Consider the following 144,179-nt stretch of genomic DNA (forward strand, 5'->3'; position numbering starts at 1 on the left):
TTTTTGATTTTTATATATGATACTATTATACATTACCAATAATTAGGGTTATTTAAGTAAATAATTATTCTATATAATCACCTAGTGAGGAATCTTCGGCACTATTACATACATAATAAAATAAATTAATATCACAGGTGTATTTCTATTTTTCATCTTGAAATTTTTATAAGGTTGTAGTGATATAATAAGTGACATTATCTCACAAAAAATAAAGTGTTCCATTTATAAAAAAAGTCAGGATTTAAATTAATTTCGTCTTGAGTGATACCTTTCCTGAATATAAAACACTGTTGCCGTCTTGTATCTTAATAACAGTTGCGTTAGGTATGTGACTCGCAAGGAGTATGGTAATGCTGCTATCCGTCACATTGCGAGTGTTCAAGAGGACGTGACCATAATAATTTCGTTCCCAGAATGGCCAAAACATTTTCAGTACAGTGGAGCAAAACACATTGTCTCGTGCTTCGCTATTTTCCCGTCGGCTGCTCACGGAGCGGCCCGCTGAGGACGGTGGGGGAAAGGGAAGTCAACGTAGCTTCTGGTGCCCCGTTTACTTTTCATAAGTTTACCCAAACGTTCTGATAACACGCAAATTTTAAATATCGAATTAGTGACGTTATGTCAAATATAATTATTTACTATAGTGGAATCACTTAACCTTGAAATAGTGCAGATCGCAATTTATTGTTCTGCTCTTATACGAGTATGAAGCATTTTGCATCGTTTTATTTCTTCTGGTGTCGCTATATTACGTCATATTTTCTGTCAAAATGCGGTATCACATCCCGTATTGGATATACAGAAATCTCATACAATACCTCAAAAGTGAGCATATTAACCAGACAGGGTTAAATACATAATAATATATTATGACAAAAATTAATAAAAAAATTGCACTTATTTCAATAATTATTTAGAGCTCATTATGTACCTTACGTGTTTTTACAGTAAATATCTGGCAATATAGCTGTAAACTTTAAAGCTATAAATACATTAGCGGAATATGGAAATAATTAAGTAAGTAACTGTAAAAATTAATGCAAATTTGTAAATTGACCTTTATAACAATAAATGTTTCAACCAATTTAACTAGTATTGTCTGTATATGAAAAATTTGTAAGATCAGACCTTATGACAAATGTATGCCTTGGTTATTATGAAGGCCCTTATATTTTTCACACTTCATCCATTTAATACTTTTATAAATCCATTACTATAACCTTCAATAATGTCCATAGTAGGCGGCTCTTGTGGTGCAGTACGTTAGGCTCTTGCCTTCCACCCTGGAGTTCTGGGTTCGATCCCGGTCAGGATACAATATTTATGTGTATTTCTCAAAGCCTGGGTGTTTGTGATTGTTCAAAATTACTAACAACTACCTTGCACGAAAAAGCAAGGACACGGTTATTAATAATTCTAAAAAAAGTGTCTATAGTAGAAAGTAAATGACTACACAATTTTAATATGCTAGTTATATAAAAATATTTTTATTTTTGGTACCATTCAACCAATGTGAAAATTTCATAGGACGTCCTACGTAAATGTGAAAAGTATGTAGGTATATTTTTTCCCGAACCAGTTATAATAAAAATTATTAATATTTATTGTCCTCAGTACATTTCATATTATTGGTAAGGTTTTTTGTTTAATTATTATTTAATAAATTAAAACATTGATAACTCTGAAATTCTAGCGATTTACTCAATTCATATTACCTCGCATACGCTCGGAGCAAACTACGAAAAGTAAAATGTCGTTATTTCCCGAAGGTAGCGAGCTTTCGAACTCGATAAGCTCTGGGCCAGAGTTCGCGTTGTCTAGTCTTCTTGGAAAGAGAGCTTTTGTTTTCGCTTTTTTTCTCCCATTTAGCCCGCATTTCCAGTCGTCTCCACTTTTGATCTGATATCGGACAACCTGACTGCAGTCGCGACTCGTTCTCGGGCAATTCTTGGCAAACCAACAATATTGCATTTGGTTTTATTTACTTTTCAACACTCGCTCGTTTCGGTATTTCATTACTGCATAAGAATTTATTAGATGTGAACAACTTGTGGAGACATTTTGACTGTTTTTATCGAAATAATATACTTCAAAAAATATAAGTTATTTTGATACGCAAAGAGCAATATTTCCTTAACATATTGTAAGATATAAAATATTTACCTACAAGTATATATTCACAAATTCACATAAATATTCAAATCAAAAACAAAAATAGAATACACCTACCTGTTAATATAACCCCCTTTTTGTTGGATTTATTTATCGGATGTTGAATATTCCACCTACGTGAGGATGAGTATTGGTAAATGTTGTTTTATAAATTCTTAAAATAGGGTTGCTTAGCTCATTTAGTGTACTTCCTTGTACATATCTAATTTATGTATTTTTTTGTATTTATACTTTTGTACTGTTCAATATCTTAATACTGATCTATTTCTTTTTTATATACAATACTGTTTTAATAATATTTCTTTGTTTCTAAATGTCATGTTGTGAACGTCTTAAATTAATAATTTGTAATTGTCACTATATGTAAAAAAAAAAAAAAAGTTTTAAGTAAAAATTTTAATAGGGTAAGAGGTACAATCATGGGCAACCCTCCAGTGATGGGCCATTTAGCAGTAAAACACAAAACATAGGTATTTAAAAACCTAAGTTGTGGGTATTTGTTCCTATATGTGACTCACAACATCATATACTTCGGTTCTAGCACATTATTTCCTGTATAGGTAGCAGGACTGACCATATAAGTGACCATTTTGTATACCAAGTCACACGTTTTGCATTTTGTCTGACAATTGCTTAACTTTTTGTTAAGGAAATAACATACTTTGGAAGGTAAGATCTCTTTAACTATATTACTAATTATACTTTTTATTTAATAATCGTTATGCTGGATATTCAAACATATAATTATGTTAAGTCTACGAATATTTTAAATTAAGATGACACATCTATCTCGGTGGCCATTTACTGCACTAAATATATGTAGCAGTTGTATGATGGGCCGGGCTGGCCCATGACTGAAAAAATGGTTTTTTACTTTTAATTAACTTTTTTATGCTAAATACAATATTTATGATGCACTATGGTACCTACCGTTTTTATTTTTATGTTTTTTAAATTTTAAACAGTCGTTGGCCACGTGGCCGATCACTGAATTTGTACTGGCCCATCACTGTATTTAGAAACATTTAATTTCCCATTTCTTTCAAAATCAAAATATTGAATAATTTAAGTTTAAAATATGATGTTAAAACTATAGATGATGCTGTTGCATACTTTTATAAAAATGGGGAATCACTATGTGAAGTTGCAAAATAAATCAGAGTGCCACGATCGATATCAATACATTGGAAATATTTTCTATCCGAATCTGGTTACTGTGGGTATAGAGTTTCCTATATTATTTTTTGAAAGGCATAAACCACATCTTATCTACCTAAGTTAGTGAGCTTCGTCTAAAATTTTATTTGAAATACACCTTATAGCACTATAATCCTAATGCACCTAGGATTCTTCAGCCTATAGATATAACTGTATTCCCTCCAGTTAAAGCTGCAAAATATCGCAAAATGCTGTTTTCATCCTTAAAGATTTTACGATGTAGTGGGCAATTAAACAGAAGAAAACCTTGAAAATATTCGAAATACTAGCGGAGGTAAATAGATAAAACATTTTTTATACCATACTTATCGATTGCGGAAAAATTTAATCAAAATAAGTTATTATCTGATAACAGCTAGAGCAGAGTTCTATTCGCCATCACTTTGCAAAAATATAGAGATATTTAAGACCAAAAAATGGAAAACAAGAAAAGTGCAGAGGAAGATAAAAAAATAAAGGCAAAAACATCACATTTTAATGAGGAAATTGAAATTAAAGGCTATCAAAAATAATAATGTTTAAAAAATGGCGACTAAAATCATTGTGCGATTTGTGAAATAATAATAAAACATCCTAATAAATTAGAATCTTCAGTGTATAAAGATAGCTTCCATTCAAATTGCGTTCCAAAATCTCAGCAGGTCCATGTCCTAATTGAGATTGATGTTTTATTTAGTGACTCAGGTAATGAAGTATTCAACAGACAGGTCAATAATTTTCTTAGACCGTAGAATCCACTCTCTGTCACTCTATCCTCTTTTATTACATCAATGGTGAAATAAAGGAGCATGTTTGTTGATTATATCATAAGATTAGACACTTTGATTCAATATTTTATTGAAACGTAAGCCTTAGTTGTTTAATTTATTCGGAAAAAGGCGGGTGGCCCATCACTGTCTGGAAAGTGGCCGATCACTATCTGAGTGTGGCCCATCACTGTACTTTTTGCGATTTTTTTTTCTTTTATTTTTTTTGTAATAACCATGTTTGGTGTTATAAAATATGTACACATATATTATATCAATATACATGCTTTGTAAACACGATAAAAATTGCATTTTAATAAAACCGCATTAATAAGCTTGTTCTGACCGATTAAAGCAAGCCATTCGCTTAACTGGCCCATCATTGTACCTCTTACCCTATCTGAATTAATAATTATATAAAAAATTTAAATTCCATTTAATAAACTATTTTTTTATTCAAAAAATAATTTACAAGATTCGACAATTTATGTATAATATTATATTCTATTTTATTCCTTAATTGCACAAAATATCAATACTGATGGACTACCAAAATCTAGAATTTTGATGTATATCATGTATATATATATCATGTATATATGTATATTTTGATGTAACAATGATGTATATTTATGTATAATATTATATTCTATTTTATTCCTTAATTGCACAAAATATCAATACTGATGGACTACCAAAATCTAGAATTTATTCATGAATAATAAATGTTTGCTCTGTTTACTCGATTATTGGTTCACTTTTTTTCAATACAATCTGGAATATTTTTTGTCACTCATTATATTTGTGACACGGCGTATTTGAAAGCGTGGAATGACTGCAATAATCGAGATTTTCTATTAAGTACCCAATTTTTGTAGTTGAATAATTTCTATACAGATCAAGGTAAATCAGGGAACTCATAAATAATGGGGAACTGGAATACATAACGGGTGTGTAGTAACATGCAACCGATTTCGAGTGTGGAAGAATATGGGATAAGCTACGTATCAAAAATACGCTTGTCCTTCGTTCTGACAACTTACTGCTCTTAGTTTATGCACTGACGCTCATTCAATATTGGTGTATTTGAAGATTGCAACACATACTATTGCACGTCTTTAATGTGTGGCTAATTATTTTCGTAGGACACACATTCAAAACCCTGCGTAAAAATGTTCTGAGAGGTAAATATAAAATTGTATATAAGCTCAAGTCATGCCATTTAGGGAATCCAATCCCGAGCCAGAATTCTGATCCCAGGATCCCCGGACTGGTCCCGGGTTTCGCATTTTTCCATTGTTATCATAAAAATTTTATATTTACAAATAACATTAATAAAATCGGTCAAAAATAAATCTAGTAAAATTTATACTATTTAAGACATTTATTGTTAATATTATATATCGACGTTCAATCTTGAAAATACATAAGTTTAATGGAGTAAATAATAATGTGAATTTAATATGAGATTTCTGTTTCTGATAGTAAATACTTAATGAATGGATTAGCGAGGCTTAAAATAGTAAAGCAAACAATCATGGTATACTTATGGCCTTTCCGCTTCATAAATCTAATTAGTCAGCCAAATATGAAACCGCCGTAAAACATACGAGATCATAGTGGAATTACTTTGTTAAAAATGCGAAGCATTGTTTTTTCCATTCTTTTTCATTTTTATTAATAATTTATGTAAAAAAAATAAAATGAATCGGCTACTTACACATGGGTATAAATCAAACTTCATTCAAACTCAGTTTATTTCCAATGTAGTGATTTGTTATTAAAGTTATTTTTTCTGTTATATTTTCGTTTTTATTTAATTTTACATAAAAAATGATAAAAAATCAATCCTGAAAGTTTCGGGATTATGCTTATCAATACCGGGATTCATAGGTATCGAAAATAGCTCGGGATCCCGGGATTCAGGTTCCGGGATTGGAATCCCTAATACCATTATATTATACTAATAAGTTTGATTTATTTTGATCAAAGTACTCGTATATAGGCTTTATAATCGCGTACTAGAAGTCTTCGCCGCTGTAATGAGGTTGAAGGAGATATTATTAAAAATTTTAATGATTTCACGATAAATTGAAGCATATAAAATTATCAAAGCAGTATATTGTATGCCTCACATCACAAAAAGAATGCACTATAGGGATGTGTGTTCAAAGTATTGTCGAAACTGAGTTGCATGTAACGCTGGGGAGATCCCCTTCGATTTCCTTGGAAAGCAGACAACTACTAATACTCGTAACTACACAAGTGCAAATCCCATGAGCCGATTTAGTTCAATACCATGGCGTACAAATCTCTCTGCTAACCTAAACACTCAAGATAACACAATAAACACTATACCTCCAGTAAGTTCTTGCAAACTTCGCTTGAATCAACCTTGTGATCACGTTTCAAATGATTTTAGAAATTACAATATATATGTCTTATTATGTTATATTGTGTCGCTACATTTCAAAATCAGCCAAGTCCACCTTTAGGTATTTTTGACTTTTTTGTGAATTGCTGAAGAACTACTGCTTTCTAACATTTCTGCATTATCAAAACGTGGAATTTATTAATTGTAAATATTCTATACTCGAAATAATATAAACTATCACCCTTGTGACCGTGTAGGGAATGGGACGACTGGCCTCTGGACAATTGGACGCCGCACTGTCGTAGACACGTGTAGACGAGGTATTTTAATCAGTTTCTATCTACTACTTAGTAGTTTGAATTCATTTTACTCTTAACATAATGTATTCTTTATCGCGGATTGAGAATTACCATGCCTAAGGCTTTATATTAAATAAAAAACTCTTTTTTCATTGGAACTTAAACATATGCACGATTAAATCATTGTTTACGTCTGCATATTTACATTCTTACCAACTATTAAATCATAATATAATCATTAAAGTATAAATAATAATATTGAATATTTTTTTTAAACTTACCTATAAGTACCTAATCTCTATTTATTTTAAAATTCCGTGGCGTCCAGTTGTCCGGTGCCAAATCGTCCTAGACACGGTCTTTAGGAAAACAAAAAGCTGTTTTCCTCCTATTGATCTATTATAGACTTGGCTGATTTTGAAATCTAGCGACACATATGTGGCGTATATTATCAAAACCTGCTTAACTCCACGAACACAATTGTTGGCAAAAGCGAAAAAACTGCTGTGGGCTTAATTATTGCAAAATATAAGAAAAGATAAAATTAATGAATAAAGAAGTAGATAATAACAAGTCACCTGCCGGGTTTTAATTGGACGAAAAATCAAAATGGCGGTTTTTATCTCTGATGTCATTGGTTGTATAGATATGAGTCTATTTTGAAACTAAACCATTAAGGATTTGAGCACGATTTGATACTGAACATGATTTTCATCATGAATTATCTCTGTATTTAAAGCAGTTACGCAAGCGAATGAATATTTATTCTATAGGTATTGCCATAGAGAACAGTTTGGCATCAAAATTTGAAAAAACTCGAAAATGGTCGTTAGGTATCTTTTGATAATAAGGTGCTCATATGTCCTATTACAATATACTGTCATTGCGGTAAGAAATGAAGGGGCTATGTTACTTTATTTTTTAATTAGACCATGGTTGAAGGTCTCATGGACTAGGTATTAAAGTTGAAAAAAAAATTAATTAGTAAAACTGTAGTATTCTTAGTTACCACTTAAACATATCACTAGAAAATCGTTATCAATCAATTTAAAAAAAAATACACTAAAAAACTTTAACCATAATTTACTCAAATTTGATTTCGTACCCTAATTACTTCGTATACGTGTGCCTTCATTTATATTTGGTAGTTAAACCCATAGCCTATTTGTATTTTATTGCATTATTGTAGAAAAGATGTTTCATTGTCAGTTTTTAATTAATAAAATAACAAATTATAATCGTGATCAAAATGATTAAAATCCGTCAGCATATGAGTAAGATTATATTATAACATTTTCCCATAAAATCATCTTTTATGTATCACAGTTTGTCAGTGTTGCTACTTTTTTAACTATTTTTGGGTCATAAATAAAGAGTAAATACTCCACTAGCATTTTTATCCCCGTTCTTGACACAAAAGATAAACCATTTGAACACGCATTTTATATTTTTTGCCAACAGGCAAAAGAGACTGGGAATATACTCAAATGACGTGTACTTTTTTTTTGAAACATTCACCCTTTCGCTACTAACTTTAAGATAAAAGCATTATTTATTATAGGCCTACTGCTCATTTTCAGTTTATTTAAAATATAATCATTCATTTATTTAAAATACATATTATATTTAAAAATACATAACGAAAAAAATCGAAGCACTTTTTTGATAATAGCAGACATTTAATGAATTAAACAAAATTTGATTCTTTCGAAAGACAAACATACTACCACATATTACATGTTACATATTATTACGGTGAATAGTGTCGAAATATTTTTGTTTACTTTTCAGAGGTTTTTTACAAGTCATATAAAACGAAATATCGAATATTTCCTTAAAATATCAAAGAAATTTAATAAAACGCCAATCGTATGTTTTACCATACCGTAGTAAGTACCGTCTATGAAACTATTTATTCCATAATAAATTTATTACCAAAAAAAATACAGTGGGGAACAGTGCCATATGTCAACATTTTTGTCAATACACTCAATAATACTACTTATATTACAATAATAATTATGTACTATTTTCTAATATCATATGCAAAGTAATGTAGGGTAACTATATACATGGCTAAAGAACTCGTCTATTTGAATACCAATGCGTGTGAGCAAAATGTACGTAGGTACGTAATTAAGCGATTAGCTGCAGCCCGCATGAAATGGAACCAACATGGGCATTTTATTTTTGCGATCGCGCAACAAAGACGCGTGATTGCGTCAGAGAGGGGCATATTATGCTTTTACAAACAGAGTGACAGACAGAGTATATCGATACAATTATATATTATATTATATTTGCAATTTTCGCGGGCGTATCATCATGACGTTAGATTATAATATTCCTACGCGAGAATTTTATCAGAAATCTCAGCAAAGCTGGGTGCAAACTACGTGTCGATTTGTTTAATGCATTTGACTATCAATAAGTATAATAGTAAAATTACAAAACCATGACTGAAAAACTCAAGGATTGTAAATAAAACATATTTTGTTCTAGGACAAAAATAGGGATAAGAAACTGCGATTCGTTTAGATTTAGTAGATTGAGAATCATTGTTTAACATTAGATGTTATTTATTATGCATATTTATAATAATTGTCTATTTATAACGCGTTATACAACAAAAACTGTAAAAATCTATGCAAATACCATTCATATCATAACTTTAATTTGGGAATCGGAAATGGTGAACGTTTATAAAATGTTGAACAAGGGTAATCTTCAATCAATGTTTCCGTATTTTTACATGAAGATTATAATATAATTAATGCGTAAAAAAATATAGTCTTTCTGAAAAACTATAGTACCAAAATGATCTTTTTTCGTCTTAAAAATCCTTCAAAATTATAAGACTGTGCATACTTTAAATATTTTACGGTTAACTGTACTGTTATGAATCAAGAAAGTGTGACTTAATGTAAGGATTGTAGAATGTTTTTTTTGTTAATATAAACTCATATGGTAATGGCACCAGACACAAAAATAAAAAAATAAAAGTATACATATACCTAATCCCTGAATACAAGGATTAAAAAATCTGTCCGAGGTTATAATCCCTAGTTAGTGTAGTGAGGATTGTATTATATTTTTACAGCGTATTATTTTAAGAGTACTCATTTATTTAACAATAAATGAACCTAAAATTTTACTTAATTTTGATTAAAAAAATATCCGTATACCTAATACGATACTTAGTAGTGTTTTAAAGTAGACTTTTTAAGTAATTACGAAATAAAATATTTAAAATAAAACACCTTTTTAATAATTTGATTTTTTTTTGACTTCATGGTGTTTTTAAAGGGCTCCATAAATAACAAAACAAACATAGTCCGCATTTCCAACAGACGAGAGAAAAATCTGTCGCAAATATTTCACAACGTGCTTCGCAAATAAAATAGTTTTCATGTTAAGCATGTCCCAGAGGCGACGCGACATTTTCTACAAGACAAACCTCAATCTCGAGACAAAACAGAACTTATCGGAGCATAGCTGTAAGTGAACATTTCTTGAGGGAGGTTTATTCCAGCGAATTTAACCGCGTATGAACGGCTGTTTATAATACTGACCGTATTCAAACGTATCCATATGTATTCCTTCACCATGTGTAACCTTAACTTCATATAAATTATTTTTTTATAATACCTATAGTCCATATTTAAACGTATTGGCATACATATTTATTCAACTGACCGGATTCAAAAGTATTTATTTTACTATGCTCTGAATATTTTTACATCTTTTTTCTCAGTTTCTGTTGATACACACCTGGAAGATGGTCTCCCCTATCTGTATCCAGTTTTGTTTCTGTGAAACTCGTCTTGATTGCAACTTTATCGCTCCGATTTTGTAATCATTCAGAAAACATAATTATAACTTGTTTGTCACTTGTAACGAATTTCACTCGACATTGGCCACATGTACATTCGCAGTATGTTGCATCGACGCATATACAGAAGCTGCTTTTTCATTCGTTTCGCCTATCCGCACGACGTCACTATTCTGGCATGATCTCGCTATACGCGTAGAATAGATTTACAATATTGTCTGTGGTTTTGATTTATGACCGTGTCACAGTCGAGATCATTTTTTATGTGTGACCGGTCTAACAGTAAACAAAATATTTTTTTTAAATAATGTATATAAACAAACACTATTTTAATCCAGTCAAAATAATCACTCTATAGCTAATTAAAATTTTGCTTCTGGTCAAAAGTGGTTAGAAAACCAAAAGTTTCGGAAAACTCATTAAAACTATTTTTCTAACGAGTTTAGCACCAATCCTTTCACAGAAAATGTTAATAGTGTGATTATCAAGTTTAAATTAAGATTTTTTTTACTATACTAATTATTTTTTTAAATAATATTTTTCAGATGTCTTTCTGATTTATTAACGCAATGCCTTGCGCATAGCAGAAAGAGAATGCAGATCTGGTCACCAATCTTACAATCAAAAACAAATATCTATATTATTAATGTTTTTTGTTTAATAATTGGCACTAAATATAATTTTAAATAATTACAAGATAAAAAGAACTTTTTATATACCACGTTTTCAAATTTTCTGTTGAATCATATAAACTTGACAATTCTATGTATTAATAAAAACTTTTTATTATACTTGATAGAAATACTGAATAAATAGAGAATACTGAAATGTCATTTTGACATTTCATATTTATTTCCATAATAACGAACGTATATATTATAAATTTAATTGCTAGGACTTCCTTAACAACCAACAATAATAACTTTCCATACAGAACAGAATTAACTGAAAATGAATTCAATTCTGTTTAAAAATGGCTAAAAGTATTAAAATAATGTATTGTCGTCGTGTTCTGATATATTCTAAAAGTTTTAAATATCTAGTTAGTCGGGAAGTTAGTTAAAAATTTTCAATCGTCCAATACAAATCTTGGAAAAACAAGAAAAAAATTATACTGGACACACAAGAAAAAATCTGTACCGGACAAACAAGAATACGAGCTAATAAAAACGTGGTAATAATGGTAATAAAATATAAAGGATTCAAGATTATTAATAAATTATAGCAGTAAATAACTCTACAGTTTCTGCACTCCGTTGTACATGTCTAACGGTCATTAAAAAATGAAAGACTACGCAATATTTTCAGCTTATGGTAATAATATTGTTCTCATTTAAAGTACTAAGTTTTTTATAGTAGTACAAGTATTGGTCCCTCACTTTGTATAAATGTATGTCACAAGATTTTTTTATGTGTAAAGTACATTCACTTAATCGCAGTATTACCAATAATGGACCCACGTATACATGAACAAAGCATTTAATAGTTAAATTCACTCACTTATAGATTTCTCTATTTAAGAACATACGGGTTCTTTCCTTATGATAATGATAATAAAATGAATTTCCCGACTCGTTTTCTTCTGGGTATGCTATCAATGCAATCCCTGTCTACCCGAAAAGTGATTGTTCTTTTAAAGCATTTCTTTTTACTTCTTCGTGGGTTCATTTACAATCCGTATATACTGGAAAATATTAATTTTCATGTTCCCACCAATATCACTCGAAACTCTACGGTCTTCAAGATACCACGTCGCAGGACAGATGTTATGTTTCATGATGCTGTGTATCGTGCAATTAACTTATTTGATGGTACCATAAAGGTGGATTTATTTTTTATTAACTATACAATGTTTGTGGACGTGTTAATTATGTTAAATTTATAATTGTATATATTATCATGTTTCTTTAATATTTACACATGCTGTCTTTTCTACTTTCTTGTGATATTAGTTGTTATTTTTAATTAAGATATATTTATATATTTGTATTTATTATGTATTATGGCGCATTGGCCAATCGCTGTAATGAATAATAATAAATAAATAAAAATAAAATAAAATAATCAGAATATATAAACACAATCAACAGATACGATTTCAAGAGGCTAGTAGGAAGTTATATTTACAAAGTACCACTCACTTGAAAGTTATCTTTTTCGATTTCGGATACGCATTATTATATTCCACAAGAAAATCGAAAAACTCACAAATATTCACAAATAGCCAATCAATAAGAGCCGGTTTAGGAATGAACAAAAAGGTTTATTCAGCACAAATTGTTGAAAGCACTTTAGTAATGCAAAAATCCCCTTTCAACATTGTAAAGAATACATGACGACATCAAAGAAATTTTTCAGACATATCTCCGAAATGTATGCAATAAATATATAAAATGTACAAAAGCATATTGATTTCGCAGAGATTTGGTATTGGGTTTCTTTTCAAATTGAAGTGATTCTTCAAATAATCGGCATATCAAAAATCTGTATTCTTTTTGTAAAACTCACTTTTTTATACAATAATTTTAAGCAATTTATTATCATATTACACAATCAGATCAGTTATTAGTTTAGCGCGTCTATTCTATACACAAGACTGCGTTTCGGCCTCTGTGGCAGCTATCTAGGGTAGGTTTGTATCGAAATATTAGCACTTATTGTAACAATTACAATAAATTAGTTGTAATTGTTACAATAAGTGCTATGTTTTAACAGCACCTCTCTTGGCTGTGTTAAATTTAGAGCGAGATAGACAGTTTTGACTGTTTAAACGGCTAACTTATTGTAACAATTATAATACCTCAATGCATAAATATGATAAAGTGATAATATTTATCACTTTATCACTTTAACGGTCGATAAGTATAGAAAAGACCCGTAGGAATTTAGTTATAGTTTAGTTATAGTAGTATTATATTAGTAAACTGTCAATTCTTGGTGGAAATTTTATTGTATTAATCAACTGGATAATATCAACAGGACCATTTAACAATGTCCCTTTGAATTGGACGAAAACGGTCTTGACTAATATTTAGTGTGAAACTAATTATTTATTTAGTTATATTACTAAAGAAATTAAAGTGGAACTAGTACTACATTATTATTTATTATATTGTGTTGTTTTTTAATCAATATAATAATCATTAATTAAATATTAAAATAATAATTTTACTATTCATAAGTACAAGAACGCCGAAAATCAAATTTGACTAGCGTCAGACATCTGTTACGATGAAATTAGTAATGTCTGGTATGATTGGTATAATTTGATGCACCTCAGGTTACCAAATAAAAAAGTCGCATCATAGACGTATCGATAGTTTAGAGACGAAAGCACACACCCGGAAAGTGAAAGACGTGAGTTCGAGTCCCACTCGGCCTAACTTTTTTTTATTAATATGTATATTTCCAAAATTTACGAAATTGTGCTTTTGTCTAAATATTAATGTTGATTATTTGCTTATTCAATATCATCATCAACTGGGGTTAATACACTCTTGGATGAAGGCTATATTATGTTTATCTATCTTTTTCTATTTTTTTAAATTTAAAAACTTTTATGTGAATAATAAAAATAATTACAAGATAAAAAGAACTTTTTATATACAACGTTTTTAAATTTTCTGTTGAATTATTATGCTCAATATTGATATGAAGTAAATAAAAAACAATCACACAAACAAACAAACAAATGTAGATTATTGAAATGTCATTTTGACATTTCATTTTGATTTCCATAGTAACGCACGTATATATTAATAATTTAGTTGCTTGGACCACCCCCTTAGCAACCAATAATATTCTTTTACTTTTTAGTGATTTTAGTGAAGTTAGTTAAAAATCGATTGCAAGATTTGTACTGAACAAACAAGATTTTTTTTTTTGACCATGTCCGATCCTGATCATATGGGCCTCCACAGAGTGGAGGTTTGTATTGACAGATTTTGTTTTTTACGAGAAATGGATGTCAGCCACTTGCTCAACCTATTAGGCCCATACCCTGACACACACAAATTGAAAAACAATATGTGTACTTGCCAGACCCAGGATTCGAACCTGGGACCTACGGCTTTATAGTCCAACGCTTATGCCGCGCGGCCACCAATAAGATTACGAGCTAATAAAAACGTTGTAATGAATACCGACATTCTGGACGTTGGGATGTCTGCTTTGCAAACCAAGTACAAATAAAATAGAATATAATATATACCTATTTTATAATATACGTTTGTATCAATATTAATATACGATAGTATTTAATATTGTTATTACAGTGTGCATCAATTATAGTGACGACTGTCGACACAATATAGTAGACAATAATGAATTAGCAGCGCTTGTCGCCAGTACTTGCGCTCATATCAGATTATGCTGATAATGCAAATGTACAACCACTAAGCCGACACTAATACCCATTGCACATGTAAATATTACATACTATGTACGTTACAATATATTATATATCTTACCCCTAGACTCGATTTAGAAAAGCTTGCATGCGATCTATAATATTTTTTTATTATATTAATTATATTTTGTGAATAAATCCTTAGATAAACCACATCATTAAACTGATACTTATAATATAATATAGTTTCTATCAAGTTTTGATAAACTGCATACATCAGTCATATTTTCCACAATGAGAACAATAATTCAGCAGGGAAATGTAAAAGGCAGAAGGAGATTCTTTTGACTATGCAACCACCGTAAGTTACTGAATGACCAAGGCGTTTAGGATATTAAACGACTAGTCCAGGACAAGGAGGTGTACTACAATTGGCTTGCCAATCTTTAATAGACATTACAAAAGATTCTAATAGATTCAAGCTCTGTACTATTCCATTTAAGTCATTTTTTGCGACCCTGGTTTCGCCTTTCGGCATCTTCAGACGTCGTGTACACTCACCAAAGGTAAACACACACTGACAACGAAAACTCTTAACTTTAGCTTATATAATAAATCAATACAATAAAGTAGGTAAAAACTCCATTACCTACCTATCAAGTCAAAGGTCACAAAAAAATACAATAAACAAATTATGAATATTTGAAGTGTCAGAAAAACCCTAATTAGTAAAAACTCTATCTTATCAATAACAATACACTCGATAGCATATTATAATAAATCATCAAAACCTAATAATAGAATATTATTCTTTATAAACAATAAAAATACTACATAGCAATATATATTATGTATAATATATATATATATATATATGCGATCTCTGTTTTCAAATCAGAGACTAACTTAAATATCTGCATGCAAATCACTGAGAATAAGTGAATATGCGAGACGGCGAGATGCAATATTACGCGTTCCGGTGTGGCTGCAGATCGCAACCAGAATTGCATCGCGGAAGCAGTGTTGCTATTGCATGGCGTTTGTAAACTTTGTTTATGCAAATTAAATGGCACACTTACTTAGATCCCGGCCCCAAGGAAACTAGAATACATGTTTGCGCAATCGAGTCTCGCCGAAGAAACATCTATTCCAATCAAGCTTTAAGCTCACGATCATAATCAATAGGCGACGTAGAGCTTTGCTTGGTGTTGTGTTTCACCGCAAAGCATTATGTTTCAGAAATCTCCATTACTAATACAAATTTCTATAATACTTTTTGCTTTCTACTTTATTTTAATGCAAGTGTCAATTTTTGTTTACGCTTTTCTCTATTTTCTTTGTGTAATATAAAAACGATACTGAATTAACATTCTAATTATCCTTTTTTATTTTAAATGTATTTGAATTAAATCTATTATTTTTTCAAAAGATTCAAGATTAAATTATTGTGTAATTTGTGATATTTTGTATTCTGATAGGCTCTAATAATTAATAAATTTCACCAATTAACAAATTATAATATAGTGAATACTAAATAATAAACTCATTTCATTTTAAAAAAAAATAACTATCTATTTTCTTACTTGAAAATACATAATAAAAATTGTAACGCATGGCGGGACTTGAAACCGTATCCACTGAATTTGCGACAATGTGCTTTACTAATTGAGACACGTCCACAATATCTAATTTAGACAAAATTAACTAGTAGTATTTACAGCTTAAATCTGTTAACAAATTGCATTAATTTTGGCAATTGGCTTTTATGATAATATACTAAAATATTGTGTTTAGTTGATTAATTTTCTATTTAGCATTTTCAAATATTCTTTATTCAATCAATATATTATTTTATTTTTTTAATTGAGCATTTACGTGGTAGAATTCCATTCTAATTTATATTGACTTTGTTTCAAACATACCAACATGCGAGTAGTTTTTTTATGCTGTGACTTCGGTATATTATGTTACATAAATGTATTTATATAATAATATGTTACGTTATATATTTAGATACTTACATAAAAAAATACGTTATATATACGTATGTGCGATTCATTGTTGTTTGATTTATCAACATTTTTTTTTAAATATTACCATTATTGATACTCAAATTATAATATATAATTTAATCTAACTTAAACTATCAATATTTTCTTAGTATAGATATTTAATTAACATTTTAGTTCGTAGATTTCACTTTTATTCCCTTTTGTAAATATGTCCCTAGTAAATATTTTCCTCGTAGACCCATCTCCGCTAGAATTTTCTCAGAATTGACGTACTATCTCTCGTCTACCTGGAACTGTGATTTACTGATACTGCGAACCATTACCCCAGTTGTAGATTGTACAACATGCTCGTGTAGTACCTTTCTTTAGAATAATCTACCCTATTTACGAGCGGACAATCCATGACTCACTTCAGTTTCCCAAGAACAATGTCCCGCCCGTTTTCCTTGTCGAATATTTATTCATATCTCTCTGGTATCACTGCGAGTCTATGGTCTCTCCACAAAAGCTAACTGCCAAATTCAGTTTGCTCTTGTTTAATTTATGAGGCCGTAAAGACATTATATTGTTGAGACACCATACAAGGGAGAGATTTTCTCATCATCTGAAACATGATTCGGTACATTTGAATTTTCTCCAACTCGACTTGTATTTAAGGATGCTAAATAGTTTAATAGTCACTTTTTCCATATTTTAATTATATTTTGAAAAGTTAATAGATAAATTCTAATGGATTTAAGTATTGTACTATTCCATTTGAGTCGTTTTTTGCGACCCAGGTTTCGCCTTTCGGCATCTTCAGGCACTGTGTACACTCACCAAAATGCAAATAAATACTGACAACGACTACTATTAACTCTAACTTATATAACCAATCAATACAATAAAGTAGGTAAAAACTCCATTACCTACCTGTCAAGTCAACGGTCACAATAAAAAATATAACAAACACAAATTATGAACAGTTGAAGTGTTTGTAAAAAAATCCATATCTTATTAATAATAATACACTCGATAAGCATATAATAAATCGTCAAAACCTAATAATATATCACTAGTAATTATAAACAACAAAAATACTACACTCGGAGGTGTAAAATCGTCCATTCTAGGAACAATGGTAACATATTGGGAATTTATGGAGTTAAAAATGAGATATATCTATGATATCAGTCTTTAAAAGTTATTAGTCAAACAATTTAAATTCAAATTCCATCAAGTACCTTCGGTCGATAGTATTAAGTTAGTAGATGTTAAATTGTAAGAAAAGGTAAAATAATAATACATAAACAAAATGTACACTATTAGAGATTATTATTGATATAATAATATTATAAAAGTGCTTTAAATGACTGATTTTATTAATTTTTCAACTACGTAACTATTTAATTTTATTTAATAATTATTAACATCATACATAGTAAATAAATGCTTGGATAGAGAGATTTACAGAGTAAAGGTAAATGACTTTGCAATAACAAAGACCTTCAATAATTATGTATACATCCTAAGAAATTGATTTATTTTGTACATTATTGTGTATAATTTCTTTCTTATACATGTTTGGGCCAAATATGCTAGCCCGAATCCTTTCTTCCCACCTACTTCCAAATTCCTTGTTTATTATTGTCACAACACCAGAGCAATTACGGGTCATAAAGCGACCGTGAGTGAATAACATTCAGTTAGCTTGAGTGACATCAAGAAAGCGGTCGTGTGCGGGCTTGTTATATAGCTTAGCCATCGTTGACTACCGAGTGACTCAAAACGCATATTATGTTCGATTTTCGTTGCACTTAATCTGTTAAGGTTTGAGTGAACGTCGCGTCCATATCATCCATCTTGAACTTACCATCATCATTTATGAACGTCATATATCATCCATCAAAAGTATACCGTCCGTTTACCAGTGCGTGAGTACGTGAACACCGAACCGGGCCCAGCGCGCACCAGCCCTCTCAACTTAAATCTCAGCGTCCCCCCCCCCTCTAGACCAGTAATCCATTGATCTAGCATCACCTTCAAATTCTATATAGTCCACTGCCAAAAAGCGCCACCAATACGTCTATATTTATTATATTATACATAGCCATACTTAAAGCTCACAAAAATAAATCGAACTAAGTTAAAAATTAAACTAAAGTAATATTCGCAAAATCGATATTTATCTCATTTAGATTCAATCGTATAAGGAATAATTTGATACACAGTGATAATATGTAAATAATAAGCTAACAAATCAATAAAAATATAAAATAAAAATCTACATAAACCTGTCACAATTTATATTTTATAAAATATAAATATATACGCTTATACGTGCGTCTAATATAATTTGATAATGGGTATAATTTAATCATACATTCATGATTATACTCTAGCAATTTTAGGTAATTACCTCAAATTTGATGGAATATTTTCTTTTAATTTCACATTGTCAACATCATACGCCGGGAATATATTTTCCATCATTATTAACTGAGACACCGCTCAAACAATCGAGTACATTACCAGCTCGTTGACTATTTAGAGAAGATTGTATAGACAAACCTGGGAAAGCCTATCTATGCTAATTTTTCTTAAGTTATATTATCAACATCTCAACTAAAGCTTTCGTGAACATAAATAACTTGAAAACATCTCAAATATATATATACAAACTCTGCGGGTTTGAACCCGTATAACCACCGGTATCGCGCCAACTGCTGCATTAACGAATTATGCTATGAGCGTCCTGTCCAATTGCAACAATTTAAACTAGTAGGTCAAACATGAAATGCTTATCAAATTGCGTTATTATTGACTATCGGTTTTTGTGTATTAAATCAAGGCATATTAATCACTAACCGACGCCCGGCTCTCGCCAATTATTGTCCCGTCGAGCTTCGTATTTTTTTCAAATATGATTTTTTCTAGTGAGTATACCTGACATATTTTCAAGTTATGTATGTTCAATATATCGAATGTTATCATCAAATACTTACGCCATGCTATATAAAGAGACACTATATGGATGCTATTCCTGTTATGTTTTTCTTGCCCACTCTAAAAACCATTTCGCCCATTCTACGTATAATATTCGGTACACATAAACTAATTTGTTTATGTTTGGGAGCACTTCCATACTCCAAACATATTATAGCAACTTTCATAATGAAACAAACTATTTATTAATAATCATATCGATCTGAAATCTCTATTCGTAGATTGTAGGCAGTTATAGTCATAGGTATCGTCGATTTACTTGTTGAGATAATTTAACTTAAACATTACATTAATTGACGTCGACATTTTGAACGTATTTCAAAGGGATGTCAAAGGGGGGAACCTTACTAGTTATAAATAATATAATATGTTTGTGTATTCGTATCAAATCTAAGCTCACAGTGTTGTATTTAATGCTCTACTTATCATGGCAACCATAAATTTAATAAATAAGATTGCACCTTGAGCTTTAAGATAGCCATGCGGCAATGGCAAAGGATGATGGAGGTAGCCTGTGGAGCTCCGCAAATAGTGCAAACTAAACTTTGTCATTCGGGCTTATTTGTTTTCATTAAACTAAGAATACAAATTACAGATAAACATATTGTTATATTTAGTAGTAATTGTGTTCTTCTTCTTCTTATTGTGCCATCCCCTAGCGGAGGTCAGCCACCATCAAGGCGATCTTATCTTTGTCATCTGCTACCCGGAACAGTTCAGTGGAGCTGCACTCGTACCAATCACGGAGGTTCTTAAGCCACGAAATGCGGCGCCGTCCTCTGCTACGCTTCCCCTACGTAATTGTGTTAACATATTATATTGTGTTTATGGGTAAATAATAAAATTCAATATTCTCGATATAATTCAACTTTCATTAATTTCCCTATACGAAGCGACATCGTTTCCACGCCAGTGACGCGCGTAGACAACGCTTTGATTGTTCAGAATCCATTCACGGCGAGACATTGTTTATGTTAAATCTTACTCAAACAATCTTCCCGATTCTGCCAACACGCAACGCTACTGTCAAATAATATATGACGTATACACATACGATGAGTGGCGTACAATCACGGGCCCCATCAGGCACTTTCATTTTCCTAATAATCAAAAACCAATAAGTATAATTAAATGAAATTATACAATATTGATTGTTTCATCTTTAATCACTAATTAGTATTCAGCCGCATTCGATGCAAAAAAAACTATTAGGTTTGTATGTTTGTGGTATTACAAAATATATGTTCCTGTAAATCTTGTGTCATTTCAAAAACTATATGAGCATGAAATTTTAAATGATATTAAAATTTGAAAAAAAAATTTGGCACTATATATGAATGAAGGTTAGTACTAGGGATTCCAATCCCGAGCCAAATTTCTGATTCCGGGATTTCGGGATTACAATCTGACAATGGATCCCGGGACTGATCCCGGGATTGGCATTTTTTTCCATTGTTAATATAATTTTTTTATATTTACAAATAAAATAATTTAAGACATTTATTGTTCAATACGTTATACGTTCAATCTTGGAAATACATAAGTTTAATGGAGTAAATAATATTTTAATATAAATAATAATGTGAATTTAATATGAGATTGCTGTTTCTGATAGTAAATACTTAATGAATGGGTATTTAAAATAGTAAAGCAAATCTTGGTGTACTTATGGCCTTTCCGCTGCATAAATCTAATTAGTCAGCCAAATATGAAACTCCTGTAAAACGTATGAGATCATGGTGGAATTACTTTGTTAAGAGTGCGAAGGATTGTTTTTTCCAATCTTTTTCATTTTCAATAATTTACGTGAAAAAATAAAATGCCGATTCATTTGCTTACGATCAACTTGCACATGGGTATAAATCACACTTCATTCAAACTCAGTTTATTTCTAATGTAGTTATTTGTTAATAAAAGTATTTTTTCTGTTATATTTTCGTTTTTATTTTATTTTCCATAAAAATTGATAAAAATCAATCCCGAAAGATTCGGGATTATGTTTATCAATCCCGGGATTCATAGGTATCGAAAATAGCTCGGGATCCCGGGATCCCGGGATTAGAATCCCTAGTAAAAATGCTCTTAACTATTGGTTTTTACAATGCACACTGAAGCTTTTTCTAATTTGTGTTACTTTTTGTCAATATTCGTTGAATAAAATGAATAGTTCCCCTCTTATCATGTTCATAATTTAGTAAATTCTATTGTAGATAATATTGTGAATAGTTTATTAGTAGCGAAGTTTCTTCTACGACTATAAATCAAATTAAATTTTAAATACCTACACGTGAGCGATATGATAGTTTAAAAAATTCGCGCCACTTCAAAACCTTAGTTAACTTAGAGCTTTACACGTATATCAGTGTAATTCTTGTGAAGTCAGCTGTGCATGAGGCGTAGAATGTAGATAGAACACTGTTCGATTCATTTAACATCATATTAACTCAAGCCTTTTTAAAGAATATTTACATGCGATGTCATCGATGAATCTATTAGTTCTTCTAAACTTTAACGTATCATTTAGCAGTGGCGAAAAGTGGAGGTAGGCTGTTAAGATCCGACATAAATAGTTCACAATAAACTTTGTCACTCATACGTATTTGTTTTCATTGAACTAGTCTACAATTTACGTTAATACAATTATGGTTATTTTATTAAAATTCAATTAAACACTACGAAAACCAACCTATAGTTGATAAAAGTCAAAAAATAATCATATATTTATAAAATATCGAAAATTATGTCATTAAGCCATACATCATTAAATTTTGGATATTTATAGATATAATATTTTTTATCTAATATGGTTTGGTTAGGCGGGGCTAATGAATTTAGAAATAAAACTAACCAACAACATGTGTAATATGTATTCTTAATTCAACGAAAACACATCAGTGTGAATGAAAAATTGTGCACTAATTTGTCGAATCCCCCATAACACACCACAATTATTATGGTTTGGTTTAGGCAGGGTTTAATTGTTTTTTTGAAAACTAACCAACACCATCTGTAAATTGTAGTCTAAGTTCAATAAAAAACAAATAGAATGACTGTTAAAGTTTAATGTGCCGTATTTATGTCGGATCTTAACAGCCTACCTCAACCCTTCGCCACTGTCATTTAGAGCCGGTTTCAGCTTTTAAATAATAATATAGGTATTGGATGCGGTGACGTAGTTGAAGTTTCATGGAAAATGGCCTTGAAATAAAGTACGGAAAATACGCTGATTTCAATATATATTCGTCAACCCTGTAAGATGTAAAACTCTACACTGCGTGATATAACCAATATATAGAAACGTATGGCCGCCTTTTATGCCAGTATGTGTCTACATAATATATATATATATATAATAGAAATAGAATCAAACATTAAAGCACGTCTCGATATTCACCAAATGGCGTCTAAGTCAATTAATAAGGGATCTATAATGTTAACTGTGTATTTCACGGGTGCTTAGACATATTGTATCATGTTAATGTTTATTTAATACACGTTTTGTCTTTACTGAAATATCATTGATGTGAAACAGAACATTTCATTATTAATAAACAATTTAACACACTTGGTATAACATCTCATAGTAGTTTCGTTATCCTGAGTGGTTAAAGATATACTACCAATATTTTACGATTAAACTTTGAATGAATGTAGAGCCCCAAACATGGGATTCCAGATAAACAAAAATAAAATGAAATACACAGTACAACATATGATAATAACAGCCTTATCATTGGCGGCGATGCTTTTCAAACTGTGGATTCATTTATTTAAGATCCCTTGTCCCAAATACTAATAACACAAGCGATGAAATAATTCCCAGAATCTCCCTCGCATTGCAATATCGGTATTTCGAAACCGGTATTACAGTATTTATCAATACCGAAATACTGGTTTTAAAAATTCAAAATACCGGAATTTTCGGTATTAAGAAAGCACACTCGTTCACGTTTTTGAAAATGAATTATAAGTTATGTGCTGCTAAAATGCAAATATATTGAGTGAATCCAACAGAGGTGAAAAAAATAATAAAACAAATTTCATTAAATATATTTATATAAGTAATTGTTGCGATGAATTATCATAACATTATTTCAAAATAGAAAAAATCCGTGACAAAAATGTTCAATTATTCTATAATTATTGATGACTGACTGTACAAGCGTTGCATTTAAGAAGCTTTTCCTGCAGCCAGATTTATTTGCACTTGATGAACTTTTGAGAGCTTTAGTTAAAATTATCAATATATATCAAAAACCACTAGTTCCACAATTATGATCAATACATATTTTTAAATGTCAACATAATAAATGTATGTACGTAGGTTTTTGCTATAAAATAATAAAAAAAGCTATATTTATTGATAAGCATCTACTTCTGTTTTTTTTATGTTTAAGAAATACCGGTATTAACACCGGTATTCAATAATAAATACCGATAAACCGGTATTGACATTTTCATTCGGTATTGCAATCCCTACCGTCGCCAACAGGTGCAATTTGGTCTCCAAAGGCTTCTAAAAAAAACATTCTCAAAGAAAACAAAATCAACCATATATAAAACTCTCTTGCGCCCAGAATGCTGGGTACTCATCAAACAGAATGAGAGAAATATGGATATCTTTGGAAACCTGAATGGCCAAAACTGAGAAGGCTTGACTGCGCCACAGGAGATTTAAGAATTCTAGGTCAAAGCTACTGGTGATCATCAGCGCTGGATCGTCCAAGATGAGGGAAGTTTTTGAAGGAGGCCAAGACCCGCCAAGGGTTGTAGTGCCATAAATTATGATGATCATGGCCAGGGGCGGCTCTATCTTAAGGGTTTGTAAGGACCATCCCCATATCGCTATCATGTCAAAAATACACGTCCAATATTTTTATCATTGTCATAATATACCTACTGAATTACGTAAATAACTGAAATATGTAATTTATTTTGTCCTTAGATAGACGTAATTTCCAGTCGTAATTTAAAGAGATATTTATTATCATATACAAATAAATAAAGCAATTATTGTAAATTATGTAATAACATGTCTATTTTTCGCTGATCGGGGTGTTGCTCAGTCCTATCCCGTGGCCGCGGTACAAATCCCGTCCTACAAAGTATGTGAGCGCATTAGCGTTAATACATGCATACTGGGGAGCGAATCAAATAACCCTTATGTGAGTAAAAACGCTCGCTGCATTTCGTTATTCAAAACTGATAATGGTAAGTCTATAATAATTATTATTATTAGTTGTTAATATTTTAAGCACGATTTTTGTATGTGATTAAGTAACGACTCCGATAATCATATTATTATAAGTAGCGTGGTACATACTGTATAATATGAGAAAGTAGGTAGGTATCAATGGCGAAGGGTGGAGGTAGGCTATTAAGATCCGCCATAAATAATGCACAATAAACTTTTTTAGTCATATGTATTTGTTTTTATTGAACTAAGACTGCAATTATTATTTACTGATGGTGTTAGTTACTTTTTAAAAATCAATTAAGCCCTGCCTAAACGAAATCATAATAGTTTTGGTCTAATTTGGGTGATACGACAAAATTGTGCACACTTTTTCATTTTTCATTTCGTTTTCGTTGGATTAAAAATACATAGTACACATATTTCTGGTTGATTTTTTTAATTCATTAAGACCAGCCTTAACCAAACTATAATAAATGAAAAAATATTATTCAATCTTTAAAATATTCAAAGTTATGTATGATTTATTAGCATAATTTTAGATATTTTATAGATAGAAGAGTATTTTTTTACTATTATCTATTATAGCTTGGTTTTCTCCAGGTTTAATTGAAATTTAAAAACTTACCAACACCATCTGTAAATTGTAGTTTTATTTCAATGAAAACAAATGCGTAGATATGTCTGAAAAAGTTTAATGTGCACTATTTATGGCGAATCTTAACAGCCTACCGCCACCCTTTGCCACTGTTAAACATGTATATATAATAATTAATGGCTAAACCCCACTTCCTATAAAGTCGTCGAGCTTCTACTGATGATGGCAATGAAAGACTATATAATATAGATCGAGAAAAGAGTAAGGAGATGTCTTCATCAACCAGTAGATCGAAATTGGCTTAGTTAATGATGATGATAATAATATGTATATTAAATAGAATGCAATACTTTAGGTACTGCACTTATTGGAAGTAAAATCCTACCAGCTATCTAGCCTATGTCGTAGTAAAATCGGTCCCTAGTAAGTTGAAATACATTTGAGGGGTTGCAAATGTGTCCGCAGAATAATTGTCAAGAGTGGTAGACATAGACGAACTGGGTACCGGGTAGGTACCGGGTGCCGGGTACCAATCTCACTAGACATACGAGAGGCTGGACTCGAACAGATAATTCATTTTGTCCCCAGCTTAATTTGTGACAGCCAACTTTGGCTCAGGCGCGTATATTGCTGCGTCCAAAGCTATCTGAGGTGATGTTAATATAGGTAGATTTTAATATTTTAACAATTCAACGATTTTATATTAATATTATATTACATAAATTATATTTATATTTATTATTTTCAAATGGACAATGTTATACATTATTATGGATGGAACTAAAATAATTAGGTTGAAGGTTATAATTATATCGATGTCTTAATGTCAATATCTTTTTGTGACTTTTTACAAATTGTCCAGGTAGCTAAAAAAAACTAAATATCTAATATCCCGTATCTGACTGTTAATAGTTCACACATGTAACTACATAGCATGCCAATAACCTGTAACGTAAAAAGTGGTAAAACAAATCACATAACGCCTAATATAATGATAACTTCCAATAAAATGTGACATATAAAGATAAACATCCAAATTTGTTATATTACTTGTTTTACCTCTAAAATAATTCGAAAGTGACATATTGAAGCTGAATTCAACACACGTCATGCAACACGCTTGACAGCTTAGACGCAAGATACGGGCTATTACAGGGTTATTTCTGCAATGTTTAGATACGGGAAATTACTAAAATGGCTGTATCATTTTTGTTAAAATAATTATAGATATGGGAATTTTGCAGTCGATGGAAAGTATTTTTGTTGTTTTTAATACTTAAAAAGTCATTTTCATCATATAGGCTAGATACGGGGTATTGACATTAGACGATCGATATTATATTACACATTGTTCGATATGTTAATGCAGATCTATGAAAAAATATATCACTTTTAAATACTTCCACATTACCGTAAGGTTTGATAGTTTTGGCACGAAACAAGACATATACGGAGGGACGTCAAGCGAAATAAATTAATGCAATAGGCTTAAAGATATATCAATAATTGCAACCATAACAATAAACGCATTTGCCCTACCTAATTCCTCTGTACGAAAAAGATATGGCAAAATGTGTTCCACTCATCACGAAAAGTTAAATAATTGTATTTATTATTTTATGAAAAATTATTATTCACTAAAATTAGAATGACACAAAATAATTGAAATTATACAAAGTCTTAAAAAAGTATACTTTTATTGGTTAAACATGATATGATTTTCCGTCACACCAACGCATTTATTCTATACACAAGACTGCTTTCAGCCGCTACAGCATCTATCTAGGGTAGGTTTGTATCGAAGTATTAGCACGTATTATAACAATTACAATAGGTTAGTTGTAATTGTTACAATAAGTGATATGTTTTAACAGCACCTCTTTTGGCTGTGATAAATTTTAGAGTGAGATAGACAGTTTTGACAGTTCAGACGGCTAACTTATTGTAATTGTTACAATAAGTGTTAATATTTCGATATTTTCCTACCCTAGTTAGCTGCCGTAAAGGCCGAAAGCAATCTTGTCTATAGAATAGATGCGCTGAACCTCTAAAATACTTTGTTGTTCGTCAGTATTATGTTCAAAAAGATTTTTGATGTAAATGATTTTTGGAAAAAACCGAATAGATTTTTACTATTTAGCGTGTATTTCGAATAATTACAAGAACGATAAACTACAAAAATAGTATAAAATAGTCTACTTTATAAGGTATTTTAAAATAAAATTTGTCAATATGACATGATAATAAATGTTAATATGACATGATAATTAATTTCTTGTTTTGATAATTCTCAGAAGTTACATGTCTTGGAAATCAATGAACGGCCTAAATTAAATACATAATATTATATTTTATCAGAATAATACTATAGCATGTAATTAGCATGACGAAAAATCTAGGCAGCTAAAATATTGAATCCCCTAATGGGAAATATGCCTCCACGATTGAAAGGATTCTAATTTCATTAGTTTCGATATTGTGTGGTCATATGCATTCAATTTTGCCCCGAGCAAATTCAATAAATGCCAAATTAGTTCAGTAGTTCCAAGGGGGCTCGGCAAAACTTGCTTTATCCCTCGCCAGCACTTTTGTTAATCTGAACACATGGATATCCTCTCCCTCTTTGGATGTGGGCTGTAATAAAAATCCACTTGTAAGCGTTCATTGGAGTATATGATTGGACAGGGAAACTTAAAAAAGATTCGTCATAATGCATTTCTCCTTTTAAATTGCATTTCTTATTATCACGTTTTCACTTTGGGTTTTATTCCCCAGCGGATCTATTCTATACATAAGGCGACTATCGACCGCTAAAGTGATAAAGTAATAATATTTGTTACATATTATTACGTATTATAATTGTTACAATAAGCTAACCGTCTAAACAGTCAAAACTGTCTATCTCACTCTAAATATTATCACAGCAAAGAGAGGTGCTATTAAAATATAGAACTTATTGCAACAATTACAAGCAACGTTTTGTAATTGTTTCAATAAGTGCTAATACTTTCATACAAACCTATCCTAGGTTAACCGTCGCAGTGACCGAAAGCAGCCTTGTGTATAGAATAGAGGTGTTAAATCGCTCTTATTAAATCTCTATTTAAAACAATTAAACATTTAAAACAGTTATGTAGCAATACGTTTATAATACTTTAATTTTCAGCATATTATTCCAGCGATTTTTTGAATTGTATAATTATTTTGAATAGTATAATCTTTATATTACTAATATATTACAACATTTTTCCTCTCACAAATAAATACAATACTAAGTATTAATACTATTGACTGAAGGTACTTGATGGAATCTGAATTTAAATTCTAATGGATTCAAGCTCTGTACTATTATATAGTTTACTCTATTTTTGTAACCTTTGACTTGATAGGTAGATAATGGAGTTTTTACCTACGTCATTGTATTGATTTATTATATAAGCTAGAGTAAAGAGAGTTCGTTGTCAATGTGTGACCTTTGGTGAGTGTACACGGCGCCTGAAGATGCCGAAAGGCGAAACCCGGGTCGCAAAAAACGACTTTAATGGAATAGTACAGAGCTTGAATCCATTAGAATTTACAATACTAAGTATTTAAAACGCTTTCTTTCATTTGGATATTTGTATTAACATAATACCTACTTATAATTGTAATACCTTAAAAATAGTCGTGGTCGAAGATTAGTCTTATGTAGGGAATATAATATTCTGATATAGGTACTCGTACGAGGCAATCAGACAAAATAAAAATATTCCTGTTATTTTAGTAGATAACGAAACTCTTATAAATGAGTTTTGAGGGCAATCTAGAAATGTGGCAGTTTGTTCAAGCACCATCATCTAATAAAACAGCACGCAATAAAGTTTGTCAAGAGCTGATTTAATAAAAAAAAAAAACACAATGAGGATTTGATTAAATCGTTCGCTTTTTAGATGCTTTCATATATTATTATTGCCATATATCGACCAGATAATATATCGTCAAGACGTCAATATAAATCAGAGACGCACAACAAAGTCAGTCAACTCATCACTATATAATTATATATATATATATATATATATACACGATTTATTATCCAGCAATTAAGTTAACACTAGTCAAATGATACCAGAAATTAAATCATTTGTAAAATTAAGAAAATTATTTAGGTACTCGTACATTGTTTTTACACGGAGCATATATTTTTTTGCAATGTAATCAGGTTTCATTTTACATTAAGTATTGCTACTTAAATGCATTTGAAATTTAAACTATAAGCATATCACAATATTATTGTGAAGTTTGATAGAAAAAGATGCGGCTTTCGTGGTGCGGTGCGTAAGTCGCTTGCTTTTCGCCTGGGCGGGTTCGATTCCCGGTGAGATCACTATATGTCTATGTGTTTGTGATGGTTTTTTTGGTGATTTTTCAGACGATACTGATCATAAATGTCACAAAGTGAGATAGTTTTTTCTCTTCCATAAGTTATATCTAAACAAACAAAAAACACTCATTGGTTAGGCTTGTTATGGCCACCTCAAATCCCTAGTTATTGCCGCAAGTCCAGGCGACTAGCAGTTACGTTACATCAGTCGACTGTGATTGTATAACATGCAGTTACCTCAAGACAACAGGAGTGTGTAGACTTGTTACAGCTAAGCCGTCATTTAATGGGTAATTCGATTATACAGACTGATTCAAAAGGTTAAGGCTATACCTCAACTTCGGCACGGTCTAAAAAGATCGTGACTAGGCGATGCGCGGATTGTGTAAATGACGCGTGCCGAACGAAATCTAATTTGTCATAAAAATTCAACATGCGTCCATTTAATTTCTGTTTATTGTTATATTAGTAACAATAATAATATATTCATTGACATGTTTTATTTTTCAAGTAAATGGGTAACGTTTTTTAGTCATCTTTACACGATTAAGGAATTAATACCCCCGTTGCCATCACGAAACAAATTGACGTGTTCACAGCTCAACTTTCGCTCTCCGATTGCCAGCGAGTCCAAAATTTCGTCGCACCTGTAGTTGAAAATTATTTGCCATTTCACTGAAGTATGCTCTTAAGTGCGTACCACGAGCGTCCAGTGCAATCATCGTGGAAACCATAATTCAATCCGAGTCTCCGTGGAAATTTCGTTAATTAAACAACCTGTATCCGTGCTACTGACACAGTGTGTCTCCTCATTTATCATATCATTCATCAAAAGTGTACCGTGCAAATGCGTATTAGGACGTGAGGGCATGTCCCAGGGACCAGCTTCAGCTAGACCGCAGAACATCATAAAAGGTCAGTGCCTGGCATACTACATGGAAAACCTCCCCCTAGCATCCATATCCACTATCACAAAATTACAGTCCACTATGAAAAGCGCAACCACTCATTATTACAAAAGACTTGACGTAAAATATTTTTTATATGTGGTGAATACCGGGTGATAAACTAATATATAAACTCATGGGCAATATGTATTTTATATACTGCGTACTATATCTTGATATTCACGGTTGAATATAATATGCCTTGAAACAGTAAAAAAAACATATTGTATCCAAAAAAACTAAAAAATGCAATAACCAGTCAACACAAAGTTGATGAGCATTGAATAAATAATCGCTCCGAAACTGTGCTCATTTTGGTATCGTCGGTATGAAATATTTGGCTCATTTATCACTCCGGCAATTCAATCAAGCGAAGTAGAAACAAGTCGAGAAAAACCACTCGAGAAAGTTTCTCTCAATATTGAGTTCATTTTCATTTATGGAAGACTTTTGTATTTGTTTTGATTGTTTTTGTTGCAGAAGCCCTATTGTCATATCAGAAATAAAACTGAAGTAGAAAAGTTTCTTCTTTCAGTATCTGGTAGTATGAAAATTGAAATTGGTATATTAAAACAAATATTTATGTTAGGATTAAAAGTTTAGTTGTATATAAATTGAATACATTTAATTGACTTTGATATATTCCATTAATTTAACGTAATCAATTTATTATACTTTTAGTTTAATTAATGCTTGCGATATGCATAGTAAATAAGAATAGTATATCTGAAAAATAAAAACCGAAATAAAGACATTAAATATCACAAAAATTAAATCTTTGTTAAGACTTTACAAGGTTAATTTTTGTTTTCAAATATATGTATTTTGACGTATATGATTATACAAGATATAAATGTACATAACCTGGGGAAAAATTAAGAAATGTGTGATTAGTACCTATCAACAATATTTATACAAAAAATAAAATACAAACATCACAAAAAATTACATGGAAGTACACGGAATGAGCTATAAATATATAATACAACGTCCACATAAACTCTTTAGTGGAATATATCAATATCCAATATATCCGATGAACGAAAATATTATTCTCTCAATTGACATTTTTTTTTTTTTTTTAGAATTATTAATAACCATATCCTTGCTTTTTCGTACAATGTGGTTGTTAGTAATTTAGAACAATCACAAATACCCAGGCTTTGAGAAAAACACATAAATGTTTTTGTCATGACCGGGAATCGAACCCAGAACTCTCGGGTGGAAGACCAGCGCCTTACCCACTGCACCACGAGAGCCGCCCTCAATTGACATTACTAATGACAGGTTAATTCTGTTCGTTTTTAATAAACAACTGATTGTCCCGATTTTTAAGATAGTTATCAGGGGGCACAGGTCAATACTACCAAGAATAACAGAGTTCTCATTTAAACTGCGTATCAGCCGGAAAAGATAAATGACCAAATTATTATCTTCTAACGTTTTTATTACAAAATATAAGGATACGTAATTCTCTCGTGGTCCAGTACGTTAGGCGCTGGCCTTTCATCTGGTAGCTCCTAGTTCCATTCCGTTGAGATCACAATATTATGTATGTGATTTTCTCAACGCCTGAGTGTTTGTCATGGTTTTATTTATATTACCCACTAAATACATTACTGTTTCACTGCACTGTTGTCATTGGGTTTCTTAGCCTGTTGAAATGTTATAAGCCACCTCAACCTTGCACCTCAATACTAAAACTAGATGATGCTTGTCCAACCACATTGCACCTCAATACTACAACTATATGATGCATGTATTGCTTACTTAGCAATACTACAACTACATGATACTTGATTTTCACTGTTTTTGAGATAGCTATTGAATATGATTCTACATTTTCCTTCTCTACAAAATGACAAAACTAGGTAAGTCAGAAATGGTACAGTTCGGCTATAAGGAATACAGTGGAAAACACATTTTGAACATACCCGATATACCTACTGGATTATTTGTTAAATTAACCTAACCAAACCTAACCTAACCTAACCTAACCTAACCTAACCCAACCCAACCTAACTTAACCTAAACTAACCCAAACTAGCAAATAATCTAGTATATCGGGTATTTTCAAAATGTGTTTTCCGCTGTATTCTTCATAACCGAACTGTACCCAGAAATTAATGGGAACTGTATTAATTTTGTGTTTGAAAATATTAGATAACTTTAAAACCATAAATGCATTAAATAAATAAAATAATATATATCTACAATATTTTTTCCATACAATTTAACATTATTTGATTGTTCCCCATTAAACAATCACAATTTTCCAATTTTATTTTAAATAATAATTATAGCCCTAGATTTATGTTAATCAAGTAATTTTTGTAAGTATTTCAGTTTCTAAATAATGACCAAATCAGAGTTATCTAGTTGTAGTATTGAGATAGATTATGTATATATGTATTTATTCAATAAAAATTTTATAACGTCTTTAAAAGAGGCAAGAAATCAAAATATCATCACTAGTTCACCAGCCTATAGCACTCAAGTCTGGTTTTGTAAGTGTTACCATGACAATAAGAATAATTTCCCACTACTATTAGTAAATCGTCGATCATCCCGTAAAATCCTAATAGCTCGGCGATTTCAATCAAAAGCTATGCACAAATAAGTATTAGGCGTAACCAACTGGAAAATTCTCGGCGGGGAAAAATTAGGGGACTTTACAAATCCTCAGAAAGAGGCCCGCGCTGTGACAGCACACGGGGACAGATGACTCACAGTGATCACAACACAGTCATACAGAGGGGGTTAATTGCAATGCGTGAGTCTCTCCTATAGAACTACAATGCCAAAGTTGTACTTCTCTTTTACGGGTTAAGGGTACAAAAGAAGAACAAAGCGCCAGTACGGATAGTAGTAAAAAAGGGAGTGACATTGTCAGTCTGTTTGTTTTTTTTTGTTACTAGTCACATTATAATGAGTACATAATAATGTAGAGTTGTCTTTAACATTTTTTTCTCCAACCCGAAGTATGGTTTGTTATTTTTTATGTTGGTAATAAGCACATTTTATTATTGACTTATAGATGTATTGCCACCAATTTCTACGTTTAATAATATGATGCAAACAATTTTTAACTCGATGGAACAATATATTTAATTTACATGTTTTTTTTTAATTATCCCTATGCTTCTTTGTCGCAATTTTACAATAAACATTGTTTTTGTAGCAGAAGCCCTATTGTCGGTAACTGGAAAAAACAGAACAGCCAGGGGAAAAATGAAACATTAATTTTTGTGGAATCTATTTAGGTTAGGTTAGGTCACTATTTCGCTGTACCAAGTCACCCAATAATTTTGAACATATTGTATTATATTGATTAAGATGAGATATCCTAGCTTGCCGGCAACACTATATATACTGTACGGCAACACTGTATGTAATTTCATTTATTATGGCGTATTGAAAATCTGTGCTATTAAAAATCTATCAACATAATAGAGATAGGACAATTTCAATATTAAATTTATATTTTTCCTGAAAGGTCATAGTTATATTTATCGTTGTTCTGTTTTGTCACTGTTCTGTTTTTTTCATGGAACCCCTATTATTATATCTGAAATTATACTGAAGTAGAAAAGTTTCTTCTTTCAGTATCTGGTAGTATGAAAATTGAAATTGGTATATTATATATATTTATATCGAAAATATGATACATATTATCCAATTTTTATTAGCCATTATTATCAAACCGTCTTCTTAACAAAAATATCTTATAAATGATAATTTTAATCCATCTATGAAATCTTTTTTTACAACGCAAAAATATTAAGTATCATAATAATATAGAGTTTATAACATTTATAAAAGACTAATATCTCATTAGTTAACTCCATTAAATATTTTCCAATATATGACCGTTTTTCTTAGAAATATTGACGATTTACACCTTTTGAGTGTAGTATTTTTATTGTTTATAAAGAATAATGATCTATTAGGCTTTGACGATTTTTTTTATAATATGCTATGGAGTGTATTGTTATTAATAAGATAGGGTTTTTACTAATTAGGTTTTTTACTGACACTTCAACTATTCATAATTTGTTTCTTGTATTTTTTGTGAACTTTGACTTGATAGGTAGGTAATGAAGTTTTTACCTACTTTATTGTATTGATTTATTATATAAGATTGAGTTAATAGTGTTCGTTGTCAGTGTGTGTTTGCCTTTGGTGAGTGTAGATGACGCCTGAAGATGCCGAAAGGCGAAACCCGGATCGCAAAAAAATTACTTAAATGGAATATTACAAAACTTAAATCCATTAGAATTTATAACATTTAATTGAAAAAAATACAGCTCTGGTGTCAATTATTGTATATGTATAAAAAAAATATAAAATGATTTGTTTGCGTACTGCTTTTCTCGCCTTCAGAAAACTACTTCGAAATTTACTTCGAACATTTGTTTTCGCGAAGTGTGTTTATAGAACTAACTATTTTTGTATCTTTCTCAAACTTCGCAAGTAAGTAGATATAGTTGAGAAGGGGAGAAAGAGCTTCCAGCCCTTTCGTCAGGTTTCTCTTTCAGAGAGATAAAATCTAAGAATATAGCCTGCAGTGCAGAATAAGCCGGATTCGGCCCGATATCCTTAGCCTGGGCTCGGGTCATAATTGCAACCTAGTCGCGATAAGTGTGACAGGGAATCCGGGCGGTGTGATGGCATTGTATGTATGTAATGTAATGAAACAGACGGGCGAAGATTTTGCTCTGTACTTATATACAGTTTGGACGCCGTTATTAGCCACATCGTGAAGTTTATTAGCGTCAAGCCCAATAATATATTTTATTCTATAATTTTGATAACAAATGTTTTTTCGCATAATTTTAAAACCATATCTATTCTCATCCTCGTTTTCACTCACATAACTGAAGATGGTGATTATTCAAGAATACTCTGAAATTCTTTACCACGTTTTTTCATAATGACAATGAACTCTCCTATTTTTTATCAAATCAAATAAGGTAAATTTTATAAATAGTAATTTTATAACACTAATGAGAAATATATGAGTAGCTTAGTATCAAAGTGGGACATAAGCCATTTACAAAATTTTACAGGAGACTCACAAAAATGTGTGAAAAGTGTCCGTTTTTCATATAACATACTAACTTTAAACTCAAAAATCTCTATGAAAACTCCCGTTTTTGATAATTTTTGTGGATTTTTTGAAAAGAGCATCACTTGCACTACCATAATCAATTAAAACATGAATTCAGTGGGAGGTGGATTTGTCCCACTTTGATACCAAGGTACTCATATAACTACTTACTAAAAAAATCTTTTTGAAAATAATACGACACACAGTAGGATTTGAACTTACACCCCTCGGGATTCGCGCCCATGTGCACTGGACCATTATGATATGCGTGTCCTATCTAATTGCGATAAATTTAAATAATGATTTTTTTACAATAATCTCTGAAGCGCTTTCTAAATTTAGTTACTTTTGGCAATCGGATTTTTGTATTTTAAGTGAAAGTATTAAATTACCTTAATTACTAACTGGTATCAGGATTACTCTAAAAATTTTGTTATAACGTACTTGCACTTGCTAATAATATAATATGATTAACTGGTTTTTTTATTCAACGAATAAGACACAAGATTTGAGAATATAACAATACTTATATAATATATTTAACATAGGTGCATATACCTATATATAGTAGATATTTGCATAGTATTACAATGTTAGTGTAACAATAAAACATAATCTAAAAAAAATCAACAATGAATTAATTACTGATATATATCTCTGAAACCGCATTTGCGGATTTGAATTACATAAAATAAAACATAATATTTTTTAATGTGTAGATATATCAAGAGAAAAAACCAAAGGTGTTTGACGTATTAATAACTATCAATAATTATTCTTCGTTAAAGTTCGTTAATATAACGTTTATCACTCTCCTTCAGTGGGTCTATTCTATACTTATCGAACACTAAATTGATAAATAGTATCAAACTTAGGGTAGGTTTGTATCAAAATATTAGCACTTATTGTAACAATTACACGAAGCCGGTTTTTATTGTTGCAATAAGTGCGATATTTTAACAGCAGCAAGATAGGTGCTGTTAAAATATAGCACTTATTGCAACAATAAAAACCGGCTTCGTGTAATTGTTACAATAAGTGCTAATATTTTGATACAAACCTACCCTAAGTTTGATAATATTTTTCACTTTATCACTTTAGCGGTCGATAAGCATAGAATAGATCCACAGGTAGTGCTGAAAATTGTGGTATACTGATTTAAAAAAATACATTATAATATATGTGGGCGAAAGGAAACGATCGATAAGTCAAAGAAAGTAATTCTAAGTGAACCATAATGATTATAGATATAACTCCTATTTTTTTAGCACACAATAATGTGGTACTAAATCTTACGTGGACCGGTGATGCTTACTATATTAATCTTTAATATTACCTTTCTTGGCTTATGTTAAATAAAAAATATGAATACGTACTAATTATGCAAGTGTAAATTAATGCTTTAATATTAACAAATGCAAATGTATTTTATTAAATAACATTATTGATAATTTTAAATATGCACAGCATTCTGTATATTTACACAGATTTTGGCATTCAATATCTATACAGACGTTGGCAAAACTCATCCGGGCAGCTCTCTGGATTTTTTTTCCAACAAATTGGGGACAAGTTAGAACCGGGGGGAGATAAAGCTCAACTTTGGATTTTCCTGAAAATTTTCCCCCCCATGCAACTAAATTTCACAGCACTGGAAAAAGAAATCACACCCCGCCATGTGTAAAGATAAAAAAAATGTTGTCCGAAAATACGCCCCGAATCATTATATCTTTTCCAACTCACTGCACTAATATACTGCGATGAAAAATGTTTTAGGAAAATACTAGACTAGTCTTTAAATGTTTTTTGAATTATTTTTTACTGAAAGACTTTAGAAATAGTTGGTAAAATTGAAGATCATCATCATGGGTACTACAACTTAACGTGGATATTAATCTTCTATAGGAAATGTCTCAACTCTATTTCGCACAATATGCTCTGTGCGTTGCTTTGGCCTCGGAGATATTGTGTCTGTTGCTATACAATCTAAATACTGCAGACAGAGTTTCTCCTTCCACCTTAATCCTTCTGCTGTCACACTAATTGCTTGCCCAGCAAGTCATACAGAGAGGAGTGATGACTTTTGATGAATGTGACTAAGATCTACAACGCTTTTTAGTATTGATTACGAATAAACTATTTGATTTAATATACTCGATCGTTTAGATGACGTACGTCTTAGGTACAAAAAAATACTCCTAAATTGAAAAGAGATTCAAAAAATTTCAAATAAGATAAATATATTGATGATTTATGATAAGCGTAATACCCAGATAGCGAAAGCGAAAAACATGAGTGTAGGGTAATGATTAATAGGATCACGTCGGGGTCACCACTGTGGGGATGATGGGGTGTGTGGTAATGGTAATGGGATGGTGGGTGTGTGGTATGAAGTTGTCGTTGCTTGGAAGTTTCGAGGAAAGAGTTTATTTATCGATACAAGAATAAATAAATACAATGATATTATTAAGAAATAATTTGGACCACGAGTCTGGACTTGAGTGGAGTGACGGTTGACTGTGTCGAGTGACCGGACTCATCATGAGTGACGAGTTCTGGATCGTTTTTGCTATTTATACAAATGCAGTCCATACATTTCAAGAAAATTTGTCGCAATTAAATAAATCATAATAGTCACTATGTTTATAATTGAGAAAATGCTGACGATCGCTTCCGCTACTTTATTTTGTTTTGACAAAAAAAAACATACTCACACTTGTAATGCTGAGTGGTATGATTGATACATGAGTATACTGATTATGATAATCGTCGCCCACGATAGCCACGTGGCTTAAGCGTCGGCCTATAACGTCGTAGGTTCCAGATTCGAATCCTGGGTCTGACCAGTACACATATTAATTTTCAATTTGTGTATGAGTATGGACCTAATAGGTTGAGCAAGTGGTCAACATCCATTTCACGTAAAAACAAAGTCTGCTAATATAAAACCACTCCGTGGAGGCCCATATTATTATGATCTTAGTAGAATCGGACATGGTATAAAAAATGACAATCGTACATTGTAGCTAAGACATCGTTATTTAAGCTAAATCTAAAAGAATATTTAAATTTATTCTTAACATTTTACCTTTGTGATGAATTTCTCGCAGTGTATTTCATATCAGCGATGGCTATACTGAAATATCACCGCTAATGCCATCGACGGGGCTTTCTTTGTCGACATCTGATCCTCGGATTAGCCAAGAAGTGTCTTTTGTTCGAGCGATACGCTTTCGCCAATCAAAAGAAAAACAAAATAATGTGCCCTCTTGTCAGATAATAAGCGCTGTCACGCACAAATCCATACATAACGAGCACATTATCTTACAAAGCCACCCCATTGTGTAATGTAAATAACTTTCAATATTTCAAAAATATATTCTGATATACGTTACCCATTGTAATGACGAATTGAATAATAAACAAAGAGATTTTTTCAGCTTCACATATATATTTATAAATTTAAATATGGAATACAGCCGACGATGGTAAATAAATCATGTATTATATTTTACAAATATTTTTATGATCTGATCCAAGATCATCTGTCTATGTTATAAAGTCATAAATCTTATTTTTGTAATGAGACTTTTTTATTGAATAAGCTAGTATTTTTTTTCTTGAATAGTATTAACTATCAATTTTAAGAGTAATACATTGTATTAAATAAAATAAAACATAATATACTATATATAGTACATACATAATTCTGAAAACACTCGATAATCTCGCTAATCACTCGCTAATTGAGACATAAATCACTCGCTAATTGAGAAAATATAGCCAATAGAAAAAAGGAAGATACCCGGCAGGAATTGAACCTACGTCTCTTGGGTTTCGCACCCTGTGCATTATCACTATGCTACGACTGCCATGCTTAATTACGACAAATTTTAACTACTATTGGTATTATTAATACCTGCTCATAAGCGCTCTCTAAATAAATTGAGGTATAGTATAAAATTAAAATCTATTAGAATTTAAATTCAAATTCCATCAAGTACCCTCGGCCGATAGTATTAATATTAATATGGTACGAATTTAATGTTATGCAGATAAAGTATCTAACTTATTATGTTTATACCAATGTTTTCACTTCTTCAACACATTTCTTAGAGTTGTATTTAAATATTTTCTTCATATTATATTCAATAAATAACAGTATTTTTTAAATTTCTTAGAAGTGATAGCTATAATAATTTATATTTAAAATGCTGAATGTAGAACTATTCTAATTCACATTTGAAATATTTCAGAAAGGAGTTCTTTGAAATATTCTGCTTCAGTAATGTGTTATGTTTATAGATAAATGTATACAATATATTTCATTAGGACTATAAATGTCTCTTTATAAATAATAAATAACTTAAATATGATGATTCAAAGAACACTTCTTTAAAATATTTCAAATGTGAGTTAGGTTAGCTTAGGCTCTGCATTCAACTGACGTTTTGTGTAGGAATTGCAATACCGGTATTCCAGTATTTATCAATACCGAAATACCGGTTTTAAGAATCCAAAATATCGGAATTTTCTATATTAAGAAAGCACACTCGTTTTCGTTTTTGAAAATGAATTATAAGTTATTTGCTGCTAAAATGCAAATATATTGAGTGAATCTAACAGAGGTGAAAAAATAGTAAAACAAATTATATCATAATATTATTTCGAAATAGAAAACATTCGTGACAAAAATTTTCAATTATTCTATAATTATTGATGACCGTACAAACGTTGAATTTGAGAAGCTTTTCCTGCAGCCGGGACTTATTAATTTGCACTTGATGAAATTTTGAGGGCTTTAGTTAAATATATCAACATATTCAAATTATTCGTAAAAAATCACTAGTTCTACAATTATGATTAATACATATTTTTAAATGTCAACATAATAAATGTAGGTATGTAGTTTTTTGCTATAAAATAATATTTTAAAAAGTTTTTAATAGCTATATTTATTGATAAGCATCGACTTACGTTTTTTTAATGTTTAAGAAATACCGGTATTAATACCGGTATTGATTTTTTCATTCGGTATTGCAATCCCTAGTTTTGTGTCTATTGACAATATATCCATTGAAGCGGGCGAAACCGATCAATTGAAGTAAACTATGTAGAATAAGGAATACATTGTTCAGTTTAACTTATTTTTTATACTAGTATTATCAAATCTCTACGTTTATATAAGAGTCTTGAAACCATAATGTGCCTCATCAAAAAAAAAATCCACAAAAACTCCGAAATTGTGTCCGCACAACGAAAAATTCTGCAAACGTCAAGCTTATAAATGCCAGAAATCGTTGTCATTCTGTATGGAAAGATGTCTTAAATTTATGAGGCTTACAAGATAAAATAACGATATGTTTCCTTAAATAACTATATTATACTATATAGTATAATATATCACTCTTACAAGATGTTTTCATTTTAAATCATAATACCTAATAACCATCAAAGCATAATATGTAGACCCAATACCTCGAAGAACGGTCACGGATATAGGTTTCGTGTCCCGGGATTATGTTTAAAAAATAATTAAGTTATTCGAGCAATTTTGTCTCCCAACTAGATTTTTTTACCCTGTCAGTGAAGCTATTCTATACCGAAGGCGTAGTTTATAATATTTATGTATTCAGGTGGTTAATTGCTACAATACGTTAACTGTCTAAACCAGGGGTTTACAAACTTTTTCGTCAAAGGGATAATTTTGAAATCAAAAATATTTGGCGGGCTGCCCTTTCTTTTATAAATATGTTCTGTTTTCAAAAAACATAAGACAAAATATATCACTATATTGTGTAAACTTATATTTTTTACTAGCCGAACCGGTAATATTTAACAGCTAACAACACAAAAACTATAGCAGTGGCGCGCCCGTAACTGCAACCGACTTGAATGCAATAATTGCAACTAAACCGGACTTAAAGTGTTGATTGGGGGTTATATTTTTCAACAGGACCGGTATAATTTGACAGCTAACAACATAACAACTATGGAAGCTGCGCGCCCGTAACTGCGCTTGCGCCAACCCCCGTCACTTCGCACATCCGTATACACAATTATCGAAGTGTCTGAACCATAGACTATAGATACGTCCGGCCATTCATTCTTGCCATATGATATTTAATTTCAAATGTAATTTTTAATATTCGATATGTAAAATAAAAAATAATACAGATTTAACATAACTCTCGCGGGACATAATTGGCCCGCGGGACACGCTTCATGAATCCCTGGTCTAAACCGTCAAAAGGTGCTATATTTTAACAGCCCCTCTCTTGGCTGTGTTAACTTTTAGAGCAAAATAGACGATTTTGACTGCTTAGATGGTTAACTTATTGTAACAATTAACCGCATCAATATATAAATATGAATAAGTGATAATTGATAATATTTATCACTTCAACCGTCGATAGCCACCTTGCGTATATAATAGACCCACTGTCATAATATAATATGTGTGTTATTGACACTGGTAGTCTACGACAAATACTATTATTTACTTATGTTACTTATGTTACAGTAACGTTTTAGTTTGTACGTACGTACTTTAAAATAAAGATAGGTAACAAATGTTTTATCAAAATATTATGAAACTACTCATAAGTGTATTAAAATATTAATTAAACATTCATAACACCCTTAGAAGCGGGTGAATTATTAAATTTAATAACACACTGAATTTATGAAATACGACATTGTTCGCCACAACAGTTTACTGTTTGTCCCTCGAGAATATCTAAAGTAGACTATTGAGAATGTTAGAGACAAATACGCACATGAATCGTAAAGTTGTCGTCATGTCTCATAAATACGTTAAATTTGTTGGATGAATTTATATCAACCTATACGCAGATATTACTGAATCAATACGTCGTGTACAGTTGGTTATCCATCGTTGCGTTGGTAAAACTGAGTTGTCTTTTTGAATTTCATTGCGCATTCTCTTTCATAGTTGATTTGAGTGAATTTCCACTCAATTTTCATTGTGTAACAACGATATTGATGGTACCGTTTGAGATTTTTTGTGTTCATTGAAATATGACCGATTTCACATATCAACGGTGTTTTGTAAAAAGGGCGAATTAACCAAAAATGCTATTTTACAGGAGGAGGATTTTTAACTTTTGACATTTATTTATTAACTACATTTGGATGATTATAAATGTCTAACAAGTTTATAGTAAACCTTATATAGAATACTGTATTTATAATAGACATTATAATAATAGTTTAAAAGGTCTAATATGTCACATTCGCTTTTTATTCGCAATGCTAAGTGGATATTCGGTCTTACTTAAGGATATAAGTTTGAAATTCAGACATACTTGGGGATTTAACATCGTTTTTATAACTAATCGACATAGAACAAAATAGAGTGTATAAATCTGACAAAGTTTAAAATTTGTTATTGTTAGTGGGTGCTAAATCAAGGGATGTATCGGAGGTTGAGGCTTTCGAGATATTGCTGTATAGACGCATCTTCTAAATTCCTTAGACTGATCAGGTGAAAACTGTGGAAGTTCTTAATCAAACAGCAAAGAACCGAGAAGTTCTACGTTGTATCAAAAGTAGAAAACTACAGTACCTCGGTCACATTATTCGAGGACAAAAGTACAGCATTCCCCAACTTGTCATATAAAAGAAAGACCAATGGTAAGCGTAGCAGAGGACGATGCCACATTTCATAGCTTAAGAACCTCCATGATTGGTAAGAGTGCAGCTCCACTGAACTGTTCCGGGTAGCAGATAATCATCAATCAGGTAAAGATCGCCCTGATGGTGGCCCACATCCTCTAGGGGATAGCCCGATAAGAATAAGACTAAACTGAAGATACGAGCCGCACCTGTGACGTATTATACAATTATTCTTCGAACACGCCGTTCGTCGTAAATCAGCATGCATCAAAAGGCTTATTGTTTAAGGAGGTAGTATGCTGTGTAAGAGGGACTGAGGGCAAACGCCGATAAGGTGGAGTGTTGGTGTAATCCTTCTGATGATGGAAAGGTCGAAGATGTATGCAGGAGCGAGTTTTATTTGCAGCGTAACGATCAGTACAATAGTATAAATACAATGACAGTACATATTACTTATTGAGATAGTTATGAGCCAGGTACTTAGATTCGAGTGACATTTGATAAATCATTATTCGTAATTTATACAGTCGAAAGTCATACATAAACATTATATTCTAGTACATTATTATCTTGAACGAGTCAGCAGTTTAAGTTCGAGTAGCTTGCGAATTGTATTTATTATTACAGTCATAATAATTATAATATAATACTATGGGAAAGGATTATTCGACTAATTTTCCATTGCGATACCGTATTTCATATCGCCAATGAATCTGCTGATCCAGCTAAACAGTAAACTTGTTTACCGTTATATGAGTCGCTAAGAAATTATTATTGCGGTCAAATAATTTGATATATTAAAAATAGATATTTGATCACTAATATACTGACAGCTACAAGAGTAACCAAATAAAAGAATTCACTGGAAAATCTACACCGTCCACCATTGATGGTGAAAGCTAATCTAGAGTTGGTCAGTATCTAGTCTAGAACTATCACGATCGCCAATCATCAACAAACTAATATCGTTTTATTTTAATTGATACCAACCTACGTAACTAATATGTTGTATTAATCCTGAAATGTAATTTGGCCCATCATTTTTATTTTATTTTTATCTACATGTAATATCGGTATTATTAGAAAACGTATTATTGTAAGAAAAAAAATTTTCTGCTGGGTATTGTATGAAATCACATATATACGTTACTTGACGTACTCATTAGTCTTTGTCTCAAGCGTTGATTTGATAAACTAACATGTGTAGGAAGGATATTAAGGTTGCGTACAGTACGTGTAAGCCCTCATGAAAGAGTCTCAGACCTCAATCAACCCTCATTGGCAATAAATCATCTTGCGATTTCCGCAAAGACCCTCTTCCTCCGAGAAATAATACCGCCGCGAATCGAGGTGGTGTGTTGTGAACAAGGCCGGGGTCAAGACCGCGACATGATCGATTGCATCCCTGCGCCATCCATCCATTACAAGGAGAGGGATACTCATTCATCGGTCGCGCAAAAATACCTCCGACATACGAATAGGATGACAGTTAAATGTGCAATAAAACGCGGCGACGGGAAAATGTGCACGTACCGCGAATTCCGGCTATTCCTTTTTCGTGTAACACATGTCACTGCTGTTCGAATTCAAAATAAATAATAGTAGATATCTTCTCACAAATATTCAACCAATATAATATTTATTTTCCGTAGAATAATCTATTTTCATATGTATTAAATTCGTTTAATGTCTGTAAAACATACTAAATTCCAATTTTAACTGAAACTGCTATATTCGGCTCATTATTGATGATTACCAATTTGTTACGATAAAATCATTCTTTCTTCCCCTAAGAGGTAGCATAAATTAATATGTGCCTCCATTGATAGGAAGTTATCGTAATAGACTTTTGCGAGGAACCTTGCTCCACTCATCTAACTTTTCGGGTTATTGCTAATATATTAAACAACATTTTTTTGTGACCCACGGCTCTTCAGAGGCGACTGCTCTACCTTAAAATCTCATATAGAATAAACTGTGGGGTTTCTGCCAAAAGTTGGTAAGTCGATAATTTAGATATTTAGAGTTAGTTAACAACGGATTATTTGGTTTATACTCAATAGTAGCTTATAGAATAATAGATATTTGTTTTAACAAAAAAGTGACACAATATTGTGATAAAATTAAAGAAGTTGCTAAGTGTAAAAAGTGCAATAAAACAATAGATGGAATTACTAGTGGGGCACATACACATCCAAGAACACTTCATAAAATAAATTTATTGAAAGATCATTCGAAGAAGAAAGTGCCAATAGTTACAGGTATTTTACAACGTTTTTATTAGGTCATATTCTTATTTGTCCGGTGGTTGTTTATCCAGTACAGATCTTGCAATCGATTTTAACTAATTTCCCGACTAATTAGACATTTGAAACTTTTAGAATATATCAGAACACGATACCAATGCATTCTTATAATACTTTTAGCCATCTTTAGGTAGAATTGAATTCATTTTCAGTTAATTATGTTTTGTATGAAAAGTTATTTCGGAAGAAATCCGTAATCCAATCCACTGTTATTGGTTGCTAGGCGTCTGGGGTCCTAGCAACTAAATTATTAATATATACGTGCGTTATTATGGAAATCAATATGAAATGTCAGAATGACATTTCAGTATTATTTCTATCAAATACAATTTTTTTTGATCGATAAAGGTAGTCAAGTTAAGTTTATATGATTCAACAGAAAATTTAAAAACATTGTATATAAAAAGTTCTTTTTATCTTGTAATTATTTAAACATCAACATCTAACCTATTTTTAAAGTTTCATACTCGTATTATAATATGTATCTACTTATTTTGACATTTTTTCTTTACAATATTAATATTATTGTAAAGAGATTTCTATATCTATATTTATTGGTTTCTGTTGTTTTTTTATATTTTTCAAGAATATCGATATTCAATTGAAATTACCGAAATACCGGTATTGGTATTTTTATTCGGTATTGCAATCCCTATACGTAGGTATTCAAGAATATTAGTTATTGAGAAAATAAATGTTAATAAAAAGATATTCCGGTCTTACTCTGTTTTGTCAAACCAATTTCATTTGTATTTTAACGCCTTTAAAATTCGTTAAGTCTCCGCTTAAAAAAGTCATTTTTAACCCTTCATTGTTGTGGCAGTACATTAAAAAGCCACGAGAGGGCGAAAATCTTTTGTAGCTTATGAAATAATTCAGATTTACGCAATTTAATAACCGTCAGTTGTTCCAAAAAGAGTTTTCTATGTTAATTTAAGAAGATTTTTTTTGTTGCTTGCAAAAATAAGTGTGGAGAGTTTTTTTTCTAAGCAAGGTCTATTGAAATACAAACGTCTATTCAATTTAATACAGTACAAACTTTTCATTTTCAGTTTTCTTACAGATTTTCTCTAAAATTGTAATTTCACCATGTTTTAATAATATAGCAAACATAATGAAGACGTTTTCATATACACCAATATTTTTAACTTATAACTTTAAATTATATACCCAGTTTTTACCAAAATTGCATTATTAAACACCATCTGTATCACACTTTTAGAGTGTAAAAATCACTGGCGAAGAGTGGAGGTAGGCTGTTAAGATCCACAATAAGCTTTGTGATTCATATGCATTTTGGCTAATTTTTTAAATTCAATTAAACACTGCGCAAACCAAGCTTTAATAGATAGTAGTAAAAAATAATCGTCTATCTATAAAATATCTAAAAAAAAAAATACAATAAACCATACATAATTTTGGATATTTTATAGATAGAATAATATTTTATCTACTATGGTTTGGTTAAGCAGGACTTATTGAATTTAAAAAAAACTATTACTCTATACATAGAAGACTGGAAGAATATCTTTATCGATAATTTATCTTCAAACTATTAACTGGTGTTCACCTATTTCTCTTGCAGATATGCAAAGTCTTGATATTTTGTAAACATCTACGTACAATTAATATACTAATGTGGTAAAAATACATTTTATAATCGATAAATCGATAAAAATGTCGCAAACTTTAGTATACGTTTATTCAGCACTGAAATGCAATAAACATTCTAATCTATGATGATGGCGTATTTATGATGAGGTTTACATTTTAAATGTATCTTAACCATGATTTAACTTAATAGCAATAATATTTGGAACCATCTCAAAAGCATACGCTATAAGAAGACTTTAAAGACATTGTTCGTTCTAAACTGGAGAGAACCGGCTTTAAATATACATTGATGAAGGTTCTGGGGTAGACCAGGACCTATATAGGATTGTATCACCAGGAATAAATGTTTAACAATTAAACTTAGTGTACCTATGTATTTTTACTGAAATAAAAATATCAGGTTTTTAAATAAATAATGCATTTTATTACAAAACACCCGTTAAATTGATTGAAATACTACGCACACAATCAAATTGACTATAAGTAGGTACATTCTACTTCAAATGAGTTCAAATACCACCTCGTCCATTTTTGACTGGTTAAGCGTTCGATAAAACGTTTATGAGACTGTATTTTCTCCAACAATGCGGATACAAATAACTCACTTTGTACTAATCGTAAAGCCAGCTTCAGATCTCACCCTCGCGTATGAAATCTTTTTGAGCCGTCACTCGCGGTTTTCTGGCCTGCAACACAATCGTTAGCTTGCCGACAAACAACCCTGCCCCACCCCCTACAGAACGATTCTCTCTCCACCCTTCATTGTCGCGGTTTTTTTATGTTCTGCCCCTCACCACCCTCCGAGAAAGAGGAGAAACTTCGATAGCCGATTGAATAACGCTTCCATCTATCGCACGTCTGCCCACTTAGCGGTCCGCAAGGCGAGAGTCCGATGCAATAACCATAAACATTCAAACCTGTTGAGAGGCAAACACAACATTAGCTATGTATATATTTTGATCACGTCATCTTCCAATTCAATTCAACATTTTAATTCTGATATTTAGGCCATACTGACTACCTACGTGACTGAAACTCCAGTATCTAGCTAATGTATTTCAATAGCGGCTCGCTGACGGCAAGACTGGAATCTCTCAGTTTCAAAATCTCCGCAACTGAAACCAAGGTGACGCGACATGCTAGTCTCCCAGTCTCTCAGTTGCCAGTCACCTATTAAACAGTGGTACCAACATCAGTAGATTCGATGAAAAATCATATTTTCTTACCAAAATTGGTAGCACTGAACAAGAAATAACAAGCCAATACGTCAAATATTAAAGATGGGATCAGATATTGAGAAATACTCCTGCCTCTATAATTACAGGCTGCCAGAATATTCCCGTAAAGAAATTACGAAAAAAGTTTAGAATGAAGAAGTAGGAAAGACAATGGGTTTGACTGTTTGAGGTTATGAGATTATTAGTTTTCAGTAGCCCCGTGTGCGAATCATCAGTCACTGGCCAGTTTATGAGTTCTATCAGCAACCAGTTTGTTGGATTTTAGTTTCTGCGTGAGAGGATGGCCTTATACTATCGACCGAAGGTACTTGATGGAATTTGAATTTAAATTATTATGGACTTAAGTTTTGTATTATTCCATTTAAGTCGTTTTTTGCGACCCGGGTTTCGCCTCTCGGCATCTTCAGGCGCTGTGTATACCACCAAAGGCAAACACATACTGGCAACGAACACTCTTAACTCTAACTTATATAATAAATCAATACAATAAAGTAGGTAAAAACTCCATTACCTACCTATCAAATCAAGAGTCACAATAAAAAATATTATACAAACAAATTATGAATACCTAGTTGAAGTGTTAGTAAAAAACCCCCTATCTTATTAATAATATTACACTCAATAAACATATTATAATAAATCGTCAAAACCTAACAATAGATCATTAGTTACAGTAGTACTTATGAACAATAAAAATACTACACAGTATAATCGTCCATTATAGGAACAATGGTAACGTTTTGTAAATTAATGGTTTTTAAATTTTGGTAATTTAATTCTGGATTAACACCGACTAGTTTATCGCATACTTTAGGTGGAATTCGTGTTACGCACTACGTCAACTGATCGTAATCCTTGACTTAATAGGTAGGTGATAAATCTTTTACCTACTTTATTGTATTAATTTGTTATATAAGTTAGAGTTAACTGCATTCGTTACCAGTGTGTATTTGCCTTTTGGTGAGTGCACATAATGCCTGAAGATGTTTAAAGGCGAAACCCTGGTCACAAAAAACGACTCAAATGGAATAGTACAAAACTTAAATCCATTAGAATTCGTATCTTTTAAGTTGTCGAAAATTGAAAATTTATTTTGAGATATTGAATAATGACTAGATACCTACTTGAATTTTCAAAAGTAATTAGCAATAGACTAATAAAAGGAGCTGTGGAGTTTAATGTTTAATATAACTTTTTTTTAAGTTTTATCTCAAATCCTTCAGTTTATAGTCACATAATGAAAGGATGTCTTGAATTGACCGGGGCGGAGGAGGCCACAGCCGGAAAAATTATTACAAGGCTTTTTTTATTTCTTCGCCGAGTGTTTGCGTTCGTGTTTGTGGCGCTCACAGTGGATGTTGAGTTGAATGAGGCGTGGAAAATGTTTGTATTGTCACATACCTACCTACTTTCCTGAACCGAGGAGAGAGTGTGACCCAACTATTATTTTGCCACGGCTTTCTCCACAGTCACTGTTTGCGGAGGCTATATGGCCATGCGCCTTTGTTGTCGTTGGGCACTGTTATTTTTGGGGGAAATTGAAAAAATAATTTCTTCAATAAAAATAATAAATACGGGACTTTTTTCGTGGCTATTGCCACTTCAACAACCTGACACACTAATCCATGAAAAGTATATTATATTTTAAACTTAATTCTATATAATAATCTGGGTAGATAATTCCTCAGATGAGTGCAGAACTATTCTAATTCACATTTGAAATATTTTACAGAAGTGTTCTTTGAAACATCCTATTTAAATTTCAGCAGCAGACATAGCAGCCTTTGTTGACTGAGGTTATCACGAAAAGATGCTTTACGTGGCTGGGACACGTATTCCGGATGCCGCCAAAGAGTGCGGCACTTCGTACCCTTGTGGCACAGCATCAACGGTTCCGTCGCCTTGGCTGGCCCTCCCTCACTCTGCAGCGGTGCTACAGGAGCGACCTACGTGCTGCAGGTCTGAAATTGCAGGAGGCGCAAGTGTTGGCGATGGACCGAGGGAAGTGCCGCAAACTTGTGCTTGCCCTGTACCCCAATATTGGGTCGTGACAGGGTGGAAGAAGAAGAGAAGAAGATAAACACATCTATGCAGCATTATTATCATCAACAGTCTTACTTAAATATTATGATGTATACATCTATCAATAAAAATATTAAATAATTTAAGTATCTTGTTTCAAATAACTCCCTTCTAAAATATTTCTATTATATAGGTATATAACATAATTGGTTATTCTAAATAATATTAAAATAAAACTTGACAAGTATTTATTTTAATAACCAGTTTAAAATTACCAGGTGGCAGTACCACCTGTCAAAATTCTCGTCAATTTCATCATAAGTAAAACCATATGGGGTTACAAGTTACAATATTCCTAGCTAAATAATGCGGATGAGCGAAATGCATAGACGTGACAAAGCGATTAAGTTCAACACGCATAAGGGGGATGCACTTGGGTGTTCTATGTATGCAACCGCGCTGCAAAGACACGTTTGTTTGTAAGAGAGGGTTAGCTTACGCGTTACAGATAGAGTAACAAACAGATAGATACATCAAGGCAAATAAATATAAGTAACTACTGAATCTTGTGAGTCCACCGTACAACAACAATCGGGTTCGTGAACAGGCGCGTCAGTTTGTAGTGCCAAATTATGGAATAACTGCTACAAGCACAATCAATGCACTGAAAGTCTGATATAAAGTGTAAACATTTATGTCTTGTACCAAAAAATCTGTTAATAAACCTCTTCGTGAGGCGATTCAGATTATAGGATTGTAGAGCCAATAGAGAAAAAAATGGTGAATCATCAAAAACACGAAGCTTAAAATTTGATAATTGATATGTTAAAGTGTTTTAATTAATAAATACGTACCTATCTAAAAACATCACAATGAAAAATAATTTTTATTTAAAGTCAGAGATAAAATTTATAGAAACGTTACAAAATGTGGATTTTTTAAAAGATCCCATCTTATTATTATTTTATAGTCAAATTTCTTTAGTTTTCTCTATTATGTAAAAAATATTTTTACTAATTCGGGGTTTTAATGTGTTTTTATATTTATTATAAAAAACATTGTGACCACACTTAACATTTTCTTTACGATACTAAAAAATTCCGTCCATTCCGGGGATGTCAACATCGGTTACCGTACTTAATTAACAATATTATAGTATGTAATAGGAAAATGCTTTTTTTAGCAACATACAGGTTGAATAGTCATTATTTGCTGTTTTTTTAATCTATAAAACGATCAAAAAGGCATCAAAGCATAATAATTATTAGCATACGGATTTTTCCATACAATCTTACAGCATACATGAAAGCTGGTCATAATTCCAACTGAAATCTGATGAACATAATTGTACTAATCTATCAATTATATGGATTTACTGGATAATTCCATCGATTTTGAAAATAATAACATTTTAATATATGTAATATTAATGATTCTAGGAATAGCTAAAATATGAAGATGACGAAGTGCATATTGACAAAAATATTTGCAAACAAAAATCGATGATTTTTTTAATGTAAATTGTCAAAAAATATCTCAAATTGCATCCTTGCATGTGTAGTATTTATGCATCATAAATAGTTTTTAAAATTGTATCAAAACCCAAAAAAAAACATCTGGTAAAAGACTAATGTAATTAGTTGTATGGGGTAAGTCAAGAGTCAAAGATTGATTACCTACTCAATTTCTAAATAATAATTAAATGCATTGTAGTTACGTTTCGTTTCTATACCAATCAATAGTTTTCTACTAGAAATACAATTATCTTTCATTTGAAACTATCCACAACATCTGATACCGGTAAAATAGCAAAGACAGTGAAAAGCAAGCCCTTATAAACGAAGTTGAAATAGTTTCTCCGGTTTCAACGATGCAGCTGAAGTGCAGTATCGGTGTTTTAGCGAGTAGTAAGTTCTATCAAGTAAAAGCATGCGCCTGGAATGTTGACCGAGCGGTTCCTGCTACGTGGTTACTCTCGTCGTCTCCGGACAGGCACTAATGGCCGGCCGCAATCATCCTTCAAATTCCTCTGACGTTTCTATTAGCAAAACCAATACACAATTTGGCCGAATTGATTGATTGTATCAATTCACATATCATTGAGTCTAATAATAATAATGGCATCTTTCGCGTTATTACGTTTTTGTTTTGGTTTGAAAACTGTTGAATCATTCCGATTGACGTGGTATTATTAATAGGGAATAATAGTTTTCCTGAAATTGATTTGAAAAGGTTTGATATTCGAATTTTTTTTCGGTTATTCAGCTGACATAAACATTTTAATCAAAATTAAGAATTTTTATACTCATTATAAGATCATTTTTTTCCGACCATGTCCAATCCTAATAGGATCATATGTACACATGTATCACAAAGTAGAGGTTTGTATTACTTATACGAGGTATAAATGAGAACTCTGCCATTCTGGGCAGTGTTGAGCTGTGTGTCCCTGATAACTATCTTAGAAATAGAGACCATCAGTTGTTTATTCTCCCAAGGTGCAGAACCAACCTGCCACTGGTAATGGCAATTGGGAGAGCGGTAACTATGTTCAACGAAATTGCTTCTGGTGTTAATATATTCCACCTACGTGAGAATGAGTTTAGGTGGATGTTGTTTTATAAATTCTTAAAATAGGGTCTGCTTAACTCATCCGGTGTACTTCCTTGTACCTATCTAATTTATCTACTCATTTATCTCTTTTTTTATGTAATACTGTTATATTTATATATCTTTGTTTCTAAATGTCATGTTGTGAACGTCATAAACTTATAATTTGTAATGTCCACTATATGTTAAAAAATAAATAAATTGAAATTTATGTGAGCCACTTGCTGAACCTATAAGGTCCATACCCTGACTCACACACAAATTGAAAAACAATATGCACAAAACATAAGATCATAAGATAAACAAAATATTTCTCTCATAATATGCATTAACTAGCTTACCAATATAAATTCAAGGATCGAATAAATATATTATATATGTGTTAAGTCTAAAACCACTAATCGGAGAAACAAAATAAGATTAAGTTTTTGACAACTTTGTACTGGAACTTCTATGTTTCTCAGGTATCTTCAATCTCGTCATTTTTCTTATTTATATAAACGACGCTCATCATGATTAGTATAACATATATTTTTTGGACCATTTTCGATCCTAAGAAGATCATAATATTATGATCTGCCTACACAGAGTGGAGATTTTTTTTTGTTTTTACGAGAAATAGGTGTAAGGCATTATTATGTCCATATTCCAGACTCCAAATACACATTGAAAAACAATATGTTTATTTTCCAGATCCAGGATTCAAACCTGGAACCCACAACATTATAAGCTGATGCGTAAGCCATCGTGAGCACCATAATGAAGTATTTTCAAACTCATTAAAAAAATACTTACATTATTTTTCCTTTCGCTTTCCTTCATCTTTCCTAAGTATCCTTGGCATAGATACCTATCATCTAATGAAAATGCAAGTACATTATAACTAAAAATTGCAGAGAACCTGACACCAGTTAGTAATTAAGGTAATTGTTACTTTGATTTAAAAACACAAAATCCGACTAGCAGAAATTAACAAAATTTGTGAATGTAAAATGTAAAAATAATAGTTAATTTCGTTGTAATTAGATGCACATAGCTCAATTGGTGAACCACATTGGCGTAAAGCCAATGGATGCCACTATGCGCTAGATTTTTTCAAAAATATTACGTTCTACTAAGTAACTGAGGTATTTTCAAATTACAATAGGAATAGGAATAGCTCAGAGACATTAATTACATCGAAAATCAAATAATACTTTGCCATTAGTATATTTACATAAATATACCTTACGTAGATGAACTAACTCGATTAATCTCTATAAACACTTTAAATCTTCTTCACCCTCTTTTTTCAAGCTGTCGTCTATCTCAAAGCGTCTCGTCAATATACAACGGGGCTTCCCTCCTCCGACACCTTTCTTTCACTTATTAAAGTTCCTCCTGATCTAACAGGACACGTTTCACTACAATTATCATTTTATTGCCGTAAGAGCGAGCACTGGACGAGGCGCCCCATCTGAAACAATTACGGGGATCCCCGAAGAGAAGAAATATCATCAAACGCCATTACCATCCGAACTGTCGCAGCGTTCCTACTTATTTACCCTGCCACGAATCTACCCATTCATAGGCATGTTGCCAGTGACATTACTTCAAATATTATAGAGCAAAAATTTCCAGCCGCCGACAAACACATTGGTGCATTTATAATTTTCTTTTTAAAAACAAAAATATAATTGGGCATTATACTATTTTAAATCGATCGAAATTATTAATCTAATGGTATCTTAAAGGTATAAAAGACCCCAAAATGTCCGCCGATTTCATGAAATGATTAAATTTGAAGGAAACGCGTGGCAGTGTAAATGGATAAATTCTTCTTCTTATTGTGCCATCCCCTAGCGGAGGTCGGCCACCATCAAGGCGATCTTATCTTTGTCGTCTGCTACCCGGAACAGTTCAGTGGAGCTGCACTCTTACCAATCACGGAGGTTCTTAGCCACGAAATGCGGCGCCGTTCTCTGCTACGCTTCCCATTGATCTTTCATTGAATGACAAGTTGGGGAATGCTGTATTTTTGTCCTCTCATAATGTGGCTGAGGTACTGTAGTTTCCTGGTTTTGATACTACGTAGAACTTCTCGGTCGTTCCCCATTCGATTGAGAACTTCAACATTTGTCACCCGGTCAGTCCAAGGAATTTTGAGGATGCGCCTATACAGCCATATAGCATGGATAAATAAGAACGGGGAAAATTTCATCCAGCAGTAGGTTGATCACGACTGTTCAAGATGATGGTGGATATATATTCAAAATGAAATATACTGAAATAAATTATAATACCTATGTGTTTTAATATATTATGCCATGATTTAAGCAATCTGATCAGAAGTGTAGGTTCTATGAAGACAGAATTGAGTTGTTGTCAACTCTGATGCGTGAGGCACTGGTTTCTTACCAAGAAGCTCCGAGATTGATTTTTGATGGAATCACAATACATCTGTACTTAAGTGATTGGTTCAATGTTATTATTTCGACTGTAGAAAGGAAAAAAGGCGTAACCCTCAGATTTTTCAAAATAGGTTTCATTGCATAATATTGTTGTACATGACTAAATACATGTTGTGCCCAAAGCAGGGCTCGAAATGGACCGGAACGTACCGGAGCGCCGTTCCTGTTCATGAAATCGGTAAGACTATCGCTCCGTCTCGTGGACAAAATAATTTGACCGTCTGAACTAGATAATCAATATAAGTAGAAAATCAAACACACTTAGTTTTATGAAATACATATAAAATTTGATAAATATGTAAATATCTTCAGAAAAATTTCGAGCGCTCCGGTTCGTTAACTTTTCCATTTCGAGCGCTGGCCCAAAGGATGTAAGCTGCAAATGTGAATTGATTATCTAATATTAGTGACCAATTAAAAAAAAAAGAAGGAAGTGACATGGGAAAAATTACTTAATCATTAATCAAATTAGTTGTTTTTTTTTTTTTTTTAAATAACTCTACAATTAATATCAGATTAGGAATATAAAAACCAAATTATTAATATCGTAAATTGTTACTGTATTGGTATTATTCTCTCAATCGACAAATGTCGGTACGCCACTGCTAAAACATTACAACATATACCGTGATCGTGCCGAATTATTCTTCATTAAGTCAAGGGAATGCTCCCCCTTGATTCTGTACCCGGCAAAAATTGCAGTAATTTATAAAGTATGTCCGCACTCGTAAATATCAGTTTGGCCCTGCACTTATATAGCATAGAGCATAGACACTTGCATTAGTATGGTTCTGGCTGCAGAACCGTGTAAAACTACGTAAAGTAATTACAAATACATCAAGCGGTCGATTACAGACCGCGGGGTGATTTTCCATACGTTTTGTAATTTAAATCTACGAGCTGCGTAATCCATTTAGGGATAACACAGTAAGCCCATTAAATGGAGTTATTTTTAGTTGCATATTCCAAATCTATCACGGCTAATACAGATTTGTTTATTATGCTCATTTCCATTAATATATTGTTTTATAAGCTGTTAGTGGTAAAGTTGATATTTGATTTGATTTATACATTTCAGATTTGTGATTCTAATTATTTTAGTATTTTACTTTGTTATTTCATCAATTCTTCTTTATTAAACAGTCATAATTTTGAAAACACTTAATAATAAAGAAAAAATCTCTTTAAAATAATACATTTCTTGTATTTACGATAGTTTCTTTTTAGAATTATTAATAATCATGTCCTTGCTTTTTCATACAAGGTGGCTGTTAGTAATTTTGAACAATTACAAATACCCAGGCTTTGAGAAAAACATGTAAATATTGTGTCCTCGTCGGGAATCCAACCCAGAACTCTCGGGTGGAAGGCCAGTGCCTTACGCACTGCACCACAACAGCCGCCTATTTACGATAGTTAGTATTAAGTCTGAAAATGCCGTAAGACGAAACCTTGTTTGATGAAACCAATTCAATTCCCATCAAATACTTATTTATCAAACCTGTAGAATTAAGTTTGTAATGCTATTATTTTTGAGATATATTATATTTAATTTTGAAAACACTTATAAGAAAATATATAACCAATAGAAAATTATTGAAAAAAATACTAATTATATTGAAAAAAATACGACACTCAGCTAGAATCGAATCTGCATCTCTCGAGATTCGCGCCCACGCACATCGACCGCAACGCTATAGGTATCCTATCTTTATTATTAATAACATTAATTATTAATAATTGATAACTATTCCTATAACCATAATAGTTATTAACTGACGTGTAATTTAAAACAAATAATTATTTTAATGTAAAATATATGTAATTTTAACAAGTATTTTAAATGCTACACACATCAATTATTATTAACAATACTTGTTTATATATAGGTATATACATTGTATATAACCCTTAAATACCTACGTTTAGTCAATGCATGCGCAGAATTATTTCTATTTTAATCTTCTTAAAATAACGAACGAAATTATTGGGCTTTGTATGGAAATGGTAATATAATAAAAGCCACCCATTATGGTGATAGAGATTTCCGCGCGAAGGAAGAAAGATTTAGCACATGGCAAAGCTTATTATACAGTACAAACAATGAAGAATAGGCAATGCAACTCCTCTCACATTCTGAGTCAACTTTGTTCCCAGATAACAATACTCACAACGGCGCAGCATAACTACACTCTACAACAGGGGTGGCGAACCTATGATACGCGGTTGAAGAAAAAAATATCTATTATAATAATAAATGACAGATCGCATTGTATAAAAAATAGCAGGAAAATACTCTTCAAGAATAAGCATTACGTTTAATGTAAATATATAATTACGTAGGTCGGTCCTTAGACTTTATGCGTCATTATTATCACACTAACATCATCAGGCGGTGGAGAATGCCGCGCCGCGTACCTCTAATTTTGATATATTTACGATGCTTGAGACCACTGTAGCGAGAGAATACCTAATCTGATCGGAGCAATTCTCACGTCAATTTGTACAATAAGCACCAAACTAATTGATACATTAACAAACAATTTTATTTCTACCCCCAAAAAAATATTGCACCAAATAAGAAACAAAAACTTGGTGAAGCTAGTAGTAGTAATTCTGGCAGACAGTTTCAAAATTGGTGGGCGGAAATGTATGGCGTAATTGAAAAAAGTGATAAAGCTATAAATACGAGTGCTATATAATGTTTGAGGCTTTCACGGCTATTTTTTATCGTAGTAGATTTTTGGGTTTCCACCGTGTATCCTTCTTCCTTCTTTACTCGACGTTTCTATCGGTTTCCACCGGCACTATCAGCAAAATCCAATATTTAAGCCGGTATCCCTGGTCGTAACGATTGACAAATTACTCTGAGCAACGTTTGCTCTTAGCTAATCGGATTCCTTTTGACATTCTTAGAGCAACGTTTACATTCGCATACCTACACTACATTTTCATCATTAAAGATATCATCTGTTGATAATGGCCTCTGCAACGAGCCCGTAACGTCGAGAAAAGAAGGACACACAGTGGAAACCCAAAAATCTACTACGTGTGCTATGTTCTGTGAGTTGTATCTAGGTATCATTTTTTTAATAGAATTTTTGAAAACTATTTTTTCCTCATGAAAAACTGACCGGCACGTCAGACAGTTGAAAAATAATATTTGGGAAATTTTGGCACGTGTACATAAAAAGGTTTGCCAACCCTGCTCTACAATATAGTCTAAACGAACCTTTTGTACTTGTCTTATTTTATGCATCTTACCACATCTTTAAATTACTTTTATTTTTAATGAAACCTTATAATAGGATGCAATTGCAAGACTTTTATTTGATATCTTATAAAATGTAAAGTACATGCGTACCTACTAAATAAAAATAATATTATTTTAATTGGTGTTTACGTATTAGAACTCCATTATAATGGTTTTAAAACAAAGCTTTTCGTTAATTTTATTCTACGATAATTAAATTATTTATGTTGACAGCTGTTTCTGGTTATGAACTTATCTTCAAAACGAGTTAAATTAGTGTCATTCTGATGATTGATGTAAAACCAAATATAATATGTTTGGATGTTTCTATTATAAACAGCTAAAAAAAATTCTAACACTCAATATTTAACATAAAAACAATAATTACGCTAGATATCAATATATTATTTCAGGTGTACAATTTGAATATTTTGTAAAACATGAACACTGATGTTTTTAAATTTCAAAACTGTATGAGACACTCTACGGACAACTGTGATTTTAAATCATTTGCCAGTTGATCGTTAATCGAAATTACCTAAGCAAATCAATATATGTAGTATTTTTTTTAATTCTGTCGGTCTGTCACATTATAAAATGTAATTATATAACTTTTTGATCAATATTGTTGTTGCAACGCAATATTGCACATATTATATTATACTACATCACTAGTAGATACCAATTCCGTATAAATCAGTATTTCCCAACGTGGGGCATACGCTCCACCGGGGGGCTATTTGAATGTTTTGGGGGGCAATGACTAGCAATTTACCGAATATTAACGCATATAATTAGCAGGTCATAGTTCATTAGTTGCTCATAAGTATATATCGTAATCTCGGCCCGATCAGTAAGCTTCGTGTAAGTCGCTCCTACTCCACCAAGTTCGAACCTCAGGACAATATCATAAGTATTGTAACATAACGCTCTTGTAACATACTCTTGTACCAACGCTTTTTTTTACGCTGCAAATAAAACTCGCTCCTGCATCTATCGGAGCAACCTCCACCAAATCTCGGCTTCTCATCTCTCCTCCTGGTCATCCCCAAACACGGCGGTCATTACCCTCAATAACGAGATCCCACAAAATATTTCTATCGTTTATTTCAGTATTGATACCGTAAGTATTGTTTATTATTAATTAAATTGTTTAATTGGTTATATTATTTTATTGAGAAATAATTGATTCATATTAAAGTAGTGTGTTATATACAACTTTTTAACCTCTATAAATGGTTTACGAGCGTATTAAAAAGTTGTTAATGCAATATTGAATTATTGTTTTTATACACATTCAATTCATTTTGATTTATCGCGTAAAATAAATTAACACAAAACGTTATACTGGAAGTAAAGGCGGCAAAATAGACGTAATAATAATTCTCATCGACTGCGACGTAAAACACATCGTGACATATTCATTTAAAATTCAAGCATGAGGTAAGAACACTCACACACATCCCCAAAGCTTGCCTTTGTAACAGCTGCTATTTGGTGAAAACCTACTGCCGCCCTTCACACTTAAGTTTCATTAAATTTAAGTGTTTTATTCTTAAAGCTCCAATGTATAACAATAACATACGCAAAATATAATACGCATAGTTAGCATGTGTTGCTTATTAGCACATTATTCTGTAGGCTGGGTAATATTTTATGCTTTCAAATGGAAACCAATTTAATTTTCCGGATGAATACGCTTTTCCAAGTATTTGAGACAATTTGATACTACCATAGAGTTATTTTTAACTGCACAGTATAGACCGGTATTATATAGAGCTTTCCAAATCAAAATAGCATGAGTAACAATTCGACACGTCTTTACGAAGAGCATTCATTTGAAAGAATAATTTTATTGGTTTTATCATACATTTTTCATTGACTACCACTTTATCTCGGGATAAGTCATGCTGCCTGACTTTTGCGACGACAAAGCCAACATTATTAGCAATTTAATTCCATAAATAACTAATTTTAGTCTAAATGTTTTACGCCTTTTTGGCTTAACAGTATAAATATCGACGATAATTAAATATATTAATTACTATAGCTTATAGAACTTCTTAATTGCAATAAAACTAAAATAACTCGTTAACGCCTAGTGAAATCTTTTTTCAATATTTTAATTTGTATAGCCTTATTGCGCCTTGAGATGGAACGCCGAAAAAGAAGAAGTATTGAATTATTATTCTATAGACATCAACAAAATACTGCATGAGGTGGTCAAGATCCACATCAGATTATAAAGTCAAATAAATAAAGTAAATGAGACGGTAGATTGACATAAAAAGAAGTAGGTATATGGTAATATGTATCAAACGGAATAACCTAAAAAACATTCTCCATTCTCCATATATACTAATTGTGGAGTAATTACAAAATATTACATTAAAATAATCACTTTAGCACTGTCTAATTTATTAATCAATGTGTATTTTTAAAAAATAGATAAGTACGTACTGGCAATATTAATGTAAATTTAATTATATATTTGTGAATCTTGAATAAATAATAATAAAGAAATGTTATTATTATATTTACTACAACTACTTTCTAACAAGCACGATGGCGGCGGTTCTCGTGGTGCAGTACGTAAGGCGCTGGCCTTCCACCTAAGACTTCTGGGTTCGATCCGGTGAGGACACAATATTTATGTGTTTTTCTCAAAGCCTGGGTATTTGTGATTGTTCAAAATTACTAACAACCACCTTGTACGAGAAAGCAAGGACATGGTTATTAATAAAGACCCACGACCTACACGTCGCCTTATAATGTCGTGGGTCCCAGGTTCGAATCGTGTGTCTAGCGAATACGCATATTGTTTTTCAATTTATGTTTAGAGTCAGAGTATGAACCAAATAGGTTGAACAGGTGACTAACTAGGGATTGCAATACCGAATGAAAATATCAATACCGGTTTTTCGGTATTTCTTATTGAATACAAGTATTAATACCGGTATTTCTTAAACATTAAAAAAAACAGAAGTATGTGCTTATCAATAAATAAAGGTAGCTATAAAAATCTTTTTAGAATATTATTTTATAGCAAAAACCTACATACCTACATTTATTATGTTGACATTTAAAAGTATGTATTGATCATAATTGTAGAACTAGTGACTTTTTACGAATAATTTGAATATATTGATAATTTTAACTAAAATCCTCAAAAGTTCATCAAGTGCAAATAAGTCCCGGCTGTAGGAAATGCTTCTTAAATTCAACTCTTTTACAGTCATCAATAATTATAGAATAATTGAACATTTTAGTCATGGATGTTTTCTATTTCGTAATAATATTATGATATTTCATCGCGGCAATTACTTAATAAATATATTTGATTTAATATTTTTTCACCTCTGTTGGATTCACTCAATATATTTGCATTTTAGCAGCAAAAACGTAAACGAGTGTGCTTTCTTAACCAAAAATTCCGGTATTTTGGATTTTTCAAACCGGTATTTCGGTATTGATAAACACTGGAATAGCGGTTTTGAAATACCGGTATTGCAATCCTTATGACTAACATGCATTTCTCGCAAAAACAAAAATCTCTAAATACAAACCTTTAGAGGCCCATATGATCCTATTAGTATCGGACATAGTCAAAGTAAAAGAATTACTACTAATACCAATAGCAGAATTGGAAAATCTGTATGTTTATTTGGTTATAAAACCCTTTACTGCATAGTGTCGCAAATTTGCGACATTTCAAACTATTTCGATATAGCCAATCCCATCTGTGTAAATTATCAAATAATATCCTTTTTCGATGCCTAGAAAACTGTTTTACCATAAACATCCTACTTTACCGATTTTGTTTGGACATTTCAAGAAATAAAGCATTTCTGCATTATAGTCTCTGAATTTCTGCTTTGACAGTTGACGAATTCGTATGTACGCGAAAATCCGCATTTGTAAATAAATAAAAAAAAATATACAGAAGATTGAAATTGGTTGAATAAAAATATCTACACATCAAATAAGGTGTGTACATTAGTTTTTTATAATTGTTTTCATTTGGTTTTGTATTTTGTCATACTAAAATGTATGATTTCCAAATGTCGTAAATCTGCGACACCACGCAGTAACATACAAAATTTAATGATATTTTCAAAAAATAATTTTTTCATTATTTTTCCATCATTTACAAGGCATTTTGACACCAAGAAAAAATAAAATTTTTCAAAAAAAAAAAATCATGCAGTAAAGGGTTAAAAAATGTTTGCATCAATATTAATAAAATTTCCACAGTTTATAGAGTCCAATACATAGACTATATTTTATAGAGCTTTGTCGTCATACTCTTAAATATTCCAAAATTTAGAAGAAACATCTCGAAAATAACACACACTTGATACAGTAATTCAACTCTAGTAGGTACCTGGCTAAACTGGTCTGATAGCAGCCGTGGAGTGGCGAGGTAAGGTAGCAAGCACACGCCTAGGTCTAACCATTGTTGTATATTATTATAATATCACGTATCCGGAAATTTGTACATAAACTGTTAAATAAAAAATAAAAAAAAACGTAAAATTTTCAACGAAGAACTCCTCGTTTGATAAAATGTTATACGAAATCATGTTTCACGTACTGCGGCGCACGAATAAGTGTCCCACGATGAACTGCATGCGTATAACTTACATGTAACCAGAATCTCGTAGGTCTCTTCTGCTCTTGAAACATGTTTACCTTCTGTCACAAGGGATGGTTTCTAATTCTGGCGTCCTAAATAATTTAAAATTTTAGTGTCAATCAATTACCTACGTAGTCGCAGCGACAACCTATTCTGGGTCAGAACTGTTTCCTCGAGTCAAGCCTATCAGACACCATTAGCGAGGGGTGCAAGGCTGGTAAATGCACTCCTTAAAGACATATACATTTTCAATTATGTATTTTGCATTTTGTTTTTGAAACTTTATTTTATTGTTTATTTTTTTAGTATTATTATTATTTTTCTTCTCTCTTATGAGGGTAATATTAAAATTTGTTATAATGTAAATCTTATGTTGTGAACGTCCTGAATTTTGATTTTTTATCTCCACAATGTTTTGTTTAAAAAAAATCAATTCAGTGTATGTCTTCATGCTGTATATCTTCTCACGGTTCATCTCCACGTTTCACGCGTGCGAAAACTACTGTCAATATAAATTACAAAGTCCCATGTCAAAGTGCATCTGTAATAAGACGACTTCTTTATGTGAAACTTGTTTCATGATATTGCTAAAGTATAGTTGTGTGTACATTATTCACTTATGCAGCTGTTAAAAAAAGCTATAGTATAAAGCTATTCAACATCAGTCACAGGGAAAATAGCTCCATAGCTCATGCAAATTGGAGTTACGCAACATAAATTGGGGGCTCGTTTTAACGCTTCCTAGCTTCCACTACAAGCGCCATAATAATTTTAGTTCCCTTATTATTATTTTAACTCGTTAGTTTTCCATTTCCGCTCCTGAGAAAATTTTCCTTTCATCACAATACAGTATATTGTTTCATCATCGCTTACGTATTTATTTATTATTCTTTACGTTATTGAATTTTCTGAGCATACCACTTAGCTGTCCGGGTTTGTAATGGCCTCCACATGAAACAGAGGGGGTAATTTGTGAAATTTTAATTAAAGTTTCATATTTTTCCTTTTGAACCGTTTTTCTGGCTGAAGATGCCAAAAGGTGAAACCTAGATTGCAAAAAAATATATTGAAATTAAAAGTGTTTAATTAGCTCAAATTACAGCTTAAAGATACTTATCATTAAGAGAGTATCGAACGAAATGTATTTTAGGTCTAGAAAATCAAGTATTTTTTTCACACTGATCATTCTATTTGTATTGAACATACATAATTTGAAAAAATCTCATGCATATGCCTACTATAAAAAATATGTTTTAGAGAAAAATACGTCACTCGACGGGACTGTAAAAGCACACTGGCGCGAATCCAGCTGTTTCAGGTTTTAAGTCCCGTCCGGTGTTGTATTTTTTTCTAAAGCAGATTTTTTCTAGTGGGTATATGCAGGTGATGTTTTCAGATTATGTAGGTATGTTCATATGCAAAATCTTTTTTCAAATCTTCTATAATATTTAAAATTTATCCTTTTTTGTCCACACACCTCCTCACATAGTAATAATCTAATAACGGTATTTCGTGACCGATTTTGGTCTAAAATTCGTTTTCTTTAGTTGGTTTTAAGCTACTAGGGCAGCTAAAGAAGTTTTTTTCATAAAAGTGTGACATTTTCACATCATCACATATTATACGTACAACAGTATTGAAACATGAAATTTCGGTACTATTCGGTTATGAAGAATACAGCGGAAAACACATTTTGAAAATACCCGATATACTGGATTATTTGTTAGTTTGGGTTAGTTTGGGTTAGTTTAGGTTGGGTTAGGTTGGGTTAGGTTAGGTTAGGTTAGGTTAGGTTAAGTTTGGTTAGGTTAACCTAACAAGTAATCCAGTATATCGGGTATTTTCAAAATGTGTTTTCCGCTGTATTCCTCATAACCGAACAGTACCGAAATTTCTTAGTATGAAGTTCTTAGCTTACGTGTGTGAAATGTAATTCTCTTGAATAGAAAACCTGAGGAATTGATTCAACACTCTTTACAGACTCACTGTAATTATTGCCAATATTGCAAGAAATAAAGAATAATAGCATTAAGAAAATTACTATATAATTATAACAGGGTATTTAATATTTTATTTACTCATAAAGTCAAATTAAGGACAAAGCTGTAACTTTTGAAATATTTCAAAAGTTACGATGACGTACAATATTTTTCGCACAACAAAATGGTGACCTAATTCAGGTCCTATACGACATATTACGTGACATGAAATTCAAATACTTAGCCATAAGGGTTTGTTGGTCTTGATTTATTTCACAGTAATTGGTAGAATATACACTCACATTACCCTACAGTATGCGAAGTAGAAACCGTTTCATCTAAAGAAACTAATGACAAGCGTAATCACGAATATGATAATTATTATTATCATGTAGGTATATTACGTTTATTGTATGATCACTAGCATCCAATTTTTATTTAAATACTATACTTTCGAGACACAAATGGCAAAGGTAATAGACAAATGCATTTGAAATATGATACTGGATGCAGATGTTGATAGTGTTGTGTATGGTCTTCGTTTCACATCAAATGTCTTAATGAAACATGTCATTTGTCAAATGGAAAATGTAATGCGTACTTTGCTTTGACAAGTTATTATACATACCACATTATAGTGAAGTTTATAGTTTTCACAAAAATATATAGTCAGAGCGGCGCCAAGCAAGAGAAAGCAATGCAAAAGGCATGGTTAGGGGTCGTGATCGAAAAATGTCAAGAAATAAACAGAAAAATTGAATCTCATTTTTTAATTGGATTTTTAGAAATTTCGACAATTCTCATTTCTCAAAAAATCGTTAATAATATTCTCAGGAATTAGAGAAATTTGAGTACCTTGGTATCAAAGTGGGACAAACGCCACCTCCCACTAAATTCATGTTTTTATTGATTATGGTAGTGTAAGTGATGCTCTTTTAAAAAAATCCACCAAAAATATAAAAAAAAATCGCAGTTTTAATAGAGATTTTTGCGTTTAAAGTTGGTGTTTTATATAAAAACGAACACTTTTCACACATGTTTGCGAGTCTCTTATCAAATTTTGTAAATGGCTTTTGTCCCACTTTGATACTAAGCTACTCATATTGTTGCGGGTCTAGGACGATTTGGCACCGTGAACTGGCCTCCGCCGATTGGTCTCCGGTAATTGGCCGCCGGTACAATCGGACGCCGGCCCAATTGGACGCCGACCCAATTGGCCTCCGGGAAGATTGGACGCCGCACAGTTGAATTAAATGCGCAAAGAAATAGACGTACGTTACGATGTGTTGGAGTAAATGAGCAAGTCAGTTTAATATGCTTCTATCTTCTCAGTAGTTGTACCTTATACATTTCGCGCTTGACACATTTTTAATATGGATTGGGAATAATTATTATGCCTTATAATGTTTATTAAAAGAAAATAATTCTTCCCTCGCTAAAACTTAAAGATGTGCATAATCAATTATTGTGTATACATGGGTACTTATTTATATTTACAACAAATATTAAAAATAATGTTAGATGTTAGAATGAAAATTACATTATATTTCAGCGTTTTATCGACTTAATATTATAATAAAGCTTAAACAAGTATATTATTATGCATAAATGCGTATTTTAAGATAGTATGAAATTACAAACAAAATATTAAGTAAGTTATCTGTTAGTATAAATGTTTCAGTAGTTTGATTGATAAACTACTTAGGTACTGGGTACCGGACGAAATCCCGAAGGCCGAAATCCCGAAAAATAAAAAAAATACAAACATCAATAATTGCGCAATTTTTGCAAGAGAGACAAAAACCCATTTTTGTGGAAATATAAAAAATGTAAAATACAAACATCAATAATTGCGCAATCGTGTATTGCGCAATTTTTGCAAGAGACACAAAATCCATTCGTTCTACAAAATGGTCTCTCCTGATAAAAAATTGCGCAATCTGAAAAATCCATTTTCCGCAAAAAATGGGATTTGTCTCTCTTACAAAAATTGCGCTCACGGTTGCGCAATTACTGATGTTTGTATTTTACATTGTTTTATATTTCCACAAAAAATGGGTTTTTGTCTCTCTTGCAAGCGTTGGACTATAAAGCCGTGGGTCCCAGGTTCGAATCTTGGGTCTGACAAGTACACATATTGTTTGTCAATTTGTGTGTGTCAGGGTATGGACCTAATAGGTTGAGCAAGTGGCTGACATCCATTTCTCGTAAAAAACAAAATCTGTCAATACAAACCTCCACTCTGTGGAGGCTCATATGATCCTATCAGGATCGGACATGGTCGGAACGAACGATATTAAAAATGTGTCAAGCGCGAAATGTATAAGGTACAACTACTGAGAAGATAGAAGCATATTAAACTGACTTGCTCATTTACTCCAACACATCGTAACGTACGTCTATTCCTTTGCGCATTTAATTCAACTGTGCGGCGTCCAATCCTCCCGGAGGCCAATTGGGTCGGCGTCGAATTGAGTCGTCGTCCAATTGGGCCGGCGTCCGATTGTACCGGCGGCCAATTACCGGAGGCCAATCGGCGGAGGCCAGTTCGCGGTGCCAAATCGTCCCATTCCCTATTGTTGCCAAGCAAAAATAATAAAAGCAATCGGCAAACGAAAAAAGAAGAAAGCCAAAAAAGCTCTTGACCTACTCGTTTGAATTGTTGCAATTAGATAGGATTGTTGCAACAGTTGGCGCGATACCATTGGTTATACGGGTTAAAATCCCGTCGAGCATCGTATTTTTTTCAAATATGATTTTTTCTAGTGGATATATATCTGAAGTGTTTTCATGTTATGTATGTTCAATATATGGAATGTTACATTCTCAAAATCTTGTGAATTATTCGTTGAATAAAAGATATGGTTTACTAAAATAATGTATCAACTATAGCCAACTTTAACCATCCATAGGTAGAATGTAAAAAAAATAGAAGGTACCTAATTATAACAATATATTTTATATTAGAAAGAGCTCTAACGAAACACCATTGCAACCCTAATCAATATTGCATGTTGCAACTCATTTCTTGATTCCTATGCACTGTGTATCTTGATGTATTTTAACATAATATTACGACCTATTATATAATATGATAATATGGATAATAATAATAAATTTGAAAGTGTTTCACAATGAACACCGGAATTCCTCTGCGAAAGAGAATAGATCTACCCTAATCAACTCCCAAAATAATAATACGAAAGAGAGATGGATGTAAAATAAATTATTGCACTGCGTGAGGCTCGGGGTGTGTAGGAGGCTGTGGGAGGCTGTGGGAGGGGTGGTACAATAATTCTGCAGTCATAAAACAAACAAATCACGGCGCTGCAGAGCATTAACGTTGAATTTATTCGTCAAATAAACTTGACTACACTAAAAGCTTAATGTTGTCCAATAAAATAATGCTAACTTTATTCATTCAGTACAAATTTATAGAATAACAGCAATAATATTGTACTAGTACAAGGAAAAATAGTGTAATAATAGTGTACTTGCACATCGATTCTATGCCCAAGGCTGCTATCGGCGACTATCAGCAGCTATCGATAGTAGTTTATCATAATTTTTATTTTTATTTAGAATCATTAATAACCATGTCCTTGCTTTTTCGTACAAGGTGGTTGTTAGTAATTTTGAACAATCACAAACACACAGGCTTTGAGAAAAACACATAAATGTTTTTGTCATGACCGGTAATCGAACCCAGAACTCTCGGGTGGAAGGCCAGCCCCTTACGCACTGCACCACGAGAGCCAATGTATTGAGGTATAATAATAAATTATTACTACAATAACTTAGCCAGACACTCGAGAGACTGGAGAAAGTCGATCAAATACCTGGTCAACCTTATACAAAATAGAGGGATTGTGTCGAAATGGATTTAAGGACCTTGATTCTATTAAACTGGTTGGACAAACCGGATACGTGGATATAGTAGTGGAGACCGAGAACCACATAACGCCAGGAAACAGAAGAAGAAGAAATCTCGTGCAAGGCTATTTATATTATACAGTAAACTCCCGATTATCCCGATATCCGTGCATAATTTTAATTTAAAAAAAAATCGCTCGCTTCCGTATACATGAACCTCGCTTTAGAAAATTCGAACTGATATTAGAAAGATTCCTGCAAACAAACCAAAATTACAGTTTTCCTAATAAATAATGAGTATAAAGTTAACATAATTTTCTGCTTTAGAAATGTTTAATTTATGTAGTATTTTAAAAAGAAAAAAACATAGTTCGGATTATCCGTGTTTTTCATTTATCCGTGCCGCCTCTCCCTACAATTGGCTCTGATAATCGGGAGTTTGCTGTATTCACAAATTTGAGGAAGTAGATATATACTGCCAAAAGTTGGTAATTCTCGAAATCATGTTAAGAAGTAATTTCAATTTGAAAGTCTGATATGCCTTCTAAAATCAGGCATAATGCTAATTTCTTCGTGCTTTATACGCATGTTCTATAATATATCGGATGACCTTGACTTTTTTCTAGCATAAATATTTATATATAGAGTTATATACACATAATCTGTTGTTAACTCTAAGTACCTAAATTATCGACTTACCAACTTTTGGCAGCAACCAATGTTCCCTGTAACACACACACAATGCACACCTACGAGTACCAAAATGTGCCCGCACACATGTTTTTATCCCCTGCACAGTCCTCACACAAAAATATTGTAATAGAAATTTTCCTTTGCCAGATTTTAGTAATAACTACTGGTGTATTCAGTGCACAGAAATAAAAATTATGCGTTCGAATTTGTCAAATCCATTAATGCAGTCATTAATAAAGAATTTTTTGATTATGTCTAGGTTTCATACATTAATAAATTGTTGATGAAAGTACGGTTATACCTGTGCAAAAAATGCTAATTTTGTACTTTAATTACGAAATTAATAACTACCTTAAAATATAAGTTTTAATAAAAAAAATTGTATGTATGTGTTTGTGGGGGGGGGGGTGAAAATTTACCGCACTGGGTGACGAGTGACATTGCTCAGCACCGCGATTTCCTAACTATCGACTCGTGTGGCACCAGACGACATGACGTAATTGTGACGTCAGCCAATACACGCTCGAGGCATGCCGCCCAGCGCACAGTGCTCGCCATAGATATTAATATTATGAAACACCTATATGTGTATGGTGACAATGAATAGCGCCACTGTCTGAGTTGCGTTATTTTCTCGAATGCTATTATCACTCCGCTAGTACGTCACAATGATGTCATATGATGTTATGTCGACCGGGCAGCTGGCACTCGCAAGTTCTAACATAGGGGGCCAGATGCGTTGATGATCCGCACACACAATATAAAAATTAGAGGGAACGTTGACAGCAACCCCACGATATGTTCAATTTATGATATTTAGTATATATAAATAAATACAGCTTGATCATATTATTACTATGGCAAACATTTATCTTTCGATAAATCAGCTTTTATTTAGGCATTCATTTTTTTATGTATTCGTATACAATATATTTCACAATCTATAAATCACTCAAGATATACGAGGGTGGGTCAATAAGTCCTTAGAAAAGCCGACAGGTGGCGCGACTAGTACTGTAAGCGGTTTGTTTTCATGCAGCGGCACTACCGATTCAGTATGCTGCGAAGTTTCAATCAGATTGGTCGGGTTGTTGTGTGTTTCTCGTACATTTAAAAAAAAAATTTGCTTGTGGAAAATGGAAAAATGGAAAATGGAGAAAATTGAGTTTAGAGCTGTTATTAAACATTTTAATATAAAAGGGTTAACAGCAAAGGAAATAAAAAATGAGTTGGATTTAGTTCACGGCATATCTGCTCCTTCACTTGCAACTATTTATAACTGGTTAAATGAATTTAAACGTGGTCGTACATCAACAAAGGATGAACCACGCTCAGGACGTCCTGTAGAGGTGACTACACCAGAAATGATCAATAAAATCCACGATATGGTGTTAAGTGACCGAAGATTAAAGTTGAGTGAGATAATTGAGGTTACAGGGATCTCTAAAGGTAGCGTCATTTCTATTTTACATGACAAATTGGGCATGAAAAATATTTCTGCAAGATGGGTGCCGCGTTTGCTCACAGTCGACAATAAACGCAATAGGGTGGTGGCCTCTAAAGCCCTGTTGTCGCTCATGCAACGCAATCCGGATGAATTTTTTCGTCGCTTTGTGACTGTAGATGAAACATGGATACACCACTATACTCCCGAGACGAAAGAAAAGTCAAAGCAGTGGATTGCGAAGACAAACCATGTCCAAAGAAGGCGAAAACCGTAAAATTAGCTGGTAAGGTTATGGCTACTGTATTTTGGGATGCACGTGAAATTATTTTCGTTGACTATTTGGAAAAAGGAAAAACAATAACAGGGTATTATTATGCATCTTTATTGGACCAGCTAAAAAACGAAATTGAAGAAAAACGGCCTCATTTAAATAGGAAAAAAAACCTCTTTCATCAGGACAATGCCCGTGTTCACACATGTTTACGATCAATGGCTAAAATTGAAGAATTGAAGCTCGAATTGGTCGACCACCCACCGTATTCGCCAGATTTAGCCCCCAGTAACTTTTTCCTTTTCCCAAACTTAAAAAAATGGCTAAGTGGACAACGTTTTTTTTCAAATGAAGAAGTCATCGATCGGACAAATGCTTATTTTGAGGACCTTCCGAAAACTTATTTTTCTGACGGTTTAAAAAAAATGAGAAACGTCTAACCAAGTGTATTGAGCTCCAAGGAGATTATGTTGAGAAATAAAAAAAAATACAAAAATAAAAACTGTTTTAATGCTTTTTTCTAAGGAATTATTGACCCACCCTCGTATTATGCAAGTCTGCACCAAAATATAGCCGTCACAAGCATTCGGGAGCAGTAAACTATACTACATATTTGAAAGAATATAAAGTAAGGATGAAAAATCACACCCATTTTCATGAATATATACAAACTTTCAATTTCGTCTCAAAGGTTGTGATGGCGCATTTTTGGAGACGATCCAAGTGGAAGACCTGCAGGAAAAAATGGCTCCCGGAGTATTGGAAAACTTTCGAGTTGCGCGAAGTTTGCCAAGCAGAAAAAATGTGTGATAAGAATATAATTCATGGCTCGCGGAACACAGCTGTTTCCTCTTAAACAAACATTTATAACCTGAATATACATTTGTAAAATGACGCAATGAAAGTTTGCTTTTATAGTAAATTGCTTTTTAATGAAACTCTTTTTTGTGTGATTTTTTTTGTATCAAAACCTGTTCAAATTATTTTTTAAATGCGTGATTAATATCTGAAAACGTATTGTATAATATTGCAAATGATAGACGGCATTTTGATTATTTCACAATACCTATTATACAAGCTTTTTTATCGATTTAAACACACAATATACACATTTGTTAACTACCATTTAGTGTAAACATAATAAGTACCTAGTCATTTCTTTTGTTTCCTAAAATACTACATAATATTCGTAATGAAAATACGTGGTTATTATTTCTATGAAAACGTGCTTGAGTGTTTAATAACAGCTCTAATATGAATGAAAATATTTCTTTGTTATAATAGATGTTTTCATACATTATTTCTGGTGTTCTTTTTTATTTAATTGTAAGTTATATTAGTAAAAAATGAGGCTCTGAGGATTAAAAAAGTGAATGTGATATATAATTTTAAAAAAATAATTAAGAGCAATAGAATCACGACATATATTATTATATTTATGCATAAAGCATAATTCAAATAATATGTGACTGCATTATATAAAAAGTTATATGTATTTTATTTCTAACATTGACTAAATAATATAAGTACTATGGACATAGTATCCAAAATTTCGTTATTATTTTTAAAATATTGTATCAAATTTGATTTTTTTACGTGATTTATCCTCTTTGAAACACTAAAAAAAGAAATAACTAAATAAATCTAATTATTTTATATTAGATTAGTAATAATGAGTTATTTTAAAATTATATCTCATTTATATAATATTGAGAACACTTATGCAGAATTCAATTCTCAACACTTTAAAAACGTCTAAAAACATCAATTCTCATGGCAGCTATTTGTAAGGTTGGTATTCTGTGGTAAATCAGTTTATATGTTGTTGGATCATTCTTATAGATATACCATCATAAAATGTCAGATGTTCGAATTTATAACTAAGCTCACCTCAGTATAAAAAGTATAAAATTATGTAATATCAAATGTTAGCATGTGAACCCCTCACTCAACGGAGAGCTTCTACTGGTGAATCTATACAAATATCTGCCTTAATAATTGATGGTTTTATACTTATCAACATATTCACGCCATACACAGAAATAATCTCTAATTTTCATTTAGCATAATAACATACATAATTTAAAAATCGTATTTTTTCTACAAAATGATTTTTTCTAATATGTAGCTGTAGATGCATGAGATGTTTTCAAATTTTGTATATTCAATATATAGAATGTTACATTCTCAAATCGTATGTCTTATTCGTTGAATGAAAAAAATTAGTTTATTGGCATTTAGCAGTTAATACATATTTTGTTTAGTAATAATTAACGTCTAAATATTATTATATGCAAAAATATAGTTAATAAGCATAATTAGTTTAATTTAACAGATTGTAAATAAGTAAAAAGTAAACAAATACATCTAGTAAATTAGACAGTCACATTTTTAAATTTCGACAATTACGTCTCATTTATGACATTACTTTTATATAGTATTATGTCTGCTTCATTTATTAATCTTTTCGATTTGTTTTTGAAAATAATTCCTTATCACATTGTTAAGTTCAAAGTTCAATTAGAATAATTACAATTAAATACTATACGTATTAGATTATATTTATGAAAGTCTCTCACTGTTGAAAATCGATATAAAATTTAATTAAAATAGAAGAGAAGTTACTTATCAATAATTTAATATACTATACCTTTAAGCTCTGATAAGACAAAATCAAATCGTCTTTCTGTAAGTAAGATACCGAACAGAAATCTAAGACAAGTTTTCACGAAAACCACTTCAAAGAATAATTAAAATATATTTGGAAGGAAGAGACAATATCCGGAATCTGCAATCGTAGACCAGGTGCGTGAAAGGCGACCAATTTATAATCGGATAAGCCAGTAGAGACTGTTTCTTTAAAGAATTACGTTCGCTTGCATATTAAATAAATATCGCATATTATACTATGACACCTCGTTTGGTGAAAAATATATACAAATATATCTAAACATCGACGCAATACAAATATCCATGTACAATCGTCTATACTGGCAAATATTGTGTAAACACCGTACAAATTTGCACGATTTTAAACCAAAATTTTATTATAGCAACATTTTACAGTACCACTTTTAATTTCTTCCAATGAAATACTAAAATCTCCCAAAGATGGCCATAATAGTATTTGATTAATTATTCGTTTAATTAAAAGAAACACAATTTTATAGTACTTATTCTACTTTATTAATTAAATTTTTTACCGATTTCGTCCTCTTCAAAGGGACATTATCAACTAAATAATAAACTTAAAACAGGCATTTATCAAACAAATCATAAAAGCGACAAAATACCTACCTATACATCGCAACGAACTTCCATATTAATCAATGAATATATATTATTTAATTGATAATGTCCCTTTGAAGAGGACGAAACCGGTACAAAATTTAATTAACAAAGTGGAATACGTATTAAAAAATTGTGTTTTATTTAAACAAATAATTAATCAAATAATACAATGCAGTTTCACCATGAATAATAATTGACAGTTAGCCTCGGTTCAGACACGGCGGATTCCGTGCGGATTGGACGATGTTAGCTTGGCTATCATTGTGTTTGCACGTATTTTCTATACGCGACGAAATACTAAAAGAAACATGTGTATTTATTTAGGTATATCAAAACATTTCTAATATTCTTATACAAACATTAGTAGATGATTTTTATACAATATTCGTTTGTTTGCGCATATATCTATTTTAGTCTGTACCAGCTATTATGCTAATGAATAAATGTGTAATAACATTTTTATTTGTCGTTTTAAAGGCAAATAATAGTCCATTTTAAATTTATGGTTTACGTATATCCATGAATAATAATAATTCTGTTCGGAGTAGTCACAACATTGAGAAGATCGGTTTGGTGGTAGCCAACCTCTGATGGGATGGCACAAGAAGAAAAAGGGTTCAATCATATCACTAGGTAATATAAAATAAACGTCCGGGTTGATTGAGATCTGATAAAACGGCTGCTGGAATACAGTTATCGAGTAGTGTTTTCCCCCACCTGACTTGTCGACCTTGAGAGTTCAACCCATTTAAAATTGATTACTACGTATAAAATGGTAATTTTTCGCTATATTCATTTCTTCAAAAGAAAATTATAACAAGCTTTAATTTAACATTTTTTTAGACATCGTCACTAAATGGTTTTCGACGTATCTTGCTGAATATAAAGAAAAATGTAGATGTTTACGTCAAAACTCAATTCAATGTAAATGGGTCTACATTTTTTAAAACAGTATTTTTTAATATAGATCATCAAAATTACATTTTTATATTTAATTTATTTTAAACAAAAATAATTATACTTTAGGAAGTTGAAAATTTCATCGTTCTATCATTCTTAATTTTGTTAAAAAAAACCTCTTAAAACAAAAAAAAAAGTTTGTTTTGCCTCTTCTGAAAAATCGACTTTTTGTAGATAGGTTTTTGTGTTAATCACCCATCGAATTGTGTGTATTGGAAGGTTATAATTAATTATTCATTGAAAACATTATATTTGGGGATAGGACTTAGATGGAATTTTTTTACTACCGGAATCAATCTGTGAGACGGAGTATACAAGCTGAAAAGAAACGTTGGGGAAAGTGTTGTAAGTCACAAAATTATTATTTGTACGATTACTTGTGCGCTTTTCGGCGACGAGGCAGGAAAAACTTGCAGACAAAGGGAAGACGGTTTCGGAAGTTGGGAGCTATCAAGCGACGCAGGCGGACTGGCGGTGGGCAACGGGCAACGGCGAAAGGAAAAGTGCCGCGGGCCTTGGCGTCATGTGGTGCAGTGACGGAGAAACTCATTATTACACATATAATAATTATATTAAATCTATCAGTATACATAAATTGAAAACATCTCATGCATATATTATACACACTAGAAAAATCGTTTAGTAGAAAAAAATACGATACCCGACGGGACTTGAACCTGTGTCTGCTGGATTCGGGCCAGTATGTCTTACCAATTAAACTACGGGCGCCTTAGATAATTACGACGATTTTTAGTAATAGGTTGTTACATGAAATGCTTATCGAATTGCGTTCTAAGGTTGGTTATCGGTTTTAGTATATTAAATTAAGGTAGGTATCAATAAATTCCTTAATTATTAACCGACATCGCGGATTACTCCATTATTTAATTTTTATAACGTACTAAGACTTGCTAATAATTTTAATAAACCATTTCTTTTATTTAACGAATAAGACATGCGATTTCAGAATGTAACACTCTATGTACTGAATACCTATACATAATTTGAAAACATCTTATGCATTCACATAACAGATAATAAATAGAATTCCGATAGGCGATACCAATACAGTAAAGTTTGACGCAGGGTTTATAATGTGTGAGTGTCCTACGAAAATGAACCTTGCATTATAGACGTGCAATAGTGTGTGTAATACACCAATATTAAATGAGCGTCAATTTATAAACCGAGAGCAGTGTTCAGTATTTGACGTATGACGTATTCTTGACACGTTTTTAAGTTTATCCCATATTCTTCCGCACTCGAGATTGGTTGCCTGCTACTTTTTACCCGTTAGGTATTTCAGTTCCCATTATTTCTGAGGTCCCTGCTAAAATTAGTGGAATTACGACTTTATATTGTTTATAGGAATTTTTGGTTTTTACTGTGAATAAACGTACTCAAATTGTGAATTATTATTGGCTTTAAAAGAATAAATATTTGATATTTTATGTATGTACTGTGGCACCCCCGTATGGACCCCATTTGGGGATGTCTCTGGGGGAGAGGCCCGAATCGGTATCAAACCCAACAAATAGTAAAGCGCTGATTACGAAAATAAATAATTATAACAGAGCCGAGCCGGCAATGCCGTAGATTATGACTGTTGAAATATTGCAACGTCGCCGTCTTTCGACAACGGCTCTCGTTGAAAAGCGAAAACACAAGATGGCGCGCAGAACGCAGCAAACTGCTAAATCGCGAACACGTACATTTCGTCCTCCGTAAAATAAATTATTAAAAATGTAACTATTAAATAATATTAACTTAAATATACCTTGCCGTTTCCAAAACAATTCCGGTGTGTTATTTGTTCACCTCCAAATCCTAAAATCCAGACGAAAAACCATACTAAAAATAAAAGTGACAGTTTGCTATTCACTTACCAAAATGGAGGGAAATGATAGTACGTAGTCTGCTAGTAGTTTTCTCGTTTTCTGCAAAATAGTAACAGACCTACAAACTTATCTGAAGAATTGATGGGGGAGCCACAGACGATAACTACCCAATACTACCCTATAACTACACAAGACTCGCAACTGGACAGAATCTGACATTCGAATGACAAAATGGCCTCCATATGGTAGTTCGTAGTTCCATTGTCGACCGTTTTTTAGAAAAGTTTTTTGGACTGTAAATACATTTTTTTTTATAAACGTTAGTACAACAAATCGATTAACTTGTCAACAAACTACATTTGTATATTTCATTTTAAAATATGCTTTTTGCCAATCATTATTAAATTTAATCTCAGATAGGTATTATCATTCATTATATTCTGAATATACCCCACATTGCAGATTTTTGAGCGCCAATGATAATTGTTAAAATACACGAAAATTCCAGAAGGGTAGCAGAGCAGCCGATAAAGGAAAACCATCGAAACGTTTTACCCCATAGCTGTCGGCGATTTATTAAGTTATTTCGTTACAATTGATGCCGCTGTAACAATATTGTGCGAAAGGGGTTCGTCCACACTCCGAAGGGACTTCAAGAGACAATCGTTTTTATATTTCCGCAAAATGGCGCCTCTTCTGCATTTTCTTCTTCCCTTCATTCAGATATTAACTGCGCTAAATATTACTCAAGCCACGGCATTGTTTGAATTTTCTTTGCTTATTTATTCCGTAATACTCTCGGACGCCGAGGTATTTTAGATTTATTACAACGCAAACACAGAAAGTTCTAATGTCTCAACAATAAGCCGCTACTTCTTAATTAAAACATCTCATTATCAGGTCAATAGAAGTTTATTTATTTTATTAGAATCAGAGCATTGACAGCATTGGGAAAAATTTAGATGTACTTAATAATAATAATATTTTGAACCAATGCCTTAAACGTCAATGGATATTATTAGATATACATAACTTGAAAATACCTCAGATATAACCACTAGAAAAAATCGTATATCAAAAAATTACGATGGTCGACGGGATTTGAGCCCGTATAACCATTATATCGCGCCAACTGTGCATTAACCAATTATTGTGCTACGAGCCTCCTGAACCTAAGTACGACAATTTAAACTAGTAGGTCATACATGGAATGCTTATCAAATTGCGTTATTATTGACTATCGGTTTTTATGTATTAAATCAAGGAATATTAATTACCTTCATTACTAACCGACGGCACAGTTCGCCGTGAGCTTTCTTATCGTAAAGAGATGACCGTATACTATTCGGTCTCCAATCATATTAGATTCAATATGAACATTAATTTAATTTCCAAAGCTGATTTTGGCAAAACTCGTGAATCCAAGAATGAAACCCTTACCTAACAAATAATCCAGTATATCGGCTATTTTCAAAATTTGTTTGCTGCTGGCTTCCTGTAAAGTGTAAACCGACAATAACTGTGTTTTATTTAGACATGAATTTTATGTCAGTACTATACGACCCCAAAAGGTTAGACTGTCTTTAATATGCGGCCATAAATATTTCCATCATATAACGGTGAAGTGTGATACGACGAACTGCATAGGTACATGTTTCTACCACAAGCCGTAGCGTCAGAAATATATATATATATATATTATAATATGACAATTATGATGTATTATGATGTAAGTTTCAAACAGCTAACATACGAGGGTGGGTCAATAAGTCCTTAGAAAAGCCGACAGGTGGCGCGACTAGTACTGCAAGCGGTTTGTTTTCATGCAGCGGCACTACCGATTCAGTATGCTGCGAAGTTTCAATCAGATTGGTCGGGTTGTTGTGTGTTTCTCGTACATTTAAAAAAAAAATTTGCTTGTGGAAAATGGAAAAATGGAAAATGGAGAAAATTGAGTTTAGAGTTGTTATTAAACATTTTAATATAAAAGGGTTAACAGCAAAGGAAATAAAAAATGAGTTGGATTTAGTTCACGGCATATCTGCTCCTTCACTTGCAACTATTTATAACTGGTTAAATGAATTTCAACGTGGTCGTACATCAACAAAGGATGAACCACGCTCAGGACGTCCTGTAGAGGTGACTACACCAGAAATGATCAATAAAATCCACGATATGGTGTTAAGTGACCGAAGATTAAAGTTGAGTGAGATAATTGAGGTTACAGGGATCTCAAAAGGTAGCGTCATTTCTATTTTACATGACAAATTGGGCATGAAAAATATTTCTGCAAGATGGGTGCCGCGTTTGCTCACAGTCGACAATAAACGCAGTAGGGTGGTGGCCTCTAAAGCCCTGTTGTCGCTCATGCAACGCAATCCGGATGAATTTTTTCGTCGCTTTGTGACTGTAGATGAAACATGGATACACCACTATACTCCCGAGACGAAAGAACAGTCAAAGCAGTGGATCGCGAAGGCAAACCATGTCCAAAGAAGACGAAAACCGTAAAATCAGCTGGTAAGGTTATGGCTACTGTATTTTGGGATGCACGTGAAATTATTTTCGTTGACTATTTGGAAAAAGGAAAAACAATAACAGGGGATTATTATGCATCTTTATTGGACCAGCTAAAAAACAAAATTGAAGAAAAACGGTCTCATTTAAACAGGAAAAAAATCCTCTTTCATCAGGACAATGCCCGTGTTCACACATGTTTACGATCAATAGCTAAAATTGAAGAATTGAAGTTCGAATTGGTCGACCACCCACCGTATTCGCCAGATTTAGCCCCCAGTGACTTTTTTCTTTTCCCAAACTTAAAAAAATGGCTAAGTGGACAACGTTTTTTTTCAAATGAAGAAGTCATCGATCGGACAAATGCTTATTTTGAGGACCTTCCGGAAACTTATTTTTCTGACGGTTTAAAAAAAATTTAGAAACGTCTAACCAAGTGTATTGAGCTCCAAGGAAATTATGTTGAGAAATAAAAAAAAAATACAAAAATAAAACCTGTTTTAATGCTTTTTTCTAAGGAATTATTGACCCACCCTCGTACGTTACATTAATGTACAAATACTGTTATGTTTGCTAAAAATAAATTAATAATATAATTTATATTTTTATTTATTCAAATTAAATTACCTCTAAATTGACATTCAATTCGTCAATGTTGAGAATCTGTCATGATATTACAAATATATTTTCTAATGCTCGCTATCTGTTTAAAATCGTATATCTCTCAAACATTGAAGTTTATCTCGAGAACCCATATTATAATGTCTTTGTCCATTGCCTGAAGTGATCGATCAATTAGAAGTTAACTCACCTTATCAATTACTTATGACTACGTCGATAATCAACCAACTATGTGACACAATAACCTAAGTATGATCCATCTTCTGAGTATAAAAAATGATATTACAATCTGATTACCATTTATGGAAAATTATATTCTATGTGATCAATTCTGATAATTCAGGAATAAATTGGGAAATATATATTTTTCTATTTATAAATACTTATTATTCATTTTACAAACATTATGTTATTATTATATGACTAGCTGCCCGATACTGGTTCCTATGGGACCATTATTGCTCTCATTTCTTAGTTGTACACTACACCACATTTTTAATGTCGTGTGATGTAGGACTTGGTATTTGGTAGTGTAGGTAGGTAGTTAATAAATAAGTTGTAATTTTTAATTTTGTTTATGAATACCAGGGCATTTATTCTATACACTACACTGCTATCGGCTGCGATCGAGGTTTTTATATGCTACGCTGTGTTTACATTTGCGTATATAAGTATATTGAATAAGTGACAGGTGAGTTTCGACATATGCGAAATAAGTGGCTGGTACAAATATAATTACTGTTTACACTTAGAGAATATGGTGTCATACATAAATATGACGATATAAGTGTCAAATGTAAACGTACCACTACGCTAGTTTTTCATATGTTTGTATGGAAGTATTATAATTGTTATAATAAGTTAGCAGTCGAAACAGTCAAAACTGTCTATCTCGCTCTAAAATTTAGCAAACCCATATGAGGTGCTGTTAAAACATAGCACTTATTAATTGTAATACTTTGATACAAAACTACCCTTGATAGCTGCCAATAGCGGCCGATAGCAGTATTGTGTATACAGTATAGAATAGATGCGCTGATCTTATAAAATTTAGCTTCTCTACCACACGCCAGTGCGTGATATAACTGACAACAGTGACAACAATATTACATTTATATAAAAAAACAAATTAAACCTTAAAAACATACCTAAACATCCTAAAAATTGGACTAAGTCAGATTGGAACACATATCTTTCACTTTCCGGGTGAGTGCTCTAGTCTTTAACCTATTAAACGGTCTCTTAGTTATGCATTGTTGTATTAACGGGAAATAACAGCAATGAAATTCCTATCATTATTTTTATTTTTCATACAAGTCTTATTATTACATCCTTGAAGTTGGTCTTCTAGTTGAAAGCAGATGAAGAAGAAAAACATTGTTGATAAATATTCAGATGAATGAATTGAAGATTAACATTCCAAAATGAATTTAGATTTTAAAAATTCATGCTCATAGTCTAATGGAATGTTGTGTGTTGATATCTATAAAAAAATACCGTATTTCTCCTAACCGGAGTATAATGGTATCCACGAAATGTAGATTATATTAACATAATTTGTACAAGGAATAGTTGTTAGCTATTCGCCGAAAGCATTGAGATGTTATACTGGATCAACCATACAATAAAAAAACAATATCAATTTCCCCAATACCCCCCCCCCCCCCCCCATTCTTACTTATAATTTATTTGAATCAAAAAATCTCTCTATATTTTGATGATTTTTCTCTCGATACGTACTAAGGACCCAATGAAACAGACAATATTTATATCAAATCTTATTTAGGTTTGGTCCCAATATGTTGATATCGATAAAAAGTATTTTAAGTTATACACATTTATATTTTTTTTAAAATCGATGTTTTTTTTAAAATAAATATTAAACATAATAAAACTATGAATTAGTAAAAAATCTCTTAGGTACAACATAGGAAACTTAATAAACTAAATTTTAATAATAAATAATATGACCATAAAATAATATATCATAATAAGATGGAATCCTTTAACAAAGTCACATTTTTTTACAATTGCAAAAATATTTTCTGCTTAATGTTTTCAGATACATATTTATTAATTAATACAGTGTAAATTGTAAATAATTATCAAAGAATTTTTTAAATTGCAAGCATTTTTCGTCAAGTGCCTGTGGTAGGTATCGCCTTAAGCCGCTGATATTTTAATATAGTTTTAAATGTTATATTTATTTTACATAGTATACATAATTGTTTTATATCTATAAATTTAATATTTCCACCGAAAATAGTGAGCAGGTAATATGAGTATGTATGTTATAAAATATGTAGATCTATATGTAGCATTTCTTAAACTAGAATATAAAGTTTTGCATTCTAAAAATACATATCTCCCTACTTCCACTCTCTTCCAAAATATTAGATTGTTAGGTAGATAAGTATAAACAATGCAAGTCTCGTCTGTACATACTTTGTTTTCGCATAAAAACAAAAGCCTGCGAGCGAGCGAATTTCAACTTTTATTATTTGTTTTGAACTTTCATATTTCGAAAGTTTCTGCGTATTTTGAATTTGAATGGCTCTAACGGAAAAAGCGCGGCCAACATTGGCGGGAAAACTTAGAGTGCTTCATACGGAATGCCCATAAAGGAGTACGTACACGCTCAATTATTCCTTTTTGAGATTTTTTCCCGCGATTTGCAAGTAGGGATGGTCGTATTAGTAAATTTCAAACTATTTTTTGAGTCAATATATTGTATAGTATGTAGGTTACAGCAATTGACGATCCAACTTTCATTCTTAAAATAATTGCTAATAACTTAGGTATATCATATTACTATTGTTTATAAAAAAAACAACATCTTAGAGTACAGTATGCTAATGAAGATAATATAGTGACTCTTTGCTCAATAAGATAAGAGAGAGTCACTGTCCGCTAATTTAAATAGCTAAAATAATGATTCTATTCTGAAGTTCCTCTCGCTGGAGACGTGACCATCAATTCCTGTAAATATTGCGCCGCATACAACAATTAATTAATAAGAGACCACGAATACAAAGACGGCAACGAGAGATGCCAGAACCTTTCTCAAAGTCAAATACTGAGGAAATGCTACAAAGTAATGCGCCTGCTGAAGGAAGGTGGTGGAGGAAGCCATTGAAAGAAGAAGTATAAACGGTTGTACAGCGCAGCACGGATGACACATATGGACACCAACGGTCTTAATAATTGAAATCATCAGATAACGCGTACGTCGTGATGATCATTTGTATGTGTGACGGGTCGCAGCGACTTTTGGGTAGATATTCAACCAATAATTAAATGTAGGAACCTGTTTTAGGTATCTACTAAAATCAAAAGGCGGAGTGTCTTAGTATAATACATATATTCGGGAAAATGCGGAGGTGCCTTCGTAAAAGATCAATAAGTAAGCCATTTAATAGTATTATGAAAATGTTGTAAGTATATTTATTTTGTCTGTTATTATATTATACGGGCATTAACCCTGTGTTCCAAGGATTGTCAATGATTGTCAATGGTTATTCTTAGGGTAAAACGCTTTCTGGACGGGGTACTACTACGGACGTCCAGACTTTCAGGCTCCAAATAAATGGAGAGCAGATTGTGAAAATTAATGTGGAAGGTCATTGGGGCAGACACCAGACCGTATGGTCATTGATATATAATAATAGGTATCATTATGTTAAGATGTTATCAAATCAATTTGTAACCATGGAATTTATTATCACAATACGTTTTCTGAGACTCTTATTGTAAAAACAGCAAATAAAGTATACTTTTATATCGCATCCTTGCCAGCATCTATTTACTAAGTACATTGTAATAAAAAAAACAGAAGAGAAGTATAAAAAAGGGATTGCTTTGCTTATAGAAAGAGTCGATAGTATTATTTTTGCGGTTTGCACCCTTTTATGGGGGAAATGAAAGTAGGCATTTAATTTCGGACTGCCTTCGAATGCTTCTTATGCGATCCAATTTAATTAAAGAAACCCCTTCAAAATTAAATACGCTCATTTTCAATTCTCTTCTCATATTTTGCGAAATGCTACAAAATTTGCATAGCTAATCAAAAGAACCGGACTTGAAGGGAACCCATTAAAAGTATGTTTTTTTACAATAAGAAGCTATATAAACAAAAGTTATATTATCTTCAAAGGTCTATGTATCTATCTTCATTTGAATATTCACTCTCTTCTCATAATACAGCAACCCTAGATACGCTCAATACAGGTTAAGGTACTCAGTGGCGCACCCAGGATTTAATATTGGGGGGGGCCCAAGGAGGAGAATGAAAATTAGTCCCATAGGCTCTTTTTCTTCTTCACAGCCTAATTTCTCGTTGTCTATTGCACTAGGTATACCTACACCATGGTCCCCACATCCTGAAACAAGCCCTCAGGCTAGGATATTTGACGGGCCCCCTACCTACCGCTAAGATTAAAGGCAGTGTGAAACACTACATTAACGTTTTTCAAATTGTGTTTTAGTTCAAATTAAGGGTACTTATACAGTGAATTATTGGCGATTTTCAATACATCCACTTTAATAATGGAGCTGTCGAGTATCGACACATAACAATAAAAAAATATATAGCACAATTATTGAAATTTTTCATGGCCATGAAGTATAATAGCGCCGCAGGCAACTTTTTTACTATTAAAGCTAATTTATGATGTGTTTATCTCACTTATCTGGTCAACCCGACACGCCGGGCCCCTCACAGCCCGGGCCCCCAGGCTAGAGCCCTGTCAGTCCTCCCCAGCCATGACCTACACCACTCCGGAATTCGGGTGGACACCGAGAATTTTTTGACAGTTCCATTAGGAATTGGGTTTCTAAAAAAACCTGACATTAGTGTTTCGAAATTTTTGTGTTAGAAATTAAAATCTAAGAAATTGTTCTAAAAAGGGTGCTGGAGAATTACAAATCATTTTTTTGCCAGTGTTTTTATTTGTCTAAGCCCAAAGGTTTATTGGCTTTCAATTTCAATGGTTAAAATCATTCTGATAATTTTCATGTTTGGGGGGTGCCAGGATATTGGATAAAAAACCATTTTTATTTTTCTAGAAACACTAAAAATAATTGTAATATAAAATGATACACGTGAATTATTATCATGTAGGTATATCATATTTTCATCATACTTAATATTTTTATGTTAATTTTGCGCCCACTTCGGAATTCGAGTGGATGCCGAGAATTTTTTGACATTTTCATTAGAGATTGAGTTTCTAAAAAAACCCAACATTAGTGTTTCGAAATTTTTGTGTTAGAAATTAAAATCTAAGAAATTTTTCTAGAGGGTGCTGGAGAATTTCAAATCATCGTTTGCCGTGTTTTTATTTGTTGGCTTGGCTTAACTATTGGCATTCAATTTCAATGTTTTTGGGGGGGCCAAGGCCCCTTGCCCCCCCCTGGGTGCGCCACTGAAGGTACTTATATTATAATGGTGTTATATTGTTTTAAATACTTGCAAAAACGGTTACAAACGTTTAAACATCTTTAATTCAATCATATTCCCTAGTAGAATTCAAATTTCAGCAAAATACGCTACAGTTAAAATCAAAGTTTTCTGTGACTAAGAGCGCGATGCAGAACCATCTGGATTAACCTGACAAGAAACAACATCTAGAGTTGATAATTATTATTTAGCTCGAGCTACATATTTTATTTATTTAAGAATACAAAATATTGTGGACATAACAAATCTAAATTCAAGACGTACACAACATGAGATTTACATTATAACAAATATTACCCTCACAAGAGAGAAGAAGAGAATATAGAATATAATAATAATAATAACAGAAAAAAATAAATGAAAACATACTTGAGTACAATAATTTAATACAGAAAAATAAAATTTTGAAAACAAAAAACATATAATTTTATACAGTTAAATAAAGTTTCAAAAACAAAATGCAAAGTACATCATTGAAAGTGTCTATATCTTTAGGGAGCGCATTTACTAATCTAATCCCTCGCTAATGGTGCCTGATAGGCTTGACACGAGTAAATGGCTCCGATCCAGAATAAATCATGGCTGCGACCACATAGGTAATTGAAAGGCGCATGTAAATTGAAATTCATTAGGACACCATGATTGGAAACTATCCCTCACGCTAACAAGCAAAAGTGTTTCAAGAGCAGGCGAGACCGACGAGATTCGAGAGAGTGAAAAGTAAGCATGCCTTGTAGAAAGGCAGTAGGAAAATAATCATTTGACGAATTGTCGAAAGGAAAATAGTTTAATGTCTTAAACTAAAGACATCGAAGAAATTTCTTCTGGACGCGTTCTAAAATAAGCTTAGAGGAAAACTCATAATAAGACCAGATAATCGACTCATATTCAAGAATGCTACGCACTAATGAGACGTAGAGTATACGTAATACATTTGGATTCTTGAAAGGTTTGGATTGTTGCATGATGAATACTGGAAGGTTACTCGCTCGTAGAGCCGTAGAAGTTATATGCAAGTGAAAAGATAATGAATAATCAAAAATTATCTCAAGATCTTTCGCCTCAGATTGACGCTTTAATGAACCTAATGGACTTTAATGAACATGTATTTTAAATAGTTTCATTCTGGGCTACTGCTTTTTATTCATAGATTTACTGCCTGCTTTATGAGATTATATTATTATGTATAGATACTGTAGGCGACGCACTCTATGTGGCCAATAGTGACCTTTTAATGACAGACGCATATCTTAGGGACTATGCATCTTATGCATCACGCTCTAAATCAATCAATGTAAATAATTAAATTAAATATTCAATATCCGATTGTCAATGACACATAATGTTCAATATCTCACTAGTTATACATATTAATAAAATATATTTGAATTAATTAAAAAATGAATGAAGATTTTTTATTCTTCCTTGAACAGCATGGATTTAGAGCTTCGAAGTCGACGGTGTTCTGTTTTGTGTTATGCAAGCGTTCGAATAGAGTCGACCATGACACCCTGATGATAAAACTCTAACTAATCGAGTTGTCGGATCGATTTCTCGAATTTTTCGGTAGTTATTTTAAGAATCGTCAGAAATACGTATCGTATGGCCTTTATCGGTCACAGACCTTTTACACATTATCTAGTATCCCTCAGGACTCAAACTCGAGGCCGTTGCTGTTCACGATTTTTATAAATGACACAACATTGGTAATAAAAAATGCTATGTTTTTGCTGTTCGCTGATAACTTGAAACTCATTTTAGAAGTTGTCATATTTTGCCTTTTAAAATGAATACTTTTAACTTTGAAGAAAGAAAAAAGCAACAACAAAAATTCGTATAAATTTATTCTTATTAGAAGACGATTGCCATAAAAATGGAGATAAAAAGTAGCTCCCAACCTCAAAAAGGTTATAAATATATAATATGACATATAGTTTGTGGTTCTGAAGTTAAAGCAGGTTATAAAGTGACACATAATAATTCATCTACAATTACCAGTGTATTAATTAATTATATAACCGATACTTTGACTCAAGACAGATAATTATACATGATAATATTACAACACTTCACTACATATTATATATTAACAATATAACGTTACATAAACTTCTCGTCTGTAAAATATATTACGTAGATCGGCTATCATTTTCGTATTTATGTTATACCTTCAACTTGCACCTGGCATGTCTTTTAACTCCAAATTTATATTCCTCCATATGTCAACATGGATAATAAGTAATATTATGTCGTTCGAAATTTAATGGCTTTCCTTGAAACCTCTTTATATGACAACTCGATAAACTGTCCACATAAAGCAACGCCATCTTTCAGTTCGCTATTAACTCATTGCAAACGTTTCTAGCAATATTGATATATAAAATAATAATTATTAAATTACTATTTTGATTCTTAATAATAACATAATGGACAGCCACATAGTATAATATTATGCTATATTAACAGACTTTTTAGAACATTCACATAATAAAAAATAAATATTTTTTTCTAACCCAAATCCACACCCATGACTTCAGATAACTAACTCTACGTAGGTACTAAGCATACATACTACATTATCTTCTCCTTTCTTGCCACCAAAGAATTTTGCTGCGCCCACCAGCACTTTACAGAATAATATTACAAATTTTTTTTTATAAAATTACGAAATTGGTTAAATACACCATGACTAAATTTCTTTCCACGCTCAAATGATCCATAATGTGTTTTTGTGATGAGATCATGTATGAAATAGTCCGTTTCTGGAAATGGTCCTGTATCCTAGTACTGTATACTGTGAAAGATCATTCAGTGTAATGCACTTCATAAAAAAACAAATATCGAAGCCAGTTGACAGAATTCGTCGATAAAGGATTGGTTTCCCGAATATCCGTTTTTGTCGAAATCAACCTTTTAATGCAGAATGTTTTTTTTGTATCTAATTGGACTAGAACCATCCCTTTCTTTAAATTACTTTGCAATGGTAATGAATACATCATTCATATGCTGTAAAAATAACAACTTAAATATCTCCATGTATTTAAATATAGGATTATGAAATTTGTTTTTCGTCTCCCGAACATTTGGTCTATTCGGGAAACCAATCCTACAGCGACGAGATGTAAACTTAGAAGCAGGCATACGGCTCGCAATCGAAAAAATGAGTATTGAGAAATTTCCATTTGCATTATTTTTAAATAAATAGATATGTACTAAAATGTTCAAATGTTTTTCCGGTTGGCTTAAAGAACAGGCAAGCCTGGTTGAGGTTCTCTTCTGGCATCCGCAGCACGTAGCCGAGCCAAGTCCAACGTCGCCTCTTCAATCTCAGCGTGATGAGAGGCTTCTTGGTGCGTTCTCTTATCTCCTCGTTACTCTTTAAGTCATAACGCCGCACACCCATTATCCGTCGGCGACATCTGTTTTCGAAGCTCAGTATACATACGGTTGCTCTGAGTTTTCGGAAGGTGCCATGATTCGCGACCGTAAAACAGCACCGTTAGAAGGCAAACGTCAAATAGGCAGCATTTGGTTTTGACCAAGTACAATTGTGAGTCTCAGACACTCCGCATCGAGTTGAATGTTGCTCCAGCCATTCCCAATCGGAAAGCAATTAATTTAAACCCCGTACTTAAGCCAATTTCCAAAATTAATGCAATTTTGTAAACACTTTAAGATGTAAAATAAATTATTCTAATTATTGTTGTTTGATTTAATAAAACCCAATTTATTTAATAAAGTGGATTAAGTACTACAAAAAAAAAGGGTTTTATTAAATCAAACAACAATACAATGCAGTTCCGCCATAAATTGACAGTCAACCAAATAAAAGAAATTATTTTAATTTATTTCGTCTTAATTAGATAGGACACACATAGATTAGTTAGTTAGAGCAGTGCTCCGCAACCTTTTCTCACCCACGGCACACTAAAGGTCTTCCCAGAATTCCGCGGCACACCACACGTAAAAAAAAATATTACACCAACACATGGACCCCAGGCCAGAATCTTCAGCGCCCCCGTACTTATTACTAAAGTTAACGACAGTGTGATACTTTAAAATAGCGTTTTTCAAATGGTGTTCGAGGTAAATTTAATCGTATTGATTCTATGTTTAGCGATTTTTTGTATTTATTAATACATCCACTTAAATTATGGTTAGTTGTCGGGTTAACAATATTATCTATCGAGTATTGACACAATAATAACAAATATTATCCCACAATCGTATGTGTTACAATAATAATGTCAGCGAAGTAAAACAGCGCCGCAGGCGACGTTTTTGCTATTATAGCAAATTTATAATTTGTGTTTATCTCACATATCTGCTTGCCTGCTACGCCACCCCCCCCTGAGCTTGGGCCCCCAGGTTAGAGTCCCCACCTTGTGGGGTATATGCACCAACATAACATTACATACTTATTTGATAAATAATCAAATATACATAACGCATGACGAAAACCAAATGTACATATTCCCATGTATTTGTATCATCAATAAAATAAGTGATTAATATGATACCTGAGCTTGTTTCAATGAACATAAAAGTTTTTAGCCTTACTTACTTAGTTTGGTAGCGTGTCAGAAATACGAGGATATTCTTTATTAATATGCTAATTATATCTAATGGCCATCTAATTGGCAACGCATCAGTTGCATTGGACGCACGAAATTTAAGTACGTATTGTATATTATACAAAACTATTTGTATTTTTTTAGAAGCAATGCTCAGCGGCACACCTAGGATCGTCTCGTGGCACACCAGTGTGACGCGGCACACCGGTTGCGGAGCACTGGGTTAGAGCACATGGTCTCGAATCGCAGGTGGTGTAGGTGCGAATCCCGCTGGATGTCGTATTTTTTTCAAAAATGTTTTTTAATGATTGTATATTATTTCTTCATTGTATATTATTATTTGATTGTATATTATTATTTCGAGTTGTTTTTAAATTTTGTATGGATATTTTTTAATGATAAATTTATTAACGCTTTCAAATGGTATAAGGACATTTTTTTTTTAAATAAATTATCGTTTTTATACTATTAATGAATAATTGAATTATGTACCGTACGGTGAACGTGTTAAGGTAAGAGGCGCAATGCATCGCTATGCCAGACGGCATTACGGGAAACGTCTAGTTTGGGTGAACATCTGACGTCCAATATATCGCATCCCTGCTATACGAAAGCCGCTTCATATATCAACCTGACGAAATGTGCTACCTGCATTACACGGCTACGCTCGCAAATGTGGAGATGAGCTATACAATTACGATTAGCTAGTGAAGAGGAATCAACTTTCAACCTATACAAAGTAATGAATTATTTAAATTTCTCTTCTGTAAATCAATTAACTGTGGTTTGGAATTTAGGCAGTTGACCTCATTTATAGCTACCTTAGTATCACGCTTAGCACGTAGAAAACAATGGAAAGACATAATGTAAGGGATATTAAAATTTGTATCATCATCAGCCTGAATCTATCCACTGCTGGATGAAGGCCTCTCCAAGCTGATACCACTTCTCTCGGTCCTGTGCTTTGCGTTGCCACGTACTTCCGCAGAACTTTATCATTTCTCTCTAGGTCGACCTTGCGGACGTTTTGTACCTATTGGGTACCACTAGATGACTAGATTTGTCCAACGATTGTCAATGTTTGGGTCAATGTCAATGTTAAGGGTTTGCAATGTAATAACATTGTCTTGTACTTGACTTGTCTGTTTCCTTATCTACTCATTCCTCTTTTTGTCTTATCGCGTTATGCCCAGCATGCACCTTTCCATACTAAATTATGCTACTCTTAAGTTTCTGGATCTCTTTTTTACTTCGGGTCCATGTTTCACAAGCATATGTGATTACGGGAAGCACACACTGGTTGAACACTGCGCATTAGGCACCAGTGCCAAGTCACTTTTGAAGACATTGTTCAGGCGGCCAAATGCACTCCAGCCGAGGAACAATTTCATCAAATAATATACATCCATCTATAGGCACTTGTTGTCTCAGATAGATGTAGTTTTGCACCTGTTCAAGCTGAGTGCCATTGATGTACAAAATGTGTGTGTAACTACTAAAAGAAAATAACTATTCAAGTCAGTCTAACCAACTGTTGCCACGAAGGCCAATAATTTTACTGCAATAAAAATAAAGATGTCATATGGCAAGTGAGAGTATTTCTTAATTTGCTTTAATTTGCTTTTTTTTCTTTGACACTACAACATATTACTAACTCAATAACGTGATAGTGATATAATCACAAAAATACTCAGGCTTTGAGAAAATTACATATATGTATGGGGATAAATAACTCAATCCGTGTCAGCATATTGATCGACGATATTAAATATCCATTTCCCATAGTATCCAATTATGGCAAACTCAGTAAATAGCTTACTGCAGTTATTATTTCTGCGATATCCATTTTTCCGTATAGTCAGTCAGCTATAACCGATGACGCAAACTCCATATAGTAGCTGACTCAATTATAATAATTATTTCCTAAATATTTTGATTGTGAGTACGTCAATAAATAGCAAATCATAAATTCATTGGACATGTCACTCGAATATAAGTTTCCGGCCTGTAAGAATCTCAGTCTCTATATTGCTTCGCACAACATTTCATTCTACCGAGATTCGGACCTCGGAACATTATCATAAGTATTGTAACATAACAACTGTAACATACTCGTGTACAGACTGTTTACGCTGCAAATAAAACTCGCTCCTCCTTCCATCGGAGCAACCACCGAATCTCGACTTCCTCATCCACAGCTCCATGACCCCCAGATATGTATTATGATCTCGCCAAGAATCAAATCAATTGGATAAGAAGCCAGTGCCTTGCACTTTGGACATCATGACTCGCTTTTCTTTTACTCTCTCTTTTCGGACATTCACTCATTGTTGAGGATTGTAATCACCTTGAAATACGGTCATCTTCTGATCGACTAAGATTATCTACCCGTCGTGAACCTCTACTACTCTCACGGCAGAATGAAGGTTGCCCCAGTAAGCTCCTTCACTCGGACGCTCTTCTCCTATGCGCCGTTTAAATTTATTATTTTATTTTATTAACCATGCCCTTCCTTTTTCGTACAAGGTGGTTGTTAGTAGAGTTGGATGTTTCCCGAGAAAATCTCAATCTCGAGATTTGGGATTTCCCGAAATGATGAAATTTTGAATTCTCGAGATTCGGGATTTCCAGAAAAGAATTCTCGAGATATCGGGATTTTTTTAAAAAAAAACCTGTAAAAATCCTAAAATCAGTGTAAAAATAGATAAATTCCAAAAAAAAAAAAATTTATTTATGTAAGAAGACAAACAAAATAGAAGTAGGAAAAAAACATAATTCAAAACATTACTTATTAAAATGAGATTTCAATAAACACAGACTGTCAATCGCGTACGCTTTTGAGACACAAAATTCCTTGATGTTTTGCGCTCATTTTGAGTCGACGTTGGCTTAATTGTGTTAAATGTCCCGATCAGTCTTTGAACGTTTTGTGTTTTTGTCCACTTTTTTCATATGGAAAATCTTTTTTTTTTTCAATTAATATTTGATAATAAAGAAATCCCAAATCCCGAGAAAAGATTCTCGAGATCCGGGATTTCCCGAAATGTTAAAATTTTCAATTCTCGATATTCGGGATGGAAAATCTCGAAAATTTGTCGAGAATTTACGTCGGGAAATTCCCGAAACCCAACTCTAGTTGTTAGTAATTTGAACAATCACAAACACCCAGACTTTGAGAAATTCACATAAATATATTATGTCCTCACCGGGAATTGAACTAAGAGATCTCGGATGGAAAGTCAGCGTCTTACACACTGCACATGAGAGCCACCTCGTTTAAATTCATTACACATCATTTACATACAATATATAAATTGTGGAAATATAAGTATTCTTGGGTAAAAAACTGCAGACACATTTATGTTGGTTTTAGACTTGGAATGATACATATCCGACGGGTTGCATTGACATTATCTAAGTCTTAAGTATGCTTACATACTGTAGCTTAAAGCTTAGAAGGGATCTATATCTAGCGACATATTTTTCCAACTTATACGCGGCGTAAATAAAAACTCTTCCATTCTTGTTGCGTGTAATAATTATCTTTGGAATCGGTGCCATTCGTTGTATGTTCTTCCAATGTGCAGAACTAATTAGTAATTCCGATTGGGAAGGCAATAACTGTGTTTAATCAAATCGCTTCGGATATTGATATATTCCACTTACTGAATTTAGATGGACGTTGTTTTATAAGTTTTTAAGATTATAAATCTAGTTCACTCGGTGTGCTTATATGAACTTTTATTTTTCTTATTTTATTATTGTATTATTTACTCATATTACCATGTATTTTTATTTGGGAATTGTTAATACTCACTTTAAGTCATGTGGTGAACGCTTTGAATTTATAATTTGTCATGTTCAGTGTATGTAAAATAAATAAATTTGAAATTGAAAAGTGTATGGGATATAGTTCTAGTTCTAGTTTCTAAATTTTTCCTTTAATTCTACATTATAATATATCAATGCTTTAAAATAATAGAATATACTTGTAGATGTTGTGTATTTTTCTTAGTTTTAATTACTCTTAAATACAATAATACCAATTCTATTCTGCAAGTAGTTAGCTAAGTATCATCAATTAGTTGTGCAATTTCAGTTCATTACTAATCCGTTCAAAGTTTTCCCAAAGTATGTTCAACAAGACCAACCAACCATTTACATTAATTTTCTCTTTGATGTCGGTAAACATCGCTACAAATAATACGAATAAAGATTTAAACTGCATTTGTATTTACCTAGTTTAAAACACAAATAATATCACATCCTAAAACAATCTCAACCCTAATTTAGACCACAAACCTTAGGGTAATATTATCTAAAATTTTCTTCGAGTAAATTTCGCTTATATTTTTTGGGTTCATTAACCATATTAATATACTTTGAAACTGATTCACGTAAACCGTATTACTGTAGTGGGTTATTACTAGTGATAAAGTTATTACAACTATATAATACAATAAAAAACCTATTTATTATAAATATAATAGACCAGCGTTTTTTAAATAGGCTGTGAAAAAATAAATTACACATTGAAACTTAAATAAGAAATTTAATATCTGGCGGAGGAGATAATATTATTTATGTCAAGTTGCTTTTACTAAAAAGTTTGTTGTTTACCTTACCGTAAACAAAAACTTACAGCAACACCAGCATTGGTAATAAGAAAGTAAATTATTCTCACAATCAAATTAGTCGATATAAAAACCTTTTAATCAAGCAGTTCACAAAATAATCTTTCAATTTAATAATCGTTTCACTCATACCATATTTCTCCGCAATAAACATAAAACTAACAAAATAATAAAGCCATGCTATCGTGTAATATTAAACTAGAGATCAAACAATAAAACAACCTTAAACTACATCATTACAGTGTTTTAATATCAACATTCCTCTCAGATTATAATAATTATAACAAATATAAAATAATTTTCATTAAAGATAAATGGTGACCCCGACATGATATTATTGACTATATATAATAACTTATCTAGCTACTAAAATACTAGAAATCAATATACTAATAATGAACAAATAATTTGAAATTATAATTTAAATTTAATCAATAGTAAACCATCTCATTTCCCCCTGTAAGTCATATGTATTAACATTAATGAGGTCAAGACATATCTCTCTTTAAAAAAAAAAAATTAAAGGTACTTGACGTCACTGACAAAAGCTATTCTCTCCTGCGGCGCATTTTTTCAACAACGCCAAAAATATTCATGCTGTTCCTTGTGTTTTACACTACATAAAATTTAAATCTAAATTATATTAAGAAATGTTGCAAAATACTAATATTTAATGTGATATTTGGATAACAGCACTAATACATTCAATTATAACCATAGTAAACAAATAATAAAATAACTTCGTAATGGGCTTCTGGGATTTAATATTATTACAATATTTTAATTATAAAGAAGCTTAAGAAAATCCGTGTATCTACAATCAAATTAATTCCATTTCTTTTTAAAAGCTACCAAGTAATCCATTTCAATTATGAAATTATTCTTTTTCCTTAGGTTTTCTAATTAAACAAATTTTGCTACGCGAGTGTCTCATTGCAAATGGATGAACGTTGCAGTATTATACCATTTTAACAGTAGATATGCATTACTTGAACATCCAATAATTTGTATGCTTTCGTTTTATTCGTTTGCATTTATAATTTTTAAGCAATCCTTTGTTTTAGCTCGTAGATAACTAAACTTCAGACTTTAAATTGTCCATCAAGTATTTTAAATCTTTATTTTACAATGGAATACAGATGGCCCATAACTTGCGCTTCAATAAAATAAAATAAAATTTTAAATATTGATTAAAAGAGCAAAAAGTGTATTTAATTAAATAAAAAATGTTATATTGCATTTCGGTTTTACATAAACGCTTTTTTTCAACTGCATGGTTAATCTTTTTATTTTAAAGTCCTATAGTAGGTATTATTAGTTTCCTCATACAGACTAGTCCTTTTAACTATCCATAAAGGAAAAATTTTAAAGCATTCATATCAGGTTGGAAAGAAAATGAACAAGGAATAACGATTAAGCCAACTTAGGTGTGAGATCTTTTACAGTGATATTATTATTTGTAATAAATATCCTGTTCGAACGGCCAGGCTAGCCCAATCAGGTTTTTTGAACCGATATAAAAGCTCTTTTCTTTCGGTACGCAGTTTAGAATATTTTCATATATTACGGCAATACATCTACAGCCATTGAAGGAATATTTAGATTGACTTATAAGGTTAAACTGGAGCAATTTTTGCGCCAAAATTACCATTACTAATCAAGAATTCGAAATCGTTATCTCTATTGTCTATTAGATAAAGTTTGAAAGAATTAGTGTGTCTACCTGCCCTTTTCGCAGATATCCTACATATTTTCCAGAGTTCTATTGCTGCAATTGAAGCCTCCCCCTCAATAATGATCTACCCACAGAACAGAAAATAAATAAAATTCCAATAGGCAATATTCAATACACTACATTTTGATGCAGGGTTTTGAATGTGTGAGTGTCCTACGAAAATAAAACACGCATTATGCACGTGTAATAGTGTGTGTAATACACCCATATTAAATGAGTGTCAATCCATAAACCGAGAGCAGTTGTCAGTATTCGACGTATGATGTATTCTTGACACGTGTTTAAGTTTATCCCGGATTATTCCTTACTCGAGATCGGTTACCTGCTACTCCTTACCCATTAGGTATTTCAGTTCCCATTATTTCTAAGTTCGCTGGATCTATGTTATATTTTGTAAGTTTTGAACTAAATATGCAACAATGATCTACATCACAGTTGAGTATGCCTCTGTCGTGTGGAATCCACAGTACGTTACATATATAAATCGGCTCGAAGCGGTGCAAAAGCGATTTCGCAAGCACGTTAATTTTAAAGCCTACTGTTATGATTTATCTAATTCTACTTCGACAGCCGCAACTTGTATGGTACCATCTTTGGAAAGTCGACGTTTTATATCTAATCAATATTTTCTTTTTTAAATTATCAATGGTTTTGTTGACTCGCCAAACCTACTCGAAAGGGTGGGTTTCCATTGTCCATCAAGACTTACGCGAAACCAAACTTTGTACCATATCAGTCATAGCGGTTCTAATTATGCACATAACTCCTTTATTCGGCACTCTTGTTTAAATTATAATATGTATTTCTCCACCGTTGATCCTTTTAATAATTCACCTGTTTCATTTAAACATGCTATCTCCAAAATTGTGTATAAATAGATAAATATAATGTACTTACTTATACACATATATATATATATATTCTTTTATTTTTAATGTTACTTTTTATTTTTCCTTCTTTCTTTTGAATATCATTTAATTATTCATTATTCTTCCTCATTTTTCTCATTTTTCTAATGTAATCTTCTAATGTAATTTCTTTATATTTATGTTATTCGTACTCTCTATCTTGTTAGGCTTAACTATATTATAATGTATATATGGAAACTTTGCTGGTTGCAATAACTTTTTATTATTGTATTTTAAAGTTCTGTAACCAATATGTAACTGTTTGTTTTCCTTAATAAATAAAACTAAAAAAAATTAAAAATAAAAAAAAATCACATTGCCTCTGTTTTGGCATATTTATTTTTTTGATTAGCATTTGAAGCCGTTATGTTGGCTTCTCTACAATAATGATTTATAGATTTTTTTAAATGGAGGATGACACGAGAGTTTTTGTTAACCCTGAGGATGCAAAAAGACTTCACAGAGAAAATTTTACATGGAAAATTGGAAGATAAATACAAAAAGTTATTAAGGAATTCAGGAGAGGTCTTTGAATTAAGTATAAAAAACTTCATCTTATCAAAATAGTTTTCTTTGATTATCTCAAAATGCTCAAATGTAAGATAGATCATTATTGAGGGGAAGGCTTTAATTATTGATCCAGGTTAATGACGGATAATATGTAAGAATTCATAAATTTATCAAAAATATATATTAGCTTTTATGTAACTACGAAACCTTATATAATATAACGCCACAATCTAATAAATAAAACAAAACAAGTTATAACTGAAAACCTCACACCGTGTTCACTTACTTATGACGGTGTGCTTCGTACAATATACCCGCCACACGAAAAGAATATTAATTCGGCTGGTTTGATTTACTATCACAACTAAAAAAGCTGTTGACGACAGAATGAAATTAAGTAATTCTTCAACTGTAACAAATCATTACGCACATACTTACTCATTTTACCATAACACGATTCGGCATTAGAACATTGGACAAGCACAAAGTTGAGACTTATATCTGGAAATAGTTACTTGCTTAATAAAAACAACAAGAAAACAAATAACAATTGGGTACATAAGGAATTTTTAATTCAAAACGTTCACAGCATGACATTTACAATGAAAATAACAGCGAAGTTTCTCAATTATCTAAACAAAATTAATTCAAGAAAAAACAAATCCAACAACAAAACTAGAATTGAGATCGCAAGGAGTGCCTTTCACAAAATGAGACGCATCCTTAGCAACCGAGACCTTAACCTAGGTCTGAGACTGCGTATGGTACGTTGTTATACTCTCTCAATTCTTTTCTATGGTATGAAAGTGTGGACGCTAAACCAAGAGATGTCACGGAGACTTGAAGCTTTCGATATGTGGCTGTATAAACGCATTCTCAAAATTTGGACTGACCGGGTAACAATGTTGAAGTTCTCAATCGAATGGGGAAGGACTAAGAAGTTCTGCGTAGTATCAAAACCACGAAACTACAGTATCTCGGCCACATTATGAGAGGACAGAAGTACAGCATTCCCCAACTTGTCGTTCAAGGAAAGATCAATGGTAAGCGTAGCAGTGGACTGCGCCGCATTTCGTGGCTTAAGAACCTCCGTGATTGGTACGAGTGCAGCTCCACTGAACTGTTCCGGGTAGCAGACGACAAATCTAAGATCGCCTTGATGGTGGCCGACCTCCGCTAGGGGATGGCACAATAAAGTAGAATTTTAAAAACAAAATACGCAGCGCATCACTAAAAATGTCTATGTTTCTAGGTAGTATATTGACCAGCTGCACAGCCCTCGCTATTGGTGGCTGAGATGCCTGACATAAAGAAACAGTTTTCATCCAAAAGAGGTCATAGTGACTACGCATGTAATTGAAGGGTGAATATAAATCCAAATTTTCCGGAATATCAGGATCAGAAGTGGATTACGAGCTTTAAGAGAATAAAAGATGATCATGCCTTGAAGAAAGCTAGTCGAAAAATACTCGTTTGAAAAATTATCAAAAAGAAAATAGTTACCTATATCAAATGTACAAATTACCAAAATAAACATGCAAGTTCAAAGAATCAGATTTTTTACAGATAGAGTGTTCAGTAGTGTCCCTCAATAATATCAATAAATCAAGTTTCAGTTTGATGTAATTCTTATTTTTGTATGGAATAAATCGTCACTTCAATACTACAACTAGATAACTCTGATTTGCTCATTGTTGGAAAAATTAAATTTAAACTTTACTTGATTAACATAAATCTGGGCTATAATTATTATTTTAAATAAAAATGGAAAAGTGTGCTTGTCTAGTTGGTAACAATTAAATAATGTTCAATTGTATGAAAAAATATTGTAGATATAGTATTTTATTTGTTTAATGCATTTATGGTTTTAAATTTATCTAATATTTTCAATCATAAAATTAACACAGTTCCCATTAACTTCTGACTTACTTTGTTTTATCATTTTGTCGAGAAGGAAATGTAGAATCATATTCAATAGCTATCTCAAAAATATTGAAAATCAAGTATCTAGTTGTAATATTGAGGTGACTAAATAAATAACATGGTGAAGAATGTAGAGAGCTTGTATGAGAGTTACAGGTTCCATAGAACCTTTTTTTGTTTTACTTTTATATTTTTAGGCTATATCTCTATACAAGAAGAATTTATTCAACATATTTGGCAAGTAATAAATAGTAACTGGTTCTATAGTAAAATACAGCATAGATTACCACGTTGCAAAGTAAAATATATATTTACAAACTATTTTTACATGACGTAATAGCGCCTGCACACGTGCATGGATTTACTGGCATCTATAGTGCGTATTTTAAACTATCGTAACAATAACTGTTTACACGTAAAAGTCCTGCCTGTTTCTCCAATCTCGTTCTTCAAGAGTAAGCGAGACGCGATGTTGTCATTTTATAGTACTATTTGCCAGGTAGTGAAAATTAGTAAACCTCAAAATAAGTATAGTTCATTTTTTGCCGGCAGGTTCGCCACTATCGTTCTACTGCGCCGGCACAGATCGAAAAAATCCCTACTCTCGCATGAAAATTCAAAAACTTCCAAACTTTTTTGATTGATGCATGCAAGCTTATAGGATAATACATGTTTAGGTACCCATACATTTTCTTGTTATGGCTGCGATAATACTTATTGTCAACAGTAAATCCATGCACGTGTAAACGGGGTATAATGTTTGTTTTCATTTATCATAGGATCCTGTTGTTGTAGTACCAAAATTTGGCTCAGTAAAATTTTCGAAACTTGAAATAAACAAAAAATACTGAAGCATTGATGTAACGTGTTTATGAGATAGATATTTATAGTACTTTATACATAACACAATATATGAAATTCTCTTGCATCAGTTATGATAGCCAATCTCCTTTCAAGTGTCGTTAGTCATAAACATGAGACATGTAAGTTAATTATAAAACAGCTTTCAGACATCGCTGAAAAAAAATATTCTTCAAAAAGGCACTAAGCACACTTCTCGAATAAATTTACAACAATTTCTTCGCGCGATATGTGAGGGCGCGCGAGGCTAACGCGGAGTGCACAAAAAAGCCTTCTCTAATCCGCTCCACATGCTAACCCCACGCCAGCTCGGCTTTCCACACACCAGACACTTGTTCCCAACGCATCCCCTGATTTATGTCGCCGACGGATTTCTCGCTTGAAACACTCGCCGAGAGAGAAACAAAAAAAAACTCGCATAACTCTAAGCCGGAGCAATCTTTGCCCTTATTTTAACTAGAGTATAGAGTAGGTATGTTCTTCGCGTATTCAATATATGGAGCGTTAAAGGAAATTGCATTTGGGACAGTCGGGTAACAACCCGGACACCGATTGAAAGATGCGAGATGAGTTCTTATCGGGAGTGCCGGAAATCGAGTTCCGATGGCCCTATAAAAAATATTTTATGTGTTCAGTATATTTTATTATACTTCAGTAACTGTGGCTTCTCGTATTTTTTTGTGAAACATCTTTTTCAAAAGAATGTTCCTCGCGTTATCTAGTGTTTTATTATTTAATCTATATGCATATTATTCAATTATATCTCCACATTTTTTATCATTCTGAATTTGATTTTTTTGTACCTACGTATACGTTTTTTTATTTTTAGTATTATAATATCGTCAGTATTCTGGCAGAAGATACTAATTCGAAAAAATGATATATTGAGTTAGTTATACCAAAATGTTCCTTATTTCATTTTTTACCGTCTGGAAACCTTCTTAATAAATAAACAATCTTTATTTTAACGTCATCCTTTTTACAATTACTTAATAAACTCACATGATAGACCAATATTTTAGACATTTTAACTACTTCAAAGTCAAATTACTCAAAACTAGTATTCTCCAGTTAGTGTGTTCTGCCAGAACAGAGACGATATACATACTTACTATTTTTATCATCATCATTATCAACTTAAGTCTAATTCTCCCAGTTCCCTCCACTCTTCACTTTGCCATACATACTAATAATAAAACTAAGTTTGTTCAGTTATAACTCAAAAACTACTGGATATTGATAAAACTTACACTGTTAATAGATAACATAGTTGATATCAGTAGCAAATGGTAGAGGTAGGCAGTTATGATCCGCTATAAATAGTACACATTAAATGTTGTTAGTCATACGTATTTGTTTTTAATAAACCATTTCTTTTATCCGATGAATAATTTACAAGATTTTGAGAATGTAACATTCCATATAATGAACATACATATAATTTTAAAATACCTCAGATATATATCCACTAGAAAAAATCAATAATGCATAGATTGGCGTGACACCAATGGTTAAACGGGTTGAAATCCCGTCGAGTTTCACATTTTTTTCAAATATGATTTTTTTTCTAGTGGTCATAATATCTGAGGTGTTTTCAAGTTATGTATGTATTTGTTTTTATTGAGCTTAAACTACAATTTATAGGTGGTGTTGGCTAGTTTTTAAAAATGAATTAAACCCTGCCTAACCAACCCATAATAGTTTTGGTATATTTTGGGCGATATGACAAAATTATGCACACTATAATAGATAAAAAAAATATTTTATCTATAAAATATCAAAAGTTATGTACGATTTAATGGCATAATTTTAAATAGAAGAGTATTGTTGACTATTATCTAATGGCTTGGTTTCGCTGGGTTTAATTGAATTTTAAAAACTAACCAACACATAAATTGTAGTATTATTTTAATGAAAACAAATATGTATGACTGACAAAGTTTAATGTGGATTATTCATGGCGGATCCTAATAGCCTACCTCCACCCTTCGTCACTGGTTAATACTAACTTAATTTCTTTTATAGTTTTAACTGACAATTCATGGCGGAACTGCATTGTATTATTTGATTAATTATTTGTACTTCAATAAAACACAATTTTATAGTACTTATTCCACTTTTTAAATTAATTTTGTACCGGTTTCGTCCTCTTCAGGTGGACATTATCAACATTAGTCTGGGCCTTGTACTTTTATCTCAATTCTCAATATCTCAACAGAAACACACAAATAATTCATTTTCACAAATATGAGATGAGGCGCGAGTCGGGAAGCGCGCGCCTAGAAATCGAACAAATTCTGTGTCAATGACTTTAAATACTATGAGATTAGCCAGGTTATAGCAGCACGTGCCTATAAATCTCATAATTAATAATACGTATCAGTCTAATTTTATTGTGCATATCTGTCTATTTTTTCTTGACGTATTTTATGCTCACGAAATGATGGGCTAATAAAATCTACAGTCATATTGCAAGTAACCGCAGTTTCACTTTTTTGACAAAATAAAAAACATTAATGAATGGCACATTGAAATATTTATCATCGAATAACAATTTTGATCTATCGCGTTACTATGAAACGAGAAATATCCATAATATTACATTTGGTTAAAATTTTGAAACATTTTGAAACGATTATGGTTAAGCTGTTTAGGTCGTAAAACCATTTCGTTTTTTTAATTGGTTCATTTATCTTGCATGAAAATGTATATTAAATTTACGAAAGAATGCGGAAACAAACATTGATGGTATTTTTATATATATTTTTTATACGTATCTATACTGCTAATCTATATTATTTAATATAATAATATTGTGCAATTCCTCTTAGTAAGATGCAAATTTGGATTCAAATCCTGGTGAAAATATGTATACGTATGTGCTAAGTAAATAAAATATAACAATATGTCGAACGTATGGGGATAAACAGCTCAATCCGTGTCAGCATAATGATCGGCGATATTAAATACATTACCGCAATTACAAATTCTTTCATGTCCATTTTCCGTATTGTCCAATTATGGAAAACTCAGTAAATAGCTTACTGCAATTATTATTTCCGCGATATCCATTTTTTCACATAGTCAGTTATATCTGATGACGCAAATTTCATATATTAGCTAACTCAATTATAATAATCATTTCCTAAATATACTTTTCAAGAAATTATTTTGATTGTGAGTACGTTAATAAATAGCGGATCATAATTCATTGCACATGTCACTCGAATATAAGTTCCCGGTTTGTTAGTATCTCAGTCTCAGAATCGCTTCGCACAACATCTCATTCTACCGAAATCGGACCTCGGAACAGTATCATAAGTATTGTAACATAACTTATGTAAAATACTTTTGTACCGACTGTTTACACAGCGAATAAATGCGCTCTTCCATTCATCGGACCAACCACCAAATCTCGACCTCTTCATCCACAATACTCTGACTTCCACAAACGTATTTCACATATTTTTCACGTGTTTTATTTTGCTTAATACAAAATATTTATAGTTTATGACCCAATATTTCCTATATATTAACCAGTGGCTTAAAGTACTTGCTATAAACAATGAGTAAAAAAGAATAATAAGAAAAATCATAAACAAAATACAGTAACGAGAGATAAATTCATGCCGGTGCTTGATATGCAGTTGTTCAGATTTTTAGTATAGAGGTTAAATTTCTTAATCTGTTTTATTTTCTGTCGTGCGACTACGTACTACTTATATACGTTTGTTTGCCTCGTTATTATTTCAATACACGTGATATTATACGAATGAACGAATAAAACAATTTGCACTATCGTTTATTACCGTGGTGGCCTTTATAGATCCTCGCATAAGACACTGATGGCTTCTCATCTGGATGCTCCGGATTTGATCCCTCGTAAGGTCGCAATACATTTTTATATGATTTGGGAAAGATAATATAATATTCAAAATATAAGACAATTAATTATATCTAGTACCTAATGAATATTCGGACCGTATTCGCAACATTCGCGACAATATTTTCTTGAGTAAATTGATCCAGTAGTGATGTTTATTAAATTATATAGATTAAAATACTAAATAATTATACTGTGTATTGTTTTAATGAATAAAATTACTAAAGTTAACGTAAAATTTAAATAATTAAATTAAATAATGCCCTGACTCTGCTACTGGTATTCGTTTAAGTTCTGCCACTAAGCGAAGTAAACATCTTTATATGTTTAATAAAAATATTATACTATGTAACTAAATTCACCACTTTGGAATATGTACATATTATTCTCCATTTTCTCCAGATCGTAATATGGATTGATCGAATCGATAACCACCAATATAGGTTAATCTATCGAGATATCATGACCCTTGTAAGGATGGGTCCCTATGCTCACTTTCGAACATGACTAGTAAAAAAAAGTTTTATTTCCATTATACCATGACAAATAAATCTATGGGTACACGATTCTTTACAGCATCCAAAAGCACATTCAATCGATCGTGCTGTCTTTTACGTGAGTGAAAATACTCGGTCACAGTTAACCAATAGTGCAATCGCGTATAGAAGTTTTATCTACTTCCTTTAGTCACTACTCTCGTCTATTTGGTCAGTATTGTCACGCCACTAGTTTATATCAGTCATTCTGCACCGCAAGTATGTGATCTGGATACTGAGTCCAGAATTAGATAGCTTTGTTATTCTAAGTCAAACATTTTATGATTCTGACAATGACCAAATTACTTACTCGCTCACTTTTATTGGTGGCTTCGTCCAACAGTTTTTCTCTTATACTATTGTAGCTTAAGAGTTTGTAGACATCTTTATTTACTGTGTATCTTTCGACTTATATGTAGTGTAAATGAAAACTCTGTCATACTTTCTAGTTTTTATCTGTGAATCCTTGATAACTACCTCAGAAATCAAGAACTTTCTTTTTTCTCGGCTTTCCCAACTGAAATCGGTACATTATGTACATATAATTCTTTAAGTTATTTTATTGTATTTAATGAATTAATCTACAGATTCACCTACAATTTTATTATTTAAGTATAGGAATCTTGCGATTTTTTTTAATCTCAACAAACGTAAACTCAACATTTTTTTAAATTTTATAAGTACTAAAATTGTTTTTTACTATAATAATTTGCAGTATTAGACTTATTGTAAATAATAACTATTTTATCAGATGTAATAATCCAATATATTAAGCTAACAAAATCATGCCTAATGTTTTTATTTACATATAAAAATCTATACATGTTTTACATATAGATAATGGTAAAAATCATTTAATATTAAAAGCTGCTTTTTATTTTTCAATATATAGAAAAACCATGACACTTTTTTTTAATATATAATATAGAAAGTGACCATAGACATTCAACAGGATATAATATACTCGTATTTAAAATGAATAGAGAAAAAAAATATCTGTAGTAATTAATATGTGCTAGTGTATTTATTATTCAGACGTCAAATCACGTATATGCATCTATATTTTTATTTAATCTTTAGAATTGAAAATAACATACTATAATAATAAAATAATTTTCAACTGGTAAATTGATAATATAATATACATATTATGTAAGGTGTGATTTGAAGCTTTTACGTCATTTTTTTATGGTTTTAAAAAAGTTTCATTTAATATTATTAGATAGCTAGATTGAGTTTGAGTAAATCTGCATAAACGAAGAAACGTAAGTAGAATTATTTATTTAATACTTAAGAGTTCAATATCTTATATGTTACTGATTCAAATATATAACTTACTATAACTTGCAGTTTTTTTATAAATACGACCAGCTTTTATGGCGGTTTAATTAGTAAGAACTGGCCCGGTATTAATTTATTCTCAGGTAATTACCATAATGACATAGTAATTTTGTCTACTGGCGCATTTCCATATCTGGCGACATTTATGGTATGTTGAATCATGTTAATTATTGATATAACATTTACACATAGTTACAGCGGTCAACTATTATTCACATTAGCTAAATTATACAAATATACTAATTATCATGTCAAAGGTTACAGTCCACTGCCGAGAGATAGTGCAGTGAAACTGTATTTGTCCGCCTGTCGACGGACTCAGCTGAGTGCCGCATTACATGACGTTGCGCCCAATAAAGCCTATTATACTCGGTGGGCGGACTCGAACCCAGAGTGGTGCATCGCATTAGACCACCAAGCCACTAACCCATCGACATGTCACTTTCCCGCTACAGTGAAAGACACTAAATCTAGTGGGACCGAAGCTGTGGATCCCGTTAGGCACTCTGCAAGTTAGACTCGACGGGTTTCGTGTATGTCACTTTTCCACTAAAGAAAATTACCATTGGACGGAACCCTTTCCCTTTTGTGTGGGGATCCCAGCTCAATAAATTTTTGTGAGTTAAGTGGTCAGGTGCTTGTGGTTTCTCGCTTTATTTTCTTTCTTGTTCCGTCTGCTAATTTGGCAGTGGGCTTTTATTGCCTTATCTATTGCGTTGTATGAGTACTATGGCTGCCTGCGTAGAAGGGAGAGCATTATCTTCATTGACAAAATTGAATTAACGATTTCTAAGGAAATACACAAAGGAATGCAAGAATTATATTACATTCCACAAATTTTGTTTTTAGTAGATAGAAATATCGGCTGTCACGCCAATATCAAACACTATAAAAATAATCAATTTGACCCTGTTAAGTACTTACAGAAAACTATTTTTTTTAATACTTTTTAACACGATAATTTACCTAATGTTGTAGTAGTAGAAGTGAAATAATCATATAAATACACAAGCTTTGATAAAATCACATATATGTATTGTGGGTTACATGTAAATTGTACGTAAAACATTTCACTGTGCCACAGTGTTTGTCGTAAGCTTTCTATCGGAAAGAGATAACCGTATACTATCAAAGGAAGAGCATTATCTTCATTGACAAAATTGAATTAACGATTTATAAGGAAATACTACGACTATCACGCCGTGGGTCTCAGGTTCGAAACCTGGGTCTGGCAAGTACGCATATTGTTTTTCAATTTGTGTGTGAGTCAGGGTATGGACCTAATAGGTTGAGCAAGTGGCTGATATCCATTTCTCGTAAAAAACAAAATCTGTTAATACAAACCTCTACGCTGCATCGGATATGGTCGGGAAAAAAAGAAGGAAATACACAAAGAAACGCAAAAAATATATTACATTCCACAAATTTAGTTTTTAGTTGATAGCAATATCGGCTGTCATGCCACTATCAAACACTATAAAAATAATTAATTTGACTGGTAAGTACTTACAAAAAAAGGATTTTTTTAAATATGTTTAATACAACAATTTGCAATGGGGCCAATGTAGTGGTAGTAAAAGTGAAATAATCATATAAATACACAAGCTTTTATAAAATCACACAAAATTCACAGCGAATTGAAAATGGAGCCTCCGGATAAGAATCCAGTACATTACACATACTACGAATGCCACTTTCGTTTACTGCATTCTTACTCATTCATAAAAATTATACCGCAGATAATAATAAGTATTTTGGAAAACATTGTAATGTTAATCTCTAATTAACTTGATTTGAAATATGTTTTCATTTCATTGTTTAATATAATTAATGAGTGTGCAATCTCGTAGTCATTCACATGCATTACCATTTTTTTCAAATTAAACATCACATTCGATCGAATCACAATTAGCAAACATCGTTTTTGAAGTTATACTTATTTTGGGGCATTTGGTAGAGAGTGAAATTGAGAGTTACGAAAGTGCGCGACAGTATGTAGTTAGCTGCGAATCAGTCAGCCGTATACAAACGTAAGTTTGATAGTAGATTGTTCCATTCCATTTGCAATTCCTTACGTAAACAAACGATTAAACGTCAGAGTGATAGTTGTTACTTTAAAAATAAAAACAACGAGAAATAATTATATAATTTAGTAAAATAAGTTAAAGTGATATAAATAAACCAACGGCGCTCCACTAAGCTCAAGAAAAATCTTAAGGGTGTAATTTAACAAGATAATTAAGAGCTAGTCGAATAATCTAGGTTATGACAAATTTTGTTTTTGTTTTGTTATGCCAAAGAAGTGTAACTTCTAACGCGCGTACATAAGTACACACACCGATTTTTTTGATAATAATATATTTATTTAATAGTAATCGCAATGTCATGATAAATTTAATACGTTTAAAGCAAATTCTTTATTATTTTTACCACGTTTTTATTAGCACGTTTTATTGTTTGTCCAGTACAAATCTTGCAATCGATTTTTAACTAACTTCCCGACTAACTAGACGTTTGAAACTTTTAGAATATATCAGAACACGATGACAATCCATTTTTAATACTTTTAACCATCTTTAAGCAGAATTGAATTCATTTTCAGTTAATTCTGTTTTGTATGGAAAGTTAGTTCGGAAAAAATCCGCAATGTGGCGCTTCGATCGAATTCAATGCTTGCACTTTTGCGGAACGGCGTTCGACGATTTTGAAAAAAGAATAAACTCGCTTTCTTGTTTTTTGTTTGTTTGTTTTTTACTTCATATCAAGTACAAGTTTTAAAAATCTCATATATGTTATTCAATTAATAAATGTTTGAAAAATTCTTATAATTGCTCTCTTTATTACGCATTTGATCATTTTCTTTCAAGTTTATGGGATAATCCATCAAAAAAAAAAGTATTTATTAATACATAGAATTGTCAAGTTTATTGATTCATGAGAATTTAAAAACGTGGCATATAAAAAGTTCTTTTTATCTTAAATTAATTATTATATAGTAATTATTATTGTTTAAAATAACTTTTAATTAAATGTGTAATTTAATTATCAATTAATCCAAATTTTGTATGTTTGTATTACGATGTATATTTTGGTTTAGTATAATGACCGATCATTGTAAATACGTAGTACAGAAATAAACAATATTTTTATAGCTTATATAATAATTAATATATATCTTTATCCAATGCGAATCATTGTTCTCTTGGGTCTACTCGATTTAGATGTGATGGTATCTTTGCCACAATAATTGAATGACTATCAATTTTGAGTAGTATCTATATATAGATTCAACCTGATGGTATAGACAGATAAAGTTTTGTTTGTATTTTTCATGATATTGTGTATTGTAAACAAATATTGATAACACAACAATATCCACTGACCATAATTGAACATAATATACTATAGTTAAGCGGCTGACCGACCAAACACGCCAGACGGACATTAAAATTATAGTGTGCCAAACATGCAATAAAAAAATATATTCTTTCCGTAATGAAAATTCTTTTCAGTAAAATACTTAAAACGTTTAATTTCAGCAGAGATTTACCTTCCACTTATTGGTCGTTATATAACACAGTGTAGCAAACTGCAGGCATCTCTGAACGACACAACTTTTAATCATACGTCTGGCCATTGCTGGACTGTCCCTTCCGTTTCCAGTCTTGGAGCTTTTGTGATTTTCCTCTAGTACTAAAATCAAAAGCTTTCACTGCACTGCAAAGTTATACTGTGCAACTTGATATCACTTTGACAGTAATAACAGCCTTTCGAAGCGTACTGGAAATACGATGTGTAAACTATATTTATCCCTGTTCAAGAGAATCGGAGTTTACTTGATGGTTATTAATGATAAATTTTATATGAATCCCGTTTGTATCCAATGCCATTTCTAACTAACTTAAAGTAACGTTTTATTTATAAGTAGTATATCCACGACCTATTATTATGCTAGTATTTATTTATTGTGTTGTATTTTAAAACAGTTTCCAACGAAGCATGGCGTTTACTTAATAATTAACGTCAATATTACTTAGTAAATATGTCGTATTTAATTAATAGACTTTATTGACTTAAATATATATTAAGTCTTCGATAAGTACATAAAGTAATATTATATAAATGTAACACAGTAATAAAATCATACACAATATTAAATTTATCTTATGTTATTTGTTTAAGGAATATACGCGTATATAGGAATATACGCGAAAATAAAAAGGGTATTTATGTCCTCGTATGTACAGAGCGGGAAACTTATAAAACTTAATATGTGGAAAATAATATAAAATCTTTTAAAAACGACAAAACAAAATTCTCAATTTTTCAAATGTAATAGTAAAATATCATATAATATGGCGGCCAATTTATAGAATGCCAATATTTTCTAAGTAAAATGCTTTGTTAATAAATTTATTATAATATCATGGAATCAATACAGAAGTATCCAATACATTACCTTCATTTTGCATACATCGATTATTATTAAAAAAATGTTATGTTGAAATTGATAATTTTAATATTTATATTTTAATTCTATGATTTACTAACGTTAATAAATTCAAAAAAACTAAGATCACAAGTCTCAATTGTTTAAAATACGATGTCTACGATGATTGGTTTTTATTAGTTTTATATTTTTTTTTATTCTGTACTTAATGAAATATGTTTGCTAACTACCTAAATTACACTATTTTCTTGAACATCTGCATTATTTCATTATGTACATAATTTAGATTACATTAGGCGCCGTAACTACTAATATAGGTATGTACTTACAAAACTTTCATATTTAATTACTTTTATATTCCTTCTTCTATCCATTCATATATACAGGTAAATTTTTCAATGTTAGCCAAATCCACGTGATCTCACGCCCTGATATTGTCGGCACTCTCCATCATTGAATTTGCAGAGGTGGTGATCGTTCAAAATATTCTGCAAAATGACGAAACCATAGACTAAATTTGTCGCCGTGACATCGTGACAGTACGCGACGTGCATCTCAATATAATCACAACTTTGAGTCAGTTAATATTATTAATCATGTAATACTAATTATTCAACTAATAACCATTGCTACCTTTTTTTATTTATATGCCTTTAAATTTTCATTTTATATCTCATTTCACATTACTTGTATCAATTTTTTCTCTCATACGACGTCATATCAAAGTTTCTATGTACACATTTTTGTACGATTAACTTCGGTTTTAAATTAGTTTATATAATTTGCAATTTATTTATTTTTTTAACATATTGTGGACATTACAAATTATAAGTTTAAGACGTTCACAACATGACATTTAGAAACAAAGATAATATAAAAAAATATACATAAAAAAAGGGATAGATCAGTAGATAAATTAGATAGGTACAAGGAAGTACACCGGATGAGTTAAGCAGACCCTATTTTAAGAATTTATAAAACAGCGTCCACCTATACTCATTCTTACGTGGTGGAATATATCAACACCAGAAGCAATTTCATTGAACATAGTTATTGCCCTCCCAATTGGCATTACCAGTGGCAGGTTGGTTCTGCACCTTGGGAGAATAAACAACTGATGGTCTCTATTTCCTCCAACAGAGGCCCAAATTTATGGGATCTTTTATATCGTCAATTTCATCACAAAAAAAAATTAACCGTATTTTCCTTGAAATCTTTATTATGTAGTTTTATAATTGCGCTGAGGAAATTTACTCGATAAATATTCATAACATTCCTTAATTCAATTAAAGACATTTAAATAAAAAAAAATATGCAAATGACTTCTGTATCTATGTTTTGTACTTTTTTTTGTAATATTGGAGACTTATTTTTTAATTATTCAGGAATTATTTTAACTGAATAAAAGTAAAATAACAGTTGAAAATATTTCCGCTGTCGTTTTGAAATATTTTGAATAATGGAACGTCTGTGAGAGTTATTTTGTTATTATGGCTATCCACTGTTTCGGATTTTACCTTGCAATTAAAAATACCATCTGGGACTGCTTCGACCAGAGACAAATAATTTTCTGATTAATAACTAAGCACTGTTAGTTTTTTTTTTAAATTAAAATCTCGCGTTACTAAAATGAAAATCAATATTTTTATTTATTATTTATAAAATATTATGTCTCAACATTACATAGTAACATTTTACTCTGAACTGCGAAGTCTTTTAAAAATATAAATTATATACATAACATAATTATTTCAAGACGTTTAACACGTGCTTTCTTTTTAATCTGTTTACAATAAAGTAAGTTATATTAAATAATTACAAGATAAAAAGAACTTTTTATATACCACGTTTTTAAATTGTCTGTTGAATCATATAAACTTGACAATTCTATGTATTAACAAAAACTTTTTATTGTACTTGATATTATAAATAAATACTGAATAAATATTATAGAATACAGAAATGTCATTTTGACATTTCATATTGATTTCCATAGTAACGCACGTATATATTAAGGTGATACATCAGTGAAACGGCAAATAATTTTCAACTATAGGCGCGACGAAATTTTGGACTCTCTGCAATTCGGAGAGAGAACGTCGAGCTGGAAACACGTCAATTTGTTTCGTGATGGCGACGGGCGTATTAATTCTTAAATCGTGTAAAGATGACTAAAAACGTTACCCATTTACTTTAAAAAGAAAACATGTCAATGAATATTTATTATTATTGTTACTGATAGAACAATAAACAGTACATTAAATGGACACATGTTGGATTTATATGACAAATTATATTTCGTTTGACATTGTCATTGTCTTTGACATGTCATTTGCACCCGCGACCCGCAATCCGCGCATCGCTTAGTCACGATCTTTTTAGACCATGCCTTTACTGAGGTATAGCCTTAATAATTTAGACGCTAGGACCCACTTGGCAACCAAAAATAGTGAGTAGTAAATATAACTTTTAACGAATTTCTTCCGAAACATACAAAACAGAATTAACTGAAAATGAATTCGATTCTGCTTAAAGATGGCCAAAAGTATTAAAAGAATGCATTGTCGTCGTGTACTGATATATATATTCTAAAAGTTTCAAATGTCTAGCTAATCGGGAAGTTAGTTAAAAATCTTGGACAAACAAGAAAAAAATGTATTGCACAAGAAGAAATCTGTACCGGACAAACAAGAATACGATCTAATAAAAACGTGGTAAAATGAATATAAAAGACCCATTCCAAAAGAGAGGGAAAAAAGTGAAATAAAGTAACGTTCATTACTGAAAATGTATACGTCTAGTATAGAGAGTACATTGCATAGTATTGCATCCTTCACTATTGCTCTCCGATAAGCCTAACACGAGGAAACAGAATAGGTTATGGCTACGACCACGTAGATAGTTGACAGGTTCATATTGTAAAACAGTAATAAAAGTAGGTAATAATGGCTACTATTTGAAAAAAATATATATGAAAACCGACTTTCAAAAATATACCTTCAAAGAGTTTTGTATTGATATTGCCATATAACCAGAAGGATAAACTATAATTTGGAAATGCTCGTGGAAATATCGAAAATCGTCAACACGATGGCCTGTGCAAGAGTGGACGATACTACGGGTCTCTCAATATGTGGAGATCGGAATGCAGGGATCACATGAGAGACCTAATCCTCAATAGTGATTGAACAAAGAACGAAGAATGTTAGTACAAAACATAAACTTTATATTTTATTTAATATTTAAATTTGGCTTCATAATCATTGCATTTTTTAAATTATTTTTCTTCATTTAATACTCACTACGTGTAATGAAATTCAGTATTAAATTCAATTCAACTTACTTACATACTGATAGCTTGGATATAATATTTATTTTATCTGTCGTACATTATCTTGCTGGCAACATCTTGCGCAGACTCTAACGATGCATTAATAATTGTATTATTTCACTTTTCGTCTGATCAAATTGTGATTATCATATATACCACGGCCTTTGTATGATTTATATTAGCAGTTAACGTAAACCTTTGAATAATTTGAGTATACAAATTATTAACTTTGAATTAAATGTACTCACCCTTTTGTTGTCCCGAAACTTGAGCCACCCAGCCACAAGCGTCTGGTCAGACGGCACCTCACTCAGGTCCAGCTCCTCGCACTCCTCCGTCCACTCCCCACCTGTCCCAATCCCCATCCCTGAACCGGCCCTGTGTACCGGAGAACTAAACACACCAGGCTCTCCTATACTGCGCGCCGGCGACCCAAACGCCCGCGATGATTCGAACCTTCGCCCCACTAGCGGAGAGTTCACAGCACTGCCACACGCACTGTCCCCGCCGAACAATATTTCGGACCTCCTCGTCAGCAGCGGAGATCCTCGCATGGAGATACTTTCCGATATCAGATCACTGCGCCTTGACACTACGGGTGAGTTAGTAGCCGACATCATTGCCTGCGCTATTTCAACACGACGCAACGCTTGAGGAGTATTAGGAAAACTTCCACTGTTTTTCTCACGTAACATTACCGCAGCGCCTTCAAGACGACGCTTACAGGCCGGCGTACATGACCCTCTGACAAAAGCCGACGGATCTATCGACACCTGAACTTTCCTGCCGGCGAGAGGGGAGTTCCTGCAAGTCATGGCGCTCTCTACACCGATCTTTCTGATCGCTCCCGGTTTATTAGTGGCAAATGAATTGTCAGTCCCGTTGCCCGAAGACGCCGCCGTTAATGACGACAGTTCACCGTTACGGTTCTTGCCGTAACGATGCGTTTCGGGCAAGTCATTCTGCCTGTAATGGCCCGTATCCACTTTGTTCTCGTCCATCTTATTTAATGTTTCGCATTAACGGCCTCCCCGAACTTGAAACATTACCCCTCTACACAAGGATAACTTACGCTCCCGATGGATACACGTGTCGTACAATCATCAAATTATTATATTCGGAATGTTTATTACGATTGTCGCGAATTAGTCTGATTTGAATCGATGCGTAATACAAACGCGACAATAGGAAGCGCTCACCCGGAAAATCGTACCTCGCAAACAATCGGCACTGCAGATTCAATGCGTTACTGTATCTATATTTGCTCTTCGCGCTCAATAATGATCTTACGAAGTATCAACGGTTGACTCACGCCTCTAACAAGTTCCATTCGGGGTTTTATTAAAGCAGGCTTAAGAGAACTGTTAATGGTGTTTCGTGTGTTTTAATCATTAGTCTTCGCCGAACTGCACCCATCAACACTCTGTCTCACGACACAAGACTCGCGACGGGGGGTAAATTAGAAATCTTCCATTTTACGCGCTGGTCGTTTGTCAGAGTGAGTGTTTTGTTTTTATCTCTTTATCCTGTGCGCTTTGCATTTCATTATCTGTCATGGCGGGTGATTCGAAAGTACACTTCGTCAGACTTTCTAGAAAATGCAATTTGTCAGTTCAGTTGTGTCACATTCACCGCTTTTTATTGCCCTTCTGAAACAAACAATAAAAACAAACTGTAATTTAAAAACTCATCTTAACAATTTACAAATATAAAACTAAAACTAAACTTTAATTTAAAATTGTAAACAATATTAATAAAAGCACTCAATGTTTTAGACTCAATCAATGCTTTTCTTGATTTTAACATACACGTTACGCATAGAATTTTCAAGACTAATCTTCTTCTTTATTTGGTACTATCCATCACTAGCTACTAAAGTGCATTATAATATCTCAACTCTAAACTTCTTGTTAGAGATTACTCTCAGATTACGAACGCCTTGGATTTAAGTCACTTACAAAGATCGAACATCAAACAGGACCTTATTAGTTTTTTTCCTTAACTACAACCTAAAACGTTGTCCAAAAAAACATATTTAGTGAATTATTTAAAGAATATGGTTACACCAAATATGGTGGCCGTCATTCCTTATTTCCCCACCTACTTCACATCCTTATTTATTATTGTCACAAGACCAGGCTACCAGCAATTACGGGTCACGAGACGACCGTGATTGCGAATAATATTGAGTTAGCTCGAGTGACAACAATAAAGCGGTCGTGTGCCGGCTTGTTACAGCTTACCCGTCGATAACCATAGAGTGACTCAAAACGAATATGTTTGACCTTTGTTGCGCTAAATCTGATACGGTTTGAGCGAATGTCGCGTCTATCATCCATACTAAACTTCTCAACATCCGTTTACTGGTGCGTGAGTGAAGAAAGTTTAGTAGGAGTGAAATGAGATTTAGATAGCAGAAATCTTTTATATTTTTTTTTTCAAAATATAATATTATTTTAGTATTAAATTTATTTAATAAACCAAGTCATGTATGAAAAAATTATCATAAAAATAATTAAATACTGTAAACATGTAGCGTTTTTCATGAAACTCGATAGTTTTACTTTTGATTCATTATGAACGATATGATAAACTTTTGGTCGATTAAGTTAAAAGACACTACAAATAAATTCATGTTAAATAAATCATCAAATACCGATGCAAAAGACACCAAGCGATCAATGTTCTTTTTCGATTCAATCAAGTCGGAATGCCATTCGATGAAACCAGTAAACTCATTTCAATTGCACGAAACAGATCTCATTAACATTTCAAAGTGGAAGGATGCAAGCGGAAAGGTAATGGGCCTATACCACACCACACCTAACCTCGACTACAATCAATCGCCTGGCGATTTGCAACCCCTTCAACCCCATTGACTTGCATTTTAGTACCTTCTGACACATTTGAACGGAATTCTAAACAACGTCAATACAGTGTAAGTGTTCTGGAAAAACCTTGTTGTAGTATGTAATTTTGAATACATCTAAAGTGTTTTGGTGCAATACTCTTCCGGAATTCAATTTATACAATTTATATATGTACATACAAATAGAGCTTCTAAATAACCTAAGTAATGATAATAACTAGTGAAATGGTTAAAATGTATAAATTAAAAAATGCAATCATTGTCAATATTTTTCTACTATTTAGCTTACAATACTATCATAAGCAAGGCAATATAGAGTACAATATCCATAGTTAAAGAACGCATCGATTTGTATATCAGTATAATATATTGGTAGGTATCTATTTCGATAAAGCCGTCATATTTCACATGAGTTTCATCTAAAGTGACAGTCACATGGTATAGCTACCACGTGAGCCCAATTACACCACCATTATTACTATGCAGTGCAATGCGACTGCTCTGGTGCAGAGTATGTGTATGTGTGATCTGCTGAATCGATGACTTCGTAAAGTTAATTGATAAAATAACTAGGTAGAATAGAAAGAGCTGGAAGAGGCCTTCATCAAGCAATGGATCGACTCTTGCATCAGCCGCCATCATCAGATAATGGTGATCATTAATTGTTAGATTTCTAGGTGCGCGCTTCTCCATCCGCGTAAGCCTAATTATTAAAGTAAATTATCATCACAGAATTTATTCTTTTTCTAAACGCGCACTTATCAACCCGCACCTCACCCCATATTGTTTTAAGTGCGTTATTTCTATAAGCTGTGCAAAGTTTATAAACATCGGTTCAGTATTTTTAATTAGGTATAACCAAACAAACTGACAGACACCCCAATTATATTATTAGTATATTATATACAAATGGGTCCACTACTAGTTGAGTGGTAATGTATTCACTTTTCTTGAACTTTGGTCTGGATGTTGATTTTTAGTATGTGTTTCCAACCAGAACATGGACCTAATAAATTGACCAAGTGTCTGACATCCATTTCTTTTAAAAAAAGTCTATTACAAAACCTTTACATTGGGCGGCCAAGATCTACATCGAATTTTAGAACCATCGGAAAAGGGATGCGCTCACTAACCGACTATTGTGTTATGGTTACTGGCTATTTTGTATTTTTACCGTTAATCACTTTCTTAATAGATTTTTAGGAAACAATAAAAAATAGCGAAGAGGGAAAGCAACATTAGCATTGAATTCCAAATATTTTTGTTGTATTGAAAAAATAGCTTGTTAAGTTAACATAGAACAATCGTCCGTCCATAGACGACTTCAAATATAAGATACAAAATAATCAAATTACATGACGTTTAAATAATATTCACAAATTATGTCTATTCAATAATTAGAATATTACATTATTAAATCTTGTGAATTATTCGTTGAATAAAAAAATAGTTAATTAAAAATTATTAGCAAGTTCAAGTAAGTTACAACAAAAATCTTGGAGTGATCCATGACGTCGGTTAGTAGGTAATTAAAGTAATACCTACTTTGATTTAAAATACAAAAGCCGATCGCCAATAATAGCTCAATTTGGAAAGCGCTTCAGAGAGTATTAAAGCCATTAGTTAAAATTTTACAAATTAAGTATGACGCCTATATCATAGTGGTATATTTTCATAGGCGCGAAATCAGATATATGCAGGCTCGACTCTGGTTATAATATATTTTCTCAGAAGTGTTTTCAAAATTATGTATGTCAAGATAGTTTGTTTTGTTTTAAAAAAAATAGCTTGTTAATTTAACATAGAACCATCGTACATAGACCAATAATCAAATTACAAGACGTTTTAATAATATTCAATTAATTTTTATTGAGTTAATAAAATAGCTGTGCATTTCTGTCTCGTACTAAGAAGCACTATTACAAAGGTCACGTTGAGCTTAAATAATAAAAGCCTGGGGGTGATTTAGTTTCCCGGAAGCCTGCGTGACACTAAAATTATACTTACAAAAGCCATTCGATGTGACTTTAATGCACATTACTGGTTAGGTTTTTTCCGGCCGACTTATTTATAAAGTGCATTAAGTGGAGAAAAGTCTCCATTAAATACATGCATATGAAAGGGTTATTACCGCTTGATGAGTGCTATAAATATAATTTCTTTACTAATTTAATGGTATTATAAAAAAATAATAATATTTTTATTGCAATGCAAAATAAATCGAAATATACGTCATTATGTTCCTATTCAATAAAAATAATTGTAGTATTGCAAACAGAGAGTTTATCTGATTAGCTCATAGTCTCCCAAACCTCTTTGGCTCACCGCGCCACGTCCCCTTTTTCAAATATTCCCTCCTTCGCCTTCAGGAAAATATACTAACTGATAATAATATTTAAAGTGTTTTTTTTATTAATATAACCAAAATACTCGTATGGCAGTTGTGAGTAATTTTTGAAATTTTAAAAACCTGGTTTTGAAATAAAACAAATTGAAAATTTAATTTAATAACGTTTTATTAAATTGAGACAACTAATTTAGCCTCGGTTCAGACACGGCGAATTCCGCGCGGTTTGCATCCGCGCGGAGTCAATTTGTGCTAGCCAAGGCCTGAACAAAAACGATGCATAAGTGCGAGTGAGAAAGTATTCGGCACCCTTATAATCTCTGCTACACGCGCTAGAGTAAGATAAAAGGTTTACAGATGTTTGAGATGATTTGCTGTGGTGTCGCCGCCAAATCTTAGTTTGTTGCTTAGCTTAGCGTCGATAACCTGCAAGCGCGTGTTGCTAAAATTGATATTTTTTGTGTTAAATATAAAGTCAGTGGTAAATATTTTTAGTTAATTAAGTAGAAAAGATGGTTCTATGTGTTGTATTAAAATGTGGTAGCCGTACTGATAAGCAAGAAGATGGTATTACTTTTCATAGCTCAGTTGATACATGTTCGTGATAATTTATTTGTATATTATTATATATTTTAATATCAGTGACCTAGTGTTTCTTTAAAATAACTTAAATTATGGATATCTTTACCTAATGGTTGCATTTTGAATGCTTAAAAATAGTATATAACGTAAAAAAAATAGAAAATTATATTTTAATTCTGAGCGTCTAGTGCGAGCACTAGCGAAATGATCTATGGTCTCAAACATTTGTGTACGAATGCGTTCGCTCGCCCACAAACCAAACGCACGGCACGCAGCTTCATTTAGCAATGCAATGGGTGGCGTCTAGATGTATCTATAGTCTAAGGTGCTAGCTTCTATAATATATGCATTCACTCTTATCTGCGGCGGAGCTAGTACAAATTTACTCCGCGCGGTCCAATCCGCCGTGTCTGAACCGACGCTAAATCACTGATATTCCTAAAAAATTTGATAAAATAAAAATAAAATAAAAAATAATAATGTAAGTACTTATATCTAATGTGTATTTAATTACGGCGTATTGGTCAGTTCTGATGCGATGATACTATGTTTAATAATTAAATATTCAATAAATCAATTTTCTCATACCAGAGACTATGGTGTCGATAACCGGTGAGATCTCAACACATCTCTGTGATTTTCTAAAGAATGACTATTTATGTGACAATGTAAATATTATGTGGATTAACTAAACGTAAATTAACATGTACTTACTATTATCTATAATGTATTAATTTTGACTGTATTATATGTGTCAACAATAATGGAAAAAGCCAAAACCGTTTTTTTTTCTACGCTTTTAAAAGTACCTAAGTTTCCTGCAGTCTACTCTAAATATCCTGCAGCTTAAATATTATCTCTTTAATACATCAGATATCGGTTGTCAACCTTTTTTTCATTTACGCACTAAATTATTTTTATGCAAGTAGTTAATACAACTATATTATATCAAATATAGCACTAATACGCTAGGTTAATTTATTTTTAAATGAAAATTGTTTCATAAAAATTGTACATTCAACATAATAAAGCTTTATTTCAGTTAAACTTAATCACATAATATATACAGGTAACAGGCATGTGCCGAATCTTATAATACAGTATGAGACAACAGTTTTTCTATAAAGAAACTAAATATCTCGGTGTTTTTTTCTGAATAAAGGGTATTAAATAAAATAATAAAAATTAGAAAGGTTCAACGAATTAGAGTAATCTAACGGTACTTTACGTTAATCTTAATAGTTATGCTCCAACGGGCAGTGTGAAATGAATCAAATGTTCTCAACCAATGGACAATATTCATTGAACCATTTGGTGACCAAGGAACGCCATTACAAAAACGTAATAATTAAATAGAGACAATAAGTATACGCACAATAATTGAGAACAGCTATTCTGTTGGTAATGAATGCGTCTAATTTTATTTTGTTTATGTAAAAATGCAATAATAATTAACAGTAATATTAAATTGTTGCTTATTTTTAAAAAGTGCACTCCTGTAAAGGTAATATTTTTTACATAAGTAGTTGACGTGAAATCTATAGATATTTTCACAATGTCATTCACTTGGATTATATTTAAATTTACTTCCATATTAATGCATGAATTTTGTATAGTCTACGTAAAGTTAATAAAGACTAAGTTAAAAAAAAAAATAACACCTTATTCTGTGTTGTCGATCTCTGTACAAAAGCATGCGACAAAGCTGTTGTAGGAAGTTTGTTATCGGAAACACGCATGTTTACTAAAAGCTTATCATTGCTATCATTAAAGCAAAACACTCCGGGGGACACTTAAAGCTATCTTGCTTATAATACGGTAAGAAGAGCTTTGAAGTCTGCTTCGAGTCAGAGCTTGGATTGTATGTTCAGATATAACATATTTAGCGAGAATATAAATTTATTATAGTACGCATTTTCAACAGTACGTGCGTTGGCTTTACCCGAAAATGTACGATAAGTAGACGATGTCCAGCATAATAACAATATTATTTTTGTATAGAAATAATTTCACAATATCTCTTATTTGTCAGATAAATGAAACATTTTAGCAAAGATTGTCGTGGGACTTTTTCTTACAACCGGCTTATTACAATTATAAAATTTCATTGTTACAATGTCATATGGATGAAGAAATAAATCATTTTACATTAATTTGATACACGTTGAAAATTGTTTTGTACCTACTTTTTTTTTTTTAAATATAATCGTTAAATATTTTTTAGAGCCATTCATAAAAACAGTGAAAGTGGTACAACTCGAAACTTTATCACCTGCATGCGGAGTCGAGAGTATCCCATGACTTTAATATGATATGGCTCTTGCGGTGGTCAGGCTACATTTCAAAGATGGAACTGGCAAAAATGTAGACAATTCTATTTGAATTGACGCGCCATTTGATGGTTTTGTCATTTCCGGTAAACTATACGATATGTAGGCGTGGAGAGAAATCTTTGAGGCAATAAGATCCACACATTGTTGTAGAGCTATTTATTAAATGTTAAATAACCGTGTTAGTAATCGGCTCACAGCTGATGTAATTTCGTAACGTTTATCATAAATAAAAAAAAACATATTGTCACATCAATATAGCAGTGTTGAAGATTTGAAGAACACTTTTAAAATATTCATTCAGTTTTACTCAAATAATCCCGCCGTTAGTGCACCATACTCACATCTCCTGACTTTAGTAGGATTATTTCAAACAATACCATCAGCCAGGATCAATCCACTGCTCGATGAAAACCTCCACTTGCTTCGTCCATTATTCATGGTCCAGTTCTTTGCTGCCACGTACAACTACCATTGAGGATCACGTTTGGTTGAGCAAAGCAGTTTATCGCTACTTTTTTCATCATCCTTCCAAACCTTTACATGATGCTAAGGAGGTCTTGGTCATTCTTAAAGACAGTAATGTCATCTGCAAAGCGCAGGTAACTGAGCTATTTGCCATTAATGGCAATCTCACTATCTTTGTAGTCAAATCGTCTGAATGGATCTTCCAGAGGAGTGGTGAATAACTCTGGTGAAATCATGTCACCTTGCCAAACACCCCTGCTAATAAGAAACCTGCTTGATGGTTTATGGAATTTTATGCTGGCTGTTGCATCACTGTTTAATACTTTGCTATATAGTATACACAATATAATTTTTTTTAAATACAACGTGAATAATATCAACCGCATCAACAATCATTGGTCGTATAATATAGGTGTCTGTGGGTCTGTTTCTGTATTATATTCTGCAGCCTACCACTATAATACTAGAAGAAGGATATCGTTATTCATTTGCTACAGCGTTAACATAAATTAAGTGTGCTGGTTAGTAAATTTTTTCACGTCGAGCACTGTTTGCCTATTTTATAATTTAATAAGCTTGCGGTGATGTCTAATGAGATTTTATTACGTAACCATACATAATAGTGTGAGTATTATTACAATTTCACTACTTGACTATGTGGTTTCAGCCAGTGGCGCACCCAGGATTTAATATTGGGGGGGGCCCAAGGAGGAGAATGTAAATTAGTCCCATAGGCTCTTTTTCTTCTTCACAGCCTAATTTCTCATTTATCGGTCTTTTGTCTATTGCACTCGGTGTACCTACACCATGGTCCCCACATCCTGAAACGGGCCCTCAGGCTAGGATATTTGGCGGCCCCCCTACCTACCGCTAAGATTAAAGGCAGTATGAAACACTAAATTAACGTTTTCCAAATTGTGTTTTAGTTCAAATTAAGGGTACCTACTTATATAGTGAATTATTGGCGTTTTTTAATACATCTACTTTAATAATGGAGCTGTCGAGTATCGACACATAATAATCAAAAAATATATTGCACAATTATATAAGTAATTGAAAATGTCCATGGCCATGAAGTATAATAGCGCCGCAGGCGACTTTTTTTACTATTGAAGCTAATTTATGATGTGTATTTATCTCACTTATCTGGTCAACCCGACACGCCGGGCCCCCCATAATCCGGCCCCCCCGGCTAGAGCTCTGTCAGCCCTCCCAAGCTATGACCTACACCACTCCGGAATTCGGGTGGACACGGAGAATTTTTTGACAGTTCCATTAGGGATTGGGTTTCTAAAAAAACCCGGCATTTTCGAAATTTTTGTGTTAGAAATTAAAATCTAAGAAATTTTTCTATAAAGGTGCTGGTGAATTACATTCTGATAATATTTATTTTGGGGGGTGCCAGGGCCCCCTGCCCCCCCCCCCCCTGGGTGCGCCACTGGTTTCAGCTCATATTGCTTTATTGCAGAGGGAAATGTAAGGATACAGCTAATAAATGGTTTATAACACTCTTCGGTTTTATGCTACCTAACCAATATACATAAGTAGCATTTATTCATTAAGAACATTAAGATATAGCCAAATAATGTAAAACTTTGGTTTAGTTATGTTGTCTGTTTTATATCAGCGCCCAAATCAGACTTCTTTTATGAGAAAAATGTTTTAATACGAGCCTATATGCCAAAATACGTATATTCTTCTCATTGTATCATCCCTTAACGGAGGTCAGCCACCGTCAGGATGATCTTTGATTTATTATCTACTACCCGGAACACTTCGGTGGAGTTGCAATAATTCGTAATCCATGAAATCCGGTGTCGTTCACTGCTACATTTACTATTGATCTATCTTTGGATGACAAGTTATAAATTGTTCTACATTTTTTGTCCTCTAATAATATGGCCAAAGTACTGTTGATTTCTGGTTTTGATACTACACATAACTTAACGGTCTTTTCCCATTTGATTTAGAACGTAAATGTTTTTCATCCGGTTAGTCCAAGAAATTTTGAGGATACGTATACATAAAGTGAGCTTGGAATCCGCATGGGTGTGGCGGGCTCTGCGTTCAACCAACTTAGAGTCGCATGGAGGTCAAGGCTGTATTCTGTGAGGACCAAATGTCGTTTTTTTAACACGTGCGTGCTACCTGTGCTCTTGTACGGCTGTGAGACATGACATCTTACTAAGCTTCAAGAGTCTCGGCTTTTGAGCTTTGAGAATCGATGTCTCCGCCGAATCTTAGGGGTACATTGGTACGACCGCGTTACAAACACCCGAGCTCGTGAGCAGACACAATAGCCTTCGGTGATTGAAGTTATCACGAAGAGACGATTTACGTGGCTGGGACACGTATTCCGGATGCCGCCAAAGAGTGCGGCACTTCGTACCCTTGTGGCTCAGTCTCAAGGGTTCCATCGCCGTGGCCGGCCCTCCCTCACCCTGCAGCAATGATACAAAAGCAACCTACGTGCTGCAGTTCTGACATGGCGGTAGGCGCAGGAGTTGGCGATGAACCGAGGGAAGTGGCGCCAACTTGTGCTTGCCCTATGCCCCAATGTTGGGACGTGACAGGGTGGAAATAGAAGAAGAATACATAAACACATCAAGCCTCAACTTTCTCATAACTTGGATTAGCGTCCATAATTTCATACCACAGAAGAGAATTGTGAGACCATAACAACGATCCATACCCAGTCTCAGATCTATGTTAAGGTCTTGGTTACTAAAGAGGCATCTCATTTTGAGGTAGGCACGCTTTGCTGTTTAAATTCTTGTTTTATTTCATGAAACTGGTTCCATTTCTCATTGACCGAAAAGTTTAATTGGTTCGCTCTTAGTAACAAAACTTTTGTTGGTGTTAACAACTTTAGTTACCATCAAATACAGAAAAAATGCATACTTCTGCGCTATTTTCCGTAATGGAAATTATGTTTTATTTCAACTAATAATAATATTAAAGTTACATGCGTTTTTAAATGAAGCATAATATAAAACAGTCATTTCTTAGAAAGCACTAACATTTTGTAAATATATGCATATTATTTTTAATGGTTTACTGTAATAATTTTAGATATTTCATAGAAAAACGAATGTTTTTTTTATATCATCTACTCTGGCTTGGATTAGTCAGGGTTTAATTGAATTTTAAAAACTAACAAACACTATCTACAGTCTACACACATCTTAGTTTAATTAAAATAAATACGTATGACTAGCAAAGTTTAATGTGAACAATTTATGTCGGATCTTAACGGCCTACCTCTACCATTCGCCACTGTTGGATGCATAGAAAGTAAAAGCTTAAAAGAGACGCATGAGTACACTTTATTAAGCTGGATTCAAAAACACATTATTATTTTTATTTTTTTTAACGTGTACATTTAATCCGCGATTACAACCCGTAATTCGTGGAAGAAGAGGCAAACGTAAAATCAGTGTTATATCCGTGAGCTTTAAAGCTTCAAATAAAAAAATATATTTGTCAATATGTCATATTTGATGCATGCAACGCCAGATAATAAATAATCCCGTTCAAAATAATTTACTGACCCAATTTTATTATGAAAAAGGATGATTAATAGACACTTTTTTAAATCATTGTTACCTTTTGTCTATGCTCGCGGGTATTTATGATAGTGGAAATAGGTTTGCATATTAATCACGTCAGTTTTTCAGGCTGCTAATGGCAAAGCCATTAATATTCTTCTTCATAATTATAAACGCCCACATCCACCGTCCAATGTTCTCTCTCTCTCTCTATGGCAGGTTTTTGACCGTAGAATAGTGCAACACGGAATGAAATTTATTTCATTTAACATAAACCACCTTCTTGACAGCATGTTTTGTATCCAATTACTATATTACTATGGTTAAATTGACAACTGTTTTATCACACCTACATCTACCTGAATGGAATGTTATATGTATAGCGTTCGTAAAAACTACGTCTTACTCTATTGTATTATATTATTTCTTTGTCATACAGTTTCTTGATTTCATGATAACTAATTTTAAATTTTATTATTGGTATATAAAAAATATGGGAGCTTCTTATAATCGATACAATAATATGGAAACTGATGTTTGTAGGCCGGTACTAAACTTTAAAACTTATTCATTAATAATATTCCGCTCTTCCTTTGTGTAAAAGGACGTAAGTCATCAATCAATTTAATGTTAAGGGCGGACGTGCTCAGCGTGGGTCAAAATGGAACTTTTGTTCTATTTTCAAAGCATGATCCTGGACATTCCTTAAACATTGTAGATGATCTATTTATATAATTTTGAAGCCTTGTTATCCTTTATATTTATTTTAAACATTTGATGACTGCATAACTTATTTTTATTACATAAAATAGTATTCTTTTAAACCTCTCGCTCTAATGTTTTAGAATATAGTCATATTTCATTACATAAATGTGCAGTGGTGTTAAGATTTTTTACATTTATTAATTTTTAAACGCATTTATAAAACCATCAGTATAATTTATATCGACATTATTATAGTGATAAAACGATAAAAAATTATATTGATAATCTCTGTGATCCCAAATTTGACAATATTATTCAAAAAATGGGCAAGATTAACACATTTGAAGATAGTTCTAAAGATACTGATTATAAGCTATGTCTTTGACCATTCAAGTGTGATAAACATCCTACGAATAATGATTGCTTTATAATAATTATTGACCTAAGAATAAGGTAGTGTTTTTTTGAAATACGCCATTTCTTTTGGCATTCCTCAGTGGTTAAGCTACAACACACGGTCGTAGCCATAAATTGACAAACTATAATTGAAGTAGGGAGTAAAATGATGTTAACGCGCGTGTTTGAACATGTACCTAACCGAAATTTTTTTTAAACGGTTTATTTAAACGGTAAATTTTAAATAGAACAAAAGCTCCATTTTGACCTACGCTGAGCATGTCCCCCCAAAAATCGATATGAAATACTGCATAACTAAAATTGAACTATTTTCATGTTGATTATAAATAAATATACATAATATTATGTTTTTAAACATGTCTTATTATGATATTTTATTTCGCCATTAGTTTTTTTAATCGTGTACTTATATATTTTTGCAAAAAATATATTCTCTTCACTTATGTCCTTGATGATTTTTTGCAATTACCTTTAAATAGCGGAATGTGTAGATTATTGACAATGAAACTAACAGGCATATTTGTTTATGTGATTATTTGCAGGAAGTCACTGATATTGCACTCATAATAAATAAATAGAATATCTTTTGAAGTCTGTCAGATCTTTCATCGGGCCAGTCCACCAATACGACATGGTTTATACAAAGAAAAACATATCAGCTTTCAAAAACTTTGCGACGCCAAGAAGCTCTTTTCACATCAAGACTTCTTGTAAGTATATAAAAAAATGAATTCAGAATATGAACCACGCATATCCAGTGCACGCCAACCAAGGTTTTGGAAGCTTTCACATGGAACAATCTCTGCAGAATTTTCAAGGCTGTATAATAATTAATGATATTATATAGGCTCGTATAACGTATGTAAAATGTGTTGATAGTAGAATAAAATACAAGTTATAGGCATATTTGGGCCGAAATCTCATAATTTTTCACATTATATGAGTTCAGTATTATATTATTTTGTAGGTATAACACAATTTCATTGTCTGCTAGTATTGCTTATAAAATTGAAACGTTTGAAGGACACGAAATATCGCCTTACAAACATTTTCACCGCAGCTCCTTCACTAATGAAATTTCACAAAATGGATTACCATAACTTTACATCTAAGCCGCTTTTAACGGAACTACGAGGGTGGGTCAATAATTCCTTAGAAAAAAGCATTAAAACAGTTTTTATTTTTGTATTTTTTTTTAATTTCTCAACATAATCTCCTTGGAGCTCAATACACTTGGTTAGACGTTTCTCAATATTTTTTAAACCGTCAGAAAAATAAGTTTTCGGAAGGTCCTCAAAATAAGCATTTGTCCGATCGATGACTTCTTCATTTGAAAAAAAAACGTTGTCCACTTAGCCATTTTTTTAAGTTTGGGAAAAGGAAAAAGTCACTGGGGGCTAAATCTGGCGAATACGGTGGGTGGTCGACCAATTCGAACTTCAATTCTTCAATTTTAGCCATTGATCGTAAACATGTGTGAACACGGGCATTGTCCTGATGAAAGAGGATTTTTTTCCTGTTTAAATGAGGCCGTTTTTCTTCAATTTTGTTTTTAGCTGGTCCAATAAAGATGCATAATAATCCCTTGTTATTTTTTTTCCTTTTTCCAAATAGTCAACAAAAATAATTTCACGTGCATCCCAAAATACAGTAGCCATAACCTTACCAGCTGATTTTACGGTTATCGCCTTCTTTGGACATGGGTTTCCTTCGCAATCCACTGCTTTGACTGTTCTTTCGTCTCGGGAGTATAGTGGTGTATCCATGTTTCATCTACAGTCACAAAGCGACGAAAAAATTCATCCGGATTGCGTTGCATGAGCGACAACAGGGCTTTAGAGGCCACCACCCTATTGCGTTTATTGTCGACTGTGAGCAAACGCGGCACCCATCTTGCAGAAATATTTTTCATGCCCAATTTGTCATGTAAAATAGAAATGACGCTACCTTTTGAGATCCCTGTAACCTCAATTATCTCACTCAACTTTAATCTTTGGTCACTTAACACCATATCGTGGATTTTATTGATCATTTCTGGTGTAGTCACCTCTACAGGACGTCCTGAGCGTGGTTCATCCTTTGTTGATGTACGACCACGTTTAAATTCATTTAACCAGTTATAAATAGTTGCAAGTGAAGGAGCAGATATGCCGTGAACTAAATCCAACTCATTTTTTATTTCCTTTGCTGTTAACCCTTTTATATTAAAATGTTTAATAACAGCTCTAAACTCAATTTTCTCCATTTTCCATTTTTCCATTTTCCACAAGCAATTTTTTTTTTTAAATGTACGAGAAACACACAACAACCCGACCAATCTGATTGAAACTTCGCAGCATACTGAATCGGTAGTGCCGCTGCATAAAAACAAACCGCTTACAGTACTAGTCGCGCCACCTGTCGGCTTTTCTAAGGACTTATTGACCCACCCTCGTATTTTGGAGCGTTAATCCAGAATAGAAGTAAAACAAAAAAAAGTATTTTTTCCAGCAGCCGCTTAGACGAGAAAAAAGAACCAATCGTGGGGGCGAATAATGAATCTTTGAAGAGAGTGGCAATGTTCAAAGCCATAAAAAATATACCCCCCAACTTTGAACGGGTTGAAAACGGCAAAATTTAACCCTTCGAGGGCAGCCATTTTATTTTATGTGAATTCAAAGAACACTTCTTATGGATTGTTATCGGGAGTTTGCAATGCAAACTGCAAATCGATTTGTTTGATGAAGATCAAACACCATCTACGTCTTACAATATTGTAACGATGCCGAATGCTGTTTCTAGGGTATTTGTTTTAACATTACATTGAACTACAAGTCTTAATAGATCTCGGTTACCTGCAGAAATTTTCTCCATCCTGGATGACCTATTACTAGTACCGCTTTTCATATATTTGACCACGCATGCTCTAATATGCTATAACCCAGTCTAAACATGTTAGTTTTGGCTGTTTATATATCAATTTTATGAATTTATAGAATACAAATTTAAAGAAACATTTAATCCGAATGTAAAGTTTTACACAGTAAATTTTAAAGATTTGCTGTATACATCCAAAAAATCAATTCTTGTGAAAAAAAAATATGTGGTACATCTTCTACCATATATTTCTCTCAGTAAATGCCCACACGCTCATCTCAGATACAAATTCATGAGAGAGACTCCGATAATGAAGTCATTTATGATTCTTCTAATATCGTATCTGTTCTGGCAGAACACACTAGCTGAAGAATACTAGTTTTGAGTAATTTGACTTTGAAGTTGTTAAAATGTTTGAAATGGTCTATCATGTGAGTTTATTAAGTAATCGTAAAAAGGATGATTTTAAAATAAAGATTGTTTATTTATTAAGAAGGTTTCCAGATGGTAAAGTTTGAAATAAGGAACATTTTGGTATAACTAACTCAATATGTCATTTTTTCGAATTAGTGTCTTCTGCCAGAACAGGGACGATATTATACTTGTTACTATCAATTCTTATGTTACTTTCTAGGTAATATTTTTCTATACTACAAATTTTTTAATTTTATTCAACATAATAATGAAGTATCTCCATTTTAACATTGTTTATTTAGTATATATACTATTAAAATTTATTATTTTAAATTCAATTTTGTTCATCACATTGTAAAATACTAATATTCAAATTATATTAACAGTTTTTATTTGATCCTAAGAACATTTTGCAAAACGTTGTTTATCTCAATACTTCATTTACTGGAGTTACACCACTATTATTCAAAGTGACAGAAATGTCATAAAAAGCATCCCGGTATTTTAAACGATTTTTAAAATTAATTAGGTAGCACATTAATTATTTAAAAACAACTATAGATTGGATATGAATAAGATTGTGAAGATTTATTTGATAACAATAACTGGCCATACATTAAGATATTCTACTTTATAGGAAACATAGTCTATTTGCAGATTTTTAACACGAATCTAACCGTGTATGCGAATAATGGATATTTATGACCGCGAGTCTAATAAATGGAAAATTACCATCTCTACTCCAATGCGAGGATGTACGCTTTTACGGAGTAGAGGTTATCTTACCTGACATTTCTAACAAGAAATACTTGGGTTCATGCTCAGGATTTAAACACCACGAAAAAAAACATGTGAATTGTATCCAACGACGATAATCTATCCGGCGACTAATATATAAATTTTACTACCTTACTACGTCGATTTTATACTTCTATCCAGATTAAATACAAGATGGATTATATACTCTTTTTAATAAAACACATCCATACATAATTAAAAGGGAAAAAAATATCTATTAGGCATAACCAATATCATAAACTATATCTGTTTATCAGTCAGGCGACACGGGATATTATATTATTATAAATTTTCCCTTTATTCTCCCATGACATTTGACACAACAGCGATGTAATTTTATTCATAGGTATTCTGAATAAAATTATTAAAGTGATATCAATGACATGGTCCTGAACAGGTGTTAAAATAGCTTAAAACTGTAGAATTACCTGTTTCTAACTTGTTACAACGGGATAATGACTTTTTTGCAGTGCCATTAATTATCAGAAATGTGTGTAGTTTCAGACTCTACAGTTTAGTACGCATGGTTGTATTTTATATACCATCATTTGACTTTCAAACTCAATTAAACTGTAAGCTTTCAGATTATCGTAACTATCAATCAATAGATCTAATAAGAAAGTATCTTAGATTGAATTAAATAGGACATTAACGTAATTACAGTAATTTATATATTATGAATTCTAGCTGGTTCTTTTCTAATAATTGCATCAGAGCCAGTTTAATATGATATAATATTATGGTTGTGTCCTTTGTATCAATATTTACGAGTTTATTAAGTTATTATGATAGAGCCCGAGGAAAAATAACAAGTTTAATGCAATAGTTTGTACTTAATTGAATACTAAAAGTGCACATAAAATATTATTTATTTATATACAAGTATATACAAACAATAAAGAATAAATAAATAAAACGCATTGTTGAATATGTATAATTTTTTGTACATTGCGTTAATGCGTCGAACAAATCTTGTAACTATAAACATGACACAAAGAAAGAATCATTACCATTTAAAAGGTTTTTAGAATGTAACATTATTTTAATTGAACGCGCATTATTTTTAAGAATAAAAAAATATTAGTCCACACCCTATCTATAAATCAAAGTAGTAGGTAATACAGTAGGCGATGGATTAAAAGTTGTGGGTCTTGGGCTCGATTCCTAAGTTTGTCCAAAAGAATGAGCATAATTGGTTGAGTTAGTGGTTTATATCCATTTCTCGTAAAACAAAAATGTGTCAACAAATCTCTTTGTAAAGCAAAGTCATTTATTGCGTTGATTATAATAATTATAAAGATATTAGCTCTTTTCGTTGGATTTTGAAATATCTCAGTTATTAAAAAATATTCGCAAAAAGGACACTTGAGACACTAGCTCCTTAGCTGGTTAAAAGTAGTCACTGTACATGTTAAAACACGCGCGTCAATATCATTTTACTCCCTACTTCAATTATAGTTTGTCAATTTATGGCTACGACCGTATGTTGTAGCTTAACCACTGGGGAATGACAAAAGAAATGGCGTATTTCAAGAAAACACTACCTTATTCTTAGGTCAATAATTATTATAAAGCAATCATTATTCGTAGGATATTTATCACACTTGAATAGTCAAAAACATAGCTTATAATTAGTATTTTTATAATTATCTTCAAATGTGTTAATCTTGCCGATTTTTTGAATAATAAAATGCCTAATTCTTGTCAAATTTGGGATCACAGATTTTATCAATATAATTTTTATCGTGAATATTTTACTAAAATTATCTCGTCATAAATTATACTAATGGTTTTATAAATGCGTTTAAAAAATAATAAATTTAAAAAATTTTAACACCACTGCACATTCATGTACCGAAATATGACTATATTCTAAAACATTAGAGCGAGAGGTTTAAAAGAATACTATTTTATGTAATAAAAATACTTTATACAGTCATCAAATGTTTAAAATAAATATAAAGGATATAAAGGTTTCAAAATTATATAAATAGATTATCTACAACGTTTAAGGAATGTCCAGGATCATGGTATGAAAATACAATAAAAACTCAATTTTGACCTACGCTGAGCATCTGGGCCGTTAAAGATATGACTTCGATTCTCACTCGGTTTAAAAAAATAATAGGATAATGTATGTTTCCGACGCATTTAAAATTGTGTATTGTAATAAGTTTTGATAAAAAGAAATGAAATTGAGGGTTTATAATATGAAATAAATAACTGATAAAACTACGAGCGTTTTCATTCTTCTAGTTCAGAGAGCAACAAAGCATCATTTGTCGTAGATATAGTAGAAGTCGTAATAAATGGTTTTTATTGCTCGCTACCAATTACTAACGCCCTGTTAATTAGAACGAGAATACAGCCTGCAATACCACCATCTTACCCCTCACCCGAAACGGAAGTAATAATCTACACAGCATGTGATACCCCACGCTTAATAACTCTACAATATATTTGTGTAAACCTACCTGGGCGATATAATTAAATAATGATTTAATTAGTCAGTGAGAATGACAATGTAATATTATATATTATGTAAAACAGTATAATACCATATACCTATATTAAATATTTAAGGGGTTTTCCGATATATATTTATTTCATTATTTATATTTAACTATTCTAAATTCAAACTGCATTATTCTGATATCCATTCAGTTTATACAAGATTAAAAAAAAAAAACACGTTATATCTATCGTTACTTGGATACACACTACATGTATTTTACAATTTATTCTCTAATGTTGAAGAGTGTGATTTTATAATGTATATATTTTATTAATAATTCCTTAAACATATTTTTCCATTCTCTCAACTGATTTTATTTACAATCCTGATGTTCTTAAAAAATGAATTTGTACGCACCCGTCAATTGCATGGTTATCTATTTAAATTGTACGTAAAACATTTCACCGTAGAACAGTTCACCGTGAGCTTTCTATCGGAAAGAGATGACTGTATTCTATACGGTCTGCAATTTTATTAGATTCAATATGAACATTAAATCAATTTTCATATCCGATTTTGGCAAAAATTCATGAATTCAAGAATGAAAACCTAACCTAACGTAACCTAATAAATAATCCAGTATATCGGAGCGACCTACGTGCTGCAGGTCCGACATGGCGGGAGGCGCAAGAGTTGGCGATGGACCGAGGGAAGTGGCGCGAACTTGTGATTGCCCTATGCCCCAATGTTGGGTCGTGACAAGTGGGAAGAAGAATATCGGCTATTTTCAAAAAGCCGCTGGCTTCCTGTAAACCGGCAAGAACCGTATTTTATTTAGACATAAATTTTATCTCAATACTATACGACCCAAAGAGGTTGAACGGTCTTTAATATTTCCGATACAACATTTCACTGTGAAGTGTGATACGGCGAACTGCATACGTACAAATTTCCGGACACGCAATTACATGCGTGATCGCAGCCATGGCCTATTCTGGATGAAAACTGTTTCCGTGTTGTGTTAGGATTATTACATTCAAATTCAACTTCTTAGATACATAATATACATTTTCAGTGTTTTTTAAATTATATTTTATCAATTCATTTATTTTTCTATGGTTCGTATATGTATATTCTTTGCTTTATATTTATATTATAACTTGATTTACATTTTCTTTTCATTCTAAATCTCATTATCTACCTACCTACTCAATATTTTGTTTTTTGATAAATAAATCAATTAATAAATATCAAGCCGTAACTGAACCCTTGAATCAGAGGTCTGATTTTTGATAGAACCGAAGCCCTTTTGATTTTTCCACTAAAACCAAACCCTGATTCGAACCTTTATAAATGTGGTAGTTCTAACAGTCTTGTACCTACACAATATATTATCCTATGATTAAAAAACTATGCAGAGTGTATAGATTTTCAATATTGCAACACTGTCTGTATTAATTTGGACTCCGGCCACCATCCCGGCAGCGGCGGTCGCCATAAAGCATGATTATTCGGCGGCGCGGAACGCTGCTTTGCACCCTCACCGCGCACCCTCGCACCCTCGCGTCCCGCAGTGCATCAGAACAGCTGCATTACGTGATGAATTGTATGCACTTTTAAAATGATGTACCTCTCCGCATCAGCTCATATCCTAAAAAACCTTGTAAACTATTTACTATGTATTTTACAGAACGTGAACCGAATCTATACCATGAAGGTTGCAGAAGTTAACTTTACAGTCAAAACCGTATTAAGTATAAATTACTCTTTAAAATAAAGTAACAATCCTAGAGGTATTACATTTAATTGAAATAACAATACAGTTATTTAAAAATACGCAATACTAATTTTAAAATAATATGCATAATAGCAAAAACAGTAAATTACTGCGAGTATATAAAAAGAATTCATATAAATATGTTAAGGAATATTTTATTCTACATAGATAAAGCCTAAACATATGTATATAATATTATTATGTATGCACAAATAAAGTAAAAAAGGACACCAGGCTTACTTATTTTCACACAAACAGTGAAAGGAGACGGAGGAGCAGTTCTTTGGGTTTACATATTAAAATGACATGAGATACTGGAACTTACTAACATTTGCTGAAAATGTTGGTAGGTAAATCATTAAGGGCTGCATCTGCTAGAAAGATTTCTTCAACATATTGATGTTAACATGTTTTAAAGTAGGTATTTAATAAAATTAGGTTGGTAATATGGTAATATGATGATAAATATGGTAAAATATATATGACGCCAATAATTAATCAAAATATTTTCACAGAATAATTTTTATTTACCATTTACGCTCCCTAACAGACTCTTTATGAGTTGTTGTTTACAAATGGACATAGTTATTCAGAAAGTAGGCAGTGCACAAAAAATTTAAAAAAAAAATGAGATATGGTATAGGTACATCAGATGCGAGAAGGTTTTCTCTACGTTCTGTTGAAAATAGCCAAGCCGCAAAAAAATATTCTTTAAATAAAATACTATTTACAATTTTACGTACATTTTTAATATCATGTTGTTGCTAAAGTGCCATTATCTCAGCTCGACATTATTGTGGACTGGCAATATTCTGCATATCTACGTTCATATAGAAGAAAACTAAATTACGGCCTATATTTTATTTTATTTAGTATAAGGAAATCTAATCCTGGACCACCGTATCACCGTAGTATTGCACTATCTCTGTCATATAATACGTTGTATAGCTGTATACATACCTTACAATTACTTATAAATGAAAGTTCAGCCGATATTTGCTACCATTGCTCATGTAATACCATATAAAACATATTATGCCATTAATATAAGGGGAATCTAAAAAACTACAAGTAGCAAAATGTGCATGTTGAGCATGACACGGAAAAAGCACAAAGGCAACTAATGGATAAGAAGGAACGGAGGTCGCAAAATGAGTTGGATCTCTCGACAAACGGACGTCCGCTAGATACATGTCCTAAAACCAGCTAGATCAAGCAATTCATCAGGTTCAACAAGTTACGTAGCAGCAATGATTTAGGTACTGAAAATAATATAAGCCTATTTAAAGATATAGGAGGTCTTCATCCAGAAGTCAATCGATTTCGATTGAAATGTAGATTACAAATGTATTCAAAAGTCTCTTTTTTCCATAGAAAATCAATAGTTTTTATTACCTAAAACTTTCACAAAACTAGGAACCAAGGAACACACAATTAATCTGTTCTGTGCTAGAAACAATAACATGTAAAATTATTAATGATAGTAATAAAACTACTATATTACTGGTAAATGAACGCTCTTATTACTCATAATTTTTGAATATGAGTTGCAAGCCTATTTTAGTATCCATTAGGATTTTATATTCCAGGCATGTATTTTAACTCTTTATTGGTTTTTCGCACTAACCGTAAAGTGAATTAAGCAGGTATATTTCCACGTTAATCGAGTCCCCGAGTTTTCCGATCGGAAAAGTCGGGAATCAATGTTTTCCGCCTCGGAAGTACGTGCGAGAATTTTCATTTAAATTTTCTTGTTGTGTCTTGGCTCGCTATGCATTCATTACGTACTACACATTCATTGTTTTCCATTCACACCGGATGCCGTTTTTCTAGTAGACATTTTTAATCTCTCACTGAAAAATGTGTTCATAAAACTATTTGCACTGTTATCGCAACAACGCTTCAAACATTTATTAAATATTTCATTTACTTTTAATTACGTCGTTCTTTTCGAACTGCTGTTTTAATATCTTGGATTAACAAATAATATTTTATAAAAGTCTTGGAACAATCATAAGTATATCATATATTTTTAAAAATTATAAAAATAATAGATTTAATAAACTATTTCTTTTATACTTCATTTCGAATTTCTAAAAAGATTGTTTCTAGTGGGTGTGCATGAGATGTTTTCAAATTATGTATTTTCAATATATAAAATGTTATGTGTCTTATTCGTTGAATAAAAGAAATATTTTATTGAATTATTAGAAAGTAATTACGTTGCAAAAATTAAATAATTTACTGATCCGTAAGGTTGGTTATAAATTAAGGAATTGATACCTACCTTAATTTAATATACAAAAACCGATAGCCAACATTAAAACGATAACATATCATATAACAACTGCTAGTTAAAATCGTCGTAGTTACGTAGGATGCCCGTAGCTTAATTGTAAAAGTACACTGGTGCGAATCCAGCGGTTACAGCTTCATGTCCCGTCGTGTGATATTATTTTTTATTAATTTCAAATGAATTATGGATGGATCGATACCTTAGAGGTGTAAGCACTCATCCGGAAAGTGCAAGACGTGAGTTCGATTTCCTACTCAATCCAACTTTTTTTCTAATAGGTAAGTATTCCTATGTTTCTGAGGTTTTTTTCAAAATTGTATTTTTACAAGTTATTTTATCGGTCGCTAGCTATTTTGGTTGTAACACCATATATGGAGGAAAAACCACTGTGTAGATAACTCCAATGTTCCTTTTTATTTTTATTTTTACTTTAGACCCACGACCAAGGACGATGACCTCTTCGTTAATAGGTATACAATCTTGATTACTACAGATAACGACGATAATAGGCCGTTTAGCCTTGGTGCCTAATATTATACCTAAATATAAAAAAATATAATATAATACCCACATATTAAACAAACGACTTGTCTGCATTCAACTATAAAGCAATAAGTATAATTTTATTGTCCCTCACCGTTGCACGAAGAATTTCTACTATCACATTCAAATAATATATTCATTTATGAACCAAAATTTTAGTCATAATAATTAATAGGTACAATAAACAGAAAACTTCCATAACATCAAAAACGTTTTAAAAGAAAATGACGACCTTGAACCAAAGGCAGAAGTTTTTTTTTGCAAAATTCCAGCGTATATATATATATTTAGATTAAAATTGAGCTATGAGCCAGTTTGGATGTATAATACTTCTTATAATAAATGTGTTTTGTAAGGAAATCCTTTCATAAATTTATCATTGTATACGTAGAGGCTTAGCCATAAAGGTCGCGAGTTTTACAATAGGGCCAAAAATGCGCCCTGTACATATATAATCATTATAATAATAATTTACGACTTGGTAATAATCTTTTTGGAGATGTGCGAAATGCCAGAACTTATGCAGATATTTAAGTAGCAACATTGTAATTATTTATGAATATCAACTTTTCGATTTCTGAAATATCTAAATACTACCTTCTAATGTAATTTTGAATTACACTTATATTGCAATGACGAAAAGTGTTGGAGGGAGTTGATCGATTGGTAACTAAACTAGTTGTATATTGAGACAATCATACAAATATACATAACTGAAACACCTCACATACCTACTAAAGAAAATCTTTTTTCAATAAATACGACACATGACGGGACTTGAATCTGTAACCTCTTGCTTCGCGCCAATGTGCTTTAAACAATTAAGCTACGGGCATCCTACTTAATTACAACGAAATTAATTAGTAGTTTTCACATGAAATGCTTATCAAATTGCATTAATGTTGACTATCTGGCTATATGTTTTAAATGAAGGTATCATTCAGGGAACAGAAATACACAACGGGTAAGGCGATAGCAGGTAACCAACTCGAGTAAGGAAGAATCCGGGTTAAACTTACACACGTGTTAAAAATACGTTTTACGTCGAATACTAAAAACTGCTCTCGGTTTATCCATTTACGCTCATTTAATCTTGGTGTATTACACACACTATTGCACGTGCATAATGCGTGCTTCATTTTCGTAGGACACTCACACATTCAAAAGCCTGCTTCACCATGCGGCGTATTGGATATTGCCTATCGGTATTCTATTTATTATCTGTTCTGTGGTATCATTAATTGCCATCATTATGAACCCGGATCCCTCCAAGTTTTTAGTTAACGTACTTGCACTTGCTAATAATATGCTAAACCATTTCTTTCAACCAAAGAATAATTCACAGGATTTGAGAATGTAACAGTCTATAATATATTGAATATTTATAGCCATGTGATGGTTTTAGTTTCTTCCTCATTTTTCACATGTAATTTTCTTATGTAATTTCTTTATATTTATGTTATTCTTACTCTCTATCTTGTTAGGCTTAAATATATTATAATGTATGCATGGAAACTTTGCTGGTTGCAATAACTTTTCATTATTATATTTTAAATTTTTGTTATCAATATGTAACTGTTTGTTTCCTTAATAAATAAAATAAATAAAATAAATAAAATAAATAAATAAAATAAATAAAATAAATAAAATAAATAAAATAAATAAAATAAATAAAATAAATAAAATAAATAAAATAAATAAAATAAATAAAATAAATAAAATAAATAAAATAAATAAATAAAATAAATAAATAAAATAAATAAAATAAATAAAATAAATAAAATAAATAAATTAAATAAAATAAATAAAATAAATAAAATAAATAAAATAAATAAAATAAATAAAATAAATAAAATAAATAAAATAAATAAAATAAATAAAATAAATAAAATAAATAAAATAAATAAAATAAATAAATAAAATAAATAAATAAAATAAATAAAATATTATATTATAAGGTAATAATAATAAAATTTAGATTTCACTGTGCGTCATACGCAAAGAAAACGGTTTCATATTGCCAGATAATACACTATTTCTTTAGTATCATTGCTCTTGCTCCTATACCTCTGGAAGAACAAGGATTCAGCATTATGATAAAGGGAAAAAAACTCTCTTTTGTAAACAAGTTACTGCAGGCACATTGAAATATTACTAATTAATCTGGCTAAAACTAAAATTTACAGACGCGACTCGTTTAGTTATCAGTTCATCACTGTTTACTAATTGTATATTTAATTGTATCCTTCCGGAAAATACGGTCACCGCATGTACATAATATGTAATAGGCCAAGGATGGTGAACCTATGACACGCGAATGTTTCATTTTGAAGAGAAAAGCAATACATATTACTATTTTATATATATTTTAAAAAAATATTTTTTTATAAAAAAAGTTTTACAAATAAAATATATACTTAAGTCCTTAACGACTTATTTAATATAATATTAAAAATAATCACGACATAGCGATGCGTATTTTCTTCGGTTTTTATAATATGTTTAGGTACCAACCGATGCGCAAACGGAAACGATGAAATTCATGCATAAATGATGACAAATCGCATTGTATAAAAAATTGCAGGCAAATCATTACGTGTAATGTAATCATAAGATTGCATAGGTCGTTCCTTACGATTGGGGAATTAAATATAAAACTATACAATCAATAAACCTTATGAAATTAATTATCGGCGTCATTCAAATATAATAACTGCTTGTTATTTTACCTCAAACATAATGGAAAACTTCTCAGTGATGGAGAAAAATAGTGGTTTAAATGCTTCCACGGCCACTTTGAGTAATTATTTGAAAACAAGGAAAAAATATTCAATGAATAAAAAATATGGCTTCGGAATGTCAATAACTCAATTGTAATTTTTAAACTTTTTTAATAGAATTATTAACTATTTTTTATAAATGTCGCCTTAAAAAAACTGCTTGGCACGTCATACAGCTAAAAATATTATTAGGGAAATTTTGGTATGCGTACGTAAAAAGGTTCGCCATCCATGTGATAGGCTGTTCTAAATAAGTGACACAACTTTAGCGAGAATGATTGACCGAGCGCGAAAGCCTCCGACAGCGGTAGGGGTATGGGATAAATGCATACCGAACGCCATACATTGTCGGCGAGACGGCATTTTTAATTAAACCCGTCCTTTAATTAAATCGCGATAACAGCGCGCCCTGCGGCCGCAAATGTCACCGATTATTTTTTATTCGTCGCATTCCGATGGCGGGAAATTGATTTCACGGGAAGGTCCCTGCGGAGGCAATCAAACGCTCGACTCTTCGGGAAATGTGTGAAACGCACGCTAACGAGGATCGACTTGCAATTGTGAGGCCTTTTAAAACATCCGGCGGGAAATCTTTAGAAATTTAAAACCTCCGAAAGAGTTCGAATCAACTAAAATACGGCAATACAACAAACAGTAAAATACTTTAGAGAGGTTATGTTTAATAAACCGTAATATTTTACCATCTTTATTTAGCAATTAATTTGCATTTTTGTTTAACTTTTTTTCATGCATGCAAGTGATAAACAACCTTTTCTTCCACGATAAATTAAATATCAACAAATGGGGGCTTCATTAATATACTTACATCACATAATATTGCATAAATATTACCCAAACTGATTATTTTTTTTCGATCATGTCCGATCCTAATAAGATCATATAGGCCTCAACAGATTTTGTTTTTTACGAGAAATTGATGTCAGCCACTTTCTCAATCTATTAGGTCCATACTCTAACTCATGCACGAATTGAAAAACAATATGTGTACTTGCAATAAAATATTATTCATTGTTTGATGAAGTATCATAAGAAAAACCTAGAGGCTGCATGCGGCTGGTTCTCATCACTTATTTATACTAATAATAAATTATCTAATTTACCCTCCTTCGTATATAGCAGGTATATTACCTAATTATCTATCGACCGAAGGTACTTGATCGAAATTAAATTTAAATTCTAATGGATTTAAGTGTTGTACTATTCCATTTGAGTCCTATTTTGCGACCCGGGTTGCGCCTTTCGTCATCTTCGGGCACTATGTGTACTCACCAACAGGTAAACACACAATGACAATGTATATAATTAATTCTAACTTATATAATAAATTAAGTCAAGGATCACAATAAAAATATAACAAAAAAATTATGAGTA

The 144,179-nt window shown here is 32.1% G+C and overlaps 1 protein-coding gene across 1 annotated transcript; it reads right to left on the minus strand.

The window, feature by feature from the left end:
- Nucleotides 1-28,316: 28,316 nt before the first annotated feature.
- Nucleotides 28,317-116,603, minus strand: LOC147068513 (uncharacterized). The gene is made up of 2 exons (XM_085952997.1): nt 115,851-116,603; nt 28,317-28,415 (listed from the first exon to the last, which is right to left on the minus strand). The coding sequence occupies exons 1-2, from the start codon at nt 116,601-116,603 to the stop codon at nt 28,317-28,319; spliced, it is 852 nt and encodes a 283-aa protein (XP_085809123.1).
- Nucleotides 116,604-144,179: the final 27,576 nt, after the last annotated feature.

This window comes from Rhyacophila brunnea, unplaced genomic scaffold (genome assembly GCF_057557595.1).
Source record: "Rhyacophila brunnea isolate RB1 unplaced genomic scaffold, BYU_Rbru_1.0 scaffold_3, whole genome shotgun sequence".
Classification (NCBI taxonomy): Eukaryota; Metazoa; Arthropoda; class Insecta; order Trichoptera; family Rhyacophilidae; genus Rhyacophila; species Rhyacophila brunnea.

Bases quoted from the DNA above. Each gene is read 5' to 3' on its own strand.
- LOC147068513 (XM_085952997.1), bottom strand. From the start codon at position 116,603: ATGGACGAGAACAAAGTGGATACGGGCCATTACAGGCAGAATGACTTG. The intron at 28,416-115,850 runs GTGAGTACATTT...TTTTTATTACAG, and splicing joins AGTTTCGGGACAACAAAAGG to CCCACATCCAAAGAGGGAGA.